This window comes from Chrysemys picta, chromosome 23, assembly GCF_011386835.1.
Source record: "Chrysemys picta bellii isolate R12L10 chromosome 23, ASM1138683v2, whole genome shotgun sequence".
Classification (NCBI taxonomy): Eukaryota; Metazoa; Chordata; order Testudines; family Emydidae; genus Chrysemys; species Chrysemys picta.
In genome coordinates, this window is record NC_088813.1 from 20270178 (window position 1) to 20413723 (window position 143546).

The following is a 143546-nucleotide window of genomic DNA, read 5'->3' on the forward strand; positions in this document are numbered from 1 at the left end:
CCCTTGGTTCACCATAGCCTATAATCCAGTCACGTTATCTGGTTATGTCCCAGGCATTTGAGAAGGGGATGATCTGTAGGAGCCATGGGGCAGAGAGGAAACAAGCAGTCATTGTTATATGGGATAGAGTTGGGAAACCGCCAATGTCATTTGTTGTTTGCAGTGTTGTTATAGCCATGCTGGTCCCAGGTTATTAGAGAGACAAGGTGGGTGAGGTAATATCTTTTATTGGATCAACTTCTGTAGGTGAAAGAGACAAGCTTTCAAGCTCCTTCTCCAGATGAGCTTCAAAAGAGCTCTGTGTAACTTGAAAGCTTGTCTCTGTCATCAGCAGAAGTTGATTCACCCAACACACAGTCAACCTGTGGAACTCCTTGCCAGAGGATGTTGTGAAGGCCAAGACTATAACAGGGTTCAAAAAAGAACTAGATAAGTTCATGGAGGATACATCCATCAATGGCTATTAGCCGGGATGGGCAGGGATGGTGTTCCTAGCCTCTGTTTGCCAGAAGCTGGGAATGGGCAACAAAGGATGGATCAATTGATGATTACCTGTTCTGTTCATTCCCTCTGGGACACCTGGCATTGGCCACTGTCGGAAGACAGGATACTGGGCTAGATTGACCTTTGGTCTGTTCTTATGATTCAACTTCACTCACTTTGTCTCTCTAATGTCAATTGTTGTAACACTGCCCAGCATGCAGGATAGGCCCGTTAATGGAATTACGGTAGAACCTCAGAGTTACGAACTGACCAGTCAACCACACACCTCATTTGGAACCAGAAGTACACAATCAGGCAGCAGCAGAGACAACAAAAAAATAAAAAAGCAAATACAGTACACTGCTGTGTTAAACGTAAACTACTACAAAAATAAAGGGAAAGCTGCATTTTTCTTCTGCATAATAAGTTTCAAAAGTGTATTAAGTCAATTTTCAGTTGTAAAATTTTGAAAGAACAACCATAACGTTTTGTTCAGAGATACAAACAACCTCCATTCCCAAGGTGTTTGAGGTTCTACTGTACATTGTTTATAAATCTGAAAGAACATATTTAAAAAAGTATCAGTGGCTAGAAGATGGTCAGCAACATCACGAGATTAGGTGGCCTGATACCACGGTGATGGGTACCAAGGAAGAAGAGAGATCAGACAGAGTATAGCTGAGATTTTCTCTTTTCACTTAGAATTTTTCCATTACGTGGAACTCTCACAACAGTAAGTTGTCAGGCTCCACAGCAGCTTTCACCAAGCATCACAAACAAGTGAAAAAGAACTTCAAAATGACTGAGTCATACTGTACTCCAAATTCAGCCACTAAGTGCTGGAAATTCCAAGTGTCAAAAGAGCAGTTTCCCTGTATTCACCCACCCTCCATCATGGCATGTGCTCACGAATATCCAGCAGATAAATATTTTCTGACTGCTACTCAGAAATATTTAGCTCAGTGAACACAGACAATCTTCATGCTATCTGGGATGCATCCAGAATTAGAAAATAGCCTTTTCTTCCGCGTATTTGTACACTACATTGTAGGAAGTATTTCGTAATTTGTTGTGTCACTAAACATTGGGCTATATTTCATTTGTTCTACTTATTTAATACAGCTGACATTTTCATTCTGAGATCAATATGGTCATAACTATGTTGAAAATTATGGTGTAAATTATAAACTATAGTAACTTTATTTACTTTTTTTTTTAAAGTACCATAAAAATTATTCTCAGGCAGGACCTAATCAATGTTATAGACTAAAAATATGCCACTCTGCATGAAGCTATAAAAAGATTAATGTACTTTTTTTTGGCAAGAAATTAGTAGCTTAATGAAGTGGATAAAAATGCTGTCACAATTTTTATTGGCTCTAAATTGCGTAGTAGTGGAGGTACAGTAAGTGCCTAACACATAATGACATAATGAGTCATGACTGGAGCTGGAAGGCTAATTTGCCCTTAACTGACACAAAACCAGGGAATTAACATCACAGTAGTTTCAAGCCAATATAAGATGCATTATTTAATTTCACAGCAGGTTTTAAACAGAACTGTTAAATGTAGGAATATTGATCTATTCTTCTGTGAAATTATGGAATTGGGATTTTTTTAATGTACATCTTAAATTCTTGCTGGTGCAATGACATTTCTTTTCACAGCATCATGTGTTACAAGTGTATTCAACACGCCAAGTTTGGATATGAACAGTCCCTGTGCATCAGTCATTATTCAGACATAAGAGGGTTTGCTCAAAAACAAAAAACAAACTAATGCTAAATTTATGAAGTGAATACTATCAAATATCCGTGAGTCTGTTATAAACAACTTCACGCCAAAGACTATCATTTGAAAGATACCATGTGTGAACAAAAGCACACTTATGAGCAAAAAAGTGATAACTTTCAAAATAAGAAACATCTTGTCGAACAATTGATGAGAGAAGGAAAAACGGACAGCAAAGGAGCTGAACTTCCAAGTAATAAAGCAGCAAATGACATTTGGTTATATAAACTCTGTCTCAGGCCTCACTAATGTTTCTTGTTTAAAACTTCTTTATTCACAAAATCTACTTCCTAACTGAATCTGGGTCTATGAATATTAAAGCAAGGGTATCTGGATTCTGTATTCATATGTCTATCACAGAGCTCTCTTCTGTTTTACAATGGCTGCATCATTATAAAATTGCTATTTATAAAGGTGTACAACTGGAGAGAGAGATACAATAGCTGACACCATATATACATGGATAGTACGGGTTTCATTCAGGACTTATCTGCTACACCAAGTTAAGAACCATTATTTGAGTTTAAATCTGGCTTAAGTCACAAGTAAAATTAGCAGTTTTTTCATCCTAGCACATAGTGGACATTTGTCCACACATAAAATAACCAAATAGTGCAGCATGAGTGGCAATGAAACTCAGGAGTAGTCAAAAACTGGAATGACAAAGAGTTAAACAAGTCCAGATTGAGGTGTGTTAAACATAACTGTGGTTGTGGGGGGAAAAGAGCTTGACAGATTTACCTTATTCTAGGTAGTATTACAACTTCTATACTTTAAAGAGCATAAAATTCACTCATTTAAAATACTACATATGCATTTTGTACCCTTAGAGAGCCTGATCCTGTAAACACTTGTGCACAGAAGTAACTTTATTCTTGCAAGTAGTCCATGCACTTACTTGTGTCTTCGTTTATGGCCCAGTTATCTCACACTCCTTTGCAGTAAGATGTTTGTTGAATCACTTACAAGGATTCTGACAAAAAAAAAAAAAAAAAAAAAAAAAAAAAAACCACCCACAAAAACACACAAAAACCAGTAACAGAAGCCTAAATAAAATGGTCCAGAATAACTTACAGAATTATAGATATAACATTAATGTTAATGGGGAAAAACCTTTCCGAATACAAATTGTATAGCATAGATCAACTGTCCGTTTCTAATGTGCCCATCATCAAGCTGTCTGGGTTCTCTGCCCCCACTGACATTCTCTCTCATTCACAGTTTGTATTCAGTTCAAATCGCAATAGTGCACCTGCTGTTTATAGAATTTTTTCTTCACTGGTAGCCTTAGAAAAATTTGTTCCCGTTTACACATACAGTAAAAGAAAATAAAAGCTTAAAAGTTATGCGGATACTTGTAGTTGCAGAACAAGGGTGATGAGACATGTTCAGCACAAGGAACTGTATTGGGATCTCTAGGCCATCTAAATGCTTTGTGTCTCCTTTTATAATGCAGAGTAGAAAAGCCTAACACGATGGATACTAAGAAGGAAACTTTCCTTAGGCAGAACTCTATATTAGGGCTGCCAAGCGATTAAAAGGGTCAATCACACAATTAATCGCTCTGTTAAACAATAGAATACCATTTATTTAATTTTTTTTTGATGTTTTCTACATTTTCAAATATATTGATTTCAGTTACAACACAGAATACAAAGTGTACAGTGCTCACTTTATGTTTTTTATTACAAATATTTGCACTGTAAAAATAAATAGTATTTTTCAATTCACTTTGCACTACAGTACTTGTATTATCTCTTTATCATGAAAGTTGAACTTACAAATGTAGACTTATGTACAAAAAAATAACTGCACTCAAAAATAAAACAACGTAAAACCTTAGAGCCTACAAGTCCACTCAGTCCTATTTCTTATTCAGTCAATTGCTCAGAAAAACAAGTTTGTTTACATTTACGGGAGATAATGCTGCCTGCTTCTTGTTTACAATGTCACCTGAAAATGAGAACAGGTGTTCGCATGGCACTGTTGTAGCCAGCGTCACAAGATATTTACGTGCCAGATGCGATAAAGATTCATATGTCCCTTCATGCTTCGCCCACCATGGTGTCCCTAGCCTCTGTTTGTCAGAGGGTGGAGATGGATGGCAGGAGAGAGATCACTTGAAAAATCATGGAGCAGGTCCTCAAGGAATAAATTCTGAAGCACTTAGAGGAGAGGAAAGTGATCAGGAACAGTCAGCATGGATTCACCAAGGGGAAGTCGTGCCTGACTAACCTAATTGCCTTCTATGATGAGATAACTGGCTCTGTGGATGAGGGGAAAGCAGTGGGTGTGTTATTCCTTGACTTTAGCAAAGTTTTTGATACCGTCTCCCACAGTATTCTTGCCGCCAAGTTAAAGAAGTATGGGCTGGATGAATGGACTGTAAGGTGGAGAGAAAGCTGGCTAGATCGTCGGGCTCAACGGGTAGTGATCAATGGCTCCATGTCTAGTTGGCAGCCGGTTTCAAGCGGAGTGCCCCCAGGGTCAGTCTTGGGCCGGTTTTGTTTAATATCTTCATTAATGATCTGGAGGATGGTGTGGACTGCACTCTCAGCAAGTTTGCAGATGACACTAAACTGCGAGGCGTGGTAGATACACTGGAGGGTAGGGATCAGATACAGAGGGACCTAGACAAATTAGAGGATTGGGCCGAAAAAAACCTGATGAGGTTCAACAAGGACAAGTGCAGAGTCCTGCACTTAGGACGGAAGAATCCTATGCACTGCTACAAACTAGGGACCAAATGGGTAGGTAGCAATTCTGCAGAAAAGGACCTAGGGACAGTGGACGAGAAGCTGGATATGAGTCAACAGTGTGCCCTTGTTGCCAAGAAGGCTAACGGCATTTTGGGCTGTATAAGTAGGGGCATTGCCAGCAGATCGAGGAACGTGATCATTCCCCTTTATTCGACATTGGTGAGGCCTCATCTGGAGTACTGGTCCAGTTTTGGGCCCCACACTACAAGAAGGATGTGAAAAAATTGGAAAGAGTCCAGCAGAGGGCAACAAAAATGATTAGGGGTCTGGAGCACATGACTTATGAGGAGAGGCTGAGGGAACTGGGATTGTTTAGTTTCCAGAAGAGACGAATGAGGGGGGATTTGATAGCTGCTTTCAAGTACCTGAAGGGGGATTCCAAAGAGGATGGAGCTCGGCTGTTCTCAGTGGTGGCAGATGACAGAACAAGGAGCAATGGTCTCAAGTTGCAGTGGGCGAGGTCTAGGTTGGATATTAGGAAACACTATTTCACTAGCAGGGTGGTGAAGCACTGAAATGCGTTACCTAGGGAGGTGGTGGAATCTCCTTCCTTGAAGGCCCGGCTTGACAAAGCCCTGGCTGGGATGATTTAATTGGGAATTGGTCCTGCGTTGAGCAGGGGGTTGGACTAGATGACCTCCTGAGGTCCCTTCCAACCCTGATATTCTATGATCCTATGATTACTTGTTAGGTTCACTCCCTCAGGGGCACCTGGCATTGGCCACTCTCGGTAGAGAGGATACTGGGCTGGATGGACCTTTGGTCTGACCCAGTATGGCCGTTCTTTTGTTCTTATTCCAGAAGGCATGTTTCCGTGCTGATGACGGGTTCTGCTCAATAACATCCAAAGTAGTGCGCACTGATGCATGTTCATTTTCATCATCTGAGTCAGGTGACACCAACAAAAGGTTGATTTTCTTTTTTGGTGGTTCGGGTTCTATAGTTTCCGCATCGGACTGGTGCTCTTTTAAGACTTCTGAAAACATGCTCCGCACCTCATCCCGCTCAGATTTTGGAAGGCACTTCAGATTCTTAAACCTTGGGTCAAGTGCTGTAGCTATCTTTAGAAATCTCATTCATACCTTCTTTGCATTTTGTCAAATCTGTAGTGAAAGTGGTGTTAAATCGAACAACATGTGCTGGGTCGTCATCCAAAACTGCCATAACAAGAAATATATGGCAGAATGCGCGTAAAACAGAGTGGGAGACATACAATTTTCCCCCAAGGAGTTCAACCACAAATTTAATTAATGCATTATTTTTTAATGAGTGTCATCGGCATGGAAGCACGTCCTCTGGAATGGTGGCCAAAGCATATGAATGTTTAAAATACCTGGCATGTAAATACCTAGCAATGCCAGCTACAACAGTGCCATGCAAACACCTATTCTCATTTTCAGGTGACATTGTCAATAAGAAGCGGGCAGCATTAGCTCCCGTAAATGTAAACAAACTTGTTGGTCTTAGTCATTGTCTGAACAAGAAGTAGGACTGAGTGGACTTGTAGGCTCTAAAGTTTTACATTGTTTTGTTTTTGAGTACGTAATGAGAAAATCTACATTTGTAAATTGCACTTTTAGGAAAGAGATTGCACTACAGTACTTGTATGAGGTGAATTGAAAAATACTATTTCTTTTGTTTATCATTTTTACAGTGCAAATATTTGTAATAAAAAATAATATAATGTGAGCACTATACACTTTGTATTCTGTGTTGTAAATTGAAATAAAATATTTGAAAATGCAGAAAAACATCCCAAATATTTAATAAATTTAAATTGGTATTCTATTGTTTAACAGTGCGATTAAAACTGCGATTAATCGTGATTAATTTTTTTGTTAATCACAAGTTATCTGTGATTAATCAACAGATCTACTTTATATACACGTGCTTGCGATCGTCTCTGACAAAGAAGTCATCTGTAGCAATGTAAGTTGCTATAAGTGATCAAGTGCCATTTCCTCCTTGCCAAATCATGTGAAAGCAAATAATAAAAAGTACCTACTAATTTCCCAATACTATACATCAAAAATTCTTAACCCTTAGAGTGATTTTTCTCCTACCTGAGAGATGACCAACTCTGAAGAGTTTTATGGAAGCCAGTAAGTGGTATGGGCTGAAGATCATGGAAGACTTCTGGCAAAATGGGAGTCAGGCTGGGTAAAGATGCACTCCAATGCCTTCTCAGCTTCCATAAAACCCACCTCTTTCTCTAATCTCCCAAAATGACCCCACACTCCCACCGCCTTTTCTTGCTACCAGATTAGAATCCTCAGGGTGAAAACTTGCCAGAAGGGGGGAAGGGGGGAGGAGAAGTGAGGTGTGCTGGGATTCAGGCCAGTGAATGAGGAGGTACTGGAATGGAAAATAACATCAAGGTGGCAGGGCTAGTGGAGAGCAGCAATAAGCAATTGGGCCAGGGTAGGGAATGAGCAGTAACCAATAACGGTAGAGAAAGGTCCTGGAAATAATTTTATTCAGCTGCACTGTTCTAAGTATCAACATATGCACCGAGAAAAACTTACAGACACTGCTGAGCTGATCTTTTGGTACATCGGCTTAGTGTGCAGATGGCACTGAGAAAATCAACTTGATGCAGAAAGCGGAGGAGGACAACTTGAAAAAAAAAATTACTGGAAAACTCAGACATACTACAATCGTGCCATCTAGTGAGAGAACAAGGAATAGCAAGAATAACTCCTCAAATCAAAGCAAGTAATAGTGTACAACATCAACTGGAAGCAGTTAGAAAACTTAAGACAAATATTTCCCATCATGGACAAAGACTGGGATTATAAAAAGTTGTATCTGTGATTTTTAAGAATTTGATGGACGGTCTGGGTTATGGAGGGAATGGAAAGTTATATAATCAGTATATAAATATCTATATCTACATCTATATATCAATATATAAATCAAAATAAGAACAAGGTCCCTTTGACTTATTATAGAACCAAAGCACAAATTATTTGAAGAGTAGTCATCTATGCCTTTCTGCAGACACACTTAAAGAGATGGGTGGACGGTGAAACAGTGCATTTTTAAAAAATAAGATGAGACAAGAACATGCATTCCAACAAGAGGACTTTGACAGATGTTTAGACTATGAAATACTCAGACTGACAGGACCTTTTCAACAGACAACTTTGTAAAGCCAATGAGGTCTTAAGCTCAGAACAGGAGGCTAGAACTCCTTAGTTTTAATCCCAGCTCTCACACTGACTAGATGTATGCCTTTAGCAAATCAACTTCTCTGACTCAGTTTCCTTACAAGGGTGAGGGTCCAAACAAGGGTTGGGGTGAAGGCACGGATAGTGAGATACCACATATCTGTCAGGGTGTTGAGAGGATTAAATATTTGTACAGTACTTTGAGCTTGCCAAGTGTGATGTAAGTGATTAGAAATTAGTAAAATAAACACATATGTGATGGCTGCTACTGTCAAAACTTATGTGTAAATAGTGCATTTTAGAATTAAGTACTGCAGAAATGGATTAGGATGAATGGCAGCAGTTCTGGCCACCAGATGGCCAAAGCATTTGCTAGAATGCTTTTTTATTTTTATTTTTTATTTTTTTTTAATTCTGTATATTAGATTTAAAAAAAATCACAAAATCAGTGCTACAGTAGTAATGACCAATAAATATGTGGGCAACCAACAAGCATCAGTCAGAATATACAGGCAGTAAACATATCAGCTATTTTATATCAGCAGCAATAATCATTTAATGCAAGTGCACACAGTATTTAGCGCCCAGACACAAATACATGCCAGATAAGTATATTTGCTCTTTAGACTCCACATAAGGAAAAAGCAAACTGCTGTTTTTTCTAGTTCTTAGTGTTCTTGTTGCAGGTTCCTTTCAGCTTCCTTAGTGAATGCAGGCCCCAAGCACACTCATTTAATTCTCTCTATTAAGTCCTCTCAGTTATGTTTGCTTATAATTTACTGCCAAGAAACATCAATAATTCAGAGTTATGGTTGCCTAACACTGTCTTGTGCCATTCCATAATATGGAGGGTGGCTGAATTTAACTCTCTGAACACCAGGAAATATAATTGTAATTTTGTGTCTCCCACACCCCTTACAACCTCAACTCAACCTCAGCCTTTGAGCAATGCCCAAACCCATGCCTGTCAGATATCACAAGACCATAACTTTCCTAGACTCTTTGTAATATTGGCTGCACTTGAGGTAAAACTTCCTAAAGAAGCCCCTACAGAAAGCAGGGTGACTGAAGTAATATGCACACCAAATATTCTCAGAAATCTGCCAATGGCAGGACTTTAACTCATACTGTTTGGTGGTGCTCAGGTTTGCAGTTTATTGCTTGGTTCTCTAAACCACAGAGTGACTCTGGTAGGGTCTGAATTTCTCTACACCATAAGCTGCTACAACATACCAGACCTGAGAGAGCATATGCACAAAGTGCACATGCACAAATCACTCTGACATGCATCCTAGATGAGTGCCAATTTACAGAGCTGGACAGACCCTCTAATAGCTTCTCTGATGTGAAACTGGATGCTGGGCACTAGCAGAGATCAACGCTAATCAAGTAATCTCAGTTTAGTGTAGATCAGTGCCATAATTTGAGCCACAAGTCTGTGCAACCCCCCGCCCCAAAATAAAAATAAAAAAATGATACATTTTACTGACAGGTCCTTCTATGTCCGGAACCCCTTGACTAAATGCTAACCCTGCCTGAGATCCTGAGGAGGCACACCAATTTACAAGGCATGTGAATTTAAATTAAAGCACTATGAAAAATGTTCTGCTCGGTGTTAATTAGAGTTGCTAGCCCTCCTCCATACTTCTGCGACTTCTCTGATATTCCTATACAAGCAGGGCTGCTCCTACAATTTCTGATGGAGTGTAAGAATTTACAGGTATCTTGGAGGAGCCCCACCTCTATAGACACTACCACTTTTGTCCAAAAACACCTCAGACCTTCCACCTACATTAAAAAGCCTCCACCCCATGCACTTTTCTTAAGACCAGCATCTCTCTCATTCTTGTGTATTGCTACCAACCTCACAGCTGCATTCACTTCAGCCTAAGAAGTACCATGTGTCCAGACTGAAATATGGAGCCATGTTGGTGTTCCCTCCCTTTTTCCCAGCCTTTCAATATATTTTTTCCACCCCTGCTCACACACCTCAAGCGTACTTTCTTTTACTGCATCCAGCCCCTTTTTGTACTATACACCCTGGTCATCCTGGCTTCAAGCCCAGCTGCTCTTGAAGCCTCACCCTCTCCTCTGCCCTAGTAAATGCAAAGCAACAGTGACAACTCACCTTAGAAGCCTGTTCTCATCTTCCTGTCTGGGCAGGCCAGCAAATCTCTTACTGTCTCTTTCCCACCACTTCCAGCAGGGATGCCTCCTGCCTTCAATCAGTGGGAATCCCCAGGTTAGTGACCTGTCAAGATTAGGGCTGCTCCGTCCATGCATGAAGCTGCCTAGGCCCTGAACAGAGGGACCCTGGGCCTATTCCCCACACCCAAGGAGGAGAGGCTGGAAGGCCCTTCCCCCGGCCCACAGGGGCCCCCTCTTGGGAGGCCTCAGGACAGGCGGAGGAAGGAGTCTGGGTCTCCTGGCTACTGACAGACGCGGGGCAGGTGCCGGGGTGGCTTGGCAAGCAGCTCCCCTCACCTAGTCTGCCTGGGAGCCAGCCCAGGAAACAGAGCAGGGAGGGGGAAGGTCAAGGCAAAGGGACACTTGGTCAATGGCAGAGCAGACTCCCTTCCCCTCTGGCGGTGGGGAGGAGGTACTACAAGCAGGAAGTCCTGATGCCAAAAGCATGGGGATCACACCAGTGTCTGATGCTTGGCATCTCTCCAAGAAGAGCACAAAACGGAGGCACCTTTATATGGCTCAGGGTTATCCAGAGTGCTAAAACACTCAGTGAATTAAAACACTCTGGCCTTGTCTGTGTTGCAGCTTCCCTCACTGGTTACACCACTGCAGAGGCTCACAATTCGCCTGGTGCACAAACCCCTTAGGGCTGCTTTGCTTGCAAAACATAGCTCACGGTGTTACTTTCCATGGTGGGTCAAGGGAATGAAGCAGCAGCTCCCTTGGCCTCCTTCCTCACTAATGATTCAGGGTGTCAGACTTCTTGTGGGTTAGAATGGCAGTTCCTAAGCACAGCAGGCTGTTTGTTATCTTGCAGAAAGAGATATGGGAGCTGGAATACAGAAAGCCAACGAATAGGGCTGTTGGAGCGAGGGAGGCCCAAAAACCTGCAAACCAAGATGTGAAATAAGTTGGCTTAATTTACACTTTGATTGGAGAAGTCTACTGCCTGTTTGTAATGTTACAGAAATTGTTGAAGTTTGTATTGCACATTAGTAAAGTGGATAGAAACCATGGAGGAAGGGAAGGATGTGGTACTCTCATGACCAGCCTCTTGCACTAATAGTTCAGGTATGCAGAGTTGGGAGACTAGGTTGATCAGCAAGGAGAGCCTAGAATGACCTCAAACGGCTGACAGGACCCAGTGTATTAAACAAATTCGCTCAAGTCAATTTAGAAATGTTATCTGGCTTAACACTGTTAGAACGAAAATAAACACACTAACGTGAACACTGTAATGGAGGTCTCATGGAAATTAGAGCTGGAGTGTAATCTTATGGATAAGGCACTGGAGTGGGACTCAGGAGATATAGATTAAATTCCCACCTGCCTGTTGACCTTAAGCACGTCACTTCACCTCTGTACACCCCAGTTCCCCATTTACAAAATGGAGAAAAGTATTTTTCTTTCTACCACCCTTTTTCTCTTTTATCTATTAATCCTGTACAGTCTTTGTGGCAGGCACTGTCTCTTACTATTTCTATATGGCACATATCATATTAGGGACTTTAGACACTAAAGAAAGTTATTAATTCTCAACAGTGGCCTGAATTTTTTTTTTTTTGGTATTTATTTATTTTTGACAGCTCCTCCACCTCTCTCTCCACCCAAGCATTAGATTGAGTCTCAGAGGTTTTTAAAGGTGTCTTACACTGGCATCTCCTCCTTCTGTCTACCTGCCTTTTCCTCCCTCATGCTCCTCCAGCTGTCCTATCTTCTCCATTTTCCTATTTCCTCTGCTACCCTGTGACTCAATTTAATCCACCTTGCAACAAATTATACACTAGCTCCTCCTAGTTAGTCATTAGAAACCACATGATCTCAAAACCTCTAAAAGCAGGGCTTGAAATTCAGGAAAAAGGTACCTGCCATTAAATACAAAGCAATTAATCACAACAGCAGCATCATTCCACAAACCCAAGGCATCTGTCCCCATGTAGTCTGACTGCTCCATTTTCTCTCTCCCGCCACCCCCTGTTGAACTTTAGTAATTCTTCCCCCTGCAAGAATCTACAAATCCTGTTACCCTGCAGGTTTCAGAGTAGCAGCCGTGTTAGTCTGTTTCCGCAAAAAGAACAGGAGTACTTGTGGCACCTTAGAGACTAACAAATTTATTAGAGCATAAGCTTTTGTGGGCTGCTTATGCTCTAATAAATGTTAGTCTCTAAGGTGCCACAAGTGTTCCTGTTCTTTTTGCCCTGCAGTTTCCCTATATGGCATCTGTCAAGGAACTACAATTAAAAAGACAAAACAAAACATGAAATACAATCCTGGCTTCAGTTTTCTTCCTGTCTCTCCCCCTTCATGCCTGTTTAGGTATTTCAGTCCAATTTTTATGTATTCTTTCTCACTTTTTTTTTATTGGAGCAGCATCCCAATCCCCTTGTTTTCTGTCACATTGTTCCTCCTCAGTGCTGTTGCTTCCCCACCCTTTGTTCTGCAAGATTTCTCCCTGCAGCAAGCCAGTGATGGGGAGAGATGTTGGTTCCCAGAATGGGGGAAATGGAAACCTTTTATTCCTTCACATTGGGGAAGATACTGTCCATGCAGGCAGAACAGCAGACTACTGCTAAAGAAACTGCAGTTCCAGAAGAAAGCGGGGTAGCCACTTGCTCAGAAGCAATCTTATTAAACCTGTAGAGTTGCTGGACTTGTAGAGTGAGGCTGAGCCTAAGGAAAATACATTAATGGATTATCTGACAGCAGCAAGAGAACTTTTGGAGCAGCTGAGATTGGCACAGGCATAAGCCTTTTGTATATTTTAGCAGGAAAGGGGTAATTTTATTTTCTTTGATACATTTATTATGCCAAACTACATTTCACCATCTTGGCTAATTAAATACCTGAGTAAATTCAAGAGCTCAATTACAATTCTTACAGCCTAAGGAAAGGGGGACAGGACGAGAGAGCCACAGAATTCTATGTGCAATTTGAGATGTTTTAGTCTTATTAACTCTTTGAGTAAGAGTAAACAAACTGATTTAAGCAACACCTATGTACTGATAAACATGTTTTAGAAAGGTTTTGTCAATTCTTTTCTTCATTAGTTGTTAATATTAACTCAGAAGTTCAGCACACACAACAGCTCACTCTACTTTATATTCCATCCCTAATTAAGATACAAGTAATTAAGAACATCCTCTTGCACATAATTCTGTAGGAAACAGTCCTTATCGCTGGAAGCTGCATTTTAGAAATAAAGTATTTCATACTGTTTACTGGGAAAAGCACTAAAGCACCCTTTCTTCTTTATTAGGTCCAGTTCATTCTGACAGTTAACTTTTTTAGTGGAAGCAGTGTTTACCCTCTGACAAAGGAGAGTGCTAGTGATAAAGTGAGAGATAACGAACTTATTTGTGCAGCAAGGTAGAGAGATCAAAGGAGAGAGGTGAAAAACATCTCTCTGATTGCACTGTTGAGAGACCAGCAAACACCCTGGAATGATGTCAGGTACCATGCTCCGTTGTTGGTTAAGTGGGCTGCTAAGTCTGACCATATGTACACACCACAGTAATACAGATGAAGGATTATGTTGTAGTGCTCTGCTGCCCGTCAAACCACTTACATATTATTCTTCGGAGTCAACTGCACCCCCACCCAGGCAACTGTAATTCTTTTGTCAACATACACCCAATATGAGTTTGGCTGTTTAGAAGCTTACTAATGAGCCTGATCTAAAGCCCATTGACTCCCTCCGTCCCTGATTCGAATGGGCTTTGAAACAGATCCCTTTATAAAAATGCATGCTGGGTGCAACATCCCTGAAGTCATGAGACAAGGTAAACTTCATATGCCAGATAAACACTCACTGGAGTAAATGCATTTACTTATACACATTTTAAACAGTTCAGGGAAAAGGGGTTCTCTCCTCTTGATAATTTGCAGAAATCATTCAAGTATATAGAACTTCATATATACACATTTTACAGTGGGCAGTTGTATGTTCAAAAGTCACTGGACCAGTTGAGTACACAAGCATTGGGGGAAAAGAATTGAAGGGAACAGGGAGAGGGCTTACCACTCATTACATGACAGATAAAGTTACACACTATGGAAGTCTGAAGTTATCAATAAATTAGATTAACAATTCACATATGCTGGTTTTCATACTATGGAAACTGTTGTAAAGATCAAGGAGACACTCAGTATTTAAGTAGGTCTGAGGCAAAAACAGTATCATAAGCTGTTTATTCTGGAGGGGGTGTCAATACAGGAAATGCTCAAACTGGCACTCGCGTGGTCATTTGTGTCAATGTCATCGGAAATCAATTTTCTATTCCTACATAGATTGTGCTTATCGCCCCATCCTCTAATTTAGAAATGGGATGAACTGTAGAAAATCTACAGACTCCTGACATCAAAAGGTAAAGGATTTAGGTCTCGCCCCCCTGGAAAGTAGCTTTGACAAGTATAAAAATGTTACCCTAAGTGTTAGATATTATGCTAGACATTTATAAATTTACAGTTATTTATTTAATTGCTCTCGTCACTGGGACTGAGTAATCAATTCAAGGTTGAGAATGTTTTAGTTTAAGTCTCTTTGGATAAAAGTACAGTGATGGTTCTTGCTTCTCTTTTCAAATATGGTGAGAAATGGTGAAAAAATGATGCTATCTGAAAGCTAGGAAGGTAACTTGTCTAGAACAAAGCTACAGCTCAGTCTTTTAACTGGACCGGAACACATGAGAGCAGACAAACCTTGGCCTTACCTCCATTTACCAAGATAAGGAATTTTCTGGGATCTTCTGAAGAGCAATGCAAGTATATCAAAGGAATTTTATGGAATGTTTAGGTTTTACTGAAGTTATAGGCCACAGATCTTTACAAAAGCAAAAAGCATGAATTTAAGATGTTTCTACATAGTGTCCACACCACCAACTTCTTTGAAAGGCAAAAGGTTCAACTTAAAGAAAACTGGATATTTTACAGAAAACTAAAAATGAAGATGAGCAACTCACTGCAGTATTCCACATTACACTCAAGCATTTGTAAGCTCCACCAAAGGGGACATTTCTCCCATTTATATTATATCCAGGCTCTTAAAATAGGACTTTGAACAGGAAAAGCCACCATGGTCAGCTGGTTTTCAGTTGACAATTCTAACTCCACTGAACTTCAAAATGTTTTACAGTAGTTTCAGTAGTCCAACATCCGTTAACAGGCTGCTCTTCCAAAGTTAGTGTTGCTCTTCTCTTGTGGAAGACACACACACACACACACACACACACACCCCCCAGACTAAGACAGTATTCTTTTCCTGTTCTACAAAGTTAAACTTTGGAGTGAAGAGCTGGTAAAAGTTGGTCCAACCAGTTTTTAAATCTTCATCTAGACTGCATTTCTAGGTGTGCCATTGTGAGTCACTGCTTTCACGTTTGGGGTGGTTGCTTGATTGCAAGTTCTATGGGAGACAACACCTACTTCAAAGACTTCATGAATAGCTTTGCGAAAACAATGGAAGTTGTAGTCTATCAAACCTGTGGGAGGGGGGGAAAAAAAAGTTCAGTTCAGTATCTCAAATACCCAATGAAACTTAAATTAGCATAAAGTAATTGTTTAATTTATTAAGAGATTTCTGAGCAGTGAAAGACTTTGTAGAAGTCAAAGGTAAGTTATTGTGCAGAATATTTAATTAAATAGTGCCAATATTTATTTACGCTGTTTCACTTTTTAGTATGTGAAGGCATCTGTTAGGAAAGTATAATAAAATATGCCAAAACAGTAGATCATGATTGAGTCAAGAATCGACCTAAGAATCCTTCAAAGACCTGTTTAAAGCCACTGTCACTTGTAAAGCAGTCTTCCTCACCTATGTTACATCTGTTTGGTCACTACTTCAGCATTACTATTTGTGGTGGGGGGGGGGGGGGGGAGGGAAGTGTTAGCAGTGATTTTTTTATCGACTGCTAATAAAAAGATCTTATATGCCACAATTTACAGGCAGACGCAGAGGTGGGATAAAATGAAGATGAACAGTGTAGGAAAAGGAATCATGTAAAATTAAATATGGCCAAAAACAATAGTAAAGTAGAACCTCAGTTACAAAACAGACCAGTCAACCACACACTTCATTTGGAGCTGGAACTATGCAGTCAGGCATCAGCAGAGACCAAAAAAAAATAAAGTGAGAGTTTAAAAAAAAAGATTTGACAAGTAAGGAAACTGTTTCTGTGCTTGTTTCGTTTAAATTAGGAAGTTAAAAAGCAACATTTTTCTTCTGCATAGTAAAGTTTAAAAGCTGTATTAAGGCAATGTTCAGTTGTAAATGTCTGAAAGAACCACCGTGTTTTGTTCAGAATACCAAACATTTCAGAGTTACGAACATCCATTCCTGAGGTGTTCGTAACTGAGGTTCTATGGTACACTACAATTCCATCCCTAATACTGCTTTTGAACTCCAATTCAGTAAATGATGTTGTGAAAACTGTTTAAATCTAAGTGCAGATCAAAAGGCCCAAATTGGAGTAAGAACAAAGAACCTCTAAACTTTGTAATTATTTTCTAGCATAAATACCCTTACACTTTGAGTGAACATCAACAGTAGCTCCTCCTATTGCTGTTTTTCCTCTGATGTAGTTGTTACAGAGGCAAATTACTCAGCCAAAGTTAGGCTATCCAGCCCTTGTATTAGTGGGAGGAGAGATCAGAATTAAAACTGTTTAATTTATTTCCACATACTGCAGAGAGAATGAGATGTCTTTACACTCATCTCTTTTGGAAGAAAAAAAAAGTTAACTCAAAGAATGCAAGGCACAAAGACATCCAAGGTTTATCTTATCTGAAGGAAGGTAATGGTCAAGTTGAAAATCATTTTTAATTAGACCTTCAGTTGCTTCATAAATCAACATAAGATCTTTTAAGTGACAAAATGCTTTTTCCTATATTAAAAAAAGAAAAAGAAAAAGAAAAAAGCTTTTTCAGTCAAAGTGCTTACCTTTGCGCTCAAAGCTTTCTTCTCTAAGAATGCAAACAAGTGCCAGAAACTTTGTCACTTCCTTTAAATATAGGACAGTTGTATTATTGAGTTTGATAATCGCCATAGACTCTTTATCATAAGCACTTCCACTGCCATCTTCCTTTAAACTACAATAATGAAACAAACAACGAACCACTCAATATACACTGACAATTTAGATAGCTTTTCAGAAAAAACACTTTGTGAATGCTCTACCCCACATGGCTTTATATGAGAATGAGACATGAAAGGGGGAGAAACTCAGCAGCAAATACATTTAGCAAACCCTGATATTCTTATCTCAAGCCAGACATGGGCACAAAATTTCCTTAAGGTCAAATCAGCAACATTGAATCATACCTCCAATCAACATCCAGTTAAGAGCAGGTTTGAAGCTAAGCATTTCATTTTACCTTTGTATTAGGGAGATAGGGTGGTCATGTCTCCATAGTTAAGGTTGCCATTCAGATCCATCAGCTACCTGTAACTTTGGCTAGAACTAGTTTGGTATCAAAATTGCTAGTTTCACTTAGTCAAAGAAAATTGGTCAGAATGCAAGTTCAAACATTAAAATATTGAATTTTGTCTCATTGGCTCTTCTCAACCAAAGGCTGCTTGTTACTACCCTTTAAACATACCATTAGTTAAATCTTATACACAGGCTACATTTGAAGAAGTTGTGTTGTAATTAAATAATAATTGACATATATAAGTGTGTGGTGACTACAGAAGAGAAGTACAGAGAGGAGAGGTTAAGTTTTAAGACCCTGTGTGGACATGCAGCATTATTTCACTGTCTCACCCTGATAATTAAACCAGATGGGACTCAGAATCAACACAAGAGAAAGGGCTAAAATGTCCCTGCTTCTAGCTTTCTTGTCTCAGAGCCAAGAAGTCTCAGAGAAAAGTCCTATGAAGAAACTGATTGAGAGGAAATTTAGGCAAGGATATATGGAGAACTTTTCACAAGTACAGCCCTGCCTCACGACTGCTTCTTACATTTAACCCATAGAATAAATGCATCTCATGAAGGGGTGAATAAAGGAGTTTGGCCAAGACTACTGGAAGTGTGGTATTGGAGATAGCACAGGACCCCACCTGGGGTGTTAGAATTCACCTCCCACCCCCAGCTTATGACATAGGGTCCTTCTACAGTCAAAAGAGCTTCCTTTAGCTCAAGTAGTAGAGGCCTGTGCTTTGAACTGAAATGCCAGGGTTTTAACCCTGTATTTACAGAGGATTAAGGTTTGTTAATTTGTAGGAATGAATTCACTGCAGAACAGCACTCAAATGTGTCACCCCCCCCACAAGAAAAGACTGTGGGGTTACAGATAATTAAAGGTTACACTCATGGAACTAATCATTAGCAGCCATCACTACAGAGTTGCAACTACAATTCTGTGATAAAGTTCTAATTTAACATCTACTAATTTATCCCTGGAAAAAAGTATTTTCAGCCATAAAATTGCATATTTGTAACACACTGTATACAGTTAGATCTTCTAAAAATCAAGAGTATAGGCCAACTTAAACTACTAGTGGCTTTGCCATCACAACCTACTTATTTGGTATAGCAAAGCACACTTTAAAGAGTCTTCTGAATATCAGGCCATGTAGCACTGAGCACATCAACTTCACTAGAAACTGCTGGGTGTTGGAAACTCAGAACTCCTGAAAACCAGACCACTTATTTGGGAGTCTAGATATAGACTTACAAAATTAATGTTAGATCCTTGTTTCTGGAACTCTTGTGCCTATATTATGGAAAGAGACAGTTAAGGGAAGGAAGATGAAGATATTCAAGTATTTAGCTACCTTAAAATGGCAATTTAATTAGTTAAAGGAGCTGAAATGGAGAAGGTGTAACGTGTTGATACATTAGAATTATAATGAACCGTGGATGTCAATTTAAAGGCATGTGATTAAGAAAGCTGCAGTTAAGTAAGTTTTAGTTGTGTGTACTTTTACCCCTTAGTGTTTAGCAACAGCATGTATGTACTCCAAAATATACTTCATTTGCTCTTTTCTCTGTTGAAAGTATTTAGAGCAGTGGTGTCCTCCACCTAGCCCACTCGCTGTATCTATATGTGGCCTTGCATGACAAATTCGGGTTCTACAATATCTCACTTTTAATTTAAAAGCAGGGAAGTCTCTTGTCAAAGAAACACCTGTGTCAAATTTAGAAGGTTAACTCATGCAACACTGTCTTTCTGGTTGTGTAATAACTAAGAAAGTGAACACCCCTGCCCAACAGTTAGTCTTGTGTATTAACTTTTAAGTCTATTAAAAACATAAAAAGCCAAGAACTAACTATTTAACTGCTTCACTGTTCAGTGGATGGAATGGGTAGGGAGTAGGAAGCTGGAGTTGTGGCATGGAAGGAAATCCAAAGGGTGGGAGGGGGGGGGAGAAGAGAGCGAAGGAACAGGAGAGAGGATGTAGAAGAAAGAAAAGAGGGGCAGAAACAGTGGTCCTATTTGTGAGCCCATTTTCCCATAATGGATGCTGAATGTAATAAGGTACTGAAAGAAATACTATATTCTACTCGATCTACATAAAACTTCACATTGATATCGGAGGAAGATCCATCAAGGATTGACAATGTTATTTATACCTCACCCCTTGGGTCATAATTAAGAATGGAATTCAGCCTTCTCCATGAGTTTGACACCTTTGAGTGAGAGGGTATTTCCAAGCAGATATCAATACAGACTAAAAAGACATCCTATCCGTAATTGCATTAGGGCCATATTCTGGTTATGAGTCAAGAGAAGCTGAAGCACACACTGCAGCAGTATATGTTCCACCTCTGGAGGAAAGAACGAACCTTCTTATTGCTCTAGCAACCACTCTGAGGCAGTGCGACATCCATTAGATACCACTTAGATGGGGAGCTTAGACTAGGCTGCAGAGGAAACAGTGTTCAGTCTGCCTCCATCGGAAAGGTGTTAACCAAGGCGGAGCCTGGCCTGCTCAAAAAGTAACTTCCCCCAGGCAGTCAGAACATTTTGAATCAGTGTAGTTTCATTGCATTGAAAATTAATGCTCATTAGGAAAGTGCATAAGAACAGGGGTGGATGGTATTGAATTTGTAGGCCTTTGTACAGCACTCACAGACATTAATGGATTTACACTCAACACCACTGAGGCAAAAATGTATTATTCACATTTTAAGGCAGAAGCTGGGGCTTAGAGAAGTTAAGGTCAGAGAGGTCTGTTGCAGACTGAAAAATCTCTCATCTGCACAACCCAGTCCTGTTGCTGAACCAGAATACCATCTTTCCTCTTTAAATGGACCAGAGAAGCAGCTCTATAGTCCACCTCAGCCTCTAGCTAAGGGGCGGACATGTTTACATGAAGCTTGCAGCTCTCATCTGCCATTTTATAGAGCTTATCTTAAGCCAACTCTCTAAAAGGATTTGTCACTTACCCATATATACAAGACACATCAATCACTACATCGATCATGTCACAGCACAGCTCATATGACTGCATGTCCACAGGGGAACTGTCTGTCGCAATGTAGATTTTGCTGACTACATCAAAGAGAAAGGCTTTTTCAATGCCTGAATTCTTCAAAAAGAAAGAATTGGAGATGCATGCTGAGTCATCAGAACATCTAAATTTTAAGAAGTCTTATGTAGAATTCATAGTTTCACATTTTTAAGAGCATAAAAATAAACAGAATTTCAATTACTCAAAAGGACCAAAATGGGATTAAGGTTTGAACAGTTTCCATAGTCTCCAGAGATTCTGTACAGGGCGCTGCATCAGCCTGGAAACCTGTTAGCAAAATGCAGCTAGATAACTGAATTATCAATGTTGCAGTTTAGCTAATAATTCATTCATCATTAAATTTTCTATTTGCCATAAAAGGCCATTATATAAGCTACCGAAAAAATTTAGAAGCCAACATTTTAAAACCCCCACTACCGATCAGTTCATGAGTTTTTATGGTTAATAAAGACTAAGTTTCACTACAATTTCCCCAAGGACCTAATTGGCAATTACTTCTCTACCTTCTATAGAATTTTTCCTCTTAGCTGCACATGTGCAGCTGACAATAAACTAGCCCTAGCCACTAAATGAATTCAGTAATGAAAGGTGAAGGACAAGTATTACTATGAACAAATTATATGCAGCGGAGTTGTGGCGTGTCAGTCCCAGGGTATCAGAGAGACAAGGTGAGAGGTAATCTCTTATTGGACCAACTTCTGTTGGAGAAAGAGACAAGCTTTTCTCTGTAGGTAGCAATCACACCATAAGTAGCCCAAATGATGTAGGGAATGGACATTCTGATGGGAAAGAGGGCAATTAAAATCAGCTACCATATTTGTGATTGCATGAAGAGTATCAGATATTATAGAAGCTAACAACATCAGAGGACGCTGAAGCGATCACATGTCCTTAACAGTCACTTCTTTGAGAACATTCTGACTGGATGACCTAGGGTGCATGTACGCATACTGAAAGTCCACCAAATGCCTACCACTGACAGTAAACAGGTTAAAATGAGTGCAATATAGATTTCAGTCAGAATCTCTATTTATGAACCAAAATAAGTGTTTATTGTAGCCTTTCCCCAGGTGGTTTGTATACCTCATCTTCCCAATTTGGGCACGTATCCAAGACCTCTCTCTGAAAATTATTCACTGGCCACTTCCTTATTAAGTTTATACTCCATGTTCTATTCTTCAATGTGTTACACAGCTCCGTTCCAACCTACACTTCCATTTTTATCCCTTTATCTGACTAGGTTCCTACAGAGTCATATCAACAGGATATCCAAGCACTTCCTTGTCTCCTGCTATACAGGATGAATAAGTGAGCACACACCCTTCACTCATTTCCTTATCAGAAGGGCTTTTTTCAAGTTGCACCTATGATAACAACAATCTCTTAATGTTTGCCATACACAGTCGTCCTCATCCAAACCCTTCTGTCATCTTTCAACTCTACTATAATGCTTCCTCTCACCAGAGGATATTTTCAGGAAATTAAAAATCAATTTCAGTGTAAACAGAAAACAGCAACACTACCTCTAGCAAGTAAAAAGAACAGGAGTACTTGTGGCACCTTAGAGACTAACAAATTTATTAGAGCATAAACTTTCGTGGACTACAGCCCACTTCTTCGGATGCATCCACGAAAGCTTATGCTCTAATAAATTTGTTAGTCTCTAAGGTGCCACAAGTACTCCTGTTCTTTTTACGGATACAGACTAACACGGCTGGTACTCTGAAACTCTAGCAAGTAATGCTCAATGAGCAGTTTTCCCTTCCTGACACTGCAATTATCTGTAATTGACTAAAACCAGGTCTATACTGTAAACTTTCATCAGCATAGTTATGTCAGTGAGGAGTATAATGAGATGCGATTTATGACTAACATAGCTGTGCCAGTAAAAACCCATAGTGTAGATGCAGTTATACCATCAGTGTGCTTTTGCTGGTACAGCTTATTTCACTGGCAAGGGTGCAAGAGGAGCCTGGAATATTCTAAATCCGCAAAAAGCACAATTTTGCCAGTATAAATTATTTTTAAATATATGCTGTAATGTATTTTTAAACTAAGTTTAGTAACTAAAAAGTAATATTGCACTTACTGATATAAAGATATTTAGTAGGTTTTCCAAGGTTGGCAGTTGTGGAATGAGTTTTTGTACAACCTTACTGAAGGCTTCAAATATTGAATGGTCATAGATACTGGTCAAATAAAAGCTGTGGGTTTAAAAACAAAAAAATCCAATCAGAAAAGTTAAGTGTAAATCGGTGCTGCAATAAATTGTCAAAGTTAAAAATCCTAACATTTGAACTCTATTGTTTTATTCAAGTTCTACTGGTACAACACCACTCTGCTGCTACAGAAATCAGAAGGCATTTACAGAGTTGTTGGAGTAAGCATAGGATAATCTCCCATGAAAGCGAGAGAGAGAGACAAAGAAGTTTGGGCATGGTTTTCACAGTACCTTTTGCTAACAGTACCACAACCTCTGGCAGAGAGCTATTAAAAATGTATTAAAAGGCCCAGGCCATTCCCTTTCAGAGATTTAAATTTTATAAAACTTCCTGTTTTCTGCCGCTTCCACTTCAGTCATGTCTACACTGAGTGGTGTTAGAACCAGTGGCAATTTTTTTAAGATTTCCCCAGAGTAGAGATGGGGAAAGAAATAGACATTGACCCCAATGTACTCTCAGACAGAACAATTTAAACAATTAAATATCAATAAGCAAATGACAGCCCATCAACCATGGCTAGTTAGCGCTGACCATGAGTAAAAAAGAAAGAAAAAGTGAGTTACACAGACACTAAAAAATGCTTTAATACTTGATGGAGCCAAACTTGCAATGTGCAATACAATATCAATTTAAATTAGCATGGAATTGGCAAACAAAACAAAGCCAGGATCATGTATCACAAATTATATTTTCTTTTTTGACAACTCATTTAATTTTAATTAATGCTTAGTTCTATACTAGTGAATGTTCTACGGTATATTTTGATAAGACTGAAGAAGTTTTTGTAATCTTAGTATCAAAGTGTGGACGAGACCTCATTAAAGTCCCTCATATTAAATCTGATGAGAAATTAAAGAAAAAAAGTCACCAGTTTCATGTATACAGTTGTGAGATTGCTAGAAATTTTGACATGTAACACTCACCTAAGATGAAGTTTTTCAAGCCCAGCATCTGCAAGATCATCATTGGCTCTCTGATGAATATCCCTTTGAGTTTCTATTTTATGGTCATCTGACAGACCATCAACTTTATGAATAAAAACCTCAAAGTTCATTTCTGGATTGACTTTGTAGGCTTTAGAAACTGTAATGTGGAGTCTTGTTAAAGCTTCCATGTAGTCATCCTGTATATCAGTGTAGACAGGGGTTAATGTCACACCTGTCAGCCAATTAACTGATCTTTCTTCGCTATCCCCCTTCTATTCCACTCTTTGCACACGTATAAACAATAGTGAAATGAAAACAAATTTTATTTCCACCTTTGAATAGAAGTGTGGTAGAAACAAGCAGATTTGGAAAAACAGAAATCCAGGTAGTAAGTTCTAAATCCTGTCCTGCCACCTTTAAAGAGGATTAGATCTCATTCACAACATAAATGCACTCACTTAAAAACCAACAAACCAACCAACCAACCAGGGATATAAACCCTACTTCTGGGGGAATTCTGCGCCACTGCGCATGAGCACAATTTTATGTCCCCTGCAGATTTCTTTGCTTCCCCATAGAAAAGTGACTTTCTGATGGGGAAGCAAAGGGAAGCCACAAGAGCGGTTATGCAACCCTCCACAGTAGTATGTTTCGGGGGTCCAGGGCAGCCAGCAGAGAGGTAAATCACTGTGAGGCAGACAGCGGGAAGACCTGGCTGGTGGCTCCTACCCTGTTCCGGGCTCAGCTGCTAGTCCCAGCTGGATTGGGGAGGATGGGACTTCCTCTTCCCCTGCACAGCATCCGGGGCCATGTCAGACCAACCCCCAGATTTCTCCCCCAGCTGCAAGAATCTCTGCAAACCTCCTCCCCTCCCCTCCCCCCCCCCCATGAGCCCTACTCTCCCTGCACCTGGACCAACCCAACAAGCCACCTGCAGCTCGATCTCCACCCCATTGAACCCTATTTCCCCAGCATCTGGACCCCCCCCACCTGAGTCCCCCATACCCAGACACCCTGCCCCTGCTGAGCCCCAGCCACCTTCACCCAGACCCCCCTGCAGTCTCTCATTACTGTTGCACCCAGAACCCTCCAACAAACCCCTGTGCAGCCAGATCCCACCCCTGCACTTGGGGATCCCCCACTGAGCCACCCACACCCAGATTGCCCCACACAGAACCCTCTCAACCCACACCTGTATCCCCCCTTCGCTAGGATTCTGCCTTGCTAAGCCTGCCTGCCTACACCTGGCAAGGAAGAGCAGGGTCCTGGGGTGTTTCTGGGGCAGGCCCAGTCCTTGTGCTTTGCCAGGGTTGGGTGCAGCCTCTCTGCTGAGTCCATGTCCCAGGGGGCAGCTGCACTGTGATCTCCCATCTGTGAAGCTAGTGGCCTGTGCTCCCCAATGCCATGCTGGAGTCTCCACATTTATTTGACTAATAAAATTTGCAGAACTTTACAGAATTTTAAAATATTGTGCACAGAATTTTTAATTTTTTAAACACAGAATGCCCCCAGAAGTAAAACGCTCAAAGGTGTCAGCCAAACACTAAGAACTAAGACAGAGGATACTGGACTATATGGACTCTCTGGATTGATCTAGTACAACAATTCCTATATCCATTAAAACGGCTAAGCTATGATACTGGCCCCTTACGTTTCAAAGTAAGCTCAGGTTAAAAAAAAAAAGTGATTGGTTCTAGCCAGTGTTCGATTTTAATTTATAAGAAAGGTTTTTAAACAGTCACCAGTCGCCTCCACCTCAAATAGCAAGAAAACGCTCCACCGTTATTAGCTATTTATATCTACCTGTGCATCAATTACATATATCAGTGCCCCTGTGCCTCTGAAAATCATCTCATAATCAAATGTTGGGTCAAAAAAGTCCATTTGTCCAGGAAAGTCCCATATCTGGAAATTCACGAAGGAACTGTTGGATATGTCATCTTTGTAAATCTTGTTGGTACTCTCCAAAAACAGGGTCTCATTGGGAGACATTTTATGAAACACCACCTGTTAAAGGGAAAGTGAAGACTAATTGGCTTTTGAAGATTTGACAAAAATCATCAAGTTAAGAATGCTGCCTTTTTCTCTCAGAATGAACAGAAAAAGTACTAATGACCAGAGGATAAAGTCACGCAGTCAGTATGCTACTTGCCAGTGAAATACAAATCTCGGAATGGAAGGAAAGCTTTAAAAAACACATACCCTGTTTCCCCGAAAATAAGACAGTGTCTTATATTAATTTTTGCTCCCAAAGATGCGCTAGGTCTTATTTTCAGGGGATGTCTTATTTTTCAATGAAGAAGAATACGGTACACATCGGTGGATGCCTTATTATCGGGGAGGTCTTATTATCGGGGGGATGCCTTCTATTACAACGAGAGGCAAAACTGTAAGTAGGCCTTATTTTCGGAGGATGTCTTATTTTCGGGGAAACAGGGTAGCCAGCTTTTATTTTATCTGATGAAGGAAATTAACCTAAAGTTAAGTAGCACTAAATAGTTTTTCAATTATGTGGATTTTACAAGTCTGAATTATCCCATCCCCCACTCAGCAAAAGACAAGTTGCTTCTTTTCCCATTGTATTAGTGTAATACAGTGCCCAGAGGTCATCTGTGTACTACCACAATAACTAACTGGGAAGCTATAACCAGTCTTGTGGTTGTGGCCATGTAGTATTACAAGTGTTTGGTTCCCTAAGTGTTCACACTTTTCATTTCAGTGGGATAATTAAAACTTGGGCACCTTAACTAAAGATGTTACTACCACTCCAGGATGAACTTTACTAAGTCAGAAACAACCTGTTCTAAAGCTGCGATAAAAGTTAAGAAAATTTTAACAGATTTCCCAGTTTGAGAGATTGCCCCCTACCCACCCCCAAAAAATCACAAGAACTGTAGTTAGTCTAACTGAAATAGGGTTAGGACAATAACACTACAACAAATCATTTGCTTTTCTTACTGACAAATTTGAGAACTGCTGGCCCCATTCCCTTCAAGAATAAGTCTAGAATAAACATCTGAAAGAGAAGGGGGCAATTTTCAAGTTGCAGTTAGTGAAAAAATAATATTTTTATTATTATTAAACAACAGTGACAGCACCAATAGTAATTATTTATGCTATGGTAATCCCCAAAGACCCCCCACAACTGGGATTGGAGTCCCAAATATAGTTAGTGCTGTATGAACTGAAAAGAAACATTCCCTGCCCCGAGAGCATACAGTTAAAGATAGCAGCTCTAGTAGCACAAATTATATGCCACAACTGCATGTTCAACCCCACAAGTCATTTATAACTGAACAATTAAGTGGCTTAATAGTTAAGTATAGGAAAAAGAATATAGATTTATATAGCACCTTTTGCAAGAGTCAAGATTTTTTGAACGAGCTTCACCCATCTCCAAAAATGAGCCATCTCTGGGGCAGAATACAGCAAACACTGTTACAGAACCAATACCACAACACAATAGCTTCAGGACAAGTTAAGAACAGCATGTTTAATTGCTACACAGCGAAATTTAGGTGGGTACAAGTAATTACTCAAGTTAAGATTTTAGATCATTGGGATTAAAGCCTGCTCTTTCAAAAACACCCAGGAGAACCTTAAATTCCAAGAGCAGACAGGGCCAACCTTCAGCCTTGAAAGGTAGGCCTTTTATCAGCATGATGCCCCATGCAGGCAATGTAAGGGTGTTGGTTCAGTGCTGACCCAGAGACCTGCTTCTGGAATGGAACAGACATCTAAAAAAAAGCTGGTACCACAGAAGTACCATCACATACTAGAATAGGGAACTTTCAGTCAGAAGACCTGAATTTTATTCCTACTACTGACTTGACATGTGACACTAGACAAGCCACCTAAACTCCAGCTCATTTTACCCAATACCGGTATAACAGTAGTTATCCAAATATTCAAAGTGTGGCAAGAATTTTGAAAAAAATGTACATCGTCAAAGAGTGGAAAGTTACATAAATCTATCACAAGATTTCTGCAATCTTGGGCCAATCTCTCTCAAAACAGATATTTTTGTGAGATTTCAAGACAGAAAATGAAAACAGGCCCCTTTCAGTTTTAAATAGAGTCCAGAACTAGAAAATTTAAAGTTACAATTCCAAGATAGGAACTCAGGGACGTGGCAAAATTTGCAGAAAGCAAGGCCTGGTCTACATTACAGAATTAGGTCAATGTAAGGCAGCTTACATCAACCTAACTCTAAGCGTCTACACTACAACATTACTCCTGCCAACAGAAGTTGCCTATGACACCAACTTAAAAACTGCATCTTCATGACAGGAGTAGTGCTTAGGTTGAGGTAGTTAAGGCAAACGAGTGTTTGTGTAGACAATGCATTACTTACATTGCCTGTTGGCTGTCAGCTCACGGCTGGAGGAGCCTCCCTGCCCTGAACTGTCAGCCCCCCACATTACCCCACTTAAATCAGTGCAAACACTGCTTGTAAAGATGCACACCACTGGCAGAAGCAGGGTAGTATGGACATAAAAAAAAACCACAGGTTTCAGAGTAGCAGCCGCGTTAGTCTTTATCCGCAAAAAGAACAGGAGTACTTGTGGCACCCTTAGAGACTAACAAATTTATTTGAGCATAAGCTTTCTTGGGCTACAGCCCACTTCATCGGATGCATAGAATGGAACATACAGTAAGGAGATATATATACATACACACACACACACAAAAAGGTGCGAGTTGCCCAAGAGGCTAATTAAGAGAAAAGAAAACTTTTGTAGTGATAATCACGATAGCCCATTTCAGACAGTTTGACAAGAAGGTGTGAGGACACTTAACATGGGGAAATAGAGTCAATGTGTGTAATGGCTCAGCCATTCCCAGTTTCTACTCAAGCCTAAATTAATGGTATCTAGCTTGCATATTAATTCAAGTTAAGCAGTTTCTTGGAGTCTGTTTCTGAAGCTTATCTGTTGTGAAATTGCCACCTTTAAGTCTGTTACTGAGTGACCAGAGAGGTTGAAGTGTTCTCCTACTGGTTTTTGAATGTTACGATTCCTGATGTCAGGCTTGTGTCCATTTATTCTTTTGCGTAGAGACTGTCCAGTTTGGCCAATGTACATGGCAGAGGGGCACTGCTGGCACATGATGGCATATATCACATTGGTAGATGTGCAGGTGAACGAGCCTCTGATGGTATGGCTGATGTGATTAGGTCCTATGATGGTGTCACTTGAACAGATATGTGGACAGAGTTGGCATCAGGCTTTGTTGCAAGACAGGTTCCTGGGTTAGTGTTTTCGTTGTGTGGTTGCTGGTGAGTATTTGCTTCAGGTTGGGGGGCTGTCTGTAAGCAAGGACAGGTCTGTCTCCCAAGATCTGTGAGAGTGAGGGATCATCTTTCAGGATAGGTTGTAGATCTTTGATGATGCGCTGGAGAGGTTTTAGTTGGGGGCTGAAGGTGACGGCTAGTGGCGTTCTGTTATTTTCTTTGTTGGGCCGGTCCTATAGTAGGTGACTTCTGGGTACTCTTCTAGCTCTGTCAATCTGTTTTTTCACTTCAGCAGGTGGGTACTGTAGTTTTAAAAACGCTTGATAGAGATCTTGTAGGTGCTGGTCTCTGTCTAAGGGATTGGAGCAAATGCGGTTGTATCTTAGAGCTTGGCTGTAGACAATGGATCGTGTGGTGTGTCCTGGATGGAAGCTGGAGGCATGTAGGTAAGTATAGCGGTCAGTAGGTTTCTGGTATAGGATGGTATTTATGTGACCATCGCTTATTAGCACAGTGGTGTCCAGGAAATGGACCGCTTGTGTGGATTGGTCTAGGCTGAGGTTGATGGTGGGATGGAAATTGTTGAAATCATGGTGGAATTCCTCAAGGGCTTCTTTTCCATGGGTCCAGATGATGAAGATGTCATCAATGTAGCGCAAGTAGAGTAGGGGCGTTAGAACAACGCTTTCTTAGCTCTCGTCCCCTAAGTCAGCCATAAAAACGTTGGCATTCTGTGGGCCCATGCAGGTACCCATAGCAGTGCCGCTGACTTGAAGGTATATATTGTTCCTAAATGTGAAATAGTTGTGGGTGAGGACAAAGTCAAAGTTCAGCCACCAGGTTTGCCGTGACATTATCGGGGATACTGTTCCTGATAGTTTGTAGTCCATCTGTGTGTGGAATGTTGGTGTAGAGGGCTTCTACATCCATAGTGGCCATGATGGTGTTTTCTGGAAGATCACCAATGGATTGTAGTTTCCTCAGGAAGTCAGTGGGGTCTCTAAGATAGCTGGGAGTGCTGGTAGCGTAGGGCCTGAGGAGAGTGTCCACATAGCCAGACAATCCTGCTGCTAGGGTGCCAATGCCTGAGATGATTGGGCGTCCAGGATTTCCAGGTTTATGGATCTCGGGTAACAAATAGAATACCCCTGGTCGGGGTTCTAGGCATGTGTCTGTACAGATCTGTTCCTGTGCTTTTTCAGAGAGTTTCTTGAGCAGATGGTGTAGTTTCTTTTGTTAACCATCAGTGGGATCAGAGGATAATGGCCTGTATAATGTGGAGTTAGAGAGCTGCCTAGCAGCCTCTTGTTTATATTCCAACTTATTCATGATGACGACAGCACCTCCTTTGTCAGCCTTTTTGATTATGATGTCAGAGTTGTTCCTGAGGCTGTTGATGGCGTTGTGTTCACCATGGCTAAGGTTATGGGGCAAGTGATATTGCTTTTCCACAATTTCAGCCTGTGCACATTGACGGAAGCAATCTATGTAGAAGTCCAGTCTGTTGTTTCAACTTTCAGGAGGAGTCCACGCAGAATCCTTTTTTTCTTAATGCTGGTACAGAGGATTCTGTGGGTTAGTATGTTGTTCAGAGGTGGGTTGGAAATATTCTTTGAGTCAGAGACGTCGAAAGTACGATTCTAGGTCACCGCAGAACTGTATCATGTTCGTGGGTCTGGAGGGACAAAAGGAGAGGCCCCAAGATAAAACAGACTCTTCTGCCGGGTTAAAAGTATAGCTGGAAAGATTAACACAGTGATTACTGCAGTGGCTATATATTGACCTAACTAAGATCGACTTAATTTTGTAGTCGAGACAAGCCCCAAGATTACTCAGGTTAATGGAGTCTGGAGAAAACTGACAAGCTTCAGAGGGACCTGACAACAGTGACCTAACAGGAAAGCAGTTTAAATTCATTGTTAACAAATGCAAAGCCATGGACATTGGAAGGAATCATTTGAATGATTTACACACCTTACTGAGCTACAGGTTAACAACAACTTAGGAAAAAAGAGACTTGGGTATCACTGTGGGCAGTTCAATGAAGATTTGATAGATATGCATCACCAGTCAAAATGCAGCAAACAGATGGGCAACAAGAATGACTCAGACAACTAAAAACTTAGGAAAAAACTTTCATAGGAAGAGATGGGGACTGTTTAGCGTTAAGATGAATCAGAGGACACAACAATGGTAAACAAGGTAAATAATGTCAGAGAAAGCAAGCTGAACAGCAGTGCCTGATAGTTTACATTAAAAAAAAAAGGGGGGATAATTAAATTGATCAAAACAAATAATTTCACACAGTTCACAATTTACCTACGTCACTCACAACCACAAGATACTGATAGGTCCAAGTACTTAGTAGGGTTCACACACAGACTGAATGGTTATACAGATAACAATATCATCCAGTTATAGTAGCAAGAAATTAAAGAGTTTTGAAAAGAATCTATCTAAACCCTTCAGGGCATCTTCTAAGTATTGGAGCTTAGGACAAAGCTTTTCCTGTGGATCGGTTATTCCATAACTGCGTAATGGAGGGTTTCTTGCATCTTCCTCAAAAGCATTACATATCAGTCACTGCTAGATACAGGGACTAGACTGTGCTGACAACACAGGTATGGCAACTCCTATCAAGAAAACTATCATTGGGCCACAGCCAACAGAAGGAGCAGCACTAGCTATATATTAGGACTAGATATCCAATTCATCAGGGAATACCACTAGCTATAAGCAATGCTCCAAAGAATATGGCTGTCCACAACTTCATGGAGTCCAGAGCTGGCTTTTGTCTATTGATTCTTATTGTGCTTCTCAGCAGCCATCCACAACCTTTTCTTCTAGTTTCTTGGGCCCTCCGTACCACAACACAGAGTTTGAAAAATCCACTTGCCCACATCAAGTAGGAATCTTTTCCAAGCAACAGTCAGCTTGTCTACAATTTGTGGAGGGCCCCTGCTGGCAATGCTACCCCACACCAGCAGAGGGCTCTGCATATGTGTGAGCCCCTGCGAATTCTACCCCAACACTCCATAAGGCAGTAGTTTAAAAAAAAAAAAAAAATTCTGGGGACCCAGTTGAAGAAAATTGTTGATGCCTGTGACCCAACGGAGCTGGGGATGAGGGGTTTGGGTGTGGGAGGGGGCTCTGGGCTAAGGCAGGGAGTTGGGGTGCAGGAGGGGATCAGGGCTCTGGGGTGGGGCCAGGGCTGAGGGGCTTGGGGTGCAGGAAGGGGTTTCAGGAGCTCAGGGCTGAGGCTGGGGATTGGGGCGCAAACTTACCTCCAGTGGCTCCTGGTCAGTGGTGCAGCCAGGGTGAAGAGGCAGGCTTCCCACCTGTCCTGGCACTGCAGCCCATGCTGCACCCTGGACGCGGCCAGCAGCAGGTCCAATTCCTTGGCAGAGGTGCGCAAGTGGCTCTGCACAGCTCTCGCCCGCAGGCGTCCCAGTCAGAGGTGCTGACAAGAGTGACCCAGTGCCTTATATGCTGCGACCCAGTACTGGATCGCAACCTGAACTTTGAAAAACACCACCAGAAGGCTTATTAGATCCTTCCATATACAGCACTCGGCTGGATGGCGTGGTACTGGGGGATTCCCAGTACAAGAGTCCTCTGCTAGGATGGCAAGTAGAGACCTTCTCTGGTCTTCAAGCAGTTCAGCTCCATGTTTCCTGTTTATTGAGCAGGCTAGGAGCTACAAGCAGAGGACTGTATGGGGGACAAATGACCTCCTCCCCCTCCAGCAGAGAGCAGCACTGTGTGAGGCCCAGTATGAATACTATTGCCAGACAAGCATTCAGAAGTCATGAGTCAAGCCCTCCCAAAATCATGAGATTAGTTTAATCATGAGATTTAAAATAATACATTGAGGATTTTTTTAATCTGCCTTCTGGACTTATCTTTAGGTTTCACTTTTTCCAGTATTTCTCCACAACCATGAGTCAGAAACTTTTGTTAAAAACTCCCAATGACCTCCAAGTCCAGGGCTTTAAACAAGAAAGACTCATGACAATAAAATTGTCAACGTTTACATATCTGGAGACAGCGCATTATTTTGGAGCTCCGAGCTGAGTCTGTGTCTGACTGAGGTCATCATCATCATCGGCAATCCCTCAATTCAGGGATGATCTGTACCACAGATTTACAAAAGGGTCCTGAGATGACTCAGGAGTCCCATCCTGGATCCACAGATCCACCCGCAGTAGGTACAGACATTTCTTGGTGGGTTAGCTGCCTGCTGGGAGAAAGTTTTTTCTTTTTCCTTCCTGCTGTCTTTCAGCTTTGAGGGGAAGGCGCTTCTCCCCAAAGCAGGCCACTGCCTGATGAAGAATGTGGCGCCATTGAGATCTGTTGGTGGCTTGCTCTTCCCAGCTTCTGATGTCCACATCAGTTTTCTTGAGATGCATGGTCAGTGTGTCTTTGGTCAGAGGAAATGCTACACCATGGGGTCTCTGACCATGGGGCAAGCTGAAAGTAGAGGACCTGTTTTGGGAAGTGAGAGCCTGGCATCCACACACAATATCAAGCCTAGCTGAGTTGGTGCATGAGGTTATACGGTCACCCCAGCACTTGAGATGGAGGAGAAAGGAAATAAAACCAGGAGAGCAGGCAGAAAGAAGGGTGGCCCAGCAGACCACTGAATTTCATACTGTTAGGAAGGCTTGTCCCTTTGGCTAACAGACATTGAGAACTGTTATCAAGGCTTGACCAGAAAAATCAGGTTATTGCTCAGATTGCTACTGCCGTGGCAATGCTCTACACTGCGATACTCTGACACCACTTTACACGGGGGGAGGTCACAGAAAAGGGCTTAGCAAGGAAAGCTGTGTGTAGACTATGAAGACCTGCAGGCAAGAATTAAGGATTACTATAACACCACTGCATTTTTCTAAAATTAGATTTCTATTTTGAAGCTCATCACAATGACCTTGATGGGCAGAATGCTCTAGCAGCCCTATGAAGCCTAACAACAAGTCTAACACATTGTTGTCATTTGTTGATGTATTCACCATCCAAAAGTGTCCATCTTTCTCTTTGCCTCAAAGACGCAAATCTAGAAGATCTAATTATGCTTTTGCCCCCATAGATAATGAAATCTGAGAAGCTCCCAAAAATGTTAAAAAGAACTAAAGGCTTGTCTGAATTGGCAATTTTAGTCACAACAATGCAGATTCGTCACACTGGTGTGGCTTACCCTATTTTTAAATCAACATGTAGATAAAAGTCTCAGAAACATCTGCCTGTTTCGCTTCCTGAGACACACCTTGGTTTTGGGGAGAAGACACCTGTGCATCAGGAATAAAAAAAGGCTGTAGCCCAAACTCAAAGTGAAGCACACATCTCTGCAGACAGAAAACGCATTTTTGGAAAATAAGAACCTTCTTGTTCAACTTCTCTATATGCTGCTGCTTTAAAAAGAAGAAGTTGCCTACTAACCCGTTCAAAGCAGAGAAAGAAGTTTCGTTAGAAACAAGCCACATAGAGGATTCAAGACAGTGCAGGTGGCACTTACCCCTCAGCCAGAGAGACAAGCAGCAGCCCCACCCTCCCGCCCGCTGCCGGCCTGCTAAATACCCCTGCCCTAGGCAGCTTACCACACAACTTACTGCGAAGATAAGGAAACCGGAGGACCAAGCAAGCTCAGGGCCCATTTCAATGCACAAGGGCAACTACACTAGAAGTGCCTACATAACCAGTATCGAGGCCTTAACTGCTGCTCAGAGAAGGGTTCTTCTCAAGATTCGGGTGCCTCATTTATGGTGCGGGAGATAAAGGGAAAAGGCGAGAGTCGAAGTGAAGGTACAAATACAGCAGCTACATCTTAGCCCCCGCACCCCTTGGCCACCCCCTGGAGCCCTCTAGCCACGAACAGCCCCTGTATACTCCCGCTCCCCCCCGGCCTCACCTTCTGGATAGACGATTTCCCGCTACGCCGCAATCCCATGAGTAGAATGCGGGGCTTGGAATCCGCACCGCCCGGGCCGCCCCCAGCCACGCCCGGGACGCCACCGCTTCCTCCAGGGCCGGAGCCCCCGTCCAGTTCCGCCTCCTCCTCTTCTCCGTAGCCGAAGTCCTTGGGGAACGAATCCGACGCGCCAAAACTGCCCCCGATTAAAGCCGGCTCCTCCGTCCCCCCCACCGAGCCCGGCCCCCCAAACTGCAGCGCCATCCCCACAAGCCGCCCGCTCCAGCACTACCGACCCCACAACCCCTCGCTCCCACTCCGCCTAGGGCGGGCTGCGAGGAACCCCCGAGTCCTGCCGCGTTAATGCAACCTAACCTGCCTCCGCGCCGATTGGCCTAACTTGACAATCGTGAGTTTTGATTGGCTGGGGCCAGCAGGTTAGGCTGACTGGGATCAGGTGATGAGTCACCTGATTATACCGCTTCACGTGACGGAGGGAGGTCGGGAGGAACCAAGTGGCTGGGATTCCATTCCTCAGGGGGACACGCCCCACGGAGATGGACCACTCCCTGCAAGGGAGGAGGCGGTGCCGGATCGGGGTCAGATGCGGGATGCCCTCACGACTGCGATGCGTGCAGAAAAAACCCGGAGCCTGGCCGAGCGGACCCGTGGGGCAGGGAAACCTAAAAGCGGAGCCCGAGACTCGCTTTCCGCTGCTAGGTAAGGATGGGAGGGTTGTGACAGCTGCCAACTTGGGGGCTAGAGTAGTACAAGGCACAACACTCCCCCCGACAATCCAGCCCTAATATAGAGTTCTGCCTAAGGAAAGTTTCCTTCTTAGTATCCATCGTGTTAGGCTTTTCTACTCTGCATTATAAAAGGAGACACAAAGCATTTAGATGGCCTAGAGATCCCAATACAGTTCCTTGTGCTGAACATGTCTCATCACCCTTGTTCTGCAACTACAAGTATCCGCATAACTTTTAAGCTTTTATTTTCTTAAATATTGCTTTTCATATTAATAAAATTTAACTCATTTTTAATACTGCTACTGAAATTATCCACTGTACTTCAGGCACTTTGTGCTAGATGAGTCTTAATGTTAGCCTGTTCTGAAAGGTGTAACATTCACATCAGATGAGTTAACTCCTTCAAAAAAGCTTATAAAAAGTTAGGTTTAGAACTCTACAGAAGAATGTTTGCAGATTACCTTAAGAATCATAAGGCCTGTTTTCACAGAATTGTAGAACTGGAAGGGACCTTGAGAGGTCATTGAGTCCAGTCCCCCACACTCATGGCAAGACTAAGTATTATCTAGACCAGTGGTCCTAGAAGATCTACCAATCGATCGCCATCTCGGGGGGCTGACTCCCTACCCCGGCGCACTGCTCCTGCCTGCAAGCACCACCCCCACAGCTCACATTGGCCAGGAGAGCTGCAGGCAAAGTGCTTGCAGAGGGGCAGTGCATAGAGCCACATTCCCCCACCCCCAGGGGCACATTGGCCCCTTCTGGGAGCAGTGTGGAGCCAGGGAGCCTGCCTTAGCCTCACTGTGCCCGCCACCGATCAGAAGCCACTGCAGGTAAGTGCTGCCCAGTGGGAGGCTGCACCTCAACCCCCAGCCCTGACCCCCCCCCCCAGAGCCAGCACCCCATATCCCCTCCTGCACCCCAGCGCTGACCCTCCCAGAGCCAGCACTATGTACCCCCTCCGGTAACCCAACATTCTGCCCCAGCCTGGAGCCCCCTCCTGCACCCAAACTCCCTCCCAGAGCCTGCACCCCAACACTCTGCCCCACGCTCAGCACAGAGCCCCCTCCCACACTGCAAACCCCTCAGCCTCAGCCCAGAACCCACACCCCCTCCTGAACTCCAACCCTCTACCCCAGCCCGGTGAAAGTGAGTGAGGGTGGGGATGGAATGAGTGGGGCAGGGCCTTGGGGAATGGGCGGGGTAGATCCTGGGTTGCCCTTAGATTCAAAAAGTGATCTTGGGTGTAAAAAAGTTGGAGACCACTGATCTAGGCCATCCTTGACAGGTGTTTGTCTAACCTGCTCTTAAAAATCTCCAAGGATGGAGATTCCACAACTTCCCTAGGCAATTCATGTAGTTGTAAGATGATTACCAACATATTGCATAAAATGTTTCAAGATATTTATATTCAAAAAAAGTCAAGACAGTAAACTTCTGATGAAGCCCTTTATTCAGTTAAGTAACCAAAAGGTGAAAGCATTCCTATTCACCACGCTTCTCTTCTGGAGGTGGTTCATACTGAGACAGCTGTAGAATTAAAAAAGGAGTGATTTTGTTAGCTATAGAATGTTAAAAAAACAAAAACAAACAAACAAACAACCCTGAAGGCATATTTTACCCCAACAGGAGAGAGGAGTAATTGTTTTATAGCAAGCTTTATTCTACAAATAGGTCCACTTATTTTCAAAGATAACAAACATGCCCGGTAAACCTTTTTTTTTTTGTGGGGGTGAGAGGGAAGGGAGAATGCAATGTATTGTGCAAAAATGCAACTATAAGAGAGAGGCTTTTAAAGGTGCAGGGCAGGATTTTCAAAAGTTCTTAAGTGACTTATAAAGTCAGGAGATTTCAGCACACAAGATCCATTAAATGCTTTTGACAGTTTTTCCCACTGACAAATATTTAATTTCTTACTTTAAAGAAGAGAGGGTTTTACATTGTGATTGCCCAATACTGGCTACTCTTGAGTTAGTATTGGGAAGAATGAGTGTCCTACATTCTTGTATGCTGTACTGAAATATGCTGGAGTAAAATGGTCTGACTGCCACCACTAGAATGGGTATTAGCTATTCATGAGACTATTCCAAGGAGTAAAGTTTAAAATAGAGGACAAACTTACCATGAGAACCTTAGATCAAAAATTCACACTGATTTAGTGATAATTTGGCCACTTAAAATACACCCTGAATTCTCCAATTATAGATACATATGTATAAAAATTAAGTAGCTGAAGACCAAGTAGATTTCACCAGAGCCTTTGAACAGAATCCCAGACATAGGGAAGGTTAATAAAGTAAATATTAGAATATCTAGAATCTGCCACTCAGTTTTAATTTTGCATTTAAAATGTTTCTCATTTATGGGTTAGAAATTCCTAGCCTGATCGAAATATTCATCTGGCATTTACAATAATGTTGGATTAAATTTATCACAGTGTGCTGCCAGCAACAGCTGCTGAAAAGCTGCTCCATGGCTTTTGCACACCAAGCTAGCTACAAAATAAAATGTCTGGACTGTATGAGTGGATCTTAGTCAAGTTTTGCTTTTCAATTAATTACATGTACTGTTCTTCTGCCCATAACAAGAGAATCAGATTAGCAGGTTTTCCCCTGTGCAGAGAAGTCTTTGCACAGGCACCCAGCTGAAAAGGGAAACTTGCTAGTTACTTAAACTTGCTACAGTACTTAATGGAAAGGGAAAATAAATGTTTCCTCTTTAATGTTCTGCATGCTAAAAAGAGTAATGAAGGAAGTTGATTAGAACACAATTTTGCTCACAATACTCATGTAAAAGTTGTCCTGGTGCCTTTCAGAAACCCAACAAAACTCAAAGACCCAGGGGAATGGGTGACTGTGCAGGACAAAAAAGACAGATGGAACAAAAAAAGTAAAGTGCATAAACAGTAGATAAGAGTGGAGAAGAGAAAGTACTAATCAATAAGGAGAAAAATTTCAGAGATACAGAGGGAGGAGAGATACAAGGAAATGAGAGCAGAAAAATTGGTGATCCTAATGACACTCTGAATCATTCCTCAAAAAGAAGAACAGGAGGACTTGTGGCACCTTAGAGACTAACAAATTTATTAGAGCATAAGCTTTCGTGGACTACAGCCCACTTCTTCGGATGCATCCGAAGAAGTGGGCTGTAGTCCACGAAAGCTTATGCTCTAATAAATTTGTTAGTCTCTAAGGTGCCACAAGTCCTCCTGTTCTTCTTTTTGCGGATACAGACTAACACGGCTGCTACTCTGAAATGAATCGTTCCTGATTTCCCCAACAAACTTGGTTACTGCCTGAGGGCAGACTCTTGCACCTTTTCACAGAGTTGTGGCATATGGCCCAAAACTCTATAACTCTGGCCCACACACTAAGGTATAATTCAGCCCTCATTACCGAATGAGTTTATCAGATCTCTTAGACCACTTTCATAGGAAAGTCCCCCTTCTTGTAAAGTCAGATTACTCTCATTTTAAGCCAGCCGTGACAAAAAAAAATGCCTGCAAGATGCAATAACTGCTCCATGCTCCCAACACAACTCATCTAATTTTTTTCCCCTCAAGGAAGCATTCCCATTTTAACCCAAGCCAGGACCATTTAGATAAGCATGACAGCTTGACTCAGCAGAATGTTCAAGTCAAATACTTATAGTCTTTTTACTGTAAAACAAATCTGGACTAGAGTTATTAAGTGGATATAGTGTACTTGAACTTTCAGAAAGCCTCTGACCTGGTCCCTTATCAAAGGCTCTTAAGCAAACTAAGCAGTCATGGGATAAGAGGAAAGGTCCTCTCATGGATCAGCAACTGGTTAAAAGGCAGATAAAGGATAGGAATAAATGGCCAGTTTTCAGAATGGAGAGAGGTAAATAGTGGCATCCTCCTCCCACTCCCCCTCCTCCAGTGACCATTACTGGGACCAGTGCTGTTCAACATATTCATCAATGATTTGGAAAAAGGAGTAAACAATGAGGCAGCAACATTTGCACGATACAAAATTACTCACGATAGTTAAGTCCAAAGCCGACTGTGAAGAGTTACAAAGGCCTCTCACAAAACTGGGTGAGTGGGCAACAAAATGACACATGACATTCAGAGCACATGAATACAAAGTAATGCATATTGGAAAACAATCCCAACTATACATACAAATCCATGGAGTCCAAATTAGCTGCTGCCACTCAAGAAAGTCATTGTGGATAGGTCTCTGAAAATATCACTCCCTGTGCAGCAGCAGCAGCAGAAAAAAAACAAAAAACAAAAAAAAAAAACCTAACAGAATACTAGGAACCGTTAGGAAAGGGAAAAATAAGACAAAATATAACACCACTATAAAAATCCATGGTACACCCAGACCTTGAATACTGTTGCAGTTCTGGTTGCCCCATCTCAAAGAAGATATAGAAGAAATAGAAAAAGCAACAAAAATGATTAAGGGTATGGGACAGCTTTCATATGAAGAGAGATTAAGAAGACTGGGATTGTTCAGCTTGGAAAAGACAACTAAGGAGGGATATGATAGAGGTCTATAAAATCATGAATAGTGTGAAGAAAGTGAATTGGGAAGTGTTATTTACCCCTTCACATAACACAAGAACCAGGGGTCACCTGAGGAATTTGTAGGCAGCAGGTTTAAAACAAACCAGAGGAAGTACTTCTTCATACAATACAGAGTCAACCTCTGGAACTTGTTGCCACAGGATGTTGTGAAGGCCAAAAGTATAACTAAGTTAAAAAAAATAATTCAATAAGTTGATGGAGAATAGGTCCATCAATGGCTATTAGCCAATGGTCGGGGATGCAACCCCATGCTCTGGATGTCCCTAAGCCCGACTGCCAGATGTTGGGACTGGACAACAGGGTATAAGTAATTTGATAATTGCTCTGTTCATTTCCTTGGAGGCATCTGGCATTGGCCACTGTCAGAAGACAAGATATTTGTCTAGATGGATCACTAGTCTGACCCAGTGTGGCCATTCTTATGCATATATGTCTTGACAGGGCCGGTGCAAGGAAGTTTCGCGCCCTAGGTGAAACTTCCATCTTGCGCCCCCCACCCAGCCGTGCGGCAGCTCCCAGCCTCCCCTCCACCCTGAGGCAGGCCCCCACCCGCAGCAGCTCTCCCCCCCTGGGGAGCTGTGCCACAGCTCCCCACCTCAGCTCACCTCTGCTCCGCCTCCTCCCCGAGCACACCGCCCCCACTCTAATTCTCCTCCCTCTCAGGCTTGCGGCGCCAAACAGCTGATTGGCACCGCAAGCCTGGGAGGCGGGAGAATTACAGTGGGGGCAGCGTGCTCGGGGAGGGGGCGTAGCAGAGGTGAGCTGGGGTGGGGAGCTGCCGCACGGCTCCCCGGGCCGGGGGGGGGGGGTGCCTCAGGGCGGGGGGAGGAGCTGCCACAGGGCTCCCCACCCCAGCTCACCTCTGCTACGCCCCCTCCCCGAGCATGCCGCCCCCGCCAGCAATGAGAATAATTGCATGGAGCGGCCGCTGCGCTGGGAGAGGGAGTCTGAGCCGCATGTGTCAGCGCGCCGCCGGCAGCCCAGCCCAGGAACGCTTTAAAAAAAAAAAAAAATGGGGGCACTGCCTTTTGGTGCCCCCAAATCTTGGCACCCTAGGCAACCACCTAGTTTGCCTTAATGGTAGCACCGGCCCTGTGTCTTGACAGCAAATTTAATGGAGAGATCATTAATTTGACCAATGAGTTTATTGTTAAGTAGGTGTTTTCTGGACCAATTAATGGACAAATAGTGCCTTTGTTCTATTATGGAACTACCACTGATAATATATGATGTGTACTAAGATAGCAGTTTGCAGGATTCAGGCCTCTTTGTGGGCAGTCCCATAATCCATGTAGAAAAGCTTGCATGATCAAAAGTTGTAGAAGGTAAAACATAGTATGTAGTAACTAGTCATTTGGTAAGTAAAGTTACTGTAGCAAACAGCATCACTGCGTGGGAAAAAGTATGTCACACACTTTCAGAACCAGCACTGTTTCTACCCCTCGTTTATGTGGCTATTTGCATGTGCAGTTATGGATCAGTATAACTATGGTAACTGTACAATGAGTTATTTGAAAATCTGTCTCAAATATAATTTGGTTTAAGAACAGATGCCCTCTTGAGATAGCTGAGAGGTGCAGGCAGTCTGTATACCCAAAACAACGACTCTGCCTTAGTTTACACTCAGGTTCCATTCAGAAGGTTTTCACAGTCAGAGAACTAGAGGTATTTTAAACTAGAGTTAAATGTTGTATTTTGCATACAGAGAAAGGCCTCCATTGGGTCAGATCCTACGAGGTGTTGATCCCATTGACCTAATAGGTCTCTTCCACCTTGAATTTATATTCTATAAGAAGCCTTTGCAGTTAGTGTCTTTAAAATGTTGTAATCTGTTTGGGAATTATCATGCAGGTTGATTTTTAACCCATTTTTTAAGAAGTTAAATAAAATTGAGCGGAAATGATAGAATTAAGTTTGGTACTTGTACTGGTTTTCCATGGCTTTTAAAGAACGTTAAGAAAAAGAAACTGAGTGGTTAGTCATATTAGAACATGAAAAGTGTTCTTTTCAATTGAGTGACCCCTCACCAAGAGCCTATCAGGCTTCTCCTTGTTCTGAGACTTGCACAAAGTGACACTGCATTATCACTGATGAATATTGACTATTGATACAGTAACTAATACCAGTGTATTTGTCTTTTATTTACATTTTAAGACTATACAGCAATGGAGACTCTTAAATATTTACCTTTGCTTTTAGTTTTTTGTTTTCTTCCAACACAGCTTCATATTTTTCTTTCATCTCTGCCACTTCCAGGCGAAGGGCCTCTACTTCTGGATTTTCTGGAGCTGCGGCTCCTATATGATGCTTCAGAAAGCTAATAAAAGTTAAGTGTTTCTTCACTTAAAAAGGATAGCCTGAATTTGAATAAACTATAACACTGGTAGAGCAAGACATAATGGCAGACTGACAAGATACGCCAGATGTGTCAGTTAAGAAAAAAGCCAAACAGAATTTTTTTAAACAGAAGGTGGCAACATGGCTGTCTGCAGGCACTTTAAAAACACAAGGAAGAAGAACAGCAAGGTTTACTTAGCTTGTAAAGACGACTGAGAAGGGCACTGTTATAAAATAGTATAAAATAAAAGCTGAAAGATGCTCCTTTTACCCACTCCCACAACACAAGAACAAGAGAATACCAAACTGTAAGGCAGAAAATTTTAGACAGTAAATACTTGTGTAGTAAGCCCTCATAATCCACTGAGGCAGGAGGTCAAACAAAACACAAAAACAACAACAACAAAAACCCTGAGTTAGATAAGCCAAAAGCCTCAGGCTGATGGTAGAAAGGACTTTATCATCAAGAGTTAAATTTCCAGTTCGCTATTGTACTTGGTTGACTGAGTGCCATTTCCCTAAAATTGCTGCTGCTATTATTTAATAAGGAAATAAAATATTTTGTTTACACTATATAATATGGAGACAAACTAGTATCTGCCTTGGACTATGCTTCCATTTTTTGCCTCACATCTGATTGAAATCAATTCACAGAAGGAAGAAAAAGGATACTCCAGTGCACTATTTGGTTTCTCTGGCTCTTCATATAGGGCTACCAACACTGTAAATAAAAAGCATCCAACAGTTGAAGCAGAGAACACCCCAAATTGTTCAATTTCTTAAATGTGCACCAGTAGTCAAATCTAATACATATGAGACATAAAAAGGATTACTTCCAGATTAGTATTTTAAAGGTGAGGTTTCACTAATTTAAACATTCACACACAAAGATAATTTTTGACTATAATAAAAGCTAGGACAATGAACAGGTATTAGTGATTATACAGAGTATTACTGAGAGACTCATGTGCATCCAACATAAGCTTTGACAGTTATATAGCTGGAATTACTTTGAATAAGCTTTTTTTCAACAATTCTTTAATGAGCTGTAAAGCTAAATATTTGCACTAAATTCTGCATTTACATAAACACAAACATTGCAAGTGACTTTCAAGCAGTTATATTTTTCCATAAACTAATCAAATTAATAGCTATTTAATAATAGTTCCAGGATATATACATTCTCTACCAGTAAAGTAGTTGCCTATCATATTTGTTACTTATCTTGTAACAAAGGTAATCTGAAGTAATCTACACTACATCTTAAAATCAACATAAATTATGTTGCTCAGGGGAGTGAATTAGCCACCCTCCTGAGCAACATAACTTATGCCCATTTAAGCGCTGGTGTGGACAGCACTATGTCAGCCAGAGAGCTTCTCCTACTGATATAGCTACCACCACTTGCGAGGGATGGAGTAATTAAGCCAATGGGAGACCTCTCTCCCGTCATCTTAGAGCAGCTACACTAGAGGTCTTACAGTGGTGCAGCTGCGCCACTGCAAGCTCTCTAGTGTAGCCAAAGACAGAATCTCCTTTACTAAGTTTGGAAAACTCAACATTCTCCTCCATCACCAGGCCTCCTTTACTGGGGGGGGGCAGGGGAAATAAACAAATCGCACCCACTTGCTGCTTTGCTTCTAGAGTGGAAGCAAGAATCCTAAAAGGTGTCTCAAGAATGCAGTTGCACTCTTACAGTCCCACACTTGGCTCCTCCTTCATCCATGTATTGTTGTGCTCATCTCCAGGGGCACTCAGAGTGTTACATTGAGTATAGTACACCTCTACCTCGATATAACGCTGTCCTCGGGAGCCAAAAAAAAAAATCTTACTGCGTTATAGGTGAAACCGTGTTATATCGAACTTGCTTTGATCTGCCAGAGTGCGCAGCCCCGCCCCCCGGAGAGCAATGCTTTACCGCGTTATATCCAAATTCGTGTTATATCGTGTCGCGTTATATCGGGGTAGAGGTGTACTCTCAATAACTAATATTTTGAGTTAACACAGATGTGCACCAAAGACAGCCACATGGCACGAACTTCTGAAGTATTCATTGTTCAACACTTTGTTGACTGAATCCTTAAAAGAGCCTGAGCCACCAGTTCTCCTGTTGACTAATTAATACTTAGATTTCTGGACTTGGAATGAAGCCAAAATGAATATGATTTATCACTATCAGTATGTCCGCACTTGAAGATTTTTTGTTTTTAAACTGATCAGTGACTGGGAATAGAACACCATTGTTGTAGGTACCAAGTTAATGTATTGTCAAGTTAGCCAACACATCTTAACTTGCTAGCCTGGACACTCCCAACACTTGTTCATGTAATTTTGGACTCCGAAACTTCCCTTCCAGGACAACTGTGTTAGCTACTAGAGTTCACTGTCAGTTAACTGAAGAGTAGCTACATCCTTTTAGACTAGTTTGTTAGTGAGCAACAACAGCTTTAGAGCCACCAAATGGAGCACACTGATTTATCTGAAAGTGGCAAAAAGACTGACTTCAGCTAAACTTACCCACATTAAAAAGACTGCATGTGGAGTGAAGTGTCCTTCACACTCTAAATATGTATTCACCATGGAGTGGTGAAAGTGAGTAAGCTGATCTGCACTCATAACACGTTTCTTAAATGAAAAGACGGAATGTATGTGTACTTGGTCCTGCTAGTGAAGGCAGGGGGCTGGATTCGATTTGATGACCTTTTAGGGGGGAGGGATAGCTCAGTGGTTTGAGCATTGGCCTGCTAAACCCAGGGTTGTGAGTTCAATCCTTGAGGGGGCCACTTAAGGATCTGGGGCAAAATCAGTACTTGGTCCTGCTAGTGAAGGCAGGGGGCTGGACTCGATGACCTTTCAAGGTCCCTTCCAGTTCTAGGAGATGGGATATCTCCCTTAATATAAATAAATAAATAAATAAATAAATTAACTCCAGTCTAAAACATTCACTATCATCTGAAACTTGGTACAGTGGTAGACTATCCCTACCAACTGTGAGACAAACCAAAGTGTGATATCTGTATTGAGTCTCCAGATACTCCATTTTACAGAATAGTTTTGACCTAAAAGCTATGGCAGCACTTCATAAAGCAATTAAACAGAGATTACTTGCTTTCATTTTCATTCAAGGAGAAAATATAAGCTAGCTAGAAATATATAAAACAAATGTTCAATATATTAGAAACAAAAAATAAAGAATGGAAAGCTATGAGAACACTTTCTATAATACCCTTTGAATTAGTGTATATATCCCATCCAAAAAGAATAACAAGAATGTTAAGGTTGCACAGTTTAACTTGCAACCTTGACTGTCTGCTTGTGAAAATGTATTATGACGCAGCCTTTAATTACTTAACAGACTATTCCTGAAACTCAAGATACCATGTTTTCTACAAGCTTAAGTATGCACATGCAGCATTTTGTGATACATTTTCATTAGCATAATGCCTATTTTCTCTCTGACAGACTTTTGTTATGCACCACTATATTTGCATAGTCTTTTCACTAAGTACTTATGACAAAAATAAGAGGAGAGGGGAGAAGCATTAGGACTAATTTTGCCATTACAGACATAAAAAACCCCAAAACAAACAAACAAAAAACCATGCATGATTTATAGGCTAAGGAACAGCTGAGGAAGTGGATATTTATGCAATTACAAAACTAAAAAGTATATAGAAATATTTAATTGTCTCTCTCTTGAGTTCTTTGTATATTGTTTGACTTTCTTAGATTGTGAGCTATACAGGTAGGGACCTTTGATGAGGGCAGGATAAAAACCAACACAGAATTTCTACTGAAGTTGTCAGATTTTCTGTTTGTTCATTCAGTATTTAACCCAGTGGTATCCCAATCCAGATATGGGGATTTGGGTACTTCCAAAACACAGATTATAGCCAGCTCTGGTAATTAGACCTATGGGTAAGGTTGCTTAATATTTTCCATTGAGAGAGGCTGTTTGGTCAAAAACTATTAAGTTAAAAGTAACTACATTTGGACTGAAGTTTTACATACATGCCACGTGCATGCCTCATGCTGAAATTTTTGGAAAGTTGTACCCAACAGTTCAGCTGTTTCCAAGAATGAAATTAATGCAAAAAAGTTGTTTTGCCCATGTTAAAAATTCCTACAGCCATTTGACTAAGAATCTCTGGTGCTTCTATGTTTCGCACACGGATGGCCTTTGTTTCAGGAGTATGTCTTTTGCCATCCCCATTACAAGTCGGCCCAAATTACAGAGATCCAAGAAATTGCTCAGCAGAGGTATGTTACACTTGTTAGCTAAATTTCTCCCAAATTCAGTCTGCTCTGAGCCTGCTCAGGACTTTTCTTGAAATTGCTCCTCCTAGTTGCTGGGGGCCCACATGTAGTGCTGGGCACAAGAACTGAGAGCAGGGAGACACACTCCCGTGCTCTCTATTCTGCACCTGCTACACCCAGGCAACATGAATATATGAAATAATGAAGCCATCAATTTGCAAACATCTAGAAGATAATAAGGTCATAAGTGAAAGTCAACATGGATTTGTCAAAAATAAATCATGTCAAACCAACCTGATAACTTTCTTTGACAGGGTCACAAGCCTTGTGGCTGGGGGGGCAGAGGGGAGCAGTATATTTTGACTTTAGTAAAGCTTTTGATACTGTCTTGCATGACCTTCTCATAAAGAAACTAAGGGCTGGTTTACACTGGTTTACGCAAGTCGAAGTATCTTGGATCAAATTACCTGGGGTCCACACAGCACGGGATCAACAGCCGCAGCTCCCCCGTCGACTGCGCTACCGCCGCTCGCTCTGGTGGAGTTCCAGAGTCGACGGTGAGCGCAATTGGGGATCAATGTATCCCATCTTAACGAGACGCGATATATCGATCCCGGATAAATCGATTGCTACCCGCTGATACAGCGGGTAGTGAAGACGTAACCTAGGGAAATGCAACCTAGATGGAGCTACTATAAGGTGGGAGCAAAATTGGTTGGAAAACCATTCCCAGAGTATTTATCAGCGGTTCACAGTCATGCTGGAAGGGCATAACGAGTGGGGCCCTGCAGGGATTGGTTCTGGGTCCGGTTCTGTTCAATATCTTCATCAATGATTTATATCAGTGGTCTCCAACCTTTTTAGGCATAAGATCACTTTTTGAATTTAAGATCAACCCAGGATCTACCCTGCCCCTTCCCCAAGGCCCCGTCCCTTCCCCGAAGCCCCACCCTGTTCACGCCATTCCCCCCTCCCTCTATCACTTACTCTCCCCACCCTCACTCACTTTCAACAGGCTAGAGCAAGGGGTTGGGGTGCAGGCTCTGGGCTGGGGGGTTCGGAGGCAGGCATGGCCCGGCCCCTGATCCGCCTCCCCCCCACGCTTCTTGCCCCTGATGGCCCCCTGGGACTCCTGCCCCATCCAACGCCCCTGCTCCCTGTCCCCTGACCGCCCCCCGGACCTCCTGCCCCTAACTGCCCCCGCCACATCCAACCCCCCTCTCCTTCCTGATTGCCCTCCCCCGGGACCCCTGCCCATCCAACCACCCCTTCTCCCTAACCACCCCTGGAACTCCTACCTCCATTCAACCCCCCTGTTCCCCACCCTCTGACCACCCCAACCCCTATCCACACCCCTGGCCCCCGACCACCCCCCGAACTCCCCTGCCCTCTATCCAACCCCCTTCTCCCATTCCTTGCCCCTTTACCGCGCTGCCTGGAGCACCGGTGGCTGGCGGCACGGCTGCACCATGACAGGCAGCCACACTGCCTGGCTGGAGGCAGCCACGCACCACAGAGCACGGGTCAGGCCGGGCTCTGCAGCTGCGCTGCCCTGCCACCCAGAGCATTGCGCCAGTGGCACAGTGAGCTGAGGCTGCAGGGGAGGGGCCAGGGGCCAGCCTCCCGGGCCAGGAGCTCAGGGGCCAGGGAGAACAGTCCCACCGGCCGTAGTTTGCCCACCTCTGACCTAGAGGTCACAAACCTGCTAACAATCCATATGATGATCAATATGATTCCACAAGATGAAATTTGGTCAGTTTTTGTTTCTAAATGTGAAATTAAATAAAAAATGTGAAAGGAATATTCTGACTGCAGAGAAGTGTCAGGATTAAGGCTGCTTGTGCCCCCTTTTTGCATGTGCATGACACTCTTTAGTTACATGATCACCTACTTTTTTTCACCCTACAGGACTTCTGACTCATTCAGTGCACCAGGAATCAAACAGAACTGTGTAGTGAATGTGGTTTTGTCTACAAGAACCCTGCCTCCTTTGTTGTAGAGACTGGATGTTGTGTAGCAAATAAAGCAGAGAATTATAGGGAGAAAAGGGATAGTCTCATGGTTACAGACCTTGAATGCCACCCTGAAGAACTGAATGTTATACCTGCATCTTGCAATGCTGAACAAGTCACTTAGATCAAAACTCACAGGTGCCCACAGTGTGGAGTGAGTACCAGGGATCAGGGGCCAACGGGTCAGAGTTGCAGAAGTGGGGTGTGCTCAACACTACAACTGAAATCAAGTGGAACTCTGCTTTGAACATATGAAGTGCTACAGAAATAGTAAGTTATCTGAAAAAATAAGACCTCAAGTATCTTAAGTCTTGACCCACAGGATTCTCAACAGGGGCTACTGGTCACCTGCCACCTGACCAAACTGGGAGGCGAGGGTGCGTGGAGAGCAGCTGCTAGAGAAAGGGCCCTGCCACCACTTGATCCCCGCGCGGGGGCGGGGGCATTTACCTTCCCCCACGCTGGGGGCAGCGGCTCGGAGCTAGTTACCTTTGGTGAGCGTGTCCAGCACCCCGGATTTCTCCAGGTAGCGGCGGAACTGCTCTCGCTTAGAGTCCGCGGCCTGAGGGAAGGATGGGAACAACGTTAGCGCGGGGCGGGGCAGGGCGGTCCGGGGTCGGCGAGCCGGCTTCGCCCGGGCCTGTCCGAGAAGGGCGCAGAGGCCGCGCGAAGGCAGCCAGCGGGATACCGGGACTCCCCGGTGGAGGGGAGGGAACCAAGCGAGGGCGGTGGGTTCCGGGAAGAAGTTGCAGCCCCGCACCTTGTAATGCGCCATCCCAACGCTCTCCGCACCGGGCCGCGCTCTCCGCTCTAACGACTGCGTCGCGCTTGCGCCCTGGCTCTTTTACCGGAGGGCGGGGAAGACACGCAGCGTTCCATCAGTTACCATGGAGACGGGAACGCTAGTACACGGCCCCGCCCCTCCCCCAACTTCTTTTTGGCGTCCTGCCTTGGGCCTTTCTGCGAGCTGTATCTCTTCCGCACCCCCTTCTCCCGCTTTCCCGGCCCTGCCCCGCCCCACCCCCTTCTCCCGCCTTCCCACCGCCGGCCCGGCCCTGGCCAGCCTCCTTCTCCCGCCTTCCCACCGCCGGCCCCGCCCCCTTCTCCCGCCTTCCCACCGCCGGCCCGGCCCTGCCTGGCCACTCAGCCACCTTCCCTCAGGCCCAGCCCAGCCACTCAGTTCCCGCCTTCCTACCTCAGGCCCTGTCCTGCCCAGCCACCGTCTCCCGCCCACTCAGCTCCCTTCTCCCGCCTTCCCTGAGGCCCTGCCCTGCCCTGCCCAACCCCCTTCTCCCCGCCGCCCGCCTGGCCGCTCAGCTGCCTCCCGCCGAAGCCGTTCCCACCCAGCCACCCGCGTGTTAGCCACTCCACGCTGAGACCCCCGTGTGGGGCGCTGTGCTCACGGTGCCCCGTGGTTACGCTCGGAGCAGGAAGGCTAGGTGCCGCCCAGTGTAAAAGTAAGTGCTGGGATACAGCGTCATACAGGTTGCTTGCTGCACAGCCTCCTGGCTCTGCTGCTACATGGTGTGTAAGTCACTGCAGTGGTCAGAGTCTGATAAATGCTCGGTGCTACGCAGCATCTCTGCCAATGTCAGGGAGCCGCCGGTGTATCAGCACAAACTCGCCACTTTGTATCACTGCCAGGGCAGGGGCGCAGAAGTTCCTAGCCTTGCCGCCTTTAATGCTTCTTCATGATGGGGAGGACAGCTACAGTACAGTGATCTGAAAAGAAAAGAAGGCGAGGTTCTGTGTGTTTGCTACGGAGTATCTGACAGACATGCTGCTCAGAATATAAACTGCTCACGAGTGGAAAGGGCTTGTCTACACAGGGAAATTATTGCAAAATAAACTAGAGCAGTGGTTTTCAACCAAGGGTATGCGTACCCCCTGGGGGTACGCAGAAGTCTTCCAGGCGGTGTGTCTAGTTATCTACATTAGTGTTTCTCAACCTGGGGGGGGGGGGTGCAAGCAGGGCAATTGCCTGGCACCCTACACTACAGGGAGGCCCCTGAAGCTAAGTTATATGCTTTAGCCCCAGGCAGTGGATCTCAGGCTTCAGACTCCTGAAAGGGACACAGTGGTCAGGAAAGATTGAGATTAGAACCAATGAGCTACAGTGTGAATTTAAAATGCAGTAGCTATTCCATACTAAGGCCCTGTGTGGACATTTATTCTTAGGGCCCTACCAAAATTACATCCATGAAAAATGCATCACGGAAGAATTACTTCTTGTGTTTTGCTTACAGTACTCCTGCTAATACATCCCAGAATGATGTTTGCTTTTTTTGCAACAGCATTACACTGTTGACTCATATTTAGTTTATAATCCACTATGATTCCCAGATTCCTTTCTGCAGTACTCCTTCCTAGGCAGTCATTTCCCATTTTGTATGTGTGCAACTAATTGTTCCTTCCTAAATGGAGTACTTTGCATTTGTCCTTATTGAATTTCATCCTATTTACTTCAGATAATTTCTCCAGTTTGTCCAGATCATTTTGAATTTTAATCCTATCTTTCAAAGCACTTGCAACCCCTCCCAGGTTGGTATCGTCCGCAAACTTTACTCTCTATGCCATTATCTAAATCATTGATGAAGATATTGAACAGAACCGGACCCAGAACCAATCCCTGCGGGACCCCACTCGTTATGCCCTTCCAGCATGACTGTGAACCACTGATTCGGTAGTGATGGGGGACTTCAACTATCCAAATATATGTTGGGAAAATAACACAGCGGGGCACAGACTATCCAACAAATTCTTGGACTGCATTGCAGACAACTTTTTATTTCAGAAGGTTGAAAAAGCTACTGGGGGGGAAGTTGTTCTAGACTTGATTTTAACAAATAGGGAGGAACTCATTGAGAATTTGAAAGTAGAAGACAGCTTGGGTGAAAGTGAGCATGAAATCATAGAGTTTGAAATTCTAAGGAAGGGTAGAAGGGAGTACAGCAAAATAGAGACAATGGATTTCAGGAAGGCAGATTTTGGTAAGCTCAGAGAGCTGATTGGTAAGGTCCCGTGGGAATCAAGACTGAGGGGAAAAACGACTGAGGAGAGTTGGCAGTTTTTCAAATGGACACTATTAAGGGCCCAAAAGCAAGCTATTCCGCTGGTTAGGAAAGATAGAAAATGTGGCAAAAGACCACCTTGGCTTAACCACGAGATCTTGCATGATCTAAAAAATAAAAAGGAGTCATATTAAAAAATGGAAACTAGGACAGATTACAAAGGATGGATATAGGCAAACAACACAGGAATGCAGGGGCAAGATTAGAAAGGCAAAGGCACAAAATGAGCTCAAATTAGCTACGGGAATAAAGGGAAACAAGAAGACTTTTAATCAATACATTAGTTGCAAGAGGAAGACCAAAGACAGGGTAGGCCCATTGCTCAGTGAAGAGGGAGAAACAGTAACAGGAAACTTGGAAATGGCAGAGATGCTTAATGACTTCTTTGTTTCGGTCTTCACCGAGAAGTCTGAAGGAATGCCTAACCTAGTGAATGCTAATGGCAAGGGGGTAGGTTTAGCAGATAAAATAATAAAAGAACAAGTTAAAAATCACTTAGAAAAGTTAGATGCCTGCAAGTCACCAGGGCCTGATGAAATGCATCCTAGAATACTCAAGGAGCTAATAGAAGAAATATCTGAGCCTCTAGCTATTATCTTTGGAAAATCATGGGAGACGGGAGAGATTCCAGAAGACTGGAAAAGGGCAAATATAGTGCCCATCTATAAAAAGGGAAATAAAAACAACCCAGAAAACTACAGACCAGTTAGTTTAACTTCTGTGCCAGGGAAGATAATGGAACAACTAATTAAGGAAATCATCTGCAAACACTTGGAAGGTGGTAAGGTGATAGGGAATAGCCAGCATGGATTTGTAAAGAACAAATCGTGTCAAACCAATCTGATAGCTTTCTTTGATAGGATAACGAGTCTTGTGAATAAGGGAGAAGCTGTGGATGTGGTATACCTAGACTTTAGTAAGGCATTTGATACGGTCTCGCATGATATTCTTATCCATAAACTAGGCAAATACAATTTAGATGGGGCTACTATAAGGTGGGTGCATAACTGGCTGGCTAACCGTACTCAGAGAGTTGTTATTAATGGTTCCCAATCCTGCTGGAAAGGCATAATGAGTGGGGTTCCGCAGGGGTCTGTTTTGGGACCGGCTCCGTTCAATATCTTCATTAACAACTTAGATATTGGCATAGAAAGTACGCTTATTAAATTTGCGGATGATACCAAACTGGGAGGGATTGCAACTGCTTTGGAGGACAGGGTCATAATTCAAAATGATCTGGACAAATTGGAGAAATGGTCTGAGGTAAAGAGGATGAAGTGTAACAAAGACAAATGCAAAGTGCTCCACTTAGGAAGGAACAATCAGTTTCACACATACAGAATAGGAAGAGACTGTCTAGGAAGGAGTATGGCAGAAAGGGATCTAGGGGTTATAGCTGACCACAAGCTAAATATGAGTCAACAGTGTGATGCTGTTGCAAAAAAAGCAAACGTGATTCTGGGATGTATTAACAGGTGTGTTGTGAGCAAGACACGGGAAGTCATTCTTCCACTCTACTCTGCGCTGGTTAGGCCTCAACTGGAGTATTGTGTTCAGTTCTGGGCACCGCATTTCAAGAAAGATGTGGAGAAATTGGAGAGGGTCCAGAGAAGAGCAACAAGAATGATTAAAGGTCTTGAGAACATGACCTATGAAGGAAGGCTGAAAGAATTGGGTTTGTTTAGTTTGGAAAAGAGAAGACTGAGAGGGAACATGATAGCAGTTTTCAGGTATCTAAAAGGGTGTCATAAGGAGGAGGGAGAAAACTTGTTCACCCTCAAGTTTAAACTGCAGCAAGGGAGGTTTAGGTTGGACATTAGGAAAAAGTTCCTAACTGTCAGGGTGGTTAAACACTGGAATAAACTGCCTAGGGAGGTTGTGGAATCTCCATCTCTGGAGATATTTAAGAGTAGGTTAGATAAATGTCTATCAGGGATGGTCTAGACAGTATTTGGTCCTGCCATGAGGGCAGGGGACTGGACTCGATGACCTCTCGATGTCCCTTCCAGTCCTAGAATCTACGAATCTATGAAAACTACTCTCTGGAAATGATTTTCCAACCAGTTATGCACCCACCTCATAGTAGCTCCCTCTAGATTGTATTTCCCTAGTTTGTTTATGAGAAGGTCTTGCGAGACAGTTTCAGAAGCCTTACTAAAGTCAAGATATACCACATCTATCGCTTTCCCCCATCCACAAAGCTTGTTACCTTCTCAAAGAAAGCTATCAGGTTGGTTTGACATGATTTATTCTTGACAAATCCATGCTGACTGTTATTTATCACCTTGTCTTCTAGGTGTTTGCAAATTGAGTGCGTAATTATTTGCTCCATTATCTTTCCAAGTACAGAAAGTAAGCTGACTGGTCTGTAATTCCCTGGGTTGTCCTTATTTCCCTTTTTATAGATGGGCACTATATTTGCCCTTTTTCCGGGCATGTCCTATTTTTTAATCGTCCCTCCATTAAACTTCACTCTGAACCGTTTAGTTATGTTGTTGCATTTAAGACTTAATATTTTACTAACATTGATTTTTAGGCTGTTGTAGGACATCTTTGGATTAAACTGTGGTTTCTATTTTCTGTAGTCATTTATAAATCAGCAATGAACTGAAATGTAAAGAAAACATCAGTAGAAGTAATATTAATGTAAATCATTTTTAACGGTACAATTAAGGATGCAAAAGTTTGAGTAATAATTCCATTTTCACTTACTCATAGTTTTCTCCAGCAGGGCTTAAATTCTCGTAGGATATGTCTACACTGCAGCTGGGAGGTGTGAGTCCCAGCCTGGGTACACAGACTTGAACTAGCTCAGCTCAAGATAACATACTAAAAATGATAGTGTGGACATAGTGGAACGTATTCGTATATAAGATAAATTATGATTTAATTGGCATCACAGAGGCTTGTGGGATAAGTCTCATGACTTTAATAATGGTATAGAGGGGGACAGCTCATTCAGGGAGGATGTGCTGGGGGGAAAAAGGAGGTGGTGTTGCATTATACATAAAGAAAGCAGATCAGCTGAAATTGTTTGGGTAAAAATAAAAGGTGGAGGGGAATAGGGATTACATCATGGTAGAGGCCTGCTATAGACCACCAAATCAGGAAGAGGAGGTGGATGAGGCATTTCTAGAACAAATAACAAATATCCAAAACACAAGAGCTGGTAGTAATGGGGACTTTACCCAGACATCTGCTGAAAAAGTAACACAACAAAACACAGCACTTCCAATAAATTCTTGGAATATATTGAGTCAGCTTCTTGTTTCAGAAAGTGGAAGAAGTAACCTGTGGGACAGCCATTTTAGACTTGACTCTGATCAAGGAGGAATTGGTAGTGAATCTGAAGGTGGAGAGCAATTTGGGTGAAAGTGATCATGAAATGATCGATTTAATGATTCTAAGGAAAGGAAGGAGTGAGATCAGGAGAATAAGGACAACAGACTTCAAAAAAGCAGACTTTAACAAACTTAGAACATTGGTAGGTAAGGTCTCATGGGAATAAAATTTAAGGGATAAAGGAGTTCATGAGAGCTGTCAGTTTCTCAAGAAGACAGTTTGCATTTGTGCCTTTAATACTATCTCAGTGTGAAGGAAAGATAGAAAGAATAGTAAGAGGCCAATATGATTCCATCAGGAGCTCTGAAAATCAAAAAGGAATCCTACAAAAAGTGGAAACATGGACAAATTGCTAAGGAGGATTACAAAAGTGTAGCACAAGCATGGAGGGAACAAAATCAAAAAGGCTAAAGCACAAAATGAGTTACATCTAGCAATGAACATACAGTAAAAGGCAAGTTGAAGAGGTTCGTTAAATACATCAGGAGTAAAAGAAAGATGGAGGAAAGTGTAGGTCTTCTATTTAGTGGGGAAGGAGATCTAATAACTGATGATATCAAGCAGGCTGAAGTGTTTAATGTCTATTTTACTTCAGTCTTCAATGAAAAAGTTAGTGGTGACTAGATACTCAACACAATATTAACAACAAGGAGGAAGGATTGCAAGCCAAAATAGGGAAATAACAGGTTCAAGGAAATGTAGATAAATTAGATGTATTCTACCACGCAGTGCCTGATGAAATTCATCCTAGAGTACTTCAGGAACTAGCTGAATCAATTTCAGTCCCATTAGCTGTTATCTCAGAGAACGCATGGAAGATGGGTGAGGTTCCAAAGGACTGGAGAAGGGCAAACATAGTACCTATCTTTAAAAAGCAGAACAAAGAGGACCTGGAAAATTATAGACCAGTCAGCCTACCTTCAATACCTGGAAAGATACTTGCACAAATTATTAAATAATCAATTTATAAGCACCTAGAAGATAATGTGGTTAGAAGGAATAGCCAGCATAAATTTCTCTAGAACAAATCATGCCAAACCAACCTAATTTCCTTCTTTGACAAGGTTACTGGCCTAGTGGATGGGGGAAACAGTAGACCAGATAGATACTGGTTTTAGTAAGGGCTTTTGACACAGTCCCACATGACATTCTCCTAAGCAAACTAGGGAAATGTGGTCTAGATGAAATAACTACAAGTTGTGTGCACAACTGGTTGAAAAAAAATCATACTCAAAAAGTATTTATCAACATATTGATGTTTGCTGTCCAACTGGGAAGGCATATCTAGTGGGGTCCCGCAGGGGTCGGTCCTGAGTCCAGTACTATTCCATATTTTCATTAATGACTGGGATAATGAAGTGGAGAGTAGGCTTATAAAATTTGCAGATGACATCAAGCTGGGAAGGGTTGCAAGCACTTTGGAGGACAGGATTAGAATTCAAAATCATCATCAACAAGATAACATTCAATAAAGACAAGTGCAAATTTCTTCACTTAGGAAGGCAAAATCAAATGCAAAACCAGAAAATAGGCAATAACTGGGTAGGTGGTAATACTGCTGAAAAGGATCTGGGGGTTATAGTGGATCACAAATTGAATATAAGTCAACGATGTAATGTTGTTACAAAAAGGCTACTATTCTGGGGTGTATTAACAGAGATGATGTATGTAAAACACAGAAGGTAATTGTCCCACTCTACTTGGCAGTGGGGAGGCCTCATCTGGAGTACTATACCCAATTCTGGACATAACACACTACAAAATATTTGGACAAATTGGAGAGAGACCAGAGAAGAGCAACAAAAATGATAAAAGCTTTACAAAATCAAAAGAAAACTCAGGGGGAGCTTGATAACAGTCTTCAACTATGTTAAGGGCTGTTATAAAGAGGACTACGATCAATTGTTTTCCATGTCCACTGAAGGTAGGACAAGAAGTAATTGGCTTAATCTGCAGCAAAAAAGATTTAAGTTAGATATCAAGAAAAATCTTTTTAAATATAAGGACAGTTAAGCTCTGCAATAGGCTTCCAAGGGATACTCTGGCATCGCCATCAGTGGAGGCTTTTAAGAACAGGTTGGACAAACACCTGTTAGGCACAGTCTAGGTTTACTTGGTCCTGCCTCAGCGCTGGGGGCTGGACTAGGTAACCTCTCAAGGTCTCTTCCAGACAGGGACGGTGTAACCACTAGGTGAATTAGGCGGCCGCCTAGGGCGCCAAGATTTGGGGGCCCCAAAAAGTGGTGCCCCCAATTTTTTTTTTTTTTTACACTATTGCTCCCGGCAGGGGGATGGGCCGCTTGCAGCCGCGTTAGCACCTACCTCTGCGGGCGTCCTCTGCAACCGCGGGCCCCGCCGCCTCCCTCTGCCACGCCCCACATCACTGCCCACCCGCTCCCCTCCCGCCAGCCTGGATCCGCCTCCTCCCCGAGCTGCCGCATTGCTCCCTAGCCTGCTCCCTCTGGCTCTGGCAGTCCCGGACCCCCTGCCGCAGTAGCGGCTGCTGCCCAAGGGTTGCCGGCTGCAGATTGGAGCGGGTGACAGCCTGCCTGCAGCTGGCCCTATTGACAGCAATGCAGCAGCGGGAGTGGGGGCAAGGAAGAGGAGACCGTGGCCACCGGTCCATCTGCGGGGGTGGATCATGGGCCTGCCAGAGGATACAGGGTTAAAGAGCTGCAAAAGTGTAACCGTCCTCAGCACGTGCCACCTTCCAAGGCTTCATCCCCATCCATCCCTGCAGCCCTGTGGAGCAGGTAAAAAGAGCCCCATGTTTGGGGAAACTGAGGCAGAGAACAGGGATGTGACTTGCCCAAGGTCAACTGGGGAGTCATTGTCGGAGTCCTGCTTTGAACACAGGAGATCGAGGCTCCTAGTTCTGTGTTGGCTCTGACCATTAGACCAGAGGCCTTCAAGCCCTGAGCCCTGCACCTGCCCACACAAGGTATTAATCTGGGATTCAGGTGCCGCACACTGCAACTTTTCAGTGAAGAAACACGGCTGTCTCGAGCCCTTATGGCTACAAGGAATATCTTCCAAAGGTGATGGGTGTCTAGCCGACATAGTTCTGTCTGCCTGAGTCTGCAGCCAGCCTGGGACAACAGCTCTAGGAAATGCGGCAGTAACTGTTAAATCTAATTATGACACAGTCAGAGCCAGATTTTCATGCAACATAGATGACCAGTTGCGTGGTGCACAGCCACTGCAACTGTGTGAGCAACTCAGGTTAAGTGCAGCTCAACCCTGGGCAGACTGCAACACCCAAGAGATTTTTGTTCTCCCACTGAATGACAGCAGATGCACCAGTAACTTTACTAGGTAGAAGTTTAGTGACCACATTAGGGCCATAGTCTCCCCATTCCCAGCATTGGGCCACCTGCCCCTCATCATTCTCCTGATTGCTTGTATTGTTATTGATGGGAGATCTGCTGTGGATTGAGGTGTGTATATGGACCTGCCTTTGCAGGCTCAGTCCTGGCCAAGAATTCGAAATAAATTGCCCTGAGTTTCAGAAGTACTGAGAACCTTGGAGTTCCCACAGACATCGGGGGAACTGCAGGTGCTCAGCATCTCTGAAAATCAGGCCCAGAATGACACTGATGCCTCTGCCCTGGGCCAGAGCTCTCTGAGTAAGGGGCTTCAGCAGCGATTGGCATGGGGCACAGTAAAGCAACCAGGCCGGTCTTGACGAAGGCTGGAACTCTGTCCTCGCCTCATACCTGTGGGGAAGACAGGCCTTCAGACACCCCCTCCCACCTGCATTGCACTTTCCAGCCCAGAAGCAAGGAACCATTTCACACCTTAGCGCTGGGGGGAGCTGAAGCCCAGAATGGGGAAGTAACTTGCCTGAAGTCATCCAGTGAGTTGGTGCCAGGGTGGAGAATAGAAGCCAGATCCTGACTCCCAGCTCTGTGCTCTGATCCCCAAAACAGCCCTTTCCAGATCCATGGGGGGATGGGGGCAGGAGGGACTCTAGCCACGAGAAGGAGACCCAAGGCCATTTATTTTCATTAAATATGTAGACTAAATAATTAAATTAATACATTTTCAAGCTGAACGTGTATTCATTCTAATGAACAATGCCACATTATGCCGTATTCATTTTTGAAAGTTTATAATAAGCGATGCCACAGGGCGAGAGGTGGGGAGGGCAAGGTGGAAATTTTGCCTAGGGCGCAAAATATCCTTGCACTGGCCCTGCTTTCAGACATGTGTTTCTGTAATCTTAAAGGCCTGATCGAAAGCCCAATGAGGTCAATTGAAAAGTTCTAATTGATTTCAATATTCTTTGGATCAGATCTCAAACGTGATTTCACAAGACTTAAATGGAATGCTTTCCTCCACTATAAAAAAAAAAAAAAAATCATTCCCACATGAACACACAAATAGATGAACTTTGACACTTGGGATGTAAATAGTGTTCACTTCAATATGATCATGACCAGGTTTGAATAATAATTTGCGTTAATATTAATAAAGTTATACATGGCTGAAATATCTCCACCACTCTGGGGAATAGGTTTCAGCTGGAGAGCTCCATGCGGGGGAAACTAAAGAATTATGCACACTCAAATACCTTGCAAAAAATCAGTGCTTTGCCCTCTGTTTCTCCATCTGTAAAATGGGGATAATAATATTTATCTCGTTTGTAAAGTGCTTTGTGGTATACTGATGAAAAGCATTATATAAGATCTAGAAATCATTATTATCATTAGCAGGACTAGGACAAAATCCTGGATGTGAAAATAACACCCATTTTATTTTTGGGTCTTTCAACAATTTCTGTTGCATTCTGCCATATTCTGCAAATTCTTAAGTTTTAATGTTAGCTAAATTTCATGTTTGTTTTTCCATTGAAAAGATACTGTATGCAGCCATTACTATGTGACACATCCTTGCAGTAAACTATCTCCAAACAGAAGCAGCAGGATATAAACTCTTTGATGGACTTCTGCACAATTCAGTGAACTGAGATATGAACTTCAAAGCCCAATCGGAACCATTTAAAAAGTAACATTATTGCTACTTATGTATTATTTAAACAGTGCAAAAGGAGTGCATTAAGCAGAGGCATTTTTTCTTTTAAAAATCAGGAAATTAAATGCAAAACACATACATTATTGCAAATATAAGTATTCCCAATTAAAATTTTAAAAGTCAGAAAATGCAAAAGTTAAGATTACTACATGATTGTTAATGGAACATATTGCACATCCTGTATATGGTAAGGTAATCATTTAGCAATATCAATAGAATAACAGACAACTATGTGTTTACCTCAGATGCTAAAGTGATAGACACCAAAGAAAAACCTAAGGTAGATAGATTTAACAAGATACACAAGAATAGTACATACTTCAGCATGTGCAACATGCCTAATGCTAAAAGAAAAATTACTTTTCAATTTCCTAGCTTTTGTTGTTGTTCTTGTTTTAACCTTGATGTTGCACTATCAGTTATGGAAATATTGCTCAAAACTGTGAATTTAACTCAGGGAGGCACAGAGGAGAGCATGTATGTCCTGTTCTAGGGGTGGGTGAGCAGATCAATTGCCCTGGGCCCCAATTTTCCAGGGGGCTGTGTCAACACTTGGCTTTTCTAGTTTTTGGGGGGGACAGGGTGTTTGGCTTTGTTTTTGTTTTTTTTGATGCTCCACTGCTTAGGCAGAGAGGGTGCTGAAAACATTTTCCACCCTGGCCAGCAAAACAACTGGGGCTGCTCCCTGGGAGCATGCAGTCTACGTGGAATAGTGCTCACTTCTCCGCATCCTCACATAAACCCTTTTATATTTCACAGGTGCTTTGTGGAATGTGGATTCCACACATCTAGAGAGGGGGCAGTAGAGGTCCATTCTTTTCAGTATTTCCCCACTAAAACAAAACAAACAAAAAATACATGTTCCCCATCTTTGATGTGGAACCCCCACTAAGGTGCTTTTCAGAGGCAACTGCAGCAAGCGAATCCCTGTCAGCACAGTCCCCCTGGCATGGAGCTATGTGGGAGTGAGGGTGAAAAGAGGCAATGAAGAGGCACAAGGCTGCCACACAAAGATGGCTCCTCTCTCCATCACTTTTCTTCCACCCCCCACCCCCAAATTTTTTTTGCACTGATCCATAGATTTTTGAGGCTGAACTTGGATGGACTTGATACAGGAATTACTGGGTTAAATTAAAAGTTACTTTGACATCTGTTTGCTTTAGGAACAGGAAAGATAATGGGGATATCTGCTGTATTAGATTTTAAGTCATCTTAATAATTATCTGCTCTATTAGATTTAATAAAAAGATGACTAAAATCTAATAGAGCAGATAATTTTTTTATTATCAATTTCTCATTTCAAGAGTTCTTATCAACTACTGCACAAGGGTGTACAGTTCTTTGCATTACCTCCGTGAAAGAGCTGGTGGAAGTTGATTAACTTAACTACAATTACAAATAGGTATAATTCATGTGACAGTGTCCAATAATGCCACTATTTCCCTCAGTGCTCATGCATGTAACATATAGGTAAGGTAACAAACACTTAGATCTGAAGATCGGTGGGAGCACGCCTGCTGCTGGCATTACTTGCCAATGACATTCGCCGAGAGGGAGAAAAAGCCTGAGGACTTTCACAATTTCTGCTCTGTTTGGATTCTGAGCTCAGCTCACTTAGAGAATCAGGAGTGTCTGGTCTGCCAATTTTTCTTAGGTCAGTCTTGGAAAGGCCTTGGGCTCTGCTTCCACTGAAGTTGTCTTGTCCTCGGTTGCTGCTCATGGAAGGAGAATCTGTTGGAGACCCTTCACTCTCAACTACTGTAGAACAGTTCCATGGGGAACTGACGCCACGAAGCTTTCGAGCACAGTTAATTGAAATAGGGGAAGTCATATCCGGTTGCAATGAACTTCCAGGTGGCAGTTCAGCCAGGCTTCCCAAGCACAGACCTGAAGCAGCAACTAGATTAGAACGCATGCCACTGAGGCAATGTTTCTTTTCATCTTGTTGCTGACTACCATTAATTTCTGTCCCAAATACCTTGCTTAAGCCTTCATTATTATTTGAGCTGGTATTTCGAGGATGACGGTCCAAAGTATTAGAAGTTTGCATCTCATCTGGCAATTTACTTTCCCTTTCATCATGAATGTGATTGTTGCTATTTTCAGTATGGTTGTTTTTAACAGATTGGAATGCAGAAGATGAATTTAGAACATCATGGCCTGCTGTGTAAGTTTGTTTTTCTATTAACAGGGTATAACTACTAGGGGCAGAAGGGAGAGTTTTTTGTGGAGTTGCGGATGTTCCCATACAAGGGTGGGGTATTAGAGTTTTTCTTGGATTTACTTACATAGAAATCATCAAAGTCATCCCTGTTTTTATCAGGCCCACAAAGTCCCTTTTTAATTTTTTTGACCCCTAGATGGACAATTTCTAAGATGTTTAAAAACAATGATACAATTGCTATTGATTGCATAAATAATAGGAACACTGTCTTTTCTGTTGGTCTTGATATAAAACAGTCAACTATGTTTGGACATGGCTCTCTCTGACATTTATAAAGAGGATTGAGCTGAAAACCATAAAGAAGATATTGGCCAATCATAAACGCAACTTCAACTGCAGATCTAGTAAAAATATGTATCACATAAGTGCAGAGCAAGGAGCCTCTCAGGGGTGCTTTGTTGAGCTTTCTTTGCTCCAGTTGCCGGAGTTCTCGCTCCAGTCTTTTCCGATCTTCAGTCATTTCTAGTTCAACTCCTTCAAGTTCCATTCTTACTTGTGCCTTCTTCTTTTGTCTCTCTTTTTCTAAGGCTCTTAGTCTGTATAAAGCATGGCCCATATAGACCAAGGAAGGTGAAGATACAAATATAACTTGCAAGACCCAATATCTTATGAGAGAGATAGGAAAGGCCTGGTCGTAGCAAACATTTCTGCAGCCAGGTTGCTCTGTATTGCATATGAATTCTGACTGCTCATCATTCCAGACATCTTCAGCTGCCACACCTAGGACAAGCATTCGAAATATGAATAGGATAGTTAACCAGACCTTTCCAATAATAGTGGAATGAATGTGGACCTCCTCCAAGATGCCTCCAAGAAAATTCCAGTCTCCCATGGTTACTCTGCCATCTTAGCACTAAAAGCTATGAAAGATAAACATAAGATATTGTCACAGTTGCAGCCCTTCTATATTACACAAAAGCTGACACTGATTCTCTCACATTCAAAACATAGTAACCAAGCTCATAAAGAGCATCACTCTTTCATTAACAGCTGAGATTTTAATATCTCAGGTACAACATTAATACAGTAATGTTTTCTAGCTTTTTTTCTTCAAATTAAAAATAAAAATTAGCTTAATAGGGACCAAATCTTACACGGTACTAAGCATCCTCAATTTCCATTGAAGTCAATGGAAGTTTAGGTGCTTGGCCCTTTGCAGAATTGGGTCCTTACTGAGGTTATTAAAGTCCAGTAAATATGCCTTTAATAATTAGTTGATATCTAAAGTAAGTATAGAAAAAAATTTCAAATCTACATAAATTGTATACTGGGGAATGTTACTTCTGAACTTTCTTGGATATTGCTTATGCCTACCAAGGCACGTAACAAGAGAAATCAGAAGAGCTATGAAGAGGGTTGAAAGCCACAAAATTAGGAGGCTTTTAGCTGGTATAAATAAAGGTCAAACATAGTATACTGTATTTAAAGGAAACCTGCAGTGATTAGTTATAGTTCCCTTGATAGTTAATAAAACATTATTATTTAGTGATTACATTTAATAGATTTTTCAGAACAGTTTTTAGAAATATCAGTTACTATCCCATTAGGCTGATAGCTGAGAATGACCTCTCAGATGGATTTTTTTTTTTTTAAATGATGCTTCTCAGCAGTAGCTTCACCTTGAAGAAGCCTGAAATAGAATGGATGGCTTTCTTCTCTTCACATACCAGAGCTATTATTTTCTAAAAGTCATTTGACCTGAAGAAGAGCTCTGGGTGTCTCAAAAGCTTGTCTCTCTCACCAGAAGTTGGTCCAATAAAAGATATTACTTCTCTCATTTGAACCATTGCCATTTATGGTGAAAGGCACATCACTCATGTAAAGCCTAAACAAATAGGATTTACAAAGGATTTGCACAAGCGACCTACACAGAGATTTGGTGGGGCCCGGTGGTCTTACCCATGCCCTTCCTTCATCTCACTAGGAACCATCTCCCACATGCTCTGTGGAGACAGCAACTGTGGCACACTGCTCCATTGCATTCAAAGGAATGTGAAACCCTTATGGCCTCTTTGTAGTCTGTCATCCTACACCATAGTTGTGCCAGAGCAGTATCACTGTGGCTTGGATTGTGCACTCTTGTGAAGGTTACCAGACTTTCCTTCTGTATGAGTAAATAGGTAAAGACATTTTCAAGTTCTGGTTTTCAGAATTGTTGAGCATCAACAACTGCAGTTGAAGTCAACGGGAGTTACAGTTTTTCAAGTACATCAGAAAATCAGGCCCCCACTGACTCTTTCACACAGTGAAGGTTTATCATGCTCACTATCTATAATACTACTTTGAGGCCACAAAACAATTCAGTAGCTTGAGTTCTAAAATATGTTAAAATTAAAAAAAAAAAAAGACTTTTTGAACACACAGTTGTGAGCTCACAATTCTGACTAGTGTGTTCTAGATGATTATACTAATAATAATACCATAAATTCAGATAGATGTCCTTTGCTCAGTTACATTAGTATCCGATATAAATATTACATATAATCAGTGAATAAGTGGCACATAATGAGAACTGTGGTCATGATATATTAAAATAAATATTTTAAGTAAAAATACACTGAAAAACTGCCAGCATTTGCCTAAATGTTTATAGTAAAATAAAGTTTAAAGCTGGTAATATTTCCATTAAATCACAAGACTTGCACTTACTACAGAGAGGTGTTTTTGCTGCTTTCTGTTTTACAGTGAAATATCCTGAAAATACCTGATAGGATTATTTATAATTTTTAACATATGTATTGAATATTATGCAATATGTTGACAAAGATAAGCTGTTTTACTATGTTTTTGTAGCAATAAAAGATAAGCAATTATGTTGACAGCATTAATTTAAAATATGTTGCAAGTATAATTTAATAGGCTCCTGTTATACTAAAAACACTTGTAATAACATTGATGCAGGAGACATTTTATAGAGTAAGAGAGCCTGCTATAGGTAAACAATATAATTTCAATTGGTTATTAATTAACTGGATGAAAGAAATACCAATAATTAAAACATACCTTTCTTGACTAAAATGTGCCAAGTAAGAACACTATGGTATCCAATAAAAAGTCACATCCTCTGTCATCTTTCAACTGCCTCAGAGATTTTACAAAATATCAAAAGAGAGCTTCTTCCACTGCTGGAGGATTTAATGGAGTTCAAGCCTTGTGCATTGAACTTATAGTCAGGGAAAAAAATCAATTTGTTGTTCAGTCTGCTGTGGCTTCTAGCAAAATTTAACTATGACCAAAATTAACCTGATGCAATGAAACAATCACTCCCAATAGCCAGAAATGCAAAACGCCAAGAGTCTAGGCTCCTTCCCTCTTCTCACCCCCCCCCCCCCCACTTTTTTTTTTTTGGTAATTCAGCAGGACTATCTCAGTCCTCGAGAGAGAAAAAAATAAACTATTTCTTTTACAGTTCTTTTTAAATCATATTGCATTTATACTGCATGTGTTGATCCTTTGTCGCCAACAAGTTATTTCCAGTTTAAATGATCCAACATTGCTAATTTAAAACAACTATATATTTTACTCATAGAGATGCAAATACTGAGGGGTCTGGATACAAACAAATTCAAATTCATTAGACCTGGTGGGAATTTGTCCAAGTAAGGACTGCTGGATAACCAAGCGAGCAGAAGGAAACTCCACCGATGGGAAGGCATGAGATGCACTGTCATAGGGATGGGAGTTCCTTGACCACCACTCCCAAGAGGAGGCGGCGGGTGGTGGTGGTCGGGGACTCCCTCCTCAGGGGGACTGAGTCATCTATCTGCCGCCCCGACTGAGAAAACCGAGAGGTCTGCTGCTTGCCAGCAGCTAGGATTCACGATGTGACGGAGAGACTGCCGAGACTCATCAAGCCCTCAGATCACTACCCCTTCCTGCTTCTCCACGTGGGCACCAATGATACTGCCAAGAATGACCTTGAGCAGATCACTGCAGACTACGTGACTCTGGGAAGAAGGATAAAGGAGTTTGAGGCGCAAGTGGTGTTCTTGTCCATCCTCCCTGTGCAGGGAAAAGGCCTGGGTAGAGACCGTCAAATCGTGGAAGTCAACGAATGGCTACGCAGGTGCTGTCGGAGAGAAGGCTTTGGATTCTTCGACCATGGGATAGTGTTCCAAGAAGGAGGAGTGCTAGGCAGAGACAGGCTCCACCTAATGAAGAGAGGGAAGAGCATCTTCGCAAGCAGGCTGGCTAACCTAGTGAGGAGGGCTTTAAACTAGGTTCACTGTGGGAAGGAGACCAAAGTCCTGAGGTAAGCGGGGAAATGGGATACCGTGAGGAAGCACGAGCAGGAGAGTGCAAGAGAGGAGGACTCCTGCCTCATACTGAGAAAGCAGGACAATCAGCGAGTTATCTTAAGTGCCTATACACAAATGCAAGAAGCCTGGGAAACAAGCAGGGAGAACTGGAAATCCTGGCACAGTCAAGGAACTATGATGCGATTGGAATAACAGAGACTTGGTGGGATAACTCACATGACTGGAGTACTGTCATGGATGGATATAAACTGTTCAGGAAGGACAGGCAGGGCAGAAAAGTTGGGGGAGTTGCATTGTATGTAAGAGAGGAGTATGACTGCTCAGAGCTCCGGTATGAAACTGCAGAAAAACCTGAGAGTCTCTGGATTAAGTTTAGAAGTGTGAGCAACAAGGGTGATGTCGTGGTGGGAGTCTACTATAGACCACCACACCAGGGGGATGAGGTGGACAAGGCTTTCTTCCGGCAACTAGCAGAAGTTACTAGATCGCAGGCCCTGGTTCTCATGGGAGACTGTAATCACCCTGATATCTGCTGGGAGAGCAATACAGCGGTGCACAGACAATCCAGGAAGTTTCTGGAAAGTGTAGGGGACAATTTCCTGGTGCAAGTGCTGGAGGAACCAACTAGGGGCAGAGCTCTTCTAGACCTGCTGCTCACAAACTGGGAAGAATTAGTAGGGGAAGCAAAAGTGGGTGGGAACCTGGGAGGCAGTGACCATGAGATGGTTGAGTTCAGGATCCTGACACAAGGAAGAAAGGAGAGCAGCAGAATACAGACCCTGGACTTCAGAAAAGCAGACTTTTACTCCCTCAGGGAACTGATGGGCAGGATCCCCTGTGAGAATAACATGAGGGGGAAAGGACTCCAAGAGAGCTGGCTGTATTTTAAAGAATCCTTATTGAGGTTGCAGGAAAAAAACATCCTGATGTGTAGAAAGAATAGTAAATATGGTAGGCAACCAGCTTGGCTTAACAGTGAAAATCCTTGCTGATCTTAAATGCAAAAAAGAAGCTTACAAGAAGTGGAAGATTGGACAAATGACCAGGGAGGAGTATAAAAATATTGCTCAGGCATGCAGGAGTGAAATCAGGAAGGCCAAATCACACTTGGAGTTGCAGCTAGCAAGAGATGTTAAGAGTAAAAAGAAGGGTTTCTTCGGGTATGTTAGCAACAAGAAGAAAGTCAAGGAAAGTGTGGGCCCCTTTCTGAATGAGGGAGGCAACCTAGTGACAGAGGATGTGGAAAAAGCTAATGTACTCAATGCTTTTTTTGCCTCTGTCTTCACGAACAAGGTCAGCTCCCAGACTGCTGCACTGGGTAGCACAGTATGGGGAGGAGGTGACCAGCCCTCTGTGGAGAAAGAAGTGGTTCGGGACTATTTAGAAAAACTGGACGAGCACAAGTCCATGGGGCCTGTTGCGCTGCATCCGAGGGTGCTAAAGGAGTTGGCAGATGTAATTGCAGAGCCATTGGCCATTATCTTTGAAAACTCATGGCGATCAGGGGAGGTCCTGGATGACTGGAAAAAGGCTAATGTAGTGCCCATATTTAAAAAAGGGAAGGAGGAGAATCCAGGGAACTACATGCCAGTCAGCCTCACCTCACTCCCTGGAAAAATCATGGAGCAGGTCCTCAAGGAATCAATTCTGAAGCACTTAGAGGACAGGAAAGTGATCAGGAACAGTCAGCATGGATTCACCAAGGGCAAGTCATGCCTGACTAATCTAATTGCCTTCCATGACGAGATAACTGGCTCTGTGGATGAGGGGAAAGCAGTGGATGTGTTATTCCTTGACTTTAGCAAAGCTTTTGATACCATCTCCCACAGTATTCTTGCCAGCAAGTTAAAGAAGTATGGGCTGGATGAATGGACTATAAGGTGGCTAGAAAGCTGGCTAAATCGTCAGGCTCAACGGGTAGTGATCAATGGCTCCATGTCTAGTTGGCAGCCGGTTTCAAGCGGAGTGCCCCAGGGGTCGGTCCTGGGGTCAGTTTTGTTCAGTATCTTCATTAATGATCTGGAGGATGGCGTGGACTGCACTTTCAGCAAGTTTGCAGATGACACTAAATTGGGAGGAGTGGTAGATACGCTGGAGGGTAGGGATAACATACAGAGGGACCTAGACAAATTAGAGGATTGGGCCACAAGAGGTTCAACAAGGACAAGTGCAGAGTCCTGCACTTAGGACGGAAGAATCCCATTCACTGCTACAGACTAGGGACCGAATAGCTAGGAAGCAGTTCTGCAGAAAAGAACCTAGGGGTTACAGGGGGCGAGAAGCTGGATATGAGTCAACAGTATGCCCTTGCTGCCAAGAAGGCTAACAGCATTTGGGCTGTATAAGATGGGGCATTGCCAGCAGATCGAGGGACATGATCATTCCCCTCTATTTGACATTGGTGAGGCCTCATCTGGAGTACTGTGTCCCGTTTTGGGCCCCACACCACAAGAAGGGTGTGGATAAATTGGAAAGAGTCCAATGGAGGGGAACAAAAATGATTAGGGGTCTGGAGCACATGATTTATGAGGAGAGGCTGATGGAACTGGGATTGTTGAGTCTGCAGAAGAGAAGAACGAGGGGGGGATTTGATAGCTGCTTTCAACTACGTGAAACGGGGTTCCAAAGAGATGGATCTAGACTGTTCTCAGTGGTACCAGATGACAGAACAAGGAGTAATGGTCTCAAGTTGCAGTGGGGGAGATTTAGGTTGGATATTAGGAAAAACTTTTTCACTAGGAGGGTGGTGAAGCACTGGAATGGGTTACTTAAGGGGGTGGTGGAATCGCCTTCCTTAGAGGTTTTTAAGGTCAGGCTTGACAAAGCCCTGGCTGGGATGATTTAGTTGGGAATTGGTCCTGCTTTGAGCAGGGGGTTGGACTAGATGACCTCCTGAGGTCCCTTCCAACCCTGATATTCTATGATTTTATTATTCTAATGCCCGGGCTATGGAAAGACCAACAGGAGGGGCTTATTAGTGGGGGAAGAGTATTTTACCAGGTTCCCCTTTTGAATTTTCCTCCAAAGTCTTCCATCAGAGGGGTACGGTTTGACCTCTGTGGAAGAAGCAGTGGATCCCAAGTTCCACCTGTGAGTCTCAGAGGATCCCTTGGAGGCCATCAGTGGTTGGTGCAACATAAAAAAATGTAGGCAGAGACAGAAGGCACAGGATCACTGGTGCAGAAACTCTGTGCCTCCACATCCCTGGGCAACCTGCTGGTTTTCTTAGCAGTGCAGCTCCATTAATTCTGGGGACAGTGGTGGCTGATCTTCCCCCATAGAAGACTTGCATGCAGCATGGATTTCCGTGTGTACAAATATAAGGAAATGATCAGTCTCTGAGTAAGGTGCTCAGGGCCTGGCCTATAGGCTTTTAACACCTTTGTTCAAAATTCTGTCATTTTAATAACCAAATTTAAAGATTATCTTTAATCTCAGAGGAGTAAGGAAGAACATTATTATTATTTTATATAGTGCCAGACACCAAAGTTGATTATTTTTTAGGAAACTTGCTTGTTTTCACGTGTGCTGGAAATTCTGATGGATCTCTGTGGCTACACAGGCACAACCGTGGCATGGAAAGGGTATGACTGGTTCTCTTAACTAAGAGGGCTATCTGAGATTCAGTTTAAAAAAAAAAAAAAAACATATTCTAGAAAATTAAATTGTCATTCAGTGGCAGATGTTTCATTCCTTATAACTGGTGAGCAATATCATCTTTCAGATTTTATATATATGCATACATATTTATATAAATACAATTTTTATAAGGCAATTCAGCCTTATTTACTCGGTGGGAGTAGTATTCTGGACCTAATGGTGTGAGTATTTACATTTATTTTCCTGGGGCCTTGTGACAGGATTTCCTCTGCAGCATCCCCTTGTGGTCCATAAGGGCACAATACCCAATTGTTGGTCTACGTCACTGTCTCTGTGAGGTCTAAGGTAGTGGTGCTCTGGCCCTCTGCCCATTTCAGTCCTACCCCTTTCAGAATGTTACGGTCCAAGTGAAATCAGTAAACAAACCAAAAGCCACAACTCAAAACAAGGTAATCTAACATACTTTCGATTGGATTCTGCCTCAAAAGTCTGTGCTTCCACCGATCCCCTTGGGTCTCATCATCCTTACTGACAGGGACTTACCTGTTCAGCCAGCTAACTCAATCTCTGGGCTGCAACCAGGCTTCTCTCCCATCAAGAGAAGCAGAGCTCTGCTTTCTTTCCTGGTCAGTCCTGAGCTAGACTGAAGCCTGGTCTACAGTAGAGTTAAGTCAACGCCAGGTCACTTATGTCAACCTAATTATGTCAGTGTGTATGCTAGAATGCTGCTTCTGCCAAACTAAGCCCCCCCACCCTCCCTGCACTGACATAACTCCACTTCCCTGAGAGGTGTAGCACATATGCGGACGTAGTTAGGGTGACACAGTGACTGTGTAGACACTGCGTTACTCACATCACCTGATGGCTGTTATCCCCGAGTGGAGCTGACAGCTGGAGCCCTCCCACCCCACTCCAGGATGACAGCCTAAGCTGTCAGCTGGGTGCAGGATCACAGCTGGGCTCCTCCCCAGTGCTCATAGCCCAGAGCTGCTGGGCTCCAGCTGTCTGTGTCCCACAATGCTCCACTTCAATTGGTGGAAGGACTCCTGGTGAGGATGTGCACCACTGACAGAAGGAGCAGGTGTGGCTACAAATGACTGCTTTAATTACTGTGGTGGCAGTATGTTGACTTACCGTAAGTGGACTTAATTTTATAGTGTAGGCAAGCCCTCAGTCTCGTCCTTTTAACTCCCCTCTCCATGCCTAACATGTGCTACAGGTGTAGCAGGACAGGGCCAACTGAGACCACAGGCTCTCCTTAACCATCTCATGGCCAATGTGGGGTCTCTCTGCCCCATCACAGAACAGTTCATCAAAACACATTTACTTGGGCATATCTCTCTTTGGATTTATTCATTCTCTGATATTCATCACTGCATAAATATAAAGCTATGGCCATTAAAGCACTACATTTAGGCTGAATTTCAATCTATTCACATATATAGGTGGCAAACACTCAGCTTGACTGTACAAAAGCTAAATGTGTAAATACTCCCATACACTAAGTTCTGTATAACTTAAACAATGCAGCATCAGTCAGAACCCTACAATCACCTTCTCAACCCTCCTTAAAAAAACAAGATAACAGACCAACATCCTCCTCCTCTGCCCCCTCCCACAATGTGTTACCTTATCATTTCCAGCTCTGTTCTTCTCATCCTTTCACCTTATGCTCCTTCCTTTCCCCCTCCTTTCTTGTCAGCGTACTATTTACCTCTTTAAAAGCAAATTGGTCTTTTCACTGTCTCTATTTATTTCCCTTTGCTTCTCTGGCCAGATCAGTATTTTTATTTTTAAACGTTCAAGTCATTATCATTCCATCTTGGTCTTCAGGTGCAGCAACAATGAAACTCATGCAACTAAGAGTTGGATTTGGTCTGTAAACAGGAAAGAGGAGAAAAGAGCTCCCCTTCCCTCAATCCTGCGGCTTACCCCTGTGTTAACACCATGTACCTGGAGTTCCAGTGCACTAAATATAACATATTTAAATACACTGTTCAACTGTAAAAGTTATATATAAATTACATAAACACAAGAAGACTGCGTCACTCCAGTACATTAGGAGCAACTACCTTTCTTCAGGACCATCTATATATAGGCCCTCCAGCTCCATAACTGCTCACATCGGAAAGCCTTAAAAAAAAAAAAAAAAAAAAAAAATCCTCAGTTTCATACTCTTTGCCCCACATCAGCTTGCCTTCTGCTGCAGGGAAGTCCTGACAATCAGGTAAACCCTTTTTGTCTTAGGCTACGTCTTCACTACCCGCCTAATCAGCGGGTAGAAATCGATCTCCCGGGGATCGAATTATGGCGTCTCGTTGGGACGCGACAATCAATTCCTGAATCGACACTTGTACTCCACCAGTGCAGGTAGGAGTAAGCGCCATCAACGGGGGAGCTGCGGAGATCGATTTGCCGCCGTCCTCACAGCGGGGTAAGTCGGCTCGGATACGTCGAATTCAGCTATGCTATTCGCGTAACTGAATTTGCGTATCTTAAATCGACCCCCCCTCCCCCCCGTAGTGAGGACATAGCCTTAGTGAAGATCATAAATCCTCATGAGATATGCTAAAAATACAGAGGTATTAAGAGGCAAAACAACTTATGCAAGGTCACAAAGAGTCTGTAGCAGAACTGGGAATAGAACCCAGATCGTCTCATTCCCAGTCTAGTGCCTTAAGCACAAGATTATATTGCCACTCTGCAGAGGCTGGTAGAGCGGGAGAGCTGGCAGCTGCTGGAGCAGAGAGTGCATCCTCTGTGTAGGCAGCCCGCCTTCAAGTTAACAAAGAGAGACTACTTTTTAACAAATACTTCTCTCATAAGAGCCTCATGAGGACAGAAGGATTTCAGAGCCCAACATCTCATGAGTAAATCACAACAATTTGAAGGAACCTCGCTGGCAGAGTTAGAACTGTTGGGGCATAGCCTTTAAACTGAGGCCATTATAATGTCCTGAAGGGGTATGTGTGTGAGTCTCTCTCTCTTTGAAATATTGTTTTCAAAGCACTTAAATATGTTGAGCCAATTAGACTCAACTGTATTTCCATTTCCAATTCTAATTCAATTTCCAACTCTATTTTGGAAAAGATGGTATCTTCGGGCTCTTGCCTTCAGAAACATTTATATTTAGCAGATTGATGCAAAAATGTAGTAGGAAAAAAATCTTTTTTTACCCCCTTAAAATCTATGGAACATGAAAAAAATCAAATTTGTCAGTTTTGTGTACAATGCTTTTTCCTGCAGCTGGCCAGGTCAGAACACTAAGCAAGCCTGGAAACATGTAACTGGACTATTAGAACAATATAGTTGAGACCTGTAATATGGTATCTAGCACTACAATTCTACTTGGTTTTAGGCCCATCAGTTCATTGTAAAATCATAGAATAAATTTCTGATACAACTGGTGCCATGAACCAGGGTAAGTAAGCTTCCTGTGCTGAAACCCATGAATAACTAATCAATAGCCTGTCATTCTGGCACAGAGTATCAATCAATCGGTCATGTCCGATTTCATAGTTAAATGAAACCTTGTCCCAATGTAATCAGTCATTCCTACAAGCACCAGAAAGTCCTTGTGACACTTTTCTGGGTTAACCAAGATATGCAGAGTGAGCCGCTACCCCCTGCTTATAATGTGAAGGAGTCTCGTCTGTGCCCACCAAGGGAAATTCTCTCAAAGCTACCAGCTGCAGGCAACACAAACACTACCTCCATTCCAGGCCAGCACAAACCCTGCTCTTTCCCTAGGCACACTAGCAATTTACACACCCCATGTGGTTACACTCATGTGCCCTGTCCCTTACATTGCAGACACCTGCAATATACACCAATCCACTCCACCATGGAAGCAGTGAACCTGACTTTACCGGCTTCACCTTAGTTCAATGCTCTCTCCTTAGGACAAGACACTTAGACATGTCTGTAGTAAAACCAAATTTAAATGTATTTAATAATGCTTGAGTTAAAGATTCAAATAGATGCAAGTAAAAGGATTTGGAAATATAAGGTTACAGGTAAAAGAAAAAATCTAGAACCTATACTTACTAACATATTACTTCCCTAATAAAGTATTTCTCACCCAATGGTCAGTCCATACAGCACTTGTCCAGTCCAGAAAGCTGAAATCCACTTTTCATGAGACACTCATGCTGGCAGAGTATCTTGTCTGTAATGAATACAATTTTGTGTCCTTTTTCATTCTTTTATATAGTGTCAGACTTTTCTCTCTCTTCATAATCAGAGCATTTAATTAACTTCAGCTCAATACTCATGGCCCCACATTCAGTCTTTTTACATGGGAGGAGGGAAGCTGGGTTCTTTGATCTTTGCCAAAGCTCAAGCTTGCATCTGCTCTGAATTGTACACACAGGCCTGGGCTGGGTCAACAGATGTCAACTGTTCTCAGTGTTGAGTCAGCCCCACCCCAATGTGATTACAGTTCAAGGTAAACATATTGTTCTGTTAGGACTCTCTAGTACAAGCTAATCACCAAGCTAAAATACATTACAGCTTTGTTCTATACAGCACCATTCATACAAATGGTATGCCAAATGCTCATGGAGATAACCAATAAAAGATAGTTGACAACATGTGATGTAATTAGAACAGCAAGACCTACTTAAATTGGTGATTAGGTTTTAATTGTAAGTTCTTTGGGATAGGAACAGTTATGTACTATGTTTGTAAAGTGCCTAGCACAAAGGGGCCCTCACCTATTTGACCTGAGGATGCTACTGTTATATAAATATTAAATAATAATGCCACTAATAAGGAAAAGTAAGTTGAGAGGTGCAGTCAAGGGTGAAGGGAGATTTTAGGATAGAATGGGCCCTAGTAGCATTTAGAGCTGTCAATTAATTGCAGTTGATGCATGCAATTAATGCAGAACAGATTAACTAGATTTTAAAAAGTCACGATTAATCAGTTTTAATTGCACTGTTAACAGAATATGAATGTACATTTAATATAAATATTTTGGATGTTTTTCTACATTTCAATATATTGATTTCAATTACAACACAGAATACAAAGTTTACAATGCTAACGTATTTTTATATTTTAATAAACATATTTGAGCTGTAAAAAAGATAAACATGTATTTTTCAGTCCACCTCATACAAGTCCACGCAATCCTACTTCTTGTTCAGTCAATCGCTAAGACAAACAAGTTTGTTTACATTTACAGGAGATAATGCTGCCCCCTTCTTATTTATGATGTCACCTGGAAGTGAGAACGAGTTCACATGGCACTGTTGTAGCTGGCATTGCAAGTTATTACTTGCCAGATACACTAAACATTCATATGCCTCTTCATGCTTCAACTTGTAAGCTCTAAAGCTTTACAATGTTTTGTTTTTGACTACAGTTATATAAAAAAAAATCTAAGTTTGTAAGTTGCACTTGCACAATACTGTATGAAATTAATTGAAAAAATACTAGTTTATCTTTTTTTAGTGTAAATATTTGTAATCAAAATAATATAAAGTGAGCACTGCATACTTTGTATTATAGTTGAAACCAATATATCTGAAAATGTCAAAAAATCCAAAATATTTATAATAAATGTAACTTGGCATTCTATTATTGTTTAACAATGCAATTAAAACTACATTTAATCACAACTTTTTTTTTAATCTCATGGTTAATTGAGATTTTTTTTGTAATAGTTTGCCAGCCCTACTAGCATACAATTTAATTGGAAACTGTTTGTTTGTGGAATTTCTCCTGAATTCTTCAGTAAAGAGTGCTTGGTTTAACTATTTACAATTACTATAGTTCATATTCTGTAGCAAGTTAGCCCCCTCCCCAACACACCTGGCCTGAAGAAACAGTGCCAAAACAGCAGCTAGTCTCAACAGGGTGAGGTGGCTCATTTCAGTAGCATAAACCTCATAACTGAAGGATTCCAGAAGGAGAAGCTGGTCAGAATGTACTTCACACTGGAGTCTCAAACTATCCTCGTCTTTTGCAGACAAAAGCTCTCCCTCCACCCCAGCATAATGGCCCACTGTAGACTCCTCAAAACACTAGAAAAATAACTTCCCCTCATGTGATATCCACTTAGGAACAAATAATGGAAGTGTAACGTAGAACCAGTATGGCGATGTCCAGGTCCAAACAGGGAAATGAGAGTGGGGCTGACCATGAAGGATGTCATGGGGATGCTAACTAGACTTGCCTGAGCAAGAAGTGGTTTTACTATGTAACCCTCACTGAGTAAGAAATAAATTTTGTTCATCACAAAGGCAGAGGCTCACTCTTTCCAAACACAAAGAGTAAGAACTTGGAGCCATGTTATGACTCAATGGGAAACAGCAGTTGATAGAAACAGTCAAAACATATGCAGGAAAAAGAGTCTGGACTTATGGCAAAATTGCAGTCAGCCCTCACACAGATGACCAACATCTAACAAATGGTCTACACAATTCTCTGTTAAACTATTTGAATTTTATTCAGGTGAGGGGCACAGCGCACCCCTTTTGGGATGCATCCAAGATGCATTTCTCTCTCTTTTTTTTTTAACCTTCTTTCTGCAACATGTTCAGTTGTTGAAGCTATAGGTGAGGAGAAAAGGAGATAGCCAGATCTGCAGCTTCATGATGCATCAACTGGTATGTAATTTTAAACTCTAGTGGCCTAGAGATGAAAAACTATGTATTCACTTTGCAAGCCCAAGTCACCTTAAGTTTTTTATATCAAAAAGGTAAAAACTGGTTATCAGACTGTATCAGATACAATTTAACATTAAAAACTATAAACCACATTGTCCTCATGGAAAAATACTCCTAAAACCAAGAGCTTTTAATTCTTAATCATCAATAGTATGTGCTTTAGAGACAATATTGATTTTTATTTTCTACTGTATTTTGTCTGACCTACAATGACCATCTAAATGAATAGAAGCACAAATAACCCCAGAGGATGCATGAGTTCTCTTATGGCTAGGCACATTCCTGTCACTTTCTTTGTTGTTCTGATAAATTTGTAATTGACATTTAAAAAGTATAACTATTGATATGTATGGCTATGCATAGAGAGCAAGTATGTATAAAACTAGAGGTACCACATTCCTCCCCTCCCCCACAATGGTTTTTAGATCAGTTCACAAAGCCTGAGGTAACTGCTGATTGGTAGTGAACATTTCTGTGTTTCTGCTTACATAAGCACTGTTTGCAAAAATTGGGTTTGTCCTTCAGATCATCCAAAAGGTCTATAATTCTTCCACAAATCCGAGTTGTTTCCTAGTTAGCATAGATTTGGCTACTCTTCATATCTCCTCTTTCTGTGAAAAAGAGCCACAATCATAGAATCATAGAATATCAGAGTTGGAAGGGACCTCAAGAGGTCATCTAGTCCAACCCCCTGCTCAAAGCAGGACCAATTCCCAGCTAAATCATCCCAGCCAGGGCTTTGTCAAGACGGGCCTTAAAAACCTCCAAGGAAGGAGACTCCACCACCTCCCTAGGTAACGCATTCCAGTGTTTCACCACCCTCCTAGTGAAATAGTTTTTCCTGATATCCAACCTGGACCTCCCCCACTGCAACTTGAGACCATTGCTCCTTGTTCTGTCATCTGCCACCACTGAGAACAGCCGAGCTCCATCCTCTTTGGAACCCCCCTTCAGGTAGTTGAAGGTTGCTATCAAATCCCCCCTCATTCTTCTCTTCTGGAGACTAAACAATCCCAGTTCCCTCAGCCTCTCCTCATAAGTCATGTGCTCCAGACCCCTAATCATTTTTGTTGCCCTCCGCTGGACTCTTTCCAATTTTTCCAATAAAGAAAGCAGGAAGCATTAGGGGGGAGAGATAGCTCAGTGGTTTGAGCATTGGCCTGCTAAACCCAGCGTTGTGAGTTCAATCCTTGAGGGGGCCACTTGGGGATCTGGGGCAAAATCAGTACTTGGTCCTGCTAGTGAAGGCAGGGGGCTGGACTTGATGACCTTTCAAGGTCCCTTCCAATTCTAGGAGATGGGATATCTCCATTAATTTCACTTGTATACTTTGTACTCATTAAATGCATAAATTCTCAAAGAAAATTACAGAATAGACAGTGAGCAAGTTATTTAGAAATTTGGTCCAGTAAGTGGACAAAGTCAAGTCACCAAAATGTGAAGAGTCACATCTTTACCAATCGAAAATAATTAAAGCATGGAGGTCTCAGCATCATATGGGTAAGTCACTATTCTTAAACAAGGAGAAAGTGGCAAATGAAATAGTATCAATTGGTGTTGGGGAAGAACAGTCTACAATGAATTTTTTCCCTCCAGGAGAAATAAGGAAGACAACAAGTTGGGGACTCTTTCAGAGTGGCTCTTGTAGAAGTAGGTAGCTGGGAACCCGGACAATCAGCCTACATCAGCTGCAGCTGTGTTAACTATACTCATCCTCAATAGTTCAGGGAAATTCTCTAATATTTGAAGAGAGAAATTCAGAGCAAAGGGAAATCCTAAATCAGATGAGTCCAGATTAAGATCAAAATCAAGTTACAATGAAAACCTTTATCTGTTTAAGCATGTTTTAATTGGTAATGGCAGAAGCACAAAACTGCTTTTCCTCAGACAGATGTAGCGTCATGGTTTTGCAAGACTGCATGGAATGCACCGTGTAATCCACTTTTTGCCCAAACATTGTTCTAGACTACAGACTTCCATTAAAAGTGTATGTAACCCTCAGGTCGTAAAAATAACTTTGAAATATGAATCAAATGTAATTTGAAGTGTTGTCTTCCTCATTCTACAAACAAACCAATAGCTCTGACAAGTGTCCCCTTTATCTCACTAGGATATCAAGTCTGGATCATAATGGCAATTAAGATGTCAACAACTCTTTCAGTGCTGATAACTTTAGCAGAAACATCTAGAGAATGTTCCTGTTCCACAACCACAAACTAGCTTCCATGCCTCCTCAGATGTGAAAACCAAACTGCCAAAACATCCAACTTCTAGCAATGTGCTGCATCATCAATATATAACTGTGCAGCACGCTGAAGACTGCACAATGTAAAATAAAGTTCAATATAAAGAGGACTACAACCAGTACAGCAGCATCTTCATGTTCATATTTCTTTGGCACATAAAACCAGCAATGCTGGAACAGACCAGTGGTCCATCAAGTTTTGTACCCTGGCTCTAATAGTGGCCACTTCTGAGTACACCTCTATCCCAATATAATGCGGTCCGATATAACGTGAATTCAGATATAACACGGTAAAGCAGCGCTCCGGGGGATGGGACTGCTTTACCTAGTTATATCCAAATTTGTGTTACCACAAGCAGTTCCTCTGCACCCGCCCATTACTTGCTGCAGTCCTTCCCGGGCCGCCCCCGCCCCAGCTCCCCTCCGTTCCGCCTCCTCCCACGAGCACGCCGCAGCTCCCCTTCTCCCCCCTCCCTCCCAGGCTTGCCACGTCAATTAGCTGTTTGGCACGGCAAGCCTGGGTGGGAGGAGAAGCGGAGCTGTGGCACGCTCATAGGAGGAGGCGGAGCGGAGGTGAGCTGAGGCATGGGGGCCGCAGCAAGTAAGGTGGGGCGCAGAGGAACCGCTCCCCACCCCAGCTCACCTCCAGCACGGCAAGCCTGGGAGGGAAGAGAAGCGGAGCTGTGGCATGCTCGTGGGAGGAGGCAGAACGGAGGTGAGCTGGGGTGGGGGAGCCCCCCGGGGAGGGTCGCAGCAAGTAATGGGGGGTGCAGAGGAACCGCTCCCCACTCCAGCTCATCTCTGCCTCCCGAGCACACCGCCGCACCTCTTCTTCCTCTCCCCTGCCTTCCAGGCTTACTGGGCCAAACAGCTGATTGGCGCGGCAAGCCTGCAAGAGAGGGAGAAGCAGAGCGGCGGTGGTGCGCTCAGGGAGGCAGAGCAGAGGTGAGCTGGGGCGGGGAGCAGTTCCTCTCCCTACCCTGATATAATGCGGCCTCACCTATAACAGTGAGATTTTTTGGCTCCCGAGGACTGCGTTATATTGGGGTAGAGATGTACTTCAGAAGAAGATGCGAGAAACCCTGAAGAAGGCAGTTTTGAAAAACTTGCCCACAATAGTATAAGTTGTCATTCCTGTAAAATCTCTTTTTTTTTTAAATGAATGGAGCTGCCACTGCATTTCCAGTCTGTTGAAGCAGAATGTCACAGAATCCAGAGACATTGCAGCAGATTGGACTTACAGTCTGTGTCCAAGTACCTGAGGCTTTGACTATACGTGACAAAGATCAAGAATCATCACACTTGCTACTCAGCTGTAAAAATTTGACACCATAATTTTTTCTCGAAAAGAATTCTTTATTGTGCTGATCAACATTTTTCTCCTGGTTTTGAGGTTAGAAAACCGGTATTGGAAGAAGTAATTTCTTCCAAATGAATATTACTGAATCATGTCACAAAAGCTCAAAACAAAAGCTGCAAGAATTATTCCAAAGCAAGCAGGAACCCTTGATGTTTATTTACTTTAACAGTATAAAAAGCAATAGGAAATAGAAAAGGTTACATATGATTTTGAAAAGGTCATATTTTAATAACTATATTTCATTTCTGGGATAGGATAACCATAAAAATGATGGTCCAATGCTTTAAAAATTAAAGTCTGTACACAACCATTATTTAAAAAAGCAACATTTATGGAGTCCTTTTGTAGTTATAAAACAGTAATTTTTTTTTTTTAAGTTGTCTTCCTGATGATTTAAGTGTTTCTTTTGTGGGTGGTGCAGTTTAGTTTGCTGGTGAAAGAAAGATATTGAAAAATACAGCAAACACCAGAAAGACTAAATAAGCAACAATGGAGATCCAAAATCTTGGATCTTTTATAAAGTTCTTATCAAAGCAGCTGAAAATGACATAACCTACTGACATCCCAGCTAGGCCACCAGCAATGTGAGCCACAAAGGACACCTTAAGAGAAAAAGAAGTAAACTGTTAAGTTACATTTCAAGACTGAGGAATACCAGCACTTCTGTAACATTAGTCATCCAAGGATTTGAAAGCACTTATAAATATTACTTTAGCTTTAACACATGCCTATGAGATAGGTAAAGGATACTTAGGGATCATTAGTATTTAAATGTAGCTACTCTGATGGAAGGCAGTAGCTGTTTAATAGTGTACAGCTACATATCAAATTAAAACTGCAGGTATGAAACTAGGGAGGTAGAATTAAATTATTCAGAACTGGGAATTTGGCTAGAATTTGGATATACTTTTATGAAGAGAATCATGACATCTTTGACCACAGTTTTATGCTTCATCCAAAATATGCATGTCCCTAATGCCATGCTGGGACATTCCTTCAGAACTGACTCCAAGGGAACATGGCTCCCTAAAAGTCAGTGTGCACAGTATATAGAAATTCCTTGGAGGTTTCCAGTTTAGAGTGTGACCAAGCCCAACCATGCATAACTTGAGATATGAAAAGTCACAGTATAAGGTGGCATGGCTGCAGGTGATATACAAAAATATTCAGGATGAGCAGGAAAGTTATAGATGTAAAGCATTCAGTTACCGCAGTGATGAGTGCAGTATGAAAACCTAGATGGAAGAGAGAAGAAAATTAGATACACCTCTACCCCGATATAATGCGACCCGATATAACACGAATTCGGATACAACACGGTAAAGCAGCGCTCCGGGGGGGGGGGGGGGGGGGGCGGGACTGCGCACTCTGGCGGATCAAAGCAAGTTCGATATAATGTGGTTTCACTTATAACACGGTAAGATTTTTTGGCTCCCAAGGACAGTGTTATATCGGGGTAGAGGTGTATATTAGATAGAACTGAGGTAAGAATGTATCATGAAATACACACATACACTTTTTTGCATCATCAGGATGGCCACAAATGATCTGCTATGCCATGTTTACTTCCTTGTTATCAGCGTAATTGATTATTAAAGAGAGGTCCAGGAATAGTGTGTTAATTTGTGCTCCCTCTGCTGTTTGTGCAGACCAGGTACTGGGCCACCGTAGAACAAGACTGATTACTTCTCAGAAAGAGAGATTTTGAATATTATAATAGAAGAGATTTCTAACCAGATAATAAGATGCCATAGTCCAAAATACAGATTTAGTTTGACAATATACCTGTAGCACTGCCCGATTACTACAAATGGAGTTTTAAAGTTAGTAGGTAAATTTAATACTTAAGGAAATAAGGGATTAATGTAGCTGGCAAGAGAGACATCGGAGCAAGCAGATGTCATGCTAGCTTCAAGTGTGTGTGGAATATATGTATGTTGTCACTCAATGTTGACGCCAACAAGCCTGCTATCCAGTCCCAGGTGTCTAGCAGAGTTTGCTAATCACAAATTGTGAGTTATGTTTATAATGTAAATAACATTGTCTATAACTGAAATGCAGCTATCTGAATCAGAAATAACTGACAATGTAGTCCATGCTGTCATTTCATTGTCGAATTTTCAGTGACTCTTGAGTCAAAGATATTCATGTATAGCACTGTCAGTTAATAGTTTAAATTGAGCTACATAACAAGCTACATTAAATTGATATAAATAATTTAAGGGCAAGGTTGAGAACAACAAATAACTTGTGTCGTAATTAGGATTTCAGTGCAAGTCTGTAGGAGTGAAAGTACATTAGTCCATTCTGTCCCAATGAAGTTCTTGAACAATAAGAAGTCTACATCTGAACAGGTTCACTGACAATGTCCCTCAGACCTCTTTCGTTGGCTTTCTTTTCCCTTTTCATATTACCCCCAGGGAAATCTAATCCATCACCTCTATGCTGATGTCTTTCACATCTACCTCCCCATCTCCACTCAGTCACACTATCTCCAGCTGTGTCTCCAATATTTCCTTTTGGATATACTGCAATCAGCTTGAACTCAACATGAAGAAAATTGAACTTAGTCTTCTTTCTATCACTGTGGACATTACTACCATCCTCCCTGTCCTCAAAGAATTAATCTCAGCGTGGTTTTCCTCTGTTTTCTTCTCTGCAACATGGATGCTGTCAATAAATCCTACCAATTTTGTCTCTTCAGCATCTTCAGAATCCACCTGTTCCTCTATTCCCACACTCCAAACCCCTGACCATGTCAGTCAAATCTCACTTCACCTATGGCAGCCTTTCTGACCTCATCTCACACCCCTCAATTGTTCCAAAGCATTCTGTAAAAGTCACCACTGCTCCTACCACATTTGTCCCTTCTTTAAGTCCCTTAGCGGTTTTCTCACCTTCCACGTTAAATTCAAACTCCCTGTCTGTTTTTCAGGCTCCTGCCTTCTGGGCTCCCTCCTTGCTACCTCTCTTCTATTCTTCTCCATGCCTGTGCTCAAGATGCATGCCTAGGCATGTCCTAATTTCCTTCCTGCTTTATACCACGTGCCTCTATGTTAACGGAACAGTATTCCTGACCTGGTTTACCACTCCTTCAACCTCTCTTCCGCCACACCCCTTCCTCCCCACACCATTCTTCATAAAAAATTATTTATGGGGACTGTGCTATTTATTACAATTTAAATAGTTCAAGGGCAGTGCCCTTGTCTGCCCTTTGTTCTGAAAGATGAGTGTGCTGTCCATGCTCAAATACATAGTAATTCTTAAACACAACTATACTTCCCTTAGTATGCCCATTGTGATTAAGCAATAGACAGCAAGGGATAAAAGTCTTGCTTTACTTACTCTGAGTTTAAGATAACTATGGGTCTATTTTAATCAGTACTAAATTACCTGCAAGAATTACGACACAAGTACATTGACAGTATAGTGGAGAAATCTACATGCAATGCTGTATTTCATAAAGATAGTATTTTATTAAATATGTAGCCTGTTTCATGGCTGGATACAGCTTCTACAAGGAAAGAAGTCTTTAAAATGTACCAAAAATCTTGGTCTCAGACAGAGGTAACAGCTTATTACGAATAATAAGCACCCATCCCAGATCTGTGCCCCTATACATTATTTAAGTTAACAAATGTATCTTCAACTTTTTATAAGCCAAGTAACTGGGAGGAAGAATTTAATCAGAAAAATGTAAATGATAATTGGGAGCCATCAAAGAACACCTAACTAGATGCCCAAAAAGTCACAATCCCACAATTGAGGGAAAAGTCTCCTGGTTTAGAGGGGAAATGAAGGCAGCTATAAAAAAAGTAACAAAATGGAAGAAATGGAAAGTTGATAGTAATGAATATAATTCAGAAGTTAGGAACTGTAGAAAATTGAGAAGGGAAGTAAAGGGACACATAGAGAAATCTATGGCTAACACAATTAAGAACAGTAAGAAGGAATTTTTTAAAATATATTACAAACAAAAAAGTCCCGACAATGGTATTGGCCCACTACTAGATAGAAATTAATAATAATACAGAAAAGGCAGAAGTGGTCAATAAATATTTCTGTTCTGTATTTGGGAAAAAAAACATGATATTCTCATCACATGGTGATAACAGTCTTTCCATTCTATTAGTATCTCTGGAAATGTTAAACAGAAGCTACTAACATTAGACATTTTAAAATCAGCAGGTCCAGGTAACTTGCATCCAAGAGATTTAACAAAGCCATCTAAGGAGCTTCCTGGACCATTGATTTTCAATAAGTCTTGGAGCACCAGGGAAGTTCCAGAAGACTGGAAGAAAGGTAATGTGCCAATTTTTAAAAAGAGTAAACAGGGTAACTTGGGTAATTCTAGACTTGTCAGACTGATATCGATCCCGGTCAAGATAATGGAGTGGCTGTTCAATTAATAAAGAATTGAAAGAGGGTAACGTAATGAATGAAAATCAACATGGGTTTATGGAAAATAGATCCTGAAAAACTAATTTAATTTTTTTATGAGATTACAAGTTTGGTTGATAAAGGCAATAGTGTTGACCTACTACGCATAAACTGGAAGGCATTTGACTTGGTACCACATGACATTTTGATTAAAAACTACAACCATATAAAATTAACATGGCATACATTCAAAAGACTAAAAATTGGCTCAAAATTTAGTTGCAAAGGAATCATCATTAAGCGGGTCTGTTTCCAGTGGGGTACCTCAGGGATCACTTCTTGGTCCTAACACAATTTAACATTTTTTTCCAATGACCTGGGAGAAAATACAAAGTCACTGAAAGTTTGCAGATGACGCAAAAGTTGGGGAAGTTATAAATAATGAAGAGGACAGGTCACCAATTCAGAGCAAGCTGGATCACTTGGAAAGCTGGGCACAAGCAAACAATATGCGTTTTAATATGGGTGGGAACAAAGAATGTAGGCCATATTTACAGGATGGGGGACTATCCTGGAAAGCAGTGATAATGAAAAAGATTTGGGTGTCATGGGGGGTAAATCAGCTAAACATGAGCTCCCAGTGTGACGCTGTAGCCAAAAGAGCTAATGTGATCCAGGGAAATCTCAAGTAGAAGTAGAGAGGTTATTTTACTTCTGTATTTGGCATTGGTGCAACCATTGCTGGAATATTATCCAGTTCTGATGTCGATAAACTGGAGAGAGTTTAGAGAAGAGCCACGAGAATGATTAAGGATTAGAAAACATACCTTATAGTGATCAATAGATAGACTGAAGGAGCTCAGTCTTAACAAAGAGAAGGTTAAGGGGTGACTTGATTGCACTGTAAGTATCTACATGGGGAACAAATATTTAATAATGGGCTCTTCAATCTAGCAGAAAAAGGTATAACACAATCCAATGGCTCAAAGTTGAAGCTAGACAAATTCAGATTGGAAATAAGGTGTAAATTTTTGACATAGAAGGTAATAAGCCATTGCGACAATTTACAAAAAAAGTTATGGTGGATTCTCCATCACTGAAAATATTTAAATCAAGATTGGATGTTTTTTCTAGCAATTATTCTGGGAAGTTCTCTGGCCTGTAACAAGTTCCAAAGGTTGACTGCATGTTGTATGAGAAGTATTTCCTGATATTTGTTTTAAAGCTGCTACCTATTAATTTCATTGGGTTAGCACTGGTTCTTGTGTTACGTGAAGGGATAAAAAACACTTTCCTATTCACTTTCTCCACACCATTCATGATTTTGTAGACCTTTATCATATCCCCTCTTAAGTCATCTCTCTTCTAAACTGAACAATCCCAGTCTTTTTTCTCTCTCTCCTCATGTGAAAGCTATTCCATACCCATAATCATATTTGTTGCCCTTCTCTGTACCTTTTCCATTTCTAATATACCTTTTTGAGATGGGGCAACCAGAACATCATGCAGTATTAAAAGTGTGGGCATATATGGATTTATATAATGGCATCATGATATTTTCCATCTTATTATCTCTCCCTTTCCTAATGGGTCCTAACATTCTGTTAGCTTTTTTGACTGCCACTGCATATTGAGCTGATGTTTACAGAGAACTATCCACGATGACTCAAAGATCGGTTTCTTGAATGGTAATAACTAATTTATACCCCATCATTTTGTATGTATAGTTAGGATTATGTGCCATTGTGTTTCTTGGTGCAAGAGGAATGACCACAATCTTTTACTATTTAAAACACTATTTTTCTACTAAATTCCAATAGTTAATACTGAGGTATTATCTAAGGTCTAGTAGAGCATTAGTTATAATTTATCCAAAGCTATTTTAGTGAAGACTGCACTTACTTGAGGCCCATTCACAGGAGCGATAAATCTTCTATACAGAGCAAATCCCATATCTGTTCCAACTAAGAAAACACAATTATCATAAGAATGACAAGACATTTCAGAAACAAATCCAAATAATGGTTGTAAGTTACAACATGGTATGTCTTCAGGTGGCATCTACAAAGCTAACTACAAAGAGATCATCTCACCCACAACTGAAGCAGTCACTTTTGGAGTGAAATGCAGGAGCTAGTAAAATAAGAATCTGACCAAATTCTACTCTCAGCCACATGATTCCAACTCCTATTGACTTCAGTTCCACCCTTCTAACAGACCAAAATTTAGCTAGAGTTTTATCAAGCACCATACATAGCTGTGGCACTACACAGGTAATTATTAGTATTTAAAAGCACAAAGCAACACTAAATAGTTTAAGGCTCAGATCAGTTTACATTATAATTTAACCTAACCCCAATTTACATTTACACTTCTACCCCGATATAACGCTGTCCTCGGGAGCCAAAAAATCTTACCGCGTTATAGGTGAAACCGCATTATATCGAACTTGCTTCGATCACCGGAGCATGCAGCCCCCCCCCCCCCCCCCCCCCCCCCCCCGGAGCGCTGCTTTACCGTGTTCTTTCTGAATTAGTGTTATATTGGGTCGCGTTATATCGGGATAGAGGTGTACTTTGTGGTTTTAGCAAACTGAATAATATGCAACTGATACCTCCGTAACTATTAGTATTTTGGACTCCAAATGGGCATTCATTTTTGTACAGTTTAATACTGGGTGTCTTGCATAGATTTTATTCTCACATACATACTAGGTAGGATTAAAATTACCTATAATCCCGATGAGGAGCAATCTGAAGACTCCAAACAAAGGAATCATTTCTCTGAAGTTCTTGGAGAGAAAAAAAGAAACAATTAAGCTATATAATTATACACATGGACTTGTACATGCATACACATACACACACACACACAAAACAGTCCATTTAGGTATATTCATATACATTAAGAAACACCCTATATTTCTGTAGCGCCTTTCAAACAATCACAAAGCATTTTACTAAGGAGAGTCAGTATCATTCTCCGCATTTTACAGATGAGGAAACTGAGGCACAGAAAGGGAAAGTGGCATGCCCAAACTCCAACAACAAGTAGCTTAATCCACTAGACCACCGCTATTATCACATCTTTCAGATTCCTCCTTATTTTATAATGAAAACATGTGTCCTTTTGTATGCCTTTTGGTGATAAAAATTACTAAAAAAAAGATGCAATCTGAGTACTGTCAGCCCTTTGAAAATGATTATCCTGCAAAACAATGTTTTTGCCTTACACAAAGGATACCAATTTTCTTTAGAGCCTCTCATGCCTTTGGTGGTGGAGACTCAATGCTATTTGCTGAACCAGGCCCCCTCTTTGTTTACTTGAAAACTATGGTGATGTGAACTCTTTAATGTATCATTTATGATTCATACTGCCTGTGATCACACAGAAAAGAAAGGTTTGACTGCTGACCGAACTTCTTAAGAGAAGATTTGCTGAAGAACTGATGTTTCCATGAACTAATGTTTAGAATTAAAAGAGTAGGACCCACCTTTGGTGACTGATTAAACTAAATCATTTTTTAAAAAGCCACCCAATATACAGTCAGCGTCTCTGACACTAGAGATCACTGAAGCCAAGATCTTAATTAGCAAATAAAAATATGTTTAGTTGCAGTTAAGGTTATGTAGCAGGACACTTCATCTGAAATCTTAAAAGAAAGAAAGTAACGAGTTACTGGGAGAGACCTATGCACTCCTTTCCACCTTTGTTTCCCTAAAACATTAGTGATAATGCTCCCCAACACTCCATACAGTTTTCACTTCCATCTCCCACAAACACCAAAAAAATCAGTATGTACCCCAGCTTCATAAAACTTGCATTCCAATGCAAAACCTTAACAGAGACCTCATGTGCTTTTACATTTATTATACTGAGAGACCAGAACATGTGATTGTCACACATTCCAAGCATTTGGGAAGTTATTCTGGCTAAACAATGCTGAGGTCACCAAGATTTTACGTTAGACTACAAGTTTGAGTAAGCTGGGGTTTGTATTGCTTTTTGGTATGTGTGGGTGATAGACATAAAAGATTTCCAAAATAAAGGTTTAAAGTTCCTGTTAAGTTGAACTACTGCACCCAAAATGAGATCAATACAATTAGACATTTACATGAATATATAGCCAAAATTATTTTTTAAAGGGATATACAAACCCTCATGCTTCAGGGCATCAGTCAAGTTCTAACTGAAGCCCTAGAGTTTAGAGGGTTTTTTGGTTTTGTTTTTTGTTTGTTTGCAGCTTATTCCATAATTGTCTACTATGGGGTTTCTTGTACTTCTAAAGCATCTGATTTTGGCAACTAGCTGAGACAGAATACTGCACTACATGGGATCGCAAACGGCAATTTCTATAGTCCAATGTCACTTTGGCTGAAAAATGATGTCAACTGCTAAATCCACTTTTTCCTCTTTTAATAGCCAAAAAAGCATCTGTGAAGCTTTGATTTCTCAAGGACAGACACTGCTTGTTCAGCACATATGTATGTGGGAGTTGCATTTTCCTTAATTATTCCTTTGCTGAAAAAATCTGAACATTTTATTTACACAAATAAGATTGATCCAAAAGTGAACAAAGATCCACAAAGAAGCTGTTTTTTTCTGTGCATTTCTGATTGTTTCCTTACCACTAAAACATTCATAAAGTATCCTCCAATGAGAGCATAGACTCCTCCTGAAGCCCCTACGAGAGCCTGGAGGGGATCACAGACTGAGCTAGCCAAGGAACCTGAAAAGACAGAAATGTCCTTAGAACTAGAGTTCTAATGGAAACTTTAAGATGACATTTTCTGCAACCTACATCAATAGAAGCTAAAGATCACAACTGAAATTACAGGAGATTGACAGATATATTAGAAAGTGGGGAAAGAAAACAGAAAGAAAAAAAGGCCAACTAAAGCTTTACCTACACCAATGTGATGCGGCCGTGAAAAAAGCTAATGCAGTCCTAGGATGCACCAGGTGAAGTATTTCCCATAGACACAGAGAAGTGTTAGTACTGTTATACTGATGAGTCCTCATCTGGAATATTGTGTGCAATTCTGGTCTCCCATCTTTAAGAAAGATTAATTCAAACTGGAACAGGTGCAGAGAAGGGCTACTAGGATGATCCAAGGAATGGATAACCAACTTAATGAGAGGAGACTCAAAGAGGTTGGCTTGTTAAGCCTAGCCAAATGAAGGCTGAAGGGAGATATGATTGCTCTGTATAAATACATCAGAGGGATAAATATCAGGGAAAGAGAGGAGTTATTTAAGTTAAGCACCAATGTGGACACAAGAACAAATGGATATAAACTGGCCATAAACATGCTTAGGCTCGAAATCAGATGAAGGTTTCTAACCATCGGAGTGAAGTTCTGGAACAACCTTCCAAGGTGAGCAGTGGGGGAAAAAAGCCTAACTGGTATCAAGACTGAGCTTGATAAGTTTATGGAGGGGATAGTAGGATGAGACTACCCACAATGGCATGTAGCAAATCTCCAACTGCTAGCAGCAAATATCTCCAATGGCTGGTGATGGGACACTAGATAGGGAGGGCTCGGAGAGTTACTATAGAGAATTCTTTCCCTGGTGTCTGGCTGGTGAGTCTTGCTCACATGCTCAGGGTCTAACTGATCACCATATTTGCGGTCAGGAAGGAATTTCCCATGAGTCAGACTGGCAGAGACCCTGGGGTTTTTCAGCTTCTCTGCAGCGGGGGCACAGGTCACTTGGAGGTTTAAACTAGTGTAAATGGGGGATTCTCTGTAACTTGAAGTCTTCAAATCATTATTTGAGGACTTCAGTAACTCAGACAGAGATTATGAGTCAATTACAGCAGTGAGTGGTTGAGGTACTGTAGCCTGCAATGTGCAGTTGATCAGACTAGATGATCATGATGGTCCCTTCTGGCCTCAAAGTCTGAGTCTACTGTGACAAAAATAGGTCTACAATTCACTACCAGTGAAGCTCCACTGTTAGGACAGCTAGTGTAGACAGGGCTCAGGCACTTTTACAATATCAAGTAGCACAGCTCAGCACACCTTTAGACAGTGACATAAAACACCTAAGCCTTGTCACCACCTCAACAGTGAAAATGTACTGGCAATAAGTTATAGGTCCCATTTCCGTCCATGTGGACACAGTGGAAAGACAATTTCCCCAGGCTCCAATGCCCTCTCTTCCTGTTGGTGACTACTGCCTGTATTGCTTATAACAGACAGATTGGAGAAAGTCTACCAAAGAACATATATCAAAATATATGGAGTCCTTATTTAGACAAAACTAATTTATTTCAATGCAGGATTTGACCTCTATGTATAATTAAAAATGAATTTTAAGAATTATTTAGAAGTACCCACCTCACTATCTCCAGATCTGTGTTCCCTCTCAGGTGCATGGCTGCACAAGACGCCATCCAGGGCTGCGCACCAGCCGTGCACACAGATGAGCGTGGAGAAAGTGTAGGGAAGGAGAGTGGGTGGGGGCAGTGATGGCGGTTTGGGGGAGCTTGGGGTGTGCAGGGCTGGGGGGCGGAGAGACGCCTCTCTCCCCCAGCTCCGGCCAGGGCTGCAGCGGGGACAGAAGCAGGCATGCTGGAACAATTTATATATTAGGGGTGCTGAGAGCCATTGAACCAAAACTGTAAACCCTGTATATAATGGCAACCACTTCAACCCAAGGGGTGCTGCAGCACCCCCAGAACTCCTAGTTCTAGCACCTATGGACAGGAGACACGCCTCTCTCCCCAGGCCCACGCTCCGGCCGGGGCTGCGGCAGGGACAGAAGACATGCCTCTGCCCCCAACTCCAGCTATGGCGGGGACAAGAGAGGCACCTCTCTCTCAGCCCCAGCTCCAGGGCTACAGCGGGGACAGGCACCTCTCCCTCGGCCCCAGCCCCTTTTTTTCAAGGAAGATCCTGTGTTATAGCAATTAAATGTTTCTATTCTTTGTTCTGTGGTGCCTCTATTTACACAATTTATGGGGATAAGCAGTATTGTATCTGCCAAAAATATATACCTTATTGAGTCTGATCCACATCCTGAACCAAGATTTATACAAAACCATGAAATACCACCACATTACTACCTTTAACCAAAGAAAAATACCTTCAAGACATCATACAGTTTTTATTTCATTTGGGTGAGGAATCTCACTTTAGGTTCAGCTTTGCACTGCCAGCCACTAGATTAAATTCTGAGCAAAGGGAACTGCAACCTGAAATATGGGTTGTACATTATAGGATTTCATTTTTTTCTGCTCTTCAGAAAAGCCTGTTATGTACATAAGACTTCAGTCTATGCACTTGCAATGGTGATAAGGAAGCCATTCTAATATGATACACTTGAAGGGCCAAATCCTCAGCTAGTGAAAATCGAAGTAGTTCCACTGACTTCATCGCTGCTGTACACCAGCTGAGGATCCAGCCCTAAATGTCAGATTCCAGGAAATCTTTATGGTCCCCTTATAGATATATAAAAAGTTTTTTGTTTCTACTGGTGGCATACATCCAGACATTACCTCGATATTGGTGCTGCACATAACAAAATTAATTCCGCACATGAATGGAAAAAATTAGAGGGAACATTGCTCCAGACCTATGAATGGCCTCTTAATGGACACTGCAATTGTACGATGATCTCCCAGCTGAAGCTATGCTTTGAGGATACGATAAGACTCAGAATACAGTTTCATCTGAATGCATGAGAATACAGAGGTTTGAGAATTTTTGCAATAACTGCCATCAGACTAAACCCTTATACTCAACATTTTATAATGTCCCCTGAGAAAGGAATTGTTCTACCTTTCATCAGTAGAAACTTGTCAATAAAAAGTTATATTTATAAATCATAGCGATTTGTTAATATGCATGTCTTATCATTCAACAGGAATTAAGCAGCCTTAATAGGGAAGTATTAAAACAAGCACCATAAGTGGTAACAAAGCATTATACCTAGAATTAGAAGCAGTAGGGAGGAGACAAGTCTTGTTTTCTTGGTGATGGAGTAAGATTTACAGAGAAACAATGTTGTTGCTTCTTTAATTTTATTTTATTTAGAATTAACAGAAGCTCTGTTAATTCTAATAGAATTAACCGACTGAAGACGGCAACAATAACCAACTTCAAGATGTGCTTTTACAGGAACAATATCTGTGCCTATTTTTCTAGAGTCCATAAACTGTAGACTTTAGAATGCAGAATAATAAATGCAGTTTACTATTTCCATTGAGAATTAATTCAATTTACTTATCCATTTCAAAGATGTTAATTGTAAAATACTGCCCGCTAACACTTGGTATGAATTTATATTTCTGTATGGATGAATTAGAGTGTTAAAAAATTTGGAAGGGAGAATGGCTAAAAAGTTGAAAGGAACACCGGAGTGGAGTGGAGTGGAGTGGAACATAGGGTTGTTTTCTAGTATGTTATTACAGTAAAAGTTTGGAGTCAAGACATTCTCTGCACCAAGAGAACTGGTTGTTACACAATCCAGTATACCAACAACTTTGATTGTCCTGTTCAGGAAAGGGGATGTGGCAATAATATACATTGATTTTCTGATACAGACAGTTCTTCATTTAAGCTTACCCATTTCCCATTACACACTGACCTCCAATCACTCCTGCGAGATACACCAGACTAACCCGATGCCCTTTATGAACCATTTCTAAGGGGATCCCCAAAATAAGTTGCAGAAAGAGATTTCCTAAAATGTGTTGAATGCTGCAAGGAAAAACATGTTGATATTTGAAAATCAAAATTTTAATTAACAAACATTTAAAGTTTTCTCAAACTATAGCTAATACATAATAAAATGGCATGCTAGAATCCTGGGGGCATGCTTTATTTCTACAGCCAAAATAAAAAATTTTAAAAGTTAGTAAGACAAAATAAAAGCTGTTATAAATTATATACTCAAATAACTCAAAACAAGTAAGCCTTACTTTTTAGGGGGTGGAGTCAGGGCTATGCATTTGGATCTGGAAGGCCAGAGTCTGCATACAAGTCAGAGTAAGGGACTCTGGTGGAAAGGCAGAACTGGAGCACAGATTATGAAGAACAGGTCTCAAAAAAAAAAGGTAAAACATGGCCATAGTGGGTCAGACCAATGGTCCATCTAACCCAGTATCCTGTCTTATGACAGGCCAGTGCCAGATGCATCAGAGGGAATGAACAGATCAGAGCAATTATCGAGTGATCCATCCCCTGTCGTGCTGTCCCAGCTTCTGGTAGTCAGAGGTCTAGGGACACCCAAAGAATGGGTTTGCAGCCTTGACCTCTTGGCTAATAATCATTGATGGACCTGTCCTTCATGAACTTATTTAATTCTTTTTTTAACCCAGTTGTACTTTTGGACCCTAGCAATGAGTTCCACAGATTGATTGCACATTGGGTGAAGAAGTACTTTCTTATGTTTGTTTTAAAGCTGCTGCCTATTAATTCTATAGGGTGACCCCTAGTTCTTGTGTTATGTGAAAGAGTAAATAACACTTCCTTATTCACTTTCTCCACACTACTCATGATATTTTAGACATCTATCTTATCCCCCCCCTAGTCTTCTCTTTTCAAAGCTGAACAGTTCCAGTCTGTTTAATCTCTCCTCCTATGGAAGCTGATCCTTGCCTTTAATATTTTTTGTTGCCCTTCTTTGTACCTTTTCAGGTAGGATTAAAACTATACTACAGCCATGCTATCTATACTACCTTGTACTGATCTCACAAACTAAACACTGATGGATTAGGTCACATTTTGGAATGGAGTGACACCTCACTGCTGCAGGAAGTGGTGCTGGCAGTTCACTAGGTGGAAATCTTGTCATTACTGACCCTGTCATGGGGTGCTGCCCTTGAACATGGCCCCCTTTGTGGCCCTGCAGGTTCATTGCCTCCAGCACCAACTCAGGTTATTTCAATTAATTACCTAGACTGGTAAACCAATATCACCTTCGTGGGAGTCTGATTTATTAACTATTCTACAGCATGTAACTCACTTCTGAGTTGAAGTTCATGTCCCCTGTGGGTCCATGTAAGAGTCCTTATAGACTTTTTGCTCCCGTTCAGGAGGTCCCAGCCCTCCTCCCAGAGCTGGGTGATATTTCCAACAGTTTCTCTCCTTAAAACTGCAGCCTTCCATTCTCCTCCTTTGAGCTGGGTTATAATTTCGGACAGCTGTAGGGCCTTATCCACTTTCAGCTGGCCCCTTACCCCAATTAGTTCTCAGGCTCAGAGGGTGCAGCAGGCAGTGCTCTCCTGCTGTTGTCTGCCCTGTTATCGGGGAAGAGGCAGCATACTAGTTCCCTTCTTCCACCTCATACCCAGTTGGTTGGGCGAGAGAGGAGCCTTGCCCTGCCCACTCTGCAAGGCTCCTGAGCCAAGGCCCTTAAAGAAACAGTAATAAAATTTCTCCCAAACATTATTTATTCCTGGGACTGCTTCCTCTCCACAAATTCCTCTTATTTCTTATGTCTTATCCTATATCAAAACCTCCCAAAATATGAGAAGGGCCATGCCATGTGACTGGGGTGGGCTCACAACTAGGCACCACTACCTTTAAAGGGGACAGCCTATCATGATGCAGATCCTACTGCCTCAGTACGGTGCCCAGAAGCATCATCCTGCAGACAAGTCTTAAGACTAGGGTCCTGACCACATGATCTTTATAAATCTTACAAGGTAAAATCTTCCATTTTCCTCAATGAATACATACATTTTTGACATAGACTGAGATTTTCAGAGGAACCTAATGGAATGACACCTAACTCCCTTTGGCTTCTCTGAAAAACCTGTTTAGAACATAAGAACGGCCAGACTGGGTCAGACCAAAGATCCATCTAGCCTGTATCCTGTCTTCCAACACGGCCAATGCCAGGTACTTCAGAGGGAATGAACATAACAGATAATCATCAAGTGATCCATCCCCTGTCACCCATTCCCAGCTTCTGGCAAACAGAGGCTAGGGACACTATCCTTGCCCATCCTGGCTAATAGTCATAATGGACCTATCCTCCATGGACTTATCTCGTTCTTGTTTGACCTTGTTATAGTCTTAGCCTTCCCAACATCCTCTGGCAAAGAGTTCCACAGGTTGACTGTTTGTAGAGTCCATTGTTACATTGCTTACCCAGCATGCACTAGCATATATGAAATGAATCTCCAAGTTTCTTCCCTCTTGTCAGGCCTGTAAATAAAGGGACTGTTCCAGACACCTGTATCCAGCGTGATCCACTGTTTCTGGGGCTTCCAAACAGCATAATAAATGAATACAGCCAGCTGAAAACAATGAGAGATTTTAACAACTTCTACAATGATTTGGAATTATTAAATATAAATAATTTTCCTCCGATAATCCCAAAATCCTTGATATATAATTGTCTCATGGCAGATTTCAAACCTTCTATATACAGAAATGCATAATTTCACTAACATACAACTATTTGTGTAATGGTCAGAACACACACTGGAAACAACAAAAAGGGTAGAGATGCAAAATCAACCACTCAAATTAGGAAATACCCGATTTAAAGGGGTTCTAACCACTGTGCATGTTCTTTAATCCCACTGATTTAAATGGATTTTAAGGATATGCCTGAGTATTCTGCTGAATCAGGATCTGAATGATAGAGCAGTACAGTAACTCCTCACAAAGTTGTCCTAGTTAACGCTGTTTCGTTGCTGATCAATTAGAGAACATGCTCGTTTAAAGCTGCGCAATGCTCCCTTATAATGTTGTTTGGTAGCCACCTGCTTGGCCACTGCTTGCAAAAAGAACAGTCCGTTGGAGCTAGCTGGAGGGGGCTTGGAACCAGGTTGGACTGGCAACCCCCTATCAGCTCCCCGCTTCCCTAAGTTCCCTGTGCGGCAGCCACCCAGCAGGCTATCAATTGCTGGGCAGTTCAGCTGTCCCTCCCCACGCTGCCCTGTGCTTCTCCTGCCCTCTGCCTTGGAGCTGCTCCCGGGAGCCTCCTGCTTGCTGTGCAGAGGGTGGATGGGGAAGAGGGGTGCTAATGTCAGGGTGTCCCCCTCCCCCTATATCCTATCTCCAAAGCAGGAAGGGGGGACGGACACCAGGACGGAGGGAGCTTGCTGGCAGCAGCTGCTGTCTCAACTTGCTGATCTACTTAAAAAGGCAATGTACTTAGAGTGGGGTCAGCATACTTAAAGGGGCAATGTGCGTCTCTCTCTCACACACAGGTGTGTGTCTCTGTCTTTCTCTGCCATGCTGTCTCCACTCCCTCCATTTGTGCTGCCTTGGAGAGTGTGAGGCTACATTAACAACAATGTGTTAGGAGTGCTAGTTCATCATTTATCACTAAGGCATTCCCTGGGAAATATCCCACCCTCTTCTACCTTCTGACTTGACCACCTCAACCAAGCTTCACAATCATTGTTGCTGTGTACAGTATTAAATTGTTTGTTTAAAACTTATACTGCGTATGTGTGTGTGTGTATATATATATATATATATATATATATATATAATTTATTATATAAAATATAGTCTTGTCTGGTGAAAAAAAATTCTCAACCTTAACCCCCGCATTTATATTAATTCTTATGGGGAAATTGGATTCGCTTAATATCGTTTCGTTTAAAGTAGCATTTTTCAGGAACATAACTACAACGTTAAGTGAGGAGTTACTGTACTTGTAGAACAAGAAGTTTGTGATATGCACAAAGGGACAGAGTTAAGGTTGCACAGGCAACCTCAGTCCTAGCATTTCCTAATGTTCAAATGCCTGGTTTTCCAACTCAAACATTTTCACACAGAAAATAACATACAAACACTGGACTTTAAAAAAAGAAAACTGAAAAAATGAAGTATCAGGGGGTAGCCGTGTTAGTCTGTATCTACAAAAACAACAAGGAGTCTGGTGGCACCACAGAAGAACAAGTCAGGATTCCTGGTTCTTTTCCAGGCACCGCATATGCAGGACTTCATAACCAAAAAAACAATTTGGCCTATACTTTCAGTGAGACAGTTGGATTAAGTGGCTGAAACTGGAATCTGCCACAGAAATCTCTATTTTAATCAGCATTTCTGCCAGAAGTGAGCTTGTGAAATGTCTAAGATCCTTAGTTACTTCACATATAAAATGGGGGACTAATACTTGCTAGGGATATGAGGTCTTTCTGGATAAAGATTGGTTATTAATTGTCCACTTCTCAATCAACGGAAGAGGCAAGACTAAAATTCCTGGGCTCACAGCCTAGTTGCATCTTCCCTCAACCAAAGGATATTTTGACTGGGGAGGACAGCGAGGTCATCAAATTTGGGAACATAAGAATGGCCATGCTGGGTCAGACCAAAGGTCCATCTAGCCCAGTATCTTGTCTTCCGACAATGGCCAATGCCAGGTTCCCCAGGGGGAATGAACAGAGCAGGTAATCATCAAGTGATCCGTTCCCTGTCGCTCATTCCCAGCTTCTGGCAAACAGAGGCTAGGAACACCATCCCTGTCCATCCTGGCTAATAGCTATTGATGGACCTATCCCCCATGAACTTATCTAGTTCTTTTTTGGCTTTCACAACATCCTCTAACAAGGAGTTGACTACACACTGTGTGAAAAAATACTTCCTTTTAAACCTGCTGCCTATTAATTTCATGTAGTGACCCCACGTTCTTGTGTTATGAGGAGGAGTAAATAACACATTTACTTTCTCCACATCAGTCATGATTTTATAGCGCTCCATCATATCCCCCCCTTAGTCATCTCTTTTCCAAGCTGAAAAGTCCCAGTCTTATTAATCTCTCCTCCTATGGCGGCTGTTCCATACTCCTAATCATTTTTGTTTCCCTTTTCTGAACCTTTTCCAATTCCAATATATCTTTTTTGAGATGGGGCGATTACATCTGCACACAATATTCAAGATGTGGATGTACCATGGATTTGTATAGAGGCAATATGATATTTTCTGTCTTATTATCTATCCCTTTCTTAACTATTCCCAACATTCTGTTCGCTTTTTTGACTGCCGCTGCACATTGAGTGGATGTTTTCAGAGACCTATCCACAATGACTCCAAGATCTCTTTCTTGAGTGGTAACAGCCAATTTAGACCCCATCATTTTATATGTATAGTTGGGATTATATTTTCCAATGTGCATTATTTTACATTTATCAACATTGAATTTCATCTACCATTTTGTTGCCTAGGCACTCACTTTGAGAGATCCTTTTGTAGCTCTTCGCAGTCTGCCTGGGACTTAAATATCTTGAGCAATTTTGTATCATCTGCAAATTTTGCCACCTCAACGTTTACCCCTTTTTCCAGATCATTTATAAATATATTGAATAGGATTGGGCCCAGTACAGACCCCTGGAGGACACCACTATTTACCTCTCTCCATTCTGAAAACCGACTGTTTATTCCTACCCTTTGTTTCCTATTTTTAACCAGTTACCAATCCATGAGAGGACCTTCCCTCTTATCCCATAATAGTTTACTTTGCTTAAGAGCCTTTAGTGAGGGACCTTGTCAAGGCTTTCTGAAAATCTAAGTACACTATATCCACTGGATACCCCTTGTCCACATGCTTGTTGACCTCTTCAAAGAATTCTAGTAGAGCATATGCAGTTCAGTTTAGGATTTTAAGAAACATAATCACCAAGTGTAAAACAAGTTCTGCTGTGCATGTGCCAGTAGCAACTTTAAGAGGCTCTTAAACTGGCCAAATGAGTGTGGATTTTCATAGGGTTAGGACACTTCTGAACTGTCCCCTACCAAGTTTCAAGTCAGAAACTATTTTGTAAATATTTTCTTATTTCTCCACTAAGCTCATTCTTGGAAAAGGTTGATGCTGAACCATTTTTGCTCAAATATTTAAAAAAATTTGACATGAAACAGAAACCAGAGATGGAAGATTTCAGCCTTCATGATTAAAATTTGCCAGACTTACAAGGAACTGAAAAATAGGGTATTATAGTGGTGCAATATGTATAATATGGGCTTCATCTGTGCAATAAATGAGAAAGAAGTTACTAAATGGAAGATAATCAAGAAGTTAAAAATGCTCAATTCAGTATGTTTTATGATCACATGCAAACTCCAGTGCTGAACAACAGACAAGAAGCCCGTGACTCTAAAGTGAAACAACTGCAATTTGTATAATCTAAATCCCACAGTTTGACTGTTGTTCCTATAAAATAATAGCATTCAATGCAAGATAAGTGCAAACATTTACAATGTTACCAGGTAAGAACTCTTACCTCAGCTAAACTAATGGAAATGATGAAGAGAGGAGGAGGGATACAGTTTGCTCTTTCCAAGTAGGTTCCTCTGGCATTTTCAGGAAGCATCCATTTGGAAATGGACTCATGAATCTTGTCACAGCTAGTACAAACTCTAGAGTTTCTTTCAATGTTTTCCTTCTCTTCCGCCTCACCAGACGTATCCGTGTTCATCCTCTCCATCTCCATATTACTTACTCAGAAAAGGCCAAGTATTTAGGAATTTCAAAAACCTGTTCCATCAAACATACAGGTTACTATCTTACACACAATCAGCACAACATTCAGATGACTGGTAAATTTTATAAGAATAATCTCTAGCACTATGATGACAAACTTACACATCACCTTTCATCCAGAAAGGTTCCCCAAAGCACTTTACAAACTTTATAAACCACTCCACCTATTGTCTAACAGCACAAAGCAACACTACACAACAATTAAGACAGAACTGAAGACTCTTGCTTCCGGGTAACATTACAGAGGAATGTAAGGTAAGCACAATACAACTAACTAAAATTGACTTTGGCTAGGACTACATGGCTAAAAATACCTATTTGGGGTGGGTGGGAGGGGGGGACTATCATGAACTCTTTAATGACCCATTCAATGACTTCAAACCATATGCTAAATGGTTTGCATCCTCTACAGCTCTGGAGGCAGTATCCCTGACCCCTTCCATTTGGGATTCATAGGGTGAAACGGAAGCAGCTTTATTTATGGCTTCATAGGACATTGCCTGGAAATGCACTGAATCAAGTCTCTCCCCCTGTATGCTATACCAGCCAGGTCCAGACCACTGCTGGAGTGGGGACTGTAGTCAGCTAGCGTCACTGTTGGGGGTCTCTGGAGTCCCACAACCTAGGTTCTGCCAGTGTAGGTCTGGCTCTTTCTGTTTTTCAGATATACTATGTAGATTTCTTTTCTATCAGATAGATTGCTTAGATGGACACAGCCACCTTGAAATGTACCCACCATACCCCTTACAGCCCTGGCTCATGAAACCTTACACGAGACACCTGGACAGCAGTAAGGAATGGTTCAACAACAGGCTGAGTAGGTGCCGGATGACAGTTGAATGTGCATTTGGCAGATTAAAGGCACGCTAGCGATGCCTTTATGGCAGGCTAGACCTTAATGAGGATAATATTCCCATGGTCATAGCCACGTGCTGCATGTTGTATAATCTCTGTGAAGCTAAGGGTGAAAGGTTTGATCAGGGGTGGAGTGCTGAGACAGACCACTTGGCTGCTGATTTTGAGCAGGCAGATGCCAGGGCTGTCAGAGGAACCCAGAGGGGGGCAGTTTGAATCAGGGAGACTTGGAGGCAGCACTTTGACAATGAGCACCAATACTGTATCTCTCTGTCACAGGTGCTAGTTTTCCTAGGACGCAATGGTGTCATTTTGGGCCTTATAGTCCTGTAAGACAATGATAACAATGCCTGTGTATGTATTGGTAGTGCTTGCAATCTCAATTTGTAGAAAAAAATAAAGGTGATTCACTATTAAAGAACTTTGATTTTATTGAACAAGAAACAGCACATGCAAACGCCTCATGGGAAAGAAGGAACCAGGGAAAGACAGAATTTCACAACTGTGTGTAGGTCCAGTTATCATTGTGAAAGTTGTCCGAGGGGGTGGAGTGAAAGGGGAACTGATCTGCTCAGTCTACAGCACTTAAGGACTGTAACATCTACATTTGCTCCTCCATTACTTTAATCATCCTCTCAGTTGCGTATTTAACAAACGCTTGATTCTCTTTTCTGTCCTGCCATTCGACTTCCCAGCACTCCTTATGTTCCCTTTTTTCTGCATTGGAGCACTGCAGTACCTCCTGGAACATGTCTTCTTTGCTGCGTCTTGGGCGCTTTCTTATCTGGCGGAGACGCTCGGAAGAGGTGCGTGGGGTGTTCCTGAAGGCCACATCTGGTGAAGCACATGGGGCAATGCACAGAAGCAGGATTGTTAAATTCACGCACAGTATTGTAATATTTCAGTTAAATTCACCTTTCGCAACATTGCAATCACTTTTTCACTGACCCTAGCCAGGCACACATCTCCGTGAACAGCCAAGGCATGGTGAGTGTTGTGGGGGAAGGTTGCTCCACATGGGGAAAAGAGCACACACTCTCTGCAAGGCTCATAGTGTAGCAGTCTATGGAAAAAAAATCTAAAATTCTCCCCGACTTTTCCATAGGCAAGGGTCATTCTAGCAGACATCTCACTGCTAAAGGCAAGCAGGGAAACAAGGGTACTATCTACTCCATGCTTGTGACTTCCACCCTGCTCTCTATGCTGCTCACCTATGTGCCACTTTGGTCCCTGCACAAGTGATTGCCGAATGGGGGAAGGTGCTCTGCCACAGAACCTTCAGCAGAGGATTACCAAGTACCTCCAGGAAACTTTCCTGGAGATTTCTCTGGAGGATTCCTAGGAGATCTCTGCATGCATCAACACCCTGTTCTGCCATACGGATTAGCTACACAGGGAAACATCCACCTCACAGGAACAACCAGCCTCCCACATTTCTATACCCTGAACTCACCTTCGCACTACACAGATCACAGCCACTTACCAGGCGTCTCATCTCCTGCTTCCTGCTCCCCGGAGAGCGACTGCTGAGACTGGCTAGACACCTCTGGAGTTGAGAACAGTTCCTGGCTGCCTGCCCCATCAAGCAACCCTGCCAGGAGCTGCATATCCTCATCTAACTCCACCTCTTCATCAATAACTTCATCCTCTGGGTTAGGTCCTCTTTCTGCCGCCTCCATTCCCTCCAAAGTATCCATGGGGCTCTTGGGGGTGAGGTAGGGTCACCACCAAGAATAGCATCCAGCTCCTTATAGAACTGGCAGGTCTTAGGTGAAGCACCAGAGTGATGGTTTGCCTCCCTTGCCTTATAGTACGCCTGCCTCAGCTCCTTTATCTTCACTCTGCACTGTAGCGTGTCTTGATCATAGCCCTTTTCACACAAGCCTCAAGGAATGTGTCCATAGGTATCCCAATTCCTATGGCTCAAGCACAGCTGGGACTGCATAGCCTCCTCTCCCCATATACTGATCAGATCCAACAGCTCTGCAGTGATCCAAGCAGGAGAGTGTTTGGTGTGATAAGCTGCCATGGTCACCTGGGAAGATGCAATGAGACCTCTCCACGCCAAGCAAACAGGAAATGGAATTTCAAAAATTCCCAGGATTTCTAAGGGGGAGGGGCGGATGGTTGTTTACCTGGCTGTAGGGCAATGGAATTCAAACTGCTGACCAAAGCGGTCAGGATGGGCATTGTGGGACACCTCCTGGATGCCAATTAAAGCAATGAAATCAAGCGTGGTGTCTACACTGGCACTTTGTCGAAAAAAACGTAGAGGAAAAAGATGTAAGTCTCTTGGGGTGGATGTATTTAGTCGCCAAAACCAGGTATTTTTCCCTGACAAAAGTCACATTGCAGTGTGTACGCACACACTGTTTGGTTGCCAAAAAGCAGTTTTTGGCAACAAAACTTGGTTGTTTAGACAAGGCCCTAATAAGGGTGTCTCCTGCTGATGATGTGTGAGCAAGAACAGAAGGAACAGTTAAAATACCAATGTCCAGCTGCTAGGTTGGAAAATTATATTAGATATCAGAATGTTCCTTCTTTCTCCTAAGGATATAGCTATGAGAGGTTCCGTCTTACCTCTTTTTTAAAAACAACAAAATGGTGCCCCAGCAGCAAAGCAATCCCTAGCCAAAGCTGAAATTTTACTTCAGTAGTAACGCCAAGCATTAATGACAACTACTGACATACTAAAAAAGACACTTATTCTAGTATCCAGATGATCCTAAGAGAACTTACTTCAAAGTACTGACTTTGATCTAGCTTGTGGGATATGAGTGGTAAACAGATTCTAGACATAAGGTATTTTTAAATGTGTTCTCAGACATTGGATAGGTCCAACTACCACTGTGGTAAAGCAGCTGTCTGTAGTGTAATGCACATTTAAGAAAATATGTCTTTATGGCCAATTTTATTTTTTTAAATAAAAAAACCCTCTCCACCCACTTCTCAATCTCCTTTAATCAAGACCACTGTTAGTTTATCTGGGCTGCATTACTGGTTGTTATGGGTTTCTAGTCTAGGTTTTACATGTTCTTTTAATATTGCCAACAGAATGCCTTTGTGGTACTGGCACTGAACAAAAGCAACTGCAGGACCCTAGAACGCTGACAGGTTTTTTTAGAAATACTAGGCATTATAATTACAAACCCACTAACTTCATTCAACAAGCACTCTGTGGCTGTACACGCTGAAAGGATACGTTTGGACTGGAAACGCGGTGACATGGCTATTTCAGAGGAATGTTCTCCAGCCTCAAGGCACATCCCTTAGAGCGGCTCTCTGTGCAGGAGCCGTTTTTATAGGGATACTAACCCCCCAAATGACTGCACTACACTCGCATCTCCCCAGCCAGAGGCTGGGGCTTGGCCCTGAACGTAGGCGGCAGAGACTCTGTCCCCTCAACGGCCTGGGGACAGAGCTTCCCCCCCAGGCAGCGTTTCTGGGGAGTTTTAGGTAAAGAGGCTGAACCAAGTCAAGTTACCGAAGTTGAATTCCAGCCCCGCCCGCGAGGCTCAGCGACACAAGGGCTCCCCGTGGGGGGCAAGGCGCCAAGTTACCTCACGGCTCACGGGCTCGCCCCGACTTCCAGACAGAAGGACTACACGGAGACCAACCCGCTGCCGCCGGCCCGTCCCCGCGCCAGCCCCCTCCTCACGCTGCCCCGGGACCCGGCTCCGGCCTACCTGGCTGCTCCGAGTTCGGCGCTGCCGCCTCCCGACTCCAGGTCTCTGCGCCGGCCCCGCCTACTTCTGCAGAGCAACATCAGCCCCCGGAGCCGCTCCCCGGAGCCGCTCCCCGGCCCCGGCCCGCCCTGGGGGCAGCCCCAGGAGGAGCCTCCCGCAGCAGCATCCCAGGGCGGGCAACCTCCGACACGCCCTCGCAGTGAAACGGCCCGGCCGCACGCCCCAATCTCCCCAAACTGCATCCAACCGCCAGCCTCGGTCCCCTCAGCCCAGGCCGGATTGGCGCAGGGGCTTGGGCTAAGGGGGGGCTGCAGGCCGGATCACACTGCGAGCCGGACTCCGGTCCCTTGCGGCGGCCCCTAAGCGAGGGGTGTTCAGGGAATCTATGGGTACTGCTCCCGCCCCCAGCACCGGCTCCGCAGCTCCCATTGGCTGGGTACAGCAGCCCATGGGAGCTGCGGACACGTATAGACATCCTCCCGTTTTGCAACTGGGTGCGGTTTCTGTCAGCAACTTGATCATCTGGGCTACTTGCTACCGCCTGGTCCATGGGGTTGCGAATCAGGAGGGATGGGGTTTGTGGTCAAAAACACTCACGACCTGCTTCCTCCTGGCTAATGTGACAAATTGATCTATTGGACGATTGATGCACACTGTTTCACTTTTTTGTGTGTGAATCCGTGAAAAGGGAGGTAAAGTTTGGGGGTACAGAGCATACCCCTGAGCCCAAGGTGATACCAGAGTGGCCCCTTTGATCAATCTGCTTCCTCTTGACTAATGTGCCAAATTGATCAATTAGACAATTGAGGCACGCTGTTTCACTTTTTTGTGTGTGAATCCGTGAAAAGAGAGGTAAAGTTTGGGGGTACGGAGCATGCCCCTAAGCCCAAGGTGATACCAGAGTGGCCCCTTTGATTTTTTTTCCCTTGGCTTCTTCCTTGCTTATTTCCAATGACTTGGCTGCCCATGCACCTGTCGCTGGTCCAGGGATATGGTTGCGAATTAGGAGGGATGGGGTTTGTGGTCGAAAACACTCACAATCTGCTTCCTCCTGGCTAATGTGCCAAATTGATCTATTGGACAATTGAGGCACGCTGTTTCACTTTTTTGTGTGTGAATCCGTGAAAAGAGAGGTAAAGTTTGGGGTTACGGAGCATGCCCCTGAGCCCAAGGTGATGCCAGAGTGGCCCCTTTGATCGATCAGCTTCCTCCTGGCTAGCATGCCCCTGAGCCCAAGGTGATACCAGAATGGCCACTTTCACTTTTTTCACTGGCTTCCTCCTTGCTTATTTCCAATGACTTGGCTGCTCATGCACCTGTCACTGGTCCATGGGGTTGCGAATCAGGAGGGATGGGGTTTGTGGTCAAAAACACTCACGACCTGCTTCCTCCTGGCTAATGTGACAAATTGATCTATTGGACGATTGCTATATCCTGAATAGTGGTGACTGGAAATGGGCGGGGCGGGGAGTGTAGCAGATGCCAATTTGAGGTGAATATTCTCTTGAGCAGATTCTACTGGGTTTATGGTGCTTTGTGCTATGGTCTGGAGCAAAGTGGCTGGTGAATAACCAAGAATCTGGTTAATAATTATTCTCTAAATTCAGCTTTTTTCTTTCTCTCTCTCTGAATTATCACTAATTCAAAATAGTAGTGTGCAAGTTGACTGGATAATGGTAATAGCATAATCTCTTGTTAAAGCATTGTAAACCCTACTACCTGATTTTTATATTAAACACTTACTATACATAATACAATCAATCCAACAGAAACAAAACCTAGGAAAGTTTGTTTTCTGTGTCTTATTTAAAGTTTTCCAGTAATCTCCTCTTGCTTCAGAATGCCTCATGTTTCACCCATACTGTTTGCAATAGGATTCAACCTGTGGCTTGGCTAATGACTCTTTACTGCTTCCTGAAGAGCTGGGACCTCAATATTCATCTCAGATACTATATACAGAAGCACAACTCTCTATATATGGGGGGAATTATTGACCTTGTGCATATGTAATGGTGTTTGGTATTTGTAAGACAAAGTATAATAATCACACTTCCCAAATTGCAATGAACTGTGGAAAAGTTCCTGTTTGGTGTGAGAGATGTTACTTATACCTAGATGCACTACCCTTCCCCACCCCCAGCCCTACGCATGCTGGCTTGGGAGTATCACTGCTGTAGTGTCAGCTTTTAAGAGAGCTTCACATGCACCACTTCTAGTATTACGGTAAGTTAAAACAAGCTACAGTCATTGGGACATTAATACTCTATTATAGTGTTTGCATTATCATATTAAAAGCAATAACACTTAACAAACCAGTATATCCAGGACATTACTAGCACACTTTTCCCCCACCGATAGCTAGTAGTTGCACTGTTATCTCCCATAGCTACTTACATTGCAGCTTTTTTTGTTAAAACTAAATTGGGAAGAAAGACTACTGATTCAGAACTTGTTTAATGGTTACGTTATTGCCAAAGGGGATAGTGGGGTATAGGCTTGGAGGGAGGCAGGTTTCTATGATGTAGGCAATATCAGGTGTTTTATCCAAAACCAGAATATGAATGGTGCTGGTCTTCTTGGTCTTCTTATTGATAAAGGGATTGGCCTCAAATACTGGTTGTAGGACTCTTCCATGGTGTAGTTTTCATCTTGGGTGGCCTGGTCCTAATTATATTAAAGCATGTACTTTAGTCTCTGTAATTATCTGTTCTAACTCTGTAGCTTTTTATGAAGGCAGGAGTAAAATAAAAGTAGCTGCAATAGTTCCACAGTTAACTACAACTGAAAATTTACATAATTTAAATCAGACTCCTAATCTTAATTTTTGCTTAATAAATAAGTCCATAAGAAAACTCTATTGGGAAACTGCTACAGTTTACTAGGAAAGTGCACTTCTCCTACATAGGTCATAAGGATCCTATCTGTCTGAATACTGGCTGCTCTTTCTTTCTTTGATCTGCAGAGTGACTGATGCTTTTCAGACATCAGTTGTGGGTACACAAGGGTTTCATTGCATCTTCTCTCTTGGCCCTAGCTACTGTTCTCCCTCCTTGTTGCATTGATAGTGGGTGGGTGTGTCTTGCCTGTTTTTTTTAATCATATATGCTAGGGACAGTCTTGTCCTCTTCTCCTCTCCCGATATCAGTGTAGATGCAGGCAGTGCAAAATGTACTACAGTCATATAGTATCTCAAATGCACAGCTGCATTTCAATGATCTGAGGTTTGAAGAACAATGTGGAACTAACTATTCTTCTTCGAGTGATTGCTCCTGTGTATGCCACAGTAGGTGTGCACGCTCGCCATGTGCACCGGTGCCAGAAGTTTTTCCCTTAGCAGTACCCGTAGTCGGGGAGCACCGCTGTGACCCCTGGAGTGGCGCCTCTATAGCACACTATAAGGGAAGTTGCGCACTCCCCCCACCCTCAGTTCATTCTTGCCGCCAGTGAAGGTAGTCGGAACTTTGTGCTCCAGCCTTGCTGTAGCCCTTCCAGTAGCCTTAGTAGTACTCATCTTCCCCTTAGTTGGATAACTTCTTTAGTTTGTTGCCTGGTGCGGGGCATGCCCTGTGCCCCAGGCTTCAAGTCATGTGACTCCTGTCGCAGTTCTATGCCAAGAAGCGACCCGCACACTCAGTGTCTTCGCTGCTTGGGCGAGACTCACGTAACCGATCACTGTAAGATCTGTCGGTCGTTCAAGCCTCGAATGAAATGTGAGAGAGATATCCGGCTCTGGGCCCTGCTGATGGAATCTGCGTTGGTCACGGCACCAGCACGCCAATCGGACTCGGCACCAGGTGCCTCATCCTCGGTGCGGAGCGAGGCGCCCTCCACCAGTCGGCACCGCTCACCTGCTACGAAGCAAGAGAAGACTCAGCGGTGCCGACAAAAGGACAGGGCTGAGGCCGGACTCGAGTTGGGCAGCCCATGATCCCCCCCGGGACCCAGACCTCTGACTCGTGCCTAGTGGAGTAGTCCGGTCCCATCCACGCGTGCCTCTCCCGCGGTGAGAATGCTGTCGACGCCGGAGGCTGCACAGGCTGTGCATGACATCCTTTCCCTCCCGGTGCCGTGTGCGCACCCGAGACGGGCCCTCGGTCCTGAGGGAAGTGGCCATTGGGAGCACACCAGCCCTCCCCAGCAAGAGACAGCCCGCGCTCCGAGGACCGTGCGCCCCGTTCGCTGAGGTCCTCACATAGCTCGTGTCAGTCCTCCACTCCGATCAGACTGGCTGATTCGCCTGCGCGGGAGCCTCGAAGATCCTCCATTCCCCATCAGGAGCGCAGGCACCGAGACAAGCGGCGTCGACGCTCCTCTTTGGATAGGAGCTACAGGAGCAGATTCCGACGCCATCGTTATGGATGCTCGGGCTTGAGTGCCGGCTCCACTAGACACCATAGACTGAGCTCTCCTCGGGCGTTACCGGCACCGAAGCATCAAAGCTATGATCGCCGGGACGACTATGAGAGCAGCACTTCGGTCGAGTACCGCTCCTCATCGTCGTCAAGGTCCAGATCTCGAGGTCGCCACCGGCATGACCGTAGACGCTCCAGTCGCTCCTGCGGCACCGTGCGGTCAACGGCGACCTCGGCCTTGGCACCCAGCCACCTGTCCCCGAGCCGCTCCAGGCCCCCAGAGCAGCCTGCACCGCTCGGCACCCAAGCCAGTCAGTGGCAAGGGGCGCCGTGGCAGGGCCAGTGGTGTCAATAGGCACTGTGGCCGCAATTGCCTGCCCAGGCGAGACCCCGCTCGGTAGCCAGGGCGTCCCAGACCCATTCGGTGTCCCCCCCCTCGACAGAGTCAGAAGTCAACGGGCACCGAACTGGCGGCACCGGGCCCAGACTCGGTCTTGGGAGTCGAACCAGCGGCACCTCCCGATGCCCTGGTAGCTGGACAGGCCCCCTCGCCGGTACTGGAGGAGACCATAGCGGCACCTCTGTCCGTTATACAAGAGATCTTTAAAGCTCTCCAGGAGCTCCTCAAAAGGGTAGCCTCGAATCTCCAACTCTACACTGAGGAGATAGAGGAGCCGTCGGACACCCTTTTCAGTGTTCTGTCCCCCTTGGCACCGGGCCGTGTGGCCTTACCCCTTCACCAAGGTGTGGCCAACATATCGACTGCCCTGTGGCAGACCCCAGCTTCCTTGTTGCCCATCTCCAAGAAAGCAGAAAAAAAGTACTTTGTTCCGGCTAAGGGACATGAGTACCTGTACTCCCACCCGGCATCTAACTCCCTGGTGGTGGAGTCAGTCAACCATCGGGAACGCCATGGCCAGCCTGCACCCACCCCCAAGGACAAAGACGCCAAGAGACTTGATTCTTTTGGCAGGAAAGTTTATTCTTCTGTGAGCTTTCAACTTTGGGTGGTGCTAAAATTTGCCATATTATGATGGTCTCTTCATATAGTGGTAGAAAGACATACAATATTTGTGGTGTGTTAGGGCACTGGCTCTCAACCAGGAGTGCATGTACCACTGGGGGTACGCAGAGGTCTTCCAGGGGGTACATTAAATCATCTAGATATTTGCCTAGTTTTAAAACAGGCTACAGAAAGCAGTAGCAAAGTCAGTACAAACTAAAATTTCATACAGATAGTGACTTGCTTATACTTATTTATATGCTATACACTGAAAAATAAGTACAATATTTATATTCCAATTGATTTACTTTAGAATTATATGGTAAAATGAGAAAGTAAGTAATTTTTCAATAATAGTGTGCTGTGACACTTTTGTATTTTTATGTCTGATTTTGTAAGGAAGTAGTCTTTAAGTGAGGCAAAACTTGGGGGTATGCAAGACAAATCAGACTCCTGAAAGGGATACAGTAGTCTGGAAAGGTTGAGTGCCACTGTGCTGGGTGATAGAGTTTATTTCTTTACTGAGTGTGGCATGTCTGGTTGTGGCAAGGCATAGTTCAGTTAAATCATATTGCACATATATTTTGATGCGTAGTTGAGGGACACTTGCTTTATTTCTGACACAATCTATAAAAAGTATAATGATTAAAGTTAAAAATTAACTTTAGTTTCTTCTTCGGGTATATGTCTGTATGAATCCCACTGTAGGTGCATATGTGCCTTGTGAGTGAGGTCAGGTTTTCTTTGAACAGCATTGTCTGGGGGTGCACATGCACCCTGTATCTCCTTAGGCTCCCGCGTGAGGGCATAACGGGTAGAGTGGGTGAAATTTATTCCTCCCCTTGCAGTTCCCTCTTATCAACCATGATAGTGAGACAAAACCTGGCGAATGTCTGACCCACTGCTTTCTCTGATCTTCAAAGGCCTATTCTCAACTACTTTGCTGGGGAAAAAAATCTCTTTTCACCCTCCTTATCCCTTTAATTTATTTAATTTGGATATTCAAAAAAAAAAAAATACAACAACACCCCCCCCCCCCGCTAGAGGGGGGACAAGATGCTTCACGACAACAGACTCTAAACCTTCAGGGTTTGAAACCTGCCTGACCTTCGAGAGACTCATCCCCCCTGGTCAATGGGCAGAGCTGATGTCTGTTCTGTCTGGGGGAGGGTCAGATCCTTAATAAGTGTTCAATTTCTAAATCCTCTTCAGGGATTCACAAATTGAGGGCCATGCAGCTGAAACTGTACTTGCTTAAGCAATGTATGTGCATCATCTCAGACCTGGCCTGCCCCAGGTCCCCTGAATCCTCTGGGCAGCCCTGGAATGTCTCACTATAAAACACTGGAAAGCTGTAAAAAAGTTGGAGGCTACTATATACTGGCATTGATCTATGTGCAGACCTCTCATGGACATCACTGGTTTTGTGCAAAAATTTAGGATAGAATGTTAAAGACTTTTTTTTTAAGAGAGAAATACTTTAGTGCACTCTTTTATACACAAAGAGTACTCATTTCCATGAGATCCAGAAGTGTGACAGATACTGTGGATCAGATACAGCAGGGGTCGGCAACCTTTCAGAAGTGGTGTGCCGAGTCTTCATTTATTCACTCAAATTTAAGGTTTTGCATGCCAGCAATACATTTTAACATTTTTAGAAGGTCTCTTTCTATACGTCTATAATATTGTTGTATGTAAAGTAAATAAGGTTTTTAAAATGTTTAAGAAGCTTCATTTAAAATTAAATTAAAATGCAGAGTCCCCCCAGACCGGTCGCCAGGACCAAGGCAGTGTTAGTGCCTCTGAAAATCAGCTTGTGTGCCGCCTTCGGCAGACGTGCCATAGGTTGCCTACCCTACCCCTGAGATACAGTATCTAAACTGTGCTTAGTGCAGTTTGTGAAGGAAAGAGGAGTAAAGGTGCTTTACGGTTCGAGTTATGTCTCCTCCATCTCACTGCTGACTAGCTGCAGACCTAGTGCTCAGAATTAAGGAATGTTCTCAGGGCTAGCTACATAACTCTATAGTAGTTTTCAATGCTAAATGCTTCAGACATGCCACCTTTTCACTTAGCTATATCCTGAATAGCAGGGCCACCCAGAGGATTCAGGGGGCCTGGGGCAAAGCAATTTTGGGGGCCCCTTCCATAAATAAAAGTTGCAATACTACAGTAACATGTATTTGGAAATGTAAAAAATAACAGTGAAATACATTCAAAAATTAATTTGTAATAATTTGAAAAAATACTAAATACATTCTTTAAAAACATTAAATGCTTTAATGGTATGTATACATTTGCAATTACATAATGGCCTGTTGCTGGGTGATGGTGATGGTTGGGATGGGGTCAGGGGGGTGCCTGGCCCCTCCCTTACCATGCCTCTTACTCCCTCTCCCAGATCCTCAGCACGCCGCATCCAGAACGCCGGGGGATGGGATGGGGGAAGACGGAGGCGGGGGGAGCCTCTGACATACTTGGGGCCTGTGGGGCCCCCGGGGCCTGGCACAAATTGCCCCACTTGCCCCACCCCTCTGGGCGGCCCTGCTGAATAGTGGTGACTGGGAATGGGGGGGGGGGAGTGTAGCAGATGCCAATTTGAGGTGAATATTCTCTTGGCCAGATTCTACTGGGTTTATGGTGCTTTTGTGCTATGGACTGGAGCAAAGTGGCTGGTGAATAACTAAGAATCTGGTTAATAATTATTCTCTAAATTCAGCTTTTTTCTTTCTCTCTGAATTATCACTAATTCAAAATAGTAGTGTGCAAGTTGACTGGATAATGGTAATAGCATAATCTCTTGTTATAACATTGTAAACCTTACTACCTGATTTTTATATTAAACACTTACTATACATAATACAATAAATCCCTGGTGTTAGAACCTGGCTATGCCGCTGCTGTAGAGGGCTCATCACCCAGCAGCTGGGGACCACCATGTGGGCTCGGCAGGGCTGCTGGCCACGGGGCCAAAGGGTGTGGGTGGGATCTCAGGAGTCACGTCCCAGGGATCTGCCCCACTCTCAAGCACTGCTCCAGCTCTGAGCTGTCTCCACTGCCTGGGACCTGTGGGGCTCCACCTGCCTCCCCAGGGAAAGAGCCACCTGGGACTGGTGCAGAGGCTGGGCCAGTCTCAGCCAGTCACAGGGGACGGCTGGGGGAGGGGGACAGTGTGGGAGGCTCAGCTGGGTCCTGCCAGGCATGTGGGTCCTGAGGGAGCCTGGCCCGGGTAGGCTCTGCTCCTGCTCCAGCCTTGCTGATTGCACCCCCAAGGGACCGGAGTTATCCTGCCCCAGGACCAGCTCTGGCTGCGCTGCCGGCTCAGCCTGGCAGACACAGTCACTTCCCATCAGGGCCAGCTATTGTGGCTGGGGGTTAAGGTGTGGGAGAGTAGGTCTCTAGTGGGTCTGGGTGGGGGGGTGTTGTGCAGTGGGGGTTGGGGAGATCTGTGTGTGTTGGGGGGGCTGTGCAGTGGGGGAGATCTGTGTGTGTTGGGGTGCTGGGAAGTGTGTGGGGGGTCTGTGCGGGGCACTGTGCAGTTGGGGCAGTGGGGGGCACTGGGCAGTGAGGGAATCTGTCGGGGGGCTCTGGGCGGGGAGGTGCAGGGCACTGTGCAGTTGTGGGAGGACTGTGGGGGGTCTCCAGCTAGGGGGCACTGGGCAGTGAGAGGATCTATGGGAGGGTTCTGAGTGGGTGGGGGAGTGGTCTGTGGGAAGGCACTGGGCATGGAGGTTTGTGGGGGTCTCTGGGTGGTGTGGCACTGGGCATAGGGAGTCAGAGGGGTGCTGGGCACGGGGTAGCATGGTGCAGCATGGGACTGCCCCGAAGGGGAAGAAGCACGATGAGAGCGCAGGGCCTGGCTGGCCAGTGTGCATCTGGCAGCTTCCGGTTTGTAAACAGTGCCCTTGTACTGCTCTGGGTGGAACGGGGCTGTCCCTGCCGTGCCATGACCCATCTCATCTCCCATTGCCCCCGGCCAGCCCGTCGCTCTGAGGACTCTGCCCCCCTGCCCCATGTCCCCATTTCCCCCATGGGGGCTCACAAATATGTTTAGCTCCAGGCCCACAAAAGGTTAATCCAGCCCTTTTTGGGGTGCAGGCTCTGGGATGGAGTTGGGGTACAAGAGGGTTGCAGGCTATAGGGAGTTTGAGTGAGGGGTGCAGGCTCTGACCTGGGGCAGGGATTGGGGTACAGGAGGGGGTGCGGATATGTGGGCTCTGGGAGGGAGTTAGCAACTCAGCACGTTATATAAGAGAAATGAGCTGCAGTGATTTCATATAGGCATAGAAACTGATAGAAGACACTTTTACATATTCAAAATGTGAGAGGCAGAGTTTGAGGGAGAGAGTGTCTGTACAATATTTCACCGCATTCAGTCTCCTGGCTGGAGCAGTAACATAGCCCTGCACAGGGCTGCCCAGAGGATTCAGCGTCCAGGAGTGGCCTCGGACAGCATTGGAGCCACGGCGCTGCAGCGTGCCAGGGCCGTTCCCAGACGCGGCGTGCTGAGACACAGGGGCTTGGGGGAAGACGGAGGTGGGGGCAACCTCCAATATACTCGTGGGGGCCCCTGTGGAAAATTGCCCCACTTGCTCCCCCCCTCCCCCCCGGCCCTGGGCCTGGCCCTGGCCCTGGCCCTGCAACACTTGTATAGGATAGAGAGGAGCTGCGGTGATTAAGCTTTGACAGGCTAGGAATTGGAGGCCTGTGCCTTTAAGACCCCAGTCCCAGGAACCCGCCCTCTGCTCCGGGGCTGACATGCCGCGTCCTGTGAGCAGAACGAAAACCTCCTCTGCCCCCTCCCCCCCAGATTAGCGAGCACAGCGGGTGCCTCATCCCACGGGGTCACTGTTCCCCCCTCCCTAAACGGGGGTATTGTCCCTGCACGGGGTCTGGCAGCGTCCCCGGGCTTAACCCCGGCTCCCACCCCCCACCCCCAAGTTTTCCCCTTCAGCCCCTCTTCTGCCACTAGCTACAGTAGCTTGAGTCCCCCTGGCCAGTAAATTTCTGTCCCCTGCTCAGACCCTGACAGCCCCCCCGCTGCGATTTGCCCCCCTTAAACCTTTTAAACCCCTCCAAAGAGGAGGCAGCAAATCCTAAGCAGAAGTAAGGGCAGAGAGAGGGCAGTGGCTACAGCGAAGGTTACTGGGCATGCTCAGTACACCCAAAGTACGGAAACGGGAGCAGGGTCTGTTTGCGTTGCTACAGGTCTTATAATAATAATGAAACTAATGTTTTTGAAAAGTCAATAAAAGGAATTAAACTATATTGGCAGGAAATTATGATACAGAATGGTCAATTCAAGCAATTAGAAGAGCAAAAAAGACAAACCCTGAGCCCTCACCTGCTAACTCTAATCCCAAACCCTAACTCTTGTTCCCCAGTACTCTAACTCAACTCCTCCCCCTAACCTTTGACCCTATCCCACACCACAACCCAACCTTAAACCCTGACCCCTCCCTTCACCCTAGACAACCCAACCCTGACCCCTGCACCCTAACCCTTCAACTAATCCTGATCCCCGACCATCACCCTATTATATCATAACCCCCACCCTGACCATAACCCTAACCCCTTAACTCTAACCCACCTTTGAACCCAAACTCTTACCCAACCTAATTCCTAAAGCTAATCCTAACCCTTGCGTTAAACACAACCCTCTAACCCTCAACCCGGCCTCCCAGAACCTAACCCTTCCCCTCCCCTAATCTAACTCTCCATCTCAACCCCTAACCCTTTCCAAACCTAATCCAGACCCTAAACCTAACTCCCCCTTACCCTCACCCTAATCCAACCCCAAAACCCTGACCCTGTAATCCCAACCCTAAACCCTTAAACCCCAATTTCCCACCTCCATGGGTGGCACCATCCTCTTTCCAGTGGCGGGAGGGCTGAGGTGGGCTAGACAGAAAATTGAGGGGCTGCACCCCCCCTTGGTACAGGGCCCCACCCATCTCTATGGCTCTGCTCCCTGCTCCTCTTAAGTGCCAGCCCTGCCTCCTGCCCCGTCCCCCCCTTGCCCTCCTCCTGACCAGGTTGGCGGCTGGAGCCAGCCAGTGGGGGGTGACTGATGCGCTGGCTGTGCCGTAGTATGGGCAGCTGGGGTGCTCCCCTGTCGCCTTCTCCTGCTGCTGCTCTTGGTCCTGGGGATGCGGCTGCCCCTCAGCTTCCCACCGCCCTTCGACTGCTTGCAGCCCTCAAGAGCCACCTGGGTGGGGGAACCTGGCTCTCGCAGAGCCCTCAGGGAGCATCAACCACGGGCGGCAGGCCCAGGAGCTTGGGGCAGAGTGGGGCTGTTTGGGTTGCTGTGGGGCACCCTGAACCCTCTGCCTGCTCTGGGCAGTGCATAGTTCAGTGAAGACTTCTGCGCTGCTGGTGGCACTGTCATCAGAGCTGGGCGGCCAGAGAGCTAGCCAGGTTGGCTAATGAAAAGTGTCTCTCCCATGGAGGAGCAGTGACACCCGGCGGCCAGTCAAGGTACTGCACAGAGTGTGGTGTTTTCTATGGAGCAGCAGTGACCCCCAGTGGCCAGTCGGGGTAATGCATGGGGGTGCCAATGGAGGAGCAGTGACACCTAGTGACCAGTCAGGGTAATGCAAAGAGCATGTTTCCCATGGCGCAGCAGTGACACCTGGTGGCCAGTCAGGGTAACACAGAGAGTCTTGCATCTGAAGAAGTGAGGTTCTTACCCACGAAAGCTTATGCTCCCAGTACTTCTGTTAGTCTTAAAGGTGCCACAGGACCCTCTGTTACTTTTTACAGATTCAGACTAACACGGCTACCCCTCTGATACAGAGAGTGTGTCTCGGTGCAGCAGTGACACCCAGTGGGGCAATGCGGGGGGTATCTCCCATGGAGGAGCAGTGACACCTAGTGGCCAATTGGGATAATGCACAGAGCATGTTTCCCATGGCACAGCAGTGACACCTGGTGGCCAGTCAGGGTAATGTACAGAAGGTGTTTTCGTTTGAGCAGCAGTGACACCCAGTGGCAAGTCAGGGTTACACAGACAGTGTGTGTCTGCCTTGGAGCAGCAGTGACACCCGGTGGCCAGTCAGGGTAATGCAGAGAGTATGTCTCCCTTGGAGCAGCAGTGACACCCAGTGGCCAGTCAGGGTAATGCAGAGAGTATGTCTCCCTTGGAGCAGCAGTGACACCCAGTGGCCAGTCAGGGTAATGCAGAGAATATGTCTGCCTTGAAGCAGCAGTGACACCCGGTGGCCAGTCAGGGTAATGCAGAGAGTATGTCTCCCTTGGAGCAGCAGTGACACCCAGTGGCCAGTCAGGGTAATGCAGAGTTGCCAGCAGGTGTGGCATCAGTCTCTTGCCGTTTAGTGGGTGGGGGGTGAGGTGGGCTAGAGAAAAAAATGTGGGGAGCTCTTCATGACCTGGCTCCCCTCATGGTGGCCATACCTCTGCTCCTTGTTAAAGGCCAGCTCATCTCCTCTCCCCCTGGCCAGGGTTTACAGCAATATAACCTTTATTAAAATAAAATAGTAAACAGGGATTTACTCCAAGTCCATCTAAATAATCTAAATCTGTCCAAATTTTAGTATTAAATCCAAAATCCTCTTAAATATCCCATCAGAAACCAAAAATCTAAAGCAAAATTTGAAACTGCAACCAATGCTTAATTTAAAACCCAAACATTAAGAAAAGCTGATTTTGTTTCTAAAAAACAAAAAATAACAAATGCCATAAAGTATCAAAAAAGAGTGCTACAGCAGGATGATAAAATAACAAAAGAAATAAGCCCTACTATTAAAACCACCTATAAAGCAATTCAATAGTTGAATACTTGCCAAATCTGTATAAAAATATGCAGAACTATGTCAAAACCAGTATTGCATGTCAGACATTCCAATCCCGCAAACGTCAATTAAAAGCTCCACTTCAACTAAAAACCAAAACACAGTCAATCTTAAACAAACCTGCACATAAGCGAAATTAAACCTGTACCGGCTTTGGAACAAACTATGTAATTTTCTAATTCTAACTTTTTGTTTCACCCAGGAGGGAAAGTGTTTTGTAGCCCCAGTAACCATGCTGTCACTACAGCATTTCTTTCACTAAATAAGTTTTTTACCAAATATAAATTGACCTTAAAATTGTCTAACAGAAATTCTAATTGTATATTTGCAATAATATCCCAAGTATGCAAGTACGTCCCCTCAGAGCAGCACCACATTCCTCAACTGCTAACCCAAGTGAGTAAGTGATATTCTGCTAGAATCCCACATGATTTATGCGTTTGTGAACCCTGGGGCCTAAGCTGACGCAAGAAAGGTAAGTGAGAAAGTTCGGAGCTCTCTGATGTCACCTTCTGGAGAGCAGAGAGACTTGACTGAGCGACGTACTAACTAATTTAAATATCAACATTGTTCTCTGGCAGCAGGCTTCTGCTGGAAAGCAAAGGGAGTTGACTGAGCGCGGCAGTATCTTATATGCATATTAAAAGTCGGCAGTTTGGGGACATTGGGGTAAAATTTGAGTAAGTTTTGGGGTTGGGACCCATACTTTTAGTATAGCTTATTGGGAGCCTGCCTAGGCAGAGCCTTCTCCTGACTGGGTGTCTGGTCACCCTGACCTGGAAGCCTGTTGTCCGACATGGAGAAGGAGCGATGAGCACTTCAACTCCCCAGGAGGGGAGAGCTTTTACAAGACTGGGGCAATTTTAAAATTGTGTCTCTAGAAGGTTTTGATAAGAACAGATTTAAATTTTATTAGAGAAATATTTAAAAAATAAATGATACAGAAAATTTGAAGCGTCAGTTATTGGTCATTGGGGGTAACATACAGAGTATATAGTAGAGTGCTGATCTTCTGTGTCTTAAATGAGCTATTGAGAGGTGTTATGGTGACGGCGGCTCTGGGTGACTGACCGCAGGACGGAAGAGTGTGGGAGAGCGGTTGAGGTGCGTGGCAGTGCCTGGATTGGAAGGCAGCGTGGGGCCGCTTAGTGCCCGCTGGTGAGTGTGAGAAGAGCGGCTACATGGGGGGGGAGGGGACGCTCGCTGTCTGGTGACTTGAGAAGAGCTGCGGTGCCGACCTGTCCGGCGTTTTCTGTCACCTGATCTCCCATTGGGCCCAGTGAAGTGCCGCTTTCTAAAAGAGCTGATCTCCCATTGGGCCTAGTGAGGTGAAGTTTTTCTGAACGCTGATCTCCAATAGGGACCTCACTAAGTGACGTTTTCTGACAGAGCTAATCTCGTATTGGACTGTCAGGTGACGCTTTCTGAAAGCAATGCTGGGCGGAGCCGTCAGGGCCTTGTGCAGTCAGAGCTCAGCGAACGCCCGCAAGAAGCAGGTCGAGGCCGAGCGGAGCTGATTCCGGCTGCCTGGGTGGAGGAACGGAGACCCCCAGCAGCGGGTGCTGTCATCCTGCCTGGCGAAAAGCTGCAGGGGGGTGTTCACAGGTCGCGCCCGCTTGCACGCTCTGGTGTTTTTGGCAGCCAATGGGCTGTCGCTAGGTGATGTTTTCTGACCGAGGTGGCAGCCAATGGGCTTTCGCTAGGTTACATTTTCTGACCGAGCTGACAGCCAATGGGCTGTCACTGCCTGGGGGCGGAGATCGCTGCAAGTGCCCCGGCTTAGAAACATCTCAAAGCCCCGGGACCGTTTGGAGTTGTTGAAGGGAGGCGGGAAATCACCAGGCTGGAGCGGGAGGATCCTGCGGGCAGCGAACCAGCCGCAGGCCCATGGCGCTGCCATGGGGGGTTGGACCGAACTCCCTGCTCCCAGTGTTTGTAGCTGCAGAATCCGTTTCTCTGTGTGTGAGCGAAGTCCCTGTAGCCGGGCGGCCTGTACGAAGCAGGATTCCTGGGGGGTTGCACAGTGTGGGAGTGGGGAACTGGGCTCCAGAGTCTGGCGTAGAGGGGTTGGGTTCAGAGCTAGAGTTTTGGAGTTAGAGGATTGGGCTACAATTTTGCTTAAGGGGTTTAGGGACCAGGTTATAGGGTAAGGGTGAGCAATTTTTGGTTCAAGTTGGGTTCCGGGTAGGGGGTGGTGTTTAAAATTTGGGATTGGGGTTTAGATTTTGGGGGGAGGGTTTGGCCAGCAGCAGCATAGAAGTACGGGTGGCAATGAGGTGCCAACCAATAGTGATTTATAAGTAGGGGTTTTTAGGTCCTTTTAGTGTCAGTAGCACCCTAGAGAGGGGGTAGGATCATGTTTGCTACATTTACATTTGCTAAGATTTTTATCATGTTATTTTTATTAAAAGTCATGGACAGGTCAGGGGCATTAAACAAAAATTGATGGAAGCCCTGACCTGTCCCCAGGGCTGTCCATACCCATATGCAAAGTACACAGCTGTGTAGGGCACTAGGAAAATTGCATGCTGCTCCAGCCCCTGCCCTGCCCTGCCCTGCCCCTTCCCTGCCCCAGCCCCAGCCCACTCCTCTGAGCTCTGCAGCAGGGCCAGGCCTGCACTCACCAGTGGTGGGAAGTGCAGACCCAGCCCCAGCCGCAACGCCAGTGAGTGCCAAGGGGTGGTTCCCCCCTGCCTCCCAAGCCAGTCCCGCTTCCCCCACATGGAGGCCTGGGGCCCGCTCCCCCTGCCGTGGAGGTCTGGGGACAGCCCCCCCGTTCTCCCCATGTGGAGGCCTGGGGCCCCTCACCCCTCCTCACGGGGGGTGGCTGCGTAGGGCCCCAGAATAGCTAAGGACGGCCCTGCCTGTCCCTGACGTTTACTAAAAATAACTGACAAAATGGGGAAGCAGGAGACATCTACCAACTGCTCCTGGGCTCCCCCCATCACCTGTGGGTGCGGCTCCAGAGTCCTCTGGCTGCTGGGAGCTGCAGGGTCTGCCCGTGATGGCTGGGAGGTGTGGGGTCCCCCTGCTGCCCATGGTGGCTGGGAGCTTCTGGGTTCCTAAGAACATAGGAATGGACTTCCTGGGTCAGACCAAATGTCCATCTAGCCCAGTATCCTGTCTACTGACAGTGGCCAATGCCAGGTGCCCCAAAGGGAATGAACAGAACAGGGAATCATAAATCAGTGGTTCTCAAACTTCTGTACTGGTGACCCCTTTCACATAGCAAGCCTCTGAGTGAGACCCCCTTATAAATATATTTTAAAGTGTTTTTAATTTAACACCATTATAAATGCTGGAGGCAAAGCAGGGTTTGGGGTGGAGGCTGACAGCTCACGACCCACCATGTAATAACCTTGCGACCTCCTGAGGGGTCTCGACCCCCGGTTTGAGAACCCCTCTCATAAAGTGATCCATTCCCTGTCACTCATTCTCAGCTTTTGGCAAACAGGCTAGGGACAGCATCCCTGCCCATCCTGGCTTATAGCCATTGATGGACTTATCCTCCATTAATTTATTGAGTTCTTTTTTGAACCCTGTTATAGTCTTGGCCTTCACAACATTCCGACGCCACATGTGGCAGCTGGGTGCTCTGACACCCGCCCGTGGCGGCTGGGAGCTACGGGATCCATCTGCAATGGCATGAGGCTGCGGCTTTTCCCGCCACCCCTGGTGACTGGGAACTCCAGGGTCTGCCTGCAGTGGCTGGGAGCTGGGGGCTCCCTTTGTTGCCTGCAGCGGCTCAGGGCTGCCTGTGGCGTCTGGGAGCTCTGGGGTCCACTTGCAGCAGCTGGGAGCTGCAGGGTCCATATGCAGTGGTGTGGGCCTGTGGGGGCTCCCCCGTCACCCATGGCTGCTGGGAGTTCCAGGGTCTTCCTATAGGAGCTGTGGGGTTCCCCTGCTGTCTGCAGCAGCTGAAGCTGTGGGGCCCTGCCCCCGCCCACAGTGGCTGGGGGCTCCTGGGTCCCGCTGCCACATGTGGCAAATGGGGGCTCTAGGGTCCGCCTGTGATGGCTAGGAGGTATGGGGTCCATCTGCAATGAAATGGGGCTGCGGAACTCCAGAGTCTGCCCGCGGTGTCTGGGAGCTGCAGGGTTCCCCTGCTGTGGCAACTGGGAGCTGCACTCCTCCCTCCCCCAGCATTTGGGGTCCCTCCGCCACATGCAGTGGCTGGAGCTACGGGGGGCATCTGCAATGGCATGGGTCTACTACGGGATCCTCCCGCCACCCGTGGCTGCTGGGAATTCCAGGGTCTTCCTGTGCCCCAGCTGCCTGCAGCGGCTGAGGGCTGCCTGTGGCAGCTGGGAGCTCCAGGGTCCCCCTGTCACATGTGGTGGCTGGGAGCTCTGGGGGCCCCCAGTGCTCACAGTAGCTGGGAGATGTGGGTTCCATCTTTTGTGGCATAGGCCTATGGGAGCTCCCCCATCACCCATGGCTGCTGGTTGCGCACTGCATGTAGCACCAGCGAAGCGGTGCGGGGTCAGGTTCTGCTGGATGGATGGTGCAGGAAACAGGGGCCCGGAGGTGACAGGGCCAGCAGCGGGATAGCTCAGTGGTTGTCCCTTCCCCTTGCCTTTATCCCAAAGTGGTCTGTACCTAACCAGAATGCTCACATCCTCTGAAGGAAGCTAGAGTCAGTACAGACAAGGAGCAGAGTGCAATGACCAATTATTCACACCCAGTGATGTGGAAGGCAGAGAGTTGAGGCCTGAGCATCTCTGATTACAGGTAATTTGCCCTCCTGGAAGAGAACCATAATTCAGGAAAACTAATACTTTCTCTTCCCTGGGCCATGACAACTCCCTGAATGGGAAGCTAGGGCTCCCCCAACCTTCACATGCCCCAGTTAGATGCAAGGACTTTTTTCTCATGGACCCACCCCATGCTAACATAACACGTTTCTCTCCATAGACAAGAGTGTTTGCAGCACTCTTTCAATACTTAGCTTAAGCAAATTTCCATTTGCACCTACTCCACAGCTCGCTGTCTGGTTTCCATTCCTCTGAATGGGCTCAGGGTGGCTGCTCCTTCTCCTGGTCTCTCCTCCAGGTTGGCCATTCTCTCATCTTCCCAATGTCATTAGGAACTGAAAAGAGAACGTAGGCCAGCACTGGCGTGTGGAGGACAGACATGGGCAATCAGGTCACCTGGCTTCTGCTTCCTGGAGCCCCCTTCCCTAGTCCCCTCCAGCCTAGCCAGTGCTTGAAGTGATCAGCTCTGGTAAGGGACTACAGTCCTGCAGGTCTCTCCCTACCCCCATCCCATCCCATGCCTGGCCAGGATGCTCAGGTCCTCTGAAGGACCCGAAGATGGTTTTCTTTGGCTGTACTCGATATTGTGTCCAGTGACTCACACCCAGTGACTTGGAAGGACAGACAAGAAATAACAGAGCGTCCCGAGTTGCAGGCAGGTTTTCCTCCTTTACATTCAGTCTTGGGGAGCAAGGTGATGCTCCTAGCCCAATAAGAGCCAAATGCAGGGCTCCAACCTCCCCAGGACCTATCCCATGCAAACAAGAATCATCTCTCTGCTCTCAGGGAGGCACCTTGCTACTCAGACACTGGATAGAGAGACATCATTTCAGCAAAATACACAGCTGCTCCTCCTCCATCGCCAGACAGGACTCTTGGGCTTCTCAGCTCCTGCCAAGTTGGATGTCTGGGCTGCTCAAGTCCTCTTCTTCCAGCCCCTCATCTGGCTGGGGTGCTCCATTGGTCTGACAAGTCCTCTGCAAGCACAGCAAATAACCCAAGAGCCATCGCTGCTCACACCTGTGCTGGGGTCTGAGCTTCTTCTTCCCTGTCTCATCCATGCTAGAGCAGACCTAGATTAAGAGAGAGAGTCAACAATGATTAAGGCTAAGATTATGTCACAGAGATCACAGAATTCATGACTTCCAGAGATCTCAGTGAAATTTTCCACCTCAGCCCTGGGGCAGTGAGACCGGAACTGTCAGCCGGTGGGGAACCTGTAGCTATCAGCCACCGGTGGCAACAGGAGCCCCTTGCAGCCCCCAGCAGCCATGGGTGATGCATCTGAAGAAGTGAGGTTCTTACCCACGAAAGCTTATGCTCCCAATACTTCTGTCAGTCTTAAAGGTGCCACAGGACCCTCGGTTGCATTTTAAATTGGGACACTCATAAAATGAGATTGTTCTAATTTAATACGTATGTGTTCTAAATTAGCAAAATCTTGTTTTACTTGTGTCCAGATTTTAAAGAGATTTCACAGGAGTAGCAAACTATGACAGGAGGAACAGCTGTCTGCCCCTCCCCTGGTTCAGAGGTAGCCATTTGTGACAACCAGCAATTCAAGCACCAGTGAAGTCATTTCCTTAAGATTTGTTTTTAATAATGTATTAAATATGGTAAATACAACATCACAATAAAAACAAAGGAAGAGTTAAGGTTAAAGTTTGGGCAGTGGGCTGGGTTCCCCCCCTTGGGGGAGTGACCCCAGGTGGGGCAGGGGATGACCTGTGTGTAGACCTCCCCCACACCATTTGGGCAGTGACTTCTGGTGACCAGCTGTGGCACTGCCCTGTGTGTAACTCCACCAATTGAAGCACTGACACCCCCCCCCCCCACCATTGTGTCAGTGGCCCCTCTGCAGGGTTGGGCTGGGGAAAGTGGGTCTCTGTGGAGCTGGGCTGGGGGGACCCAAGGAGCTGTGTGACGGGAGGAGTCCCAGGGGCCTGGTCTCTCTCTCTCTCTCCAGGGATCAGCAACGTGTCCATGGTAAAAATTTTGTGGCCCATGGTAATTTGTCAAGAAATGTTGACTGACTGAATGACATAACGCCCCCAATCTCCATCACTAAGTACGGTAATTTTGTCAAGTGTCCGTTGCACAGCATGGTGGTGCCGACCCTGTCTCTCTCCCCACTGGCCAAGTCTCTGTCTGCACTAGAAGCAGCCGGGCCCGGCCCTGCCTCCGGCCTGGGAGAGGGACCCACTGCCAAGATGCTGGGGCTTGTGTCGTTATGAACCCCTTCCAAGTGTGGGCCCAGTGCGATGGTGCCATTGGCGCTGTAGTAAACCCGGTACTGAGAGCGACGCATGAGGACAGCCAGTCATCTCTATGGTTGCCAGCTTGGGTGTATCCTGGGAGTTGGTGCCTCCTCTGCCCATTCCCCAGGTGCTGGGGAAGGTCCTAGGCCTGGAAACACCCACTGACTGCATGTGTGTGTAGCCCTGCTCGAGTGCACCAGTGTTTGACTGAGCCAGGGCCAAAACCTTTATGGGGCCAGTCATGTAAAGGACAAATTTCTGCCTATGAAGATCAGAGCTCTTTGGAGTCACTGAACAGAAAGTCTGCAGCAGAATCAAGTTTTCCAGTAACTGTTAATTAGTATTTAATGCTTCTAAGGGCTGGTCTTCACTACCCACCCGGATCGGCGGTAGAAAATCGATCTCTCGGGGATCGATTTATCGCGTCTCGTCGGGATGCGATAATCGATCCCCGAATCGATGCGCGTACTCCACCAGCCCAGGTAGGCGTAAGCGCCGTCGACAGGGGAGCCACGGCGGTCGATTTGCCACCGTCCTCACAGCGGGGTAAGTCTGATCAGCTACGTCGAATTCAGCTACACAAATAGTGTATCTGAAATCGATCCCCTCCCACCGTAGTGTAGACGTAGCCTAACTGCACCAAGGCAGCTAGCCTTCAAAGGTGTGTGTGCGGGAATTGGGGTCATGTGCTAGCGTAATCAAAATGGCTGCCCCTGTGGAGGGCTTTTCATTCACAGATTCAAAGGAAAGTGTGTTGTCATCCCCATATTACAAATTACGAAACAGAGAATCTTTTCCACTAGCTATGTACTAATAGGCTGTGTGTGAGATGGAGGTTTTACAGAGCAGGTAGCTACTTTACTGCCTCATGCTGTTTGCTTTTCTTTTTCAATAGCCTTATTCCTGTGGCAAAGCTTACAACTGCTCTATAAGAACATATAATCACTTGTTTCATAGTGAATATATAAATATGCAGCAAAAAATCTTCATTATTCAGGATAATGTAACCCTTCTGCCAAGCCAGTTGATAGCAGCAAGGGCCGGGTTCAGTACATAGGGGTCCCTTCCCAACAGCGTGACACAGAACCAGCTCGAGCCCCCACCCAGTGACCTGGGAAAATCTTACACACACCCCTGGGCGCCTCGAAGAGGCAATACTTCCCCTCTCACAAGCACAGAGCCTCGGTGTAGCAGAAAATGTTTAATAACATGAGGTAAATGACATAGCATTAAATTGGGAAAACACCACAACTAGAGTTCATAGACCAAACCATGAGCGAAGACCCACCCCAGCAGATTGGGCCATGTCCTTTCCCGTGGGTTCTTGAAACCAGCGACCCAAGAATCACCAAAGTCCCAAAAGTCCAACAACCCCAAAGTCTCTTGTGTCCAGCAACCCAAGAATCACCAAAGTCCCAAAAGTCCAACAACCCCAAAGTCTCTTGGGTCCAGCAACCCAAGAATCACCAAAGTCCAATAACCCCCCAAAGTCTCTGCCCCTGGTCAGTGCAGCCCCAGAGTTCAAGGGAGCGGGCGTGAGCAGGGTGTTAAGGGGTACCTTACGTGATCCAAGGCCAAGCAGCTGCTTCTCCGTGGGGTTCCACTGCAGCCTTCACCACGAGCTACTCCACTCCACTCCACCTGCAGTCCCACAAACTGCTCTGGCAGCTGCTCCACCAGCCACTTAGGAATATAGCTTCAGGCTCCCCCACTAGTTAACACAGCCTCAGTGATCTCAGCTCTTAATAACTTTAGCTCTTTTTGTGATTTCAGCTAGTAGTAGGGGAACCCCAGTGCTGGTGCACTATTGGCCCAAAGTGAACTCAGCTCAGCAATCTGTAACTAGACTCCTAATGGAATCAAAGTTAGCTCTGACATTCAACAGTGGAGAGAGAAGGAGATACAATTGGTGTTTCAGGCTCTGAAAAGGCAAAGGCAAAGGCAAAGGCAAAGGCAAAGGCAAAGGCAAAGGCAAAGGCAAAGGCAAAGGCAAAGGCAAAGGCAAAGGCAAAGGCAAAGGCAAAGGCAAAGGCAAAGGCAAAGGCAAAGGCAAAGGCAAAGGCAAAGGCAAAGGCAAAGGCAAAGGCAAAGGCAAAGGCAAAGGCAAAGGCAGTCCCAGTCCCTCTCTCTCAATTCACTGAGGTTTGTAACCCATGCCCCTTGTCAAGCAAGTGCTACTTAGGTAATGGTGAAGGACTCACTCAGTCCTTCTGTCATACAACAGTTCCACTGGCTTGATTCACAGAATCAGGTTAACAAAACTTTATTCTTCCTGCCCCAATAACAGAGAAAACTGAGGATCCCACACCAGCTGAAGTAACCACTTTAGTTGCTGTGGTTTCATGCCAGGCGAGTGGGTGTGCCTATGCAAACAAGATCAGCCCCTGGAGTTCTTTTCCACACTTGCCATAATTCACCACCAGATGTCAGGGTAGAGCTCATCCTGACTCTGCTTACATAGAAAGTGAAGACGCTGGCTTTGATTGTTAATTATTCATGCCTTAATTAATAAAACTTTCAGGGAAGCTCCAAGTTATTAATCAATTGTTTATAAAATGCATGTCAAATGTAACTTGTTTTCAAGCAATAACCAAAGCTCTTTAAAAAGAACAGGAGTACTTGTGGCACCTTAGAGACTAACAAATTTATTAGAGCATAAGCTTTCGTGGACTACAGCCCACTTCTTCGGATGCATACTATGCTCTAATAAATTTGTTAGTCTCTAAGGTGCCACAAGTACTCCTGTTCTTTTTGTGGATACAGACTAACACGGCTGCTACTCTGAAACAAAGCTCTTTAATGTTTGTAAATCTCAAACAGTAATTATCCTATATTTAACTGGCATCCAATGTGGAGCTTTGTACCTATTGGGGTGTCCACCCCACCCAGGACTGGAAGGGCTTTAGGTGGCTAGCCAGGTCTATTAACTCCACAGGCTGCACCTGGAGGAAGAGCCAGGGAGCAGGAAATTGATTGCAAGCAGGCTCAGCTGGGCAGGGCCTATAAAGCTGGCAACAGGCAGAGGTTGACTCCTTGGGCAGAGAGAGGAGTGTTTGGAGGTTACTGGGTAAGGAGAGTTATTACTAAGGAAGAGAGCTTGGAACTGGTACTTCCAGGGTGGGGGGCAGGAATTGTAGAAAGCAATCTAGGGAAAGAAGAGTGAGGGCTGGGAGAGTAAAGCCCAGAACTGCTGGGTTGAAGGTCCCTGGACTGGAACGTGGACTAGAGAGTAGACCCAGGTTCCCCTACTGTCTGCTGGGGAAGTGGCACCATCAGGGCAGTACAGGAGATGATTGCCTGAGACTGCTTGCATAGAAGGACTTTGGGTAACTGTGGAAGGGGGAAACATGGATGATGACCTAGCTGGAGGGGGGAGGGACTCTTAGGGAGCTTCCCCCATGCAGACTGTGGCTGACCCCTAGCATCTCCCATTCAGTCAGGCAGATTTGCCCCTGAACCCCCATGTGTCTGCATCCCTCCTCAGACACCCACTCCCCCATCCCCTTGTGTCCTTGCACCCTGTCCACATATGTCACTCACCCCCCACTCTCACATCTACTCCCCCCATTGGGCCCTGCACCTCTTCCCCCTGTCCCCATGTGTGTCTGTGCACCCGCTCAGCCACCCCCTTACCCCTGTAATTCAGCTCTGCGCTTCCCTTCCCCTCTGCCCATGTGGCCCTGCACTTCCACTCCCATTCAGCCCCTGCCCTGGTCTGTCCTCCCCCCACTAGCCTTTAGGCGACCCTGTCTGTCTCCCCATAGACCCTATCTCCTGACCTGGCCTAATAGGCACTGTGAAAAACGCAGGCCGTTTCTCTTCCCTAGCTGGCTGGGAGCTGCTGCTCTGTTTTAGTGCCACAGAGCCCTCTGGTGCAGGGAAAAAGGTGGAACTGCAGCAACTTTCAAGCAGAAGTTTTTTTTTTTTCTGTGCAAAAAATTAAAAGTATGTGCAGCTCATTAATTATGAACATGCACAGGGGCACAGAATTCCCCCAGGAGTAACATAGCATCCTCAAGGCTACCAAACCATGTGACCTTCAGCCAAAGACCACACCCTACCCCGAGGGAGGAAAAAGCCTGCGTGAACTCAACACACCCAAGACAGGAAGAGATTCATTCCCGCTCACACCAAGCCCAGCCAAAGTGGGAGCGTGCACCCTCTTCCCAGACACAGGGTCCTCAGGGCTCATTGATGGAGAAGTTTGTTAGGCAGTGGGGGGGCCCAGGAAGCACTGGCTCAGGTGTGCTTTCCATTTCACAATGGGGCTGGACACTGACCCTCAAACTTCTTTTCCCTTGGTTCTAAGCACAACCCAAGAAGAAATGTGAAAGTTATCATTGAACTTTGCAATGCTGTGAAGGCTCTCGACCACAATCCCCTTTCCCATTACACCGTTAGGTACACCACAGGTGCAAGGCCTCTGCCACCTCCCCATGCAAGGGCCTGCACACAGGGATCAGCTCCCTGTGCATGGCCTCTCACTACTCTCTCAGAGGGCTTTGACTACCCAAGCACTTAATACATAATTTCAGGGAAGCAGACAGGTCCCGTCAGCTCTAGATAGCATCCACTAGACTAGAGACAGCAGCAACAATAAGTCACTTCCTTTCATGCCTTTCCACCTGTAAATCTATACCTAACATGACCCATCTAGGCACAGAGCTACTGACACCCAAATCTGCATCCCCCACAGGTTTCTACACCTGCCCATATCCAATGACAGGAGATAGTAGAAGTGTTTTTGGCTGGTAATTGTCTGGAAGTGTCCCCCTCGTCCCCATAACTAAATGTGAAGGAGGTTGACCTGCGTGCAAGTAGAGATGCTCTGTAGTTTCTGGTCTGTCCTTCCATGTCATCTGGTGAGAGACACTGGAGACCACATTGTTCTCCAGTTCCATACTCAACCGTTCCTTTTTTCAGAGAACCAGAGCATCCTGGGCAGGCCTGGGTGTCGTGGACTGAGGGTGTGGAGAGACCTGGTTGATTATAGTTCCTTATGAGTGATGAGCATTTTAGGCCTTGGGTAGGCTGGAGAGGTATAGGGAAGGGGGTCCAATGAGCAGCAGCCAGGTGAGAGAGAGAGAGAGTGTGTGTGTGTGTGTGTGTGTCTGTCTGTCTGTCTTACAGGCACCAGTGCTTGCCTAACTTACAAGTGTTTTCTCTCTCTCTCTTTTCAGTTCCTATTGATTTTGGGTAGATGAGAGAATGACCAACCTGTGGCAGAGACCAAAAGGAGCAGCCACCCTGAGATCATCTGGGGAGATGGAAACCAGACAGTGATCTGTGGAGTCAGAGCAAATAGAAATTTGCTTAAGTTAAGTATTGAGGGAGGACTGCAAGAACTCTTGTCAGCATGGGGTGGGTCTCTGAGAAAAGGCCTTTGCGTGTATGTGAGGCACAATAAGCTTGGGGGAGTCGTTTGTCCCCTCTCAAGGACTTGTCTGGTGCTATGGAGTCTTCCTGAAGTACAGTAACTATGTCGAGAGCAACTTGCTCAGTCCTCAAGTCTCCTCCTTCTACATCACTGAGTGAACTTCCCTGGTCACACCACTCTAGTCTAGGGTTACCATACGTCCGTTTTTTCCCAGACATGTCCGGCTTTTCGGCAATCAAACCCCCGTCCGGGGGGAATTGCCATAAAGCCGAACATGTCCGGGAAAAATACCGGACAGGCACTTCCTCTCCTGCAGCTGCTCTGCTCCTCCCCTGACTCAGACTTCGGCTCTGTTTAAGAGCCAAGCTGCCCGAGCCAGCGCTACCCGCTTCAGGCAGCCCCCATGCCTCCGGACCCCAGCCGCCGGCCAGGCACTTCTCCTCCCCAGCTCCAGCTGCTCTGCTCCTCCCCTGACTCTTCGGCTCTGTTTAAGAGCCAAGCTGCCCGAGCCAGCACTACCCGCTTCAGGCAGCCCCCATGCCTCCGGACCCCAGCCGCCGGCCAGGCACTTCTCCTCCCCAGCTCCAGCTGCTCTGCTCCTCCCCTGACTCTTCGGCTCTGTTTAAGAGCCAAGCTGCCCGAGCCAGCACTACCGGCTTAGGGCAGCCCCCGTGCCTCTGGACCCCAAGCCGCTGGCCGGGCACTTCCCTTCCCGGGCTCCAGCTGCTCTGCTCCGGCGGCTGGGGTCCGGAGGCATGGGGGCTGCCCGAAGCCGGTAGCGCTGGCTCTTAAACACAGTCGAAGTCTGAGTCAGGGGAGGAGCAGAGCAGCTGGAGCCGGGGAGGAGAAGTGCCCGGCCGGCGGCTGGGGTCCGGAGGCATAGGGGCTGCCCGAAGCCTGAATGCTACCGGCTTCATGGTTTGCCCGGCAGCCTCCAGACCCTGCGCCCCTGGCCGGGCACTTCCCTCCTGGGCTCCAGCTGCTCTGCTCCTCCCCTGACTCAGACTTCGACTGTGTTTAAGAGCCAGCGCTACCGGCTTCGGGCAGCCCCCATGCCTCCGGACCCCAGCCGCCGGAGCAGAGCAGCTGGAGCCCGGGAAGGGAAGTGCCCGGCCAGCGGCTTGGGGTCCAGAGGCACGGGGGCTGCCCTAAGCCGGTAGTGCTGGCTCGGGCAGCTTGGCTCTTAAACAGAGCCGAAGAGTCAGGGGAGGAGCACAGCAGCTGGAGCCCGGGAGGGGAAGTGCCCGGCCGCGGGTGCTGGGTCCGGAGGCATGGGGACTGCCCGAAGCCTGAGCGCTACCGGCTTCACAGGTTTGCCGGGCAGCCTCCAGACCCTGCACCCCCGGCTGGGCGCTTCCCCTCCCCGGCTCCAGCTGTGCTGGGGAAGCGCCGGCTGGGGGCGCAGGGTCTGGAGGCTGCCCGGCAAACCGTGAAGCAGGTAGCACTTGGGCAGCCCTTTTCGCGTGGCTGGGAGGGAGGAGGGGGAGTTAGGGCGGGGACTTTGGGGAATGGACGGGGAATGGGTGGAGTTGGGGCAGGGAATGGGCGGAGTTGGGGCAGGGCCAGGGGCGGGGCCAGGGCCCGGTGGAGTGTCCTCTTTTTTTATTTTTTAAATATGGTAACCCTACTCTAGTCCTCCTCCCTACCAACTCTGGCTTGCTTCAGAGGACGAGCTCGGGGACCGAGAGTAGCCCTTGGCCCGTGTGTCCGCTCTCAAAGGTGCATCACCCAGGGCAGGTGGACGGTCCAAGGCTCAGCACAGCATCCCAGACTGATGTGCTCTGGCCTGGGTTCCTGAATCCTGCTCCCCGAGGGCTGTGCTGGCCCCGTAGCTGGACCCCGCACCAGGGAGGCTCTTACAGGTGGTGAGCGGTCAAAGGGCAGTAGGGAGCTGAGGAGCAGCCACAGCCCTGCGGTTCCAAGGAGGACAAGATGGGGAAGCTCTGCGGCTGCCTGCACTCTGACATCAGCTAGCACAGCAGCCGCCTCACCCTGCCCGACTCTGGCTTCTGGCCTCTGACATGGCCATGGGCCAGGGCCTTGGAGGAGAGGAGGCAGGGCTGGCACTTCACTGAGGAGGAGCCAGGGGTGGAGCCACAGGAGGGGCAGGGCCTCATGGCAAAGAGGGTTGCAGCTGCCACCAGAAGAGGCTGGCGCTGCCCACAGGGTGTTAGTGTGCTGGAGGGGAGCTATCCCAGGATTTTGGCAGGTACCCTTTTGCCCCATCTGTATGTTGAGATGTCACAGCACAGGCAAGGTACTAAGCAGGGGCTTGGATAGAGGAGAAAAAGGTACGGAGGTGGTATGGGAGATGGGAGTATGGGAGATGGGAGTGTCTTGTGCTTTCTCCCACCATGGAGTGAGGTGCCAGAAACTTCTAGCTGCCAGGGGGTGGTGAGAAGCACAAGCTGCTATGAGACGTGCCCTCTATATGTGCAACAGCGAGTCACAGAGGGAGCATCCCTGAGCTGTGCTGCTAGTGGGAGCAGCCAACATCACAGTGAGGGGGATGGGTGATCCCTCCCCTGACTGGGGACAGTAGGTTACAGTGGGGCACCCTTAGCCACCCCCCCATCAACTTTGCTTTCCCTCCTTGGCTTATGTGCCTCAGTTTCCTCCTCTGAAACCACTTTACCTCTTGCTCCTACCACCCCCCAGCACTCACCCTCCTCCACTCACCTAGATAAACCTCTCATTCCCTGTACTCCAATCCTCCTCATCCAAAATCTTCTACTCTCCCCTATCCCCTGCATCCCTCCTGCTCCTGCCCATTCCCATGCCCCCTGAGCGGGTCCTAAAGCAACCTGTCCCCACTTCAACCCAGATTGGCCTAGCCACAACTCGACACCCCAAAACTGCCAGAAGCCCCGAATCCCTCTGGTTTATTCCCCATCTCCCACCTGCCCCCCATTGCCCCTCAGCCTCAACTCCTCCAGGACACACACACCCCGTAAGACCCCCACCCTCGGCGCCCATCCACAGCCCCCACTATTGCCATGTGCCCAGCTAAGCCCCCGCTGGGGGGGGGGGAGACTGAAGCAGTGGCTTGTGGGAGATGTAGTGCACCCCGGCCTACAACTCCCATCAGCCACCGCAGATCCAGCGGCACCGTGGGAAAGGCGGGGGCCGGGTCGGGGCCCGAGGCCCTCTGTTTGGGCGGGAGGCGCTTTTGGCATTACAGCTTCCGTTTGCAGAGCGGGGCCGGAAACGGAAGTTGTTGGAGGAGGAAGTGATATCGCGGTCTGGACGCCAACCGCGGTACGCCGGGGAACTCAGCTTCCGTTCTGCACCAGTCGCTTCCGTCATGAGCGACGCAACCTGGGAGTTGTAGTTTTTAAAGTGCTGCTGTCTCGGGTATGTTTGGTACCGGCACGTCTCAGCCACTGACCCCAGCCCGCCACGGTCTTCTCTAACTCGCCCCCGCACCCCTAACCCGCCCCAAGCTTCCTCGTCCCCCCGCACCCCCAGCAACCCTCTCTAAACCGTCTCCAGCCTGCCCCCTCCCCCCGCAACCTCCCTCGTCCCCCCGCACCCCCAGCCCGCCCCAACCTCCCTCGTCCCCCCGCACCGCCCTCCCCCCGCATTTCCTTCGCCCCCCCCCCCGCACCCCCAGCCCGCCCCAACCTTCCTCGGCCCCCCGCACCGCCCTCCCCCCCGCATCTCCTTCGCCCCCCCCGCACCCCTAGCCCGCCCCAACCATCCTCGTCCCCTCGCACCCCCAGCCCGCCCCAAGCCTGCCCCCCCTCACAACCTCCCTTGTCCTCCCGCACCCCCAGCCCGCCCCAACCTCCCTCGTCCCCCCCGCACCGCCCTCCCCCCGCATTTCCTTCGCCCCCCCCGCACCCCCAGCCCGCCCCAACATTCCTCGGCCCCCCGCACCGCCCTCCCCCCCGCATCTCCTTCGCCCCCCCCGCACCCCTAGCCCGCCCCAACCATCCTCGTCCCCTCGCACCCCCAGCCCACCCCAAGCGTGCCGCCCTCCCCTCGCAACCTCCCTCGTCCCCCCGCACCCCCAGCCGCCCCAACCTCCCTCGTCCCCCCGCACCCCAGCCCGCCCCAACCTCCCTCGTCCCCCAGCAACCCTCTCTAAACGGCCTCCAGCCTGCCCCCTCCCCCCGCAACCTCCCTTGCCCCCCCGCACCCCCAGCCCGCCCCAACCTTCCTCGTCCCCCCCCACCCCCAGCCCGCCCCAACCTCCCTCGTCCCCCAGCCCGCCCCCCGCATCTCCTTCGCCCCCCCCCCGCACCCCTAGCCCGCCCCAACCATCCTCGTTCCCTCGTACCCCCAGCCCGCTAGGGTGACCAGATGACAGGAAGAAAATATCGGGACACAAGGGGGGGGGGAGGGGGGGGTCACTGGCGGAGCAAAAAAAAACCCAAAAAAACGAGTGCTGCCGGTGTAAGGACACAAACAGCTCCCTCTCCAATTCCCTACTGTGACCCAGTGCTGCCGCAGTCGGGGGCGGGAGCTGAGAACAGCCCAGGGCTGCGGGCAGTCAAAGGAGATTATGCACCCTTCCTTAGGTATGCATACCTTCAGCCTCTGGTTTTTAGGAGGGGGCGGGGGAGAGAACCAACAGAGAACAGCTGAGTGCTGCCGGCAGTCAGAGGAGAAGAAAAAAAAAAGCCGAGAACAGCTGAGTGCTGCCGGCAGCCCGGCAGAGAAAAAAAAAAAAAAAAAGCGAGTGCAGCGTCCCGACCGAAGATCAATCGGGACGCGGGGACAAATGCCTAAATATCGGGACGGTCCCGATTTTATCGGGACGTCTGGTCACCCTACAGCCCGCCCCAAGCCTGCCGCCCTCCCCTCGCAACCTCCCTCGTCCCCCCGCACCCCCAGCCCGCCCCAACCTCCTTCGTCCCCCCGCACCCCCAGCCCGCCCCAACCTCCCTCGCCCCCCCGGCATCCGCAGCAAACCCTCTCTAAACCGTCTCCAGCCTGCCCCCTCCCCCCGCAACCTCCCTCGTCCCCCTGCACCCCCAGCCCCGCCCAACCTCCCTCGTCCCCCCGCACCCCCAGCCCGCCCCAACCTCCCTCGTCCCCCCGCACCGCCCTCCCCCCGCATCTCCTTCGCCCCCCCCGCACCCTTAGCCCGCCCCAACCATCCTCGTCCCCTCGCACCCCCAGCCCACCCCAAGCCTGCCGCCCTCCCCTCGCAACCTCCCTCGTCCCCCCGCACCCCCAGCCCGCCCCAACCTCCCTCGTCCCCCGCACCCCCAGCCCGCCCCAACCTCCCTCGTCCCCCCGCACCGCCCTCCCCCCGCATCTCCTTCGCCCCCCCCGCACCCTTAGCCCGCCCCAACCATCCTCGTCCCCTCGCACCCCCAGCCCACCCAAGCCTGCCGCCCTCCCCTCGCAACCTCCCTCGTCCCCCCGCACCCCCAGCCCGCCCCAACCTCCCTCGTCCCCCCGCACCCCCAGCCCGCCCCAACCTCCCTCGTCCCCCAGCAACCCTCTCTAAACCGCCTCCAGCCTGCCCCCTCCCCCCGCAACCTCCCTTGCCCCCCCCGCACCCCTAGCCCCGCCCAACCATCCTCGTTCCCTCGTACCCCCAGCCCGCCCCAAGCCTGCCGCCCACCCCTCGCAACCTCCCTCGTCCCCCGCACCCCCAGCCCGCCCCAACCTCCTTCGTCCCCCCGCACCCCCCAGCCCGCCCCAACCTCCCTCGTCCCCCCGCATCCCCAGCAACCCTCTCTAAACCGTCTCCAGCCTGCCCCCTTCCCCGCAACCTCCCTCGTCCCCCTGCACCCCCAGCCCGTCCCAACCTCCCTCGTCCCCCCGCACCCCCAGCCCGCCCCAACCTCCCTCGTCCCCCCGCACCGCCCTCCCCCCGCATCTCCTTCGCCCCCCCCGCACCCTTAGCCCGCCCCAACCATCCTTGTCCCCTCGCACCCCCAGCCCACCCCAAGCCTGCCCCCCCTCACAACCTCCCTTGTCCTCCCGCACCCCCAGCCCGCCCCACACCTCCCTCGCCCCCCCCACACCCTCAGCCCGCCGCGACCTTCCTCGTCCCCCCTTGCACCCGAGCCCGCTGCGACCTTCTCTAATCGCCCCCTAGCCTGCCCCCTCCCCCCGCAACCTTCCTCGCCCCCCGCACCCCCAGCCTGCCGCGATCTTCTCTAATCCACACCCCTAGTCCTCCCCAACCCGCTTCCCCGGTTCTCTACCCACCGTAACCTTCCCCAACCTGTCCCCCGCACCCCCACCCCCCCAACCTTCCTCGTCCCTCCGCACCCCCAGCCCATCGCGACCTTCCTCGCCCCTCCCGCACCCCAGCGGGCCGCAACCTTCTCTAACCCCACCCGCCTCAACCTCCTCCCTGCACCCCCAGCCCGCCCCCCGAACCCCACCCGCCACGACCTTCCTCGCCCCCCCCTGCACCCCCAGTGGGCCGCAACCTACTCTAACCCTCCCCTCAGCCCACTGCAACCCCCCGTCCCCCCACACCCCAGCCTGCCGCGATCTTCCTCGTCCCCCCCGCACCCCCAGTCCTCTGCGACCTTCCTCGCCCCCAGCATGCTCTCCGTCCCGCTGCACTCCCAGCCCACCGCGACCTTCCTCGCCCCCAGCACGCCTCCCATCCCCCCGCACCCCCAGCCCGTTGCAACATTTTTCCCCCAGCCCGCCCCCCGTCCCCCCGCACCCCCAGCCTGCCACAACCTTCTCTAACCCGCAACCACAGCCCGCCGCGACTTTCCTCGCGCCCTCCCGCACCTCCCAGACAGCCGTGACTTTCCTTGTCCCCCCCCTCCCCTCCCGCATCCCAGCCCGCCAAGACCTTCCTCGTCCCCGCCGCACACCATCCCCCCATACTCCCAGCCCGCCCCAACCTGGGCCCCAACCCACCCGTGCGCCCCCCCTCCCCGCGCCTGCAACTTTCTCCAACCCGCACCCCCGTTCCTCCAGCCCAGCCCAAACCAACCCGCTCCTATCTATCCCCCCATCCGTTGGGCCCCTCAGTCCTCCTTTCTTCTTCCTCCAACACCTCCTAGGCCACCCCAAACTGCACCCCATCCCTACCTTTCCCCATCCATACCTACTCCCATAGTGTCCTCAGCCCTTCCCTCCCCAACACCCCCCAGCCTGCAACAACCTTCCCCAACCCACATGCATGGATCCCCTCAGTTCATTCTTCCACTCATGGGACTCCTCAGCCCCCATCTCTCTCCAACATCCTCCCAGTTCACAACAACCTGCGTCTCCATCCATGCTCCACCCGTAGGGACTACGCAGCCCCCCTTCCCCCCCAACGGCCCCCCCAGTTCATCCCCCCATCTGTTGGGCCCCTCAGCCCCCTTTTCTTCTCCCTCCCAACACCCCCAGCCCAACGCAACCTGCACCCCACTCTGTCCCTAGATCTGTGGGCCCCCCACTGCCCTTTCTCCAACATTCTCCAACCTTGCATCCCCATCCCTACCCTGCATCCCAATCTCAACCTCCACCCATGGGGCCCCTCAGCCCTTCTCTCTTCTTCCTCCCCAACACGAACCCTCCGTAGGAGACGGTCAGGCATGCGAGGTGTGCATCCCCACAGGCCAGGTCTTGGGAGCCATGGAGAAGTAGGAGCGGATGAATACCATGTGGGGCAGTGGGCGCCAAAGTGGAGCTGTGTTTACTCGATCTCTGTTAATCGAGTGGGGCTGATGTCGATGGGACTGGAGAAGAGAGGCAGTGATGAGGGCAAGATTCGTCGCACCAATAGAGCTCTCTGTAGTGATAGTTCTTGCTTGGCTTTATTAGTTTGCAGAGAATGATCCAGGAGCCCTAGCCGGACAAGAATATGGCGGAAGTCGACCTGAGCGGCCTGGACATCCTTCTAAGGAGACATGAATACTCCTCATATATCTGCCTTCTGCATCGCTGGCTGTGAGTAGGAGGTCAGTGCTTTGAATTTAGTCGCTGTAGTTTTCTTCACAGGCAGTGTGCTTCCTCTTTGGGTATGAGGCTCTGGGATTAAGGCTGGGCAAGGGACAAGAGTCTGCTGAGGAAAGGGAGTTTTTTTGGTGCCTTTACAATGGGTGCCTTCTAGTTGCAGTTGTAACGTAGTAATGGGAGAGGGCTTGAGGGTGGAGCTGTGGGATATGTAAGATGTGAAATGAAGAGCCTATGTGACATTGCAGACGGAGATGCTAATTCCCCTCTCCCCCGCTGGATTTAGTACCAAAGAAAACAAAGTCATGCGTCAGTCTACTGTCCTCATGGTTGGAAAGAGAGCGAGAGCATCGAGACTCTGAGCATTGTTGATGTCACGCAAAAGCCATCCAGCTGGGAGCCGAGGAGATGCAGCTGTCAGTGAGATAAGTGTCTTGTTTCATGAGGGCTCTGCTCACGCCCAACCTGAGTCCCGGTAGGGAAGCCCACTACGTTAGGGCTGGGTTTGTATGAAAAGGTCCTGACTAGCTGTGGTTACAAGGGGGAAAAAGGTCCCTACTTTCAGAGGTTGCTCATTTCTCTGGTCAGGAACAGTGTCTCCTCTGCAGCGGAAGGTTGGATTCAGGAGGATGACTCGAGGTGGTGAGCTGCTTGCTTTCCTCCATTTTTCTCACTCTCTCTCTCTCTCTCTCTCTCTCTCTCTCCTCTTGTGTGTTGGCCAACTTTCTCACTCTTTCCTCTCCTGTCCTCGTGCCGTCTCCCTTCGTAGGAGACGGGCAGGCTTGCTCGGTGTGCATCCCCGCAGGCCAGGTCTCGGGAGCCATGAAAAGTAGGAGGGGACGAAAATCATGCAGGGCTGTGACTGTCGGTGTTATCTCAGTCTCTGTTTGTCGAGTGGGGCTGAGGTAGATGGGATTGGAGAGGGAGGCAGGGATGAGGGCAAGACTCGACGCCCCAATAGAGCTCTGTGTAGTGATAGTTCTTGCTTGGCTTTATTAGTTTGCGGAGGAATCGTCCAGGAGCCCTAGCCGGACAAGAATATGGCAGAAGTGGACCTGAGCAGTCTGGACATCCTTCTAAGGAGACATGAATAGTCCTCATGTTTCTGCCTTCTGCATCGCTGGCTGTGAGTAAGAGGTCAGTGCTTTGAATTCCTCATCTGTAGTCGCTGTAGTTTTCTTCACAGGCCGTGTGCTTCCTCGTTGGGTATGAGGCTCTGAGATTAAGGCTGGGGAAGGGACAAGAGTCTCCTGAAGAAAGTGAATATTTTGGGTGCCATTACAATGGGTGCCTTCTAGTTGCAGTTGTAACGTAGTAATGGGAGATGGGTTGAGGGTGGGGCCGTGGGATATGGGAGATGTGAAAAGAAGATACTACGCGACATTGCAGACGGAGATGCTAATTTTTTTTGGCTCTCCCCCCCCCCCCCCCCCCCGTTTAGGTTTAGAACCAAGGAAAACGAAGTCACCTGTCAGAGTCTACTGCCCTCGTGATGGAAAGCGAGCGAGAGCGTTGAGACTCTGAGCATTGTTGATGCCACGCAAAAGCCATCCATCTGGAGCCGAGGAGATGCCGCTGTCAGTGAGATAAGTGTCTTGTTTCATGAGGGCTCTGTTCATGCCCAACCTGAGTCCAGGTAGGGAAGCCCACTAAGTTGGGGCTGGGTTTGTATGAAAAGGTTCCTGACTAACTGTGGTTACGAGGGGGAAAAGGTCCTATTTTGAAAGGTTGCTCATTTCTCTGGTCAGGAATGGTGTCTTCTCTGCAGCGGAAGGTTGGATTCAGAAGGATGACTCCAGGTGGTCAGTTGCTTGCTTTCCTCCAATGTTTTTCTTTCTCTCTCTCTCTTCTCTAGTATGTTGGCCAACACACACCTTCTAGCTCTCGCTGTCTGTCCTTGCCTTTCCTCGTGTTGTCTCCTTTCGTAAGACACGGGCAGCCGTGTGTAACGTGTGTATCCCCACAGGCTATGTCTCGGGAGCCATGGAGAAGTAGGAGGGGATGAAAATCATGCACGGCTGTGACTGTCGGTGTTATCTCAGTCTCTGTTTGTCGAGTGGGGCTGAGGTAGATGGGATTGGAGAGGGAGGCCAGGAGGAGGGCAAGATTTGAAGCACCAATAGAGGTTTGTGTAGTGATGGCTCATGCTTGGCTTTTGCAGCTGCGCTTCCAGAGGAATTTTCCAGGAGCCCTATCTCAAGAAGAAACTGGAGAAGTGGACATGAGCAGACTGGACATCCCTGTAAGCAGACATGAACATCCTTGTCAGCAGACATGAACAGTCCTCAACTTTCTGGCTCCCGCATAACTGGCTGTGAGTAAGCGGTCAGTGCTTTGAATTCGTCATCTGTGCTCGCTGTAGTATTCTTCACAGGCCGTGTGCTTTCTCATTGGGTATGGATTCTGTGAGATTACGGCTGGGGAGGGGCCAGAGTCTTCTGTGTAGAGTGATTATTTTGGGTGCCGTTGCAAGGGGTGCGTTCTAGTTGTAATGCTAAAGGCGTAATGGGGGGGAGAGTTTGGGCAGAGCGCTGCCGTGTAGGAGAGGCGAAAAGAATAGCCTACGCGACGCTGCCCACTGAGGTGGTAACTTCATTGTTTTTCCTCCTTGTGCCGGATTTAGTACCCTGGGAAAAGAAATCAAACGTCAGCGTTTACTCCCCTTGTCGGATGGAAAGCGAGCAAGAGCAGTGAGCCTGCGAGCATTGTTGATGCAAGTCAGGAGCCGTCCAGTTGGCAGTGGAGCAGTCGCTACCGTCAGTGAGATAAGTGTGTGGTTTGGTGAGGGTTCTGCGTAGGGCCCCAATGGCTCCAGGTAGGGACGCCCTGTTAGCTGGGGCTGGGTTTGTAAGAAATGGTTCCTCAGCAGCTGTGGTTACGAGAGAGACAAGGTCCCCATTTTCAGGGACTGCTCATTTCTCTGCCCAGATGCGGTGTGTCCTCGGAAGCAGAAGGTTGCATCCAGGAGGATGACTCCAGGTGGTGAGTTGCTTGCCTTCCTCCCATTTTTTTCTCTCTGTCTCTTTCTCTCTCTCTCCTCTAGTGTGTTGGCCAACTTTCTCACTCTCTTTCCTCTCCTCTCCTCGTGCCGTCTCCCTTCATAGGACCACGGGCATCCGTGCTAGGTGTGCATCCTAGCCAGGTCTCGGGAGCCACGGAGAAGTAGGAGCGGACGAAAACCATGCGGGGCAGTGGGCACTAAAGTGGAGCTGTGACTGTCTGTGTTTACTCGGTCTCTGTTCATCTAGTGGGGCTGATGTAGATGGGACTGGAGAGGGAGGCAGGGATGAGGGCAAGACTCGACGCGCCAATAGAGCTCTGTGTAGTGATAGTTCTTGCTTGGCTTTCTTAGTTTGCGGAGGAATCGTCCAGGAGCCCTAGCCGGACAAGAATATTGCAGAAGTGGACCTGAGTAGTCTGGACATCCTTCTAAGGAGACATAAATAGTCCTCATGTTTCTGCCTTCTGCATCGCTGGCTGTGAGTAAGAGGTCAGTGCTTTGAATTCCTCATCTGTAGTGGCTGTAGTTTTCTTCACAGGCCGTGTGCTTCCTTGTTGGGTATGGGGCTCTGTGAGATTACAGCTGGGGAGGGGCCAGAGTCTACTGTGCAGAGTGATTATTTCAGGTGCTGTTGGAAGGGGTGCTTTTTGGTTATAATGCTAAAGGTGTAATGGGGAGGGTTGAGGGCGGAGCCGCGTCGTGTGGGAGAGGTGAAAAGGAGAGCCTATGAGATGTTGACTACTGAGATGGTAACTTGTTTCCCCCCCTCCGTTGCTCCCCCCGTGGGTTTGTAAGAAATGGTTCCTGCCCAGCTGTGCTTAGGAGAGAGACAAGGTCCCCTTTTTCAGGGGCTGCTCATTTCTCTGGCCAGGAGCGGTGTGTCCTCGGAAGCAGAAGGTTGCATCCAGGAGGATGACTCCAGGTGGTGAGTTGCTTGCCTTCCTCCCATGTTTTTCTCTCTTTCTTTCTTCTCTAGTACGTTGGCCAACACACACCCTCTCTCTCTGTCTGTCCTTGCCTTTCCTTGTGCTGTCTCCCTTCAGAAGACACGGGCAGGCGTGCTAGGTGTGCATCTGCAGAGGCCAGGTCTCGGGAGCCATGGAGAAGTAGGAGCGTATGAAAACCATGCAGGGCTGTAACTGTCAGCGTTACCTTAGTCTCTGTTCATCGAGTGGGGCTGATGTAGATGGGACTGGAGAGGGAGGCAGGGATGAGGGCAAGACTCGACGCCCCAATAGAGCTCTGTGTAGTGATAGTTCTTGCTTGGCTTTATTAGTTTGCGGAGGAATCGTCCAGGAGCCCTAGCCGGACAAGAATATGGCAGAAGTGGACCTGAGCAGTCTGGACATCCTTCTAAGGAGACATGAATAGTCCTCATGTTTCTGCCTTCTGCATCGCTGGCTGTGAGTAAGAGGTCAGTGCTTTGAATTCCTCATCTGTAGTCGCTGTAGTTTTCTTCACAGGCCGTGTGCTTCCTCGTTGTGTATGAGGCTCTGAGATTAAGGCTGGGGAAGGGACAAGAGTCTCCTGAAGAAAGTGAATATTTTGGGTGCCATTACAATGGGTGCCTTCTAGTTGCAGTTGTAACGTAGTAATGGGAGATGGCTTGAGGGTGGGGCCGTGGGATATGGGAGATGTGAAAAGAAGATACTACGCGACATTGCAGACGGAGATGCTAATTTTTTTGGCTCCCCCCCCCCCCCCCTTTAGGTTTAGAACCAAGGAAAACGAAGTCACCCGTCAGAGTCTACTGCCCTCGTGATGGAAAGCGAGCGAGAGCGTTGAGACTCTGAGCATTGTTGATGCCACACAAAAGCCATCCAGCTGGGAGCCGAGGAGATGCAGCTGTCAGTGAGATAAGTGTCTTGTTTCATG

At 45.5% G+C, this 143546-nt stretch overlaps 4 protein-coding genes and 2 long non-coding RNA genes across 30 annotated transcripts in view; 2 read left to right on the forward strand and 4 right to left on the reverse strand.

Annotated features, from left to right (window-relative positions):
- Positions 1-14181: 14181 nt before the first annotated feature.
- On the reverse strand, positions 14182-35571 carry RRAGC (Ras related GTP binding C). Its single transcript, XM_005311643.5, has 7 exons — positions 35151-35571; positions 25813-26016; positions 24007-24206; positions 22951-23065; positions 20776-20918; positions 17325-17473; positions 14182-15867 (listed from the first exon to the last, which is right to left on the reverse strand). Exons 1-7 carry the CDS (start codon positions 35412-35414, stop codon positions 15719-15721), a joined length of 1224 nt encoding a protein of 407 aa, XP_005311700.1. The 5' UTR covers positions 35415-35571; the 3' UTR covers positions 14182-15718.
- A 131-nt stretch (positions 35572-35702) lies between these two features.
- On the forward strand, positions 35703-81363 carry LOC112060690 (uncharacterized). The gene is made up of 3 exons (XR_002889931.3): positions 35703-35870; positions 48960-50520; positions 79378-81363. It is a non-coding gene; the product is annotated as an uncharacterized LOC112060690 (long non-coding RNA).
- MYCBP (MYC binding protein) lies at positions 37335-49965 on the reverse strand. The gene is made up of 5 exons (XM_005311645.4): positions 49824-49965; positions 49553-49625; positions 43467-43515; positions 42645-42774; positions 37335-37429 (listed from the first exon to the last, which is right to left on the reverse strand). The coding sequence occupies exons 1-5, from the start codon at positions 49836-49838 to the stop codon at positions 37385-37387; spliced, it is 312 nt and encodes a 103-aa protein (XP_005311702.1). The 5' UTR covers positions 49839-49965; the 3' UTR covers positions 37335-37384.
- GJA9 (gap junction protein alpha 9) lies at positions 61141-63566 on the reverse strand. Its single transcript, XM_065576951.1, is given in 2 exon segments — positions 61141-62770; positions 62772-63566. Coding segments are annotated over 2 exon segments (1569 nt in total). The 3' UTR covers positions 61141-61996.
- On the reverse strand, positions 80995-105641 carry RHBDL2 (rhomboid like 2). Of its 4 annotated transcripts, XM_065576953.1 has the most exons (10): positions 105247-105641; positions 103044-103543; positions 102300-102394; positions 100446-100699; positions 96358-96506; positions 93848-93960; positions 89881-89981; positions 87983-88043; positions 87155-87216; positions 80995-81474 (listed from the first exon to the last, which is right to left on the reverse strand). In XM_065576953.1, exons 4-10 carry the CDS (start codon positions 100653-100655, stop codon positions 81295-81297), a joined length of 876 nt encoding a protein of 291 aa, XP_065433025.1. In that variant the 5' UTR covers positions 100656-100699; positions 102300-102394; positions 103044-103543; positions 105247-105641; the 3' UTR covers positions 80995-81294. The 4 variants fall into 4 exon arrangements, with proteins under 4 accessions (XP_065433025.1, XP_023968054.2, XP_005311705.2 ...); XM_024112286.3 differs by lacking the exon at positions 103044-103543; XM_005311648.4 differs by lacking the exons at positions 102300-102394; positions 103044-103543 and having other exon boundaries at positions 105247-105640.
- A 34597-nt stretch (positions 105642-140238) lies between these two features.
- LOC101934600 (uncharacterized) overlaps positions 140239-143546 on the forward strand; it is an 18131-nt gene continuing 14823 nt past the window's right edge. For 20 of the 22 annotated variants that reach the window (XR_010594574.1, XR_010594587.1, XR_010594567.1 and 17 more), the window contains exons 1-3: positions 140239-140984; positions 141294-143085; positions 143382-143546. The exon at positions 143382-143546 is cut by the window's right edge. This is a non-coding gene — a long non-coding RNA (uncharacterized LOC101934600). Of the gene's footprint in view, positions 140996-141293; positions 143086-143381 lie in introns of all 22 variants that reach the window. The other 2 variants (XR_010594577.1, XR_010594573.1) reach the window with 2 other exon arrangements.

Coding starts and splice junctions, on each gene's coding strand:
- RHBDL2 (XM_024112286.3), bottom strand. CDS start 100,655: ATGGAGATGGAGAGGATGAACACGGATACGTCTGGTGAGGCGGAAGAG. Junction 96,507..100,445: donor TTTCCATTAGTTTAGCTGAG/GTAAGAGTTCTT, acceptor CATTGTTTTCAG/CTGGCTGTATTCATTTATTA. Junction 93,961..96,357: donor TATATGCTAGTGCATGCTGG/GTAAGCAATGTA, acceptor TTTTCCTTGCAG/CATTCAACACATTTTAGGAA.
- MYCBP (XM_005311645.4), bottom strand. Junction 43,516..49,552: donor GCTGGACACGCTCACCAAAG/GTAACTAGCTCC, acceptor TTTTATTTACAG/TGTTGGTAGCCCTATATGAA. Junction 37,430..42,644: donor ACAAAAAACTAAAAGCAAAG/GTAAATATTTAA, acceptor TTAATTCTACAG/CTGTCTCAGTATGAACCACC.
- RRAGC (XM_005311643.5), bottom strand. CDS start 35,414: ATGGCGCTGCAGTTTGGGGGGCCGGGCTCGGTGGGGGGGACGGAGGAG. Junction 24,207..25,812: donor TATATGTAATTGATGCACAG/GTAGATATAAAT, acceptor ACTGATATACAG/GATGACTACATGGAAGCTTT. Junction 23,066..24,006: donor CTTGAAAAACTTCATCTTAG/GTGAGTGTTACA, acceptor TTAAACCCACAG/CTTTTATTTGACCAGTATCT.